Source organism: Rhipicephalus sanguineus, chromosome 1 (assembly GCF_013339695.2).
Source record: "Rhipicephalus sanguineus isolate Rsan-2018 chromosome 1, BIME_Rsan_1.4, whole genome shotgun sequence".
Lineage (NCBI taxonomy): Eukaryota > Metazoa > Arthropoda > Arachnida > Ixodida > Ixodidae > Rhipicephalus > Rhipicephalus sanguineus.
The window spans coordinates 203,272,502-203,416,680 of NC_051176.1; the positions used below are offsets into that span (position 1 = coordinate 203,272,502).

Below are 144,179 nucleotides of genomic sequence, written 5' to 3' on the forward strand. Positions count from 1 at the left end.
AAAAACAAATAGCGTACCAAGAAGTCACACCATGCAGTCAATATAGGAAGAATTCACCAACTACTCGGCCGATCCCCTCCATTGGGTATGTGCCATGAGAAGAGGACAACAACAACAACAGATCACTTCACGCATCTAAGATATCGCTGCAATAAGCAGTGGTGTGCATCTGGGCAGTTACAAATTTCTTACACCAGATTACGCTGTAGAATTCCGCAATTGAATAATTACTCACGGAAAGCCGGGCTCAAGACGTCCCCGTTGTGCGTGTTTTGCAACGAAATCGAAACGATAGAACATTTTTTTTATTCTGTCACCGATATTCAAATCAGAGAATAAGATACCTTGTAGCACCACGTCCGAAAATAGTATTAGCAATAAATGTTGCAGTAATTTTATCACTTGGTGGCACTGCATTAGGTTATAGTGTTACAAAGCAGATACGAAGGTCCTGGGCCAGCTGTCTCCAAACGAGTTTTCCTGCTTCTTGGACTCCCCCCCCCCTCATTTCGGAGAACGGATTAGACACCTACACCTGCTGTCTTTTCCCTGAACTGAGCGCTTCGGCGGGAAGCTGGCAGCTACGCGCGGGTCTCCTCCGTGGAACACGTGTTTGCAACGAGATTGTTTTTGGTTAAAGCAGGTGCTTTTGTTCGTAAAAGGATTTTCAGTTCCCCGAAGTGACATTGGCCCCCCTTTCTTCCGAACTGGTCGGACGTGGAGAGTGAGAGTGCAGTGGTCCCTGGCATTGTTATCCTGGGGGCGGTGACCTATGTGTCGAAGACACGGACCCTCCAAAGGCATGCACGTTTGTGATTGGACGTTTGCTAGTTATGCAGCTTCAAAGGCATGCACGTTTGTGATTGGACATTTGCCGATTAAGGAGTTTCCCTATCTTGGGAAGGAAGCGTATTTAAGGAGCAGCAGAGCGTCTGCTCGGCACGGATCGGTCGGACTAGATGCCGTTTTGACGATCCTGTCCTCTGTGATGTTGTAAATAAACGTCTGTTAAGCTTTCCTCAACGCCGGTCTCTCTGCTCGGCTTCCTGCTGTTCTGGACGTCCCTGGGCCTGCGGTACGACTCCCGCCACTCAGCTCCACGCTACCCCCTGGGTCTGCATCGGACAACGACGCCGCTCGTAACTATAACCAGCGCCTCCTCTATTAAAATAGAGGAGGCGCTGGTTATAGTTACAGAGATGTCTGCTCTGCTGTGTTCCATTTCATAAGTGAAACAAAAAGATTGTCGTGTTAGTCTATTTTTATTTTTTAATATTTTTTGTTCCAAATCCATAATTATTTCCGTCATACAATGTCACATCTCATAGTATGACCGCTTGCTCGTTAAGTATTTCGATTTATTCGATGATTTGTTGTTATTTTTAGTCTACATTTACAGTGCTCTTTTTTTTAGCTTCATAGGTCTTAACCTTATCCTGTCGCCCGGTCATTGGCCCATCCCCCTTTGTGGGTGAGCGCCATCAGGTAGAGGATATCATCATCATCAGATCCTTGGCCAATCTGACGCAGTGGGCATATGAACCACTGCTAACAGCTCGACTTCAACAAACCGCTTTTTTTTATTTTTTAAGGCGAAAACCTTGCACCTTTACTTTTCGAGGTCGTGTAGAGCTATAGAAAATAACACGTGAGCGCGCGAACTGCGCGTCCACTCCGTCTTCGCGGCGTTAGCGCTAGCACCCCCACCCCCCCCCCGCCCCACCCCCCACCCCCCCAAAAAAAGAAAGAATAGTTTCGCCGCAAGGGCGAAGCAATGAATGCATTGTACTGCTGAGGTGTGCCTCACCATTCATTGCATGCATTGCAGTGAATGGAGGGGCACACCTCAGCGTTTTTTGGAAGGGGGAGAGTGACATGTAAGAAAGTGGTGGAGAAAGGGAGCTAGCAGGACAGAAAAAAAAGACGGCAGATCCCACGCATTGTGGGAATCGATTGTGGGAATCGAGCCAGCAAAGAGCTGCATACATCGTCTTGTATGTCATTGAGGAAAATGCGTGTCATGGTTTTCATGTTAACTCCTATTATTTATGTTCATCACACAGTAACGTCGCGAAATACCAACTGCGGGGATCAAGCTAGCGAAACGGCCGCCAGCGCACCATGAGCGTGGCACGTAAGTCATGCTGTACATGACACGCGTGTCATGATTTTCATGTTAACTCGTGTTATTTATGTTCGTTACACAGTCACGTCGCAAGATACCAATTTTGGTGAATATCAAGCTAGCGAAACGGCCGCCAGCGCGCCATTAGCGTGGCACGTAAGTCATGCTGTACATGACATGCGTGTCATGATTTTCATGTTAATTCGTGTGTTATCTATGTTTCTCACACAGTCACGTCGCGCAATACCAATTTTGGTGTATATGAAGCTAGCGAAACGGCCGCCAGCGCCCCATGAGCGTGGCACGTAAGTCATGCTGTACATGACATGCATGTCATGATTTTCATGTGAACTCGTGTTATTTAGGTTCGTTACACAGTCACGTCGCAAGATACCAATTTTGGTGTATATAAAGCTAGCGAAACGGCCGCCGGCGCGCCATGAGCGTGGCACGTAAGTCATGCTGTACATGACATGCGTGTCATGATTTTCATGTTAACTCGTGCGCTATTTATGTTCGTCACACAGTCACGTCACTCAATACCAATTTCGGGGTAGATCAAGCTAGCGAGACGGCCGCCAGCGCACCATGAGCGTGGCACGTAAGTCATGCTGTACATGACGTGCGTGTCATGATTTTCATGTTAACTCGTGTCATTTATGTTCGTCACACAGTCACGTCGCAAGATACCAATTTTGGTGTATATCAAGCTAGCGAAACGGCCGCCAGCGCACCATGAGCGTGGCGTGTAAATCATGCTGTACATGACATGCGTGTCATGATTTTCATGTTATGACTTGTCATTTATGTTCGTCATACAGTCATTTTACACCATACCAATTTTGGTGTACATTCGATTAACCAAGCGACCAGGAGAGCACAAAGTCGTAGGCGGCTAGATAGATAGATAGATAGATAGATAGATAGATAGATAGATAGATAGATAGATAGATAGATAGATAGATAGATAGATAGATAGATAGATAGATAGATAGATAGATAGATAGATAGATAGATACGCTCAAAGTCGCAGAAGTTCGCTAAGAAATGCTTCGCATTTAAAAGAGCACCCTGCATCCGCCACGGTGGCTTTGACGTCACGGCTCGTGCTGGCGTGCAGCCGCCGTGCCTACAATCCTCCAATAATACGGCGAACTGTTAAAAAATGTGTGAACTAAACTGTTTATCGGAACAATCGCGTCTTCCGAGTGGAATTTCGACGTTTTAATCAGCTTTTCCAGTTTTTGTTCAGTATCCCTTTAAACGTCATAAAGGCGAATGTACGGCGGAGCTGACGGAAAGGCTCGGCGATGCAATGCAAGGTGATGCAAAGCTAGGTGAACACGGGCATGGTTTAGCACTCAAGGAACCTCCTCTCCGTTTGACCCCCTGCATGTCTCCTCACTTGAGAGACAGTTATCGTGCACTCCACATCCAATTTCCATTTTCATTTCCTTCTTCCTTTTAAGAATCACCTCCCCCCCCAACTCGCCTCCCTCCTCCACTCGCCTCCGCTATGCTATGCTATTGGCCTCGAGGAGTTACGGAGTCGCCCTCTATCGGACGCGCCTCGATTGCGTGCTAGGCAAGATACCGCCGGCGCGCTCCCCATAGGTTTTGCTGTCGGCGCTCTACAAAAACGCCTCGCTGAAGCCCTCCAGGGCATTTCTGTAAGTACTTTCGAAATGAACTGTGTTCTTCACTGTCAAAAATAATCATTTTCGACGAACTGAAAGCATAAGGTAGTCTACAGTCGCTGTTTCTTTGCAGAAAACCGAGCAACCGCTTCACGCCGTCACCGCGTTGGAGACCCCTGAACCGGCCTCTTGCGTGAAAGGTAGTCACTCGCTCAGTGCAAACTATGTGAAATATCTCGTTAGAGTAAACTGCCTGTATAACCAAACGGAGCATAACAGAAAGAAGCCTCAAGCCAGCGATCGCACGGGTTGGCGACGACTGACGGTGCCTCTGCATGTATGAGCGTCTGCATGTGTTTGTACTGATGGTTTCGCTTTTGCTACGAGTGCGTTTTGGCACCTCGCTGTGAACTTTAGGCCGCAAAATATGAGAATTTGTGAGTAAACAAACAACTACTGTTGCGCGGACGCTATCAGAGCAGTTCAAAAACAATTTCCTTACAACTGCGGCTTCGGTGCGCATGGCAACTTTGTGATCTGCCGTCACGACGATTCAGTGTTTTTTTTTTTCGGTCTAAATTCGGGTACGTTTCAATGTCATTTGACAAGTTGTCTCGCACTGCGTATTGATCGGTCTTCTCAGCGGGCAAATGCCGCTGCTTCTGTTTCTTTATTCAACGCATTCGTTTCGTTTGGTGCTCACACAAAACGTGAGCAAATGCGACGCCTTTTTTAATGCTCCTTAATTATCGTTCCGTTTGCATTCCAGTGAACTTGCCTATCTCTGTCATCAACAAATTCATAGACCAAAGCTTCACCACTTCCAGATTGCTGGTGGAAGAAGAACCAGTCTACGAGACCGAGCATGTAGTAGCATGCGACGCCAAGGAAAAGAAAGACAATACATTAACGTTTGCCGCACTTGTTCTGCAAACGTCGGCTGTGAACTAGGACCCACATGAACTTGAAATAGCGGTGAATAAAATAGAAGGTATTGCAGCAACCAGCAGCCGCAAAACAGGATAGTAATTATTTGGCGTGTACCCCAGCAATTTTGGCAGCAGTGTCGTGTCTAACGCCAACAGGGTGGCATCTTTCCCACTTAAATAAATGAGGCTCCAAGAAAATACATGGAGTTGGCCGGTGGGCCGATCACGGAGGCAATGCAAAATTTATGTAGCTTATGAAGCAATGCATGCCTCATCAAATGGGAAGGTTGCCCGTCGGCGTCCCGCGTCGGCGGCGTCAACACGAGTGATGCAAAAAATAATCGTCACGTGATGGTGTCACCATATGACGTCATCATGACGTCACAGATCGCCAAAATATGTAGCGTCATTATGACGTCACATAATGTGACGTCACATGACGTTTTCACACGTCATGGTCGCTTTGCATTACCTCCGTGATCGGTCACGGAGGCCGTGCAAAACAGCGTTAGGTGCAGAACGCTTTTGGAGGGGGCGCGGGAGAATCAGTACATCGACTGACAAGAAAAAGGTGGCATTCGCCTTCTAGTCATCTTTAACGAATACATAAGGGACCCTGTGCGTTGTTTAATTCAATGTATCTAAACAATGACCTGCGCATCTGCAGTCGATTTTGTGGACGCTGAGCACGGGGCCGACGATCAAGAGGTCGCATTGGAGGGATCTGAGATGGCATCGCACGTGGGTAAAAGGTAGCACTTTTAGCATCCTGTGGCAGATAAGCATCATTTGCCGGCGGGAAGCGCGCGCGAGCCATCGTCTCAGTGCGCGCTGTCTGCTACTCACCGAACGTCGCAGGCCCGACGCAGTAACAAAAGTCTTCGTCGCGGAAGTGCTTGTTGCACACAAGACTCGTAGCGGATGGCTACTTGCCGGTTCTTAGCTTTACAACCCATGCTTCACGCTGTTTCTTGTCCCGCGGTTAGCAGTGCAGGCTGACACTGGGCTCCTTTGCGTAAGCGCGGCACTGCGGCACCGAGCGCTAGAGCCCCATGTTCGTCGCCTTCGGAGGCAGCCACTCTATTACAATGATTTCAATTGAGTAGAAAATTAGAGAAAACTTCCGAATTTGAACAGACCGCAGCGCATGTGGGACTTGAAACTCGTTTTCAAAGCACGCGGCAGTGCGCCACAAGCAGCCGACGCGGCCGCTGAGACCACGTGATCCTGCCAAGCACGTCACGCCGACGGTGGCGCCGGCGTTTCCAGTGGTGGGCCTCGAGGCCAATATCCTCCCTCCTCCTCACCCTCCCTTTTCCAACCCGTTCCATACTACACAGTACATGGCTATGGCTATTCTATGTATGGCATAGTGCGTCTTTCTACGTTCTTCCCTGTTGTCTTCTTCGCTCAGTTTAAACTTGTATGCTGAATCGATGAACCAACAAGCCCAACAACGCTTGTTACGACTCGGGTTCGGCGGGTCACGTCAACGGTAGCTGGCCCCCGCCGTCGAACCCGTTAGGCTATCTTTTGCAGAGAGGAAGGCGCTCGTACGTGAAGACAGACGTTTATTTACATAGATGCATGATGAGAGATATCAAGAGACACAGCTTTTTACAAAAAGTGTTCGGTTTATAAAGCCCCGAGTCTGCCAACACTGAGGGCCTCGAAACCGGTGTCCGCAGCTCCCGCCGATCCGGTGACTTGCCGTCCCGGCGTCCAGCCTCCAGAAAGGAGGCAATAAGTAACACAAAACACCACACAACTCACGTGCCACGGCCCGACGACTCGAATCCTGAACGTCAGCGAGGAGGAAGTCCGAAAGAAGAGAGGGGAGGTGTCGTTGACCTCGGGGAAGATGGACAGCTTACTTGAGCACGTGCAAACTTTCATATCTGCGCTCGGGTAGAAGAATGCAGTGGTTTCGTGAGGAGCCTTCGAGAGGTGCTATCCCATGCCGACAACAACGCGACAGAAAGGGGTGTCCGAGATTCCCCCGACGACCGACACTGACACACACACACTGGCGTCGCCGTCTAGCTCTACGGTCATGTTCACCTGTGTGTGCGGTCAACAAGCGGACCCATCGCAACCAGCCCATGGCAGCATATCGTCTCCCGGCGAGAACTGGATGTAACCGCAGTTTGCTGCAACTGAGCGTATACCTGTGTAACAACGGTATAAAGAGCGTCGTCCCACTTGTTCTTGTCCTCCAGGCCTGCGTCGCGCGTGATACCGAACACGACGCCGACGGCGAAAACCCGTCTAGAGTGTCCATCCAGTTGGCAATGAAAAAAGGCTCAGATATCACTTGACCAGGCCCTTAAAGCGGTAATCGCACGGGGGACAAATCCTCGGGGAATAAAGGCGGAGCCTAGTGACGTCAGCTCGCGAGAATTCCCCACAAATGTCCCCAGCTCACACGGACGAGGCGAACGGAGGGGGAGACCAGTGTTACCAGACTACTCTGGTGGCTTGTACCGCCCGTTTGACCAGCTGCAGACGATGAGCTGCAGACTGGACACCCACTACCGCTCTCTGTCGGGGCAAGTGCAACAATGTGGCCAAACAAGAGCCCGAAATTCCGCTATATCCCCCACCGCCGGGGGATAGTTTGCCTTGTCGGGAAAAAGGTCCCCGTGTCCCCCGAGGAGGCGCGGGGGCGTCGCGCCCACTCACTATTCCGTGACGTCGCGGTCACGTGATCCGCAATCTCCCCCCCCCCTGCCCCCTGCAAATTTCGGGAGTCTATTAGCACCTCAACAGCTCGGGGTCACTTGACCCCAAATTGCGACGTCACATATGACGTCATTGGTTAAAGCGACCGGCTTCAACTGGCTATGTCTTATTGTGACTACGTCTTGTCAAGCCAAGTCAAGCGGCCCTGAGGTCACGTGATAAAAAAGACGGAAGGGAGGAAGGTTGTATAGGGAGCATACATGAACGGCCGGTCATGTAGACTCCCTAGTTGTGTGGTGCTTTGAACGCCAGGGCACGCGACAGCGTGCCGCAAGGAACAGGCATGCTTGCCGGCATTTGCTGCTACCGCTGTTAGCTCCATATGATTTACATCAAAGGAATATACTGAAGTCTACAGGTGTACAGTCCGAAGTCCTCCCGATGGCCATTCGGTTGAGCCTCGCGGCGTTACACAGATAGCCGCTTCTCATTTTCTGAAGAAGTAACCAGTGAGCAGTCGACTCATCTGCAACCTACAGAGCTCAAGTGGAAATTATAAGGGCTCGTTTTTCTTTGTTAGACACAATGTTAATGAGAACTGATCGTGTACTGTAAACTGATCGTGAACTGATAACTATTACTGAGGTCAAGAAACTTGTCTAGAACGCCGGAATGGCACGCTACAGCACTCTGGCGCCATGTATACCGATAACTATAGTTGACAGCCCACAAGGAGCACTGACATCAAATTTCAAGATCGAGATGTGCCCATCATTCGATCGCTTGGTATGCATAGGTCTTCTTGGCCAAATTTGAACGGCATCCGTCGCGTGGAAGTTATTTTAATTCGATGTCAAACAGCGTAGGAGAAAAAAACAAAAAATCGGCTGCCCTGCAACATCGACACTAGTGCTACGTGTTCGGTGTGACACATTGCACAAAAATCACCCTGAGTGACGATACGCTAGTAACAATGACGTCGACGATCTCTGAGTGTGTTTGGAGCCGACTGCCAGCCATGCTTTCACTCTCTTTGCTGTGTCGAAGCGTGCGGCGTGCGTTTGCGGGGCGCACATGCACAATACGACGACTGGCACCCGGCGAGGCCTATTGTTCGGCACCCCTCTCGCTTTGTTGTCGGGCTGCTCTCGAGGTAGTTTTCGTGAGGGGTCACGCGCTTAACAGGTTTAACCCAAACCGAGGCACCCACATACTTTCAATCTCTACCGCGCGCGGGGCCCCGATTTGAAAACCGCGCTTTCTACGTCACCACAGCTTGAGTGCACGTGGTCTTTGACGCTCCCCGCATGGGTCGCTAGTTTCTTGTGGTTTTTAGGCGGGCGTTTTGAAGTGACGCTAAAATGGTCACAATTAACTACGCTAGAATTAGTTATACGATACGCTAGAGCATTTACGATTTAACTTAGGGATTACCAGACCCAAAGCTACAAATTACAGTAAAAAAGTCACCAACAAAAATTTTGCTGTCAGGGGTCCTTTAAGCATTTAACCTTACGGCTTTGCATGCGAGAATTTGGGCTCTTTCAAACCAGTTGTAATCAGAAAACGCCGTCATTGCAGTCCGGAGCGCGCCTTTTCGGTGTTTTAGACAAATTTGCTGACCAGTGACCTGTACTGTACTACGTTACGTACCCGCACGGCAACACACGCGACTCGCCAGTGAGACGAGCACTCGCTCTGCTTCCTGCCTAGGTGATCTAGTGGTTATGGCGCTCGGCTGGTGATCCGAAGGTCGCGGGACGGAATCCGCGGCGGTAGCATTTTCGATGGAAGCAAATATGTTTGAGACCCGTGTGCTGAGGTTTAGGTGCACGGTAAATAACCTCAGGTGGTCGAAATTACCGCAGCCCTCCACTACTGCGTCCCTCATAATCTTATCTGCTCTTGGGGCTTTAAACCCCAACAGATATTACTCCTATACTCTGTTCCAGAAGTTCCGTGCAGCACTGTGGAAGCTACAGGCCTTCTCAACAAATCAGGAGGGCGAGCACATCTAAGTGTATCCTTCCGCGCCCTGTCGTCTGCTAGCGGCGAGCGCTGCAGCGAAAGCGGCAAGAGGGTCTCGGGACACTGTGCAACTGCGCAGTGAGATGAGCTGTAATTGTGAAAGCGGTTAAATATTCTCCTCGGCACCGTAAAAGCGCGCGTCTTCGAGATACTTGCACGATATCGCACAGGTGAACCAGGCGCCGCCATTTTGACTAAGGCGTGACCAAATCTGCCACCGCGGACTAATCACAACCCAAGACTGGGTCCTCCGCGGAGCTGTGGACGCTCGGGCTGTGCGGACTACTCATAAAAGTTTAGACAGTGTCGTACTATTCCTTCGTACTTTATAAGTAAAAACATAACACATACGAGCCACAACAGCGTTATTTCTTTCGTCATTTGCATGTTATAACACGTACAAGCAAGAACTCTTTCTTCAGTATCATGGAGCCACAAAAATTGTTTTACACAGAAAATGCGACAAAATCGTCATACAAATCACAGCTACAACACGCAGAGAAGCCTTCAAGCAAAAATCCTCCGACGAGACCGCTTGCAAAAGTCATGAGGACAAACAACGGGCTACGTATATGGGGCACTACATCTCGCTTCGCAACAACCTGCGTTCGAGGGTCGTGTAGCCTTGGCTCTGCTGCACGGAACTTCAGGAACAGAGTATAGGTCAAGTTGCGACGTGGTATGAAGAGGTGTAAAAGAAAACAGGGTACCGTGGCGCAATGTAGCAAACTAAAGGGAGAAGCAGAAGACCGTAAGTGAATTTGGCCCGGGGCTCTTTCTAGGTGTTCCAGTTCTTGATGTGTCTTCACGTACCCACGCCAGTTGTGTTCGCCACTCTCAAAGATCAGGAGATGCGATCGTACGATTCCTTCATCGCTTAGCGATGACGAACTATCACTATCTACCATAATCAAGCCGCCAAGGAACAACGCAGCGTGGATGACGACCACAAGAATGTAAGATAACTTGAATTCGTGCACGCGAAATATGATGGCAACAAAACGCGCCTTCCTTTTTTTTATCACGTGACCTCAAAGTCGCTTGACAAGACGCAGTCACAATAGGACATAGCCAGTTAAAGCCTATCGCTTTAACCATTGACGTAATATGTGACGTTGCAACTTGCGTCACGTGACCCCGAGCTGTTGAGGTGCAGATAGACTCTCCCGCGGATTTCTCTCTCGTGTGAATACCCTTTATCACGAGCGGGGAACAGAACGACAAGCGGCAACGTGGTGCAGAGCGTCTGCTTCGGTAACAATGCAGTTTCTCTTCCGCGTCGGATTGACCTATGGCGCCTTGTTGCCACGAGAACACGGCTTCAAAAACTAGCAGTTGTTCCGTGTACGAATACAACCGATGAGCGAAGCTCCTTAGAAATGGGAGGCAAACGACTATGCACCTGATCTCGCTGCTGGCTTTCATGAAGGCGGTAGGGTGGGGAGAGCGTCTGTAGAGTTACTGTATATGCTACCTTTAGGTAGCAGAGTTGCGCATAGGCCCGCCATCTTGCCCGCCGTGGCATCCACGCTAAGCAGGAAAGCCACCTCTCTGGAATGTAGGAGCCAACGCGGCTGCTGTTGTTGCTGTTGTCCCCTCGGCCCAGCGGTTCCGTGTACTTTCTCGTTCGATCATAACGCGTCGCTGGCGCAGTGACTTTCGATTCGAAGAAAAAAAAAAGAATGGAAAGCTCGGAGAAACAATAATTTGCGATGGAACACTATCGCAAGTAATACTTTTGTTTTAAATGGCAATTAGAAAAAGTGCGACGGTCACGATTCCGGACCAATTAAATTCAGCCTTATTATCCGTTTCACGCAGTTTTTGGTGCAGCGCTTCAAAAAATTAAGTGAATAGCTAGAGAAAACAAGTGCTAAAATTATCACTGTGTTTTACAAATAGCGCAAGCTAACGAGAATTTCGCGTACGTCTAGGTAGATGTGGCATGTAATAAACACTCGGTCATGCTTCAAACATTTATGCCGCACAGTGCTCGGAATGAATCATGCTGTTTTGATAGACCTGTAAGCTTCATATTCACACACATCGCCTCCTTCACACAGTCACTCGCGCATATTTTTACCGTTTTGTCCCGTTCGATTTTTAATCAACCTTTGAACAGTGAGAGAGAAGCGATATATCCTGTTCGTTATCGCCGGCTTCTGACGTCTCATGCGTAGCAGCCACTTGAGACGGCGACGGACGACGGAGACAGGCTTGCCACATGGAATCGAGAAGAAGGCCTTTCCGTGCTCTTGTCGGTTCGTGCAGTGGGGAGCGCAGCATCCTGTCATTGTCGCAACTTCGCAACACTGAGTCAGGGGGCTGCGCCGCGCAGACGTTCGCAAAAACGGACAGCAGAAGACACCACCACAACAACGACAGACAATCCGAACTCAGCTGGACCGTCTTGCGCTTCGCCGGACGGCTTGATTTGGCTTGATACAGCGGTGGTGGCGCGGCGATCGCCAGCACCCGCGCGGCCGTGAAGTTGGCTTTCCCTAAAACGGATGCTTTTTGCGCACGTGAGCGCGCTGGGCGAATGGTGGCGCGAGCGGCGAGTTCTATCAGAGGCGCAACTCTGCTACCTAAAGGTAGCATATACAGTAACTCTAAGCGTCTGCTGCGCCAACGCCACCTAGACTGGCTGCGCTCGGTGACGGGAACGACTGAGCGAGTGAGTGTGCGGCGCGCGCAGCGCAGGGAGAGGGAGACAGGTGGGAGAGGGGTGCGAGCGGTGATGCGGCGGGGAGCTTCGACGGTGGCGACGGAACGCCGCGCGACGTTTCATTGTCATTTCGCGCCGGCGCCAGGTGGGCAGAGCGTCTGCTACTACCTTCGACAAAGCGCCCATAGTGCGCTAGAATGATGTTTGTTATTTCACAATCGACGATAAAGGTGGTGTGAAGACGACCATTATAACCAGTTGTGCACAGAGCTTTTTCCTTTTAACCTCGAATTTCTGGTGCGATAGAACCAAACCGCTCAAGGCCTAAACATTTCCCCTTAAATCACCCACCACTGCAGCCTAAAGTAATGCTTAACTAAGGAGCTTCTCTCCTAAAAAGCGAAAGCATCACGTGACCAGGCCTTTGTCGCGAGCTGGGAAGACCGAGAACGTACGCCACGGCGGAATAGGCTACAGCAGCTCGAACTGACGCTCGTCGTAACCGTCGTCGGGAGAAAACGGCATAGATGAAGCTCCAGTAGCGCCCGCCGAGACCAACATGCGGCCATGCGACGCAGGCGTTTTGGGAATGCTGAAGTGGTGGAGAGAGAGGCCGCTGCCGCAACAGCAGATCAGCAAAATATCCAACTAGTCTTTCGCCTTCACATTCTTACAAAGTGCTAAGCATCCCCCGAAGTTTGTCTTTTTTTGCCGCACGATAGCGACCCCTTGGACCATATTCAAGAATTTTAAGTCAGATATGATCTACTGGCTGTAGGTCCCGTTTCCCACATAACGTCACCAGCACTTTCGTACATGAGGCCATAAAGCCACTCTTCGCCCATGACTCGTTAAATCAGTCGGTTTTTCGTTGGAGATGAGGAGGGCTATCTTGCTGAGGCCCGCTTTACTTACATGCGCAGTTTTTCACTGGGACATATTTAAGGAAGACATTAAAAGCCACCATGCAATGTCACATTGATTAGTTAATATTTACTTATGACGGCAGCTTAGCGCAATGTAATACGCTAGGCCGCTGTGCAACGTGTACTTTTGTAGCGCCATCATCATCGCCTTTCATCATCATCATCAGTTTCCCTCCACTGCGCCACTAACTGCGCCGCGCAGCTCATGCCTGCACAGCGCTGCACAGCTCATGCTGCAGCCGCTGTCGCTCTGCGAGGACGGCACGGCCACGTCGGCCGACTTGACGCCGTCACGTCATCTCACGTCTTGTCTCTCGCTACACTTTTTTCACAGCTAATATTACACGACTTGCAGCCATACACCATAATACAATGTTGGTGCAAAGAAATTGCATGAACGGCTTCCTCTCTTTGTAGCGCATGATCCAGAATGTTTTTATTCTGACGCAGTCATATATGTGCAGGCTTATTTTACGGCATTCTCTTAGCACCAAATACGCCTATAAAATTGCGTCTTTCTAGAAATTAAAGACCACTCCCAACATCCGCCGCCACTGTGTTCTTCACATAAGACAGGCCCGTAACTAGGGGGGGGGGGTTGAGGGGGTTCTGACCCCCCCCGAAATTTTTTTGATGCTTTAACTTTTCGGGTGATACTAAAATATTTACACGCCTTCACAGCGACCACCAGCTGCCAAAGTTACACTGCAACTTTCCTGGCATTGCTTCCCTCTTCTTCCTTTCTTCAAACCTACCCTTTTACCAGAACACCTCAGCGCTCCCTCCCCCGCACGCGCACCTGCCCTATTTGTACAGCTTTGCACTTCGCCCTCGCGTTCCTTCGAGTCTTTTTTTTTTTTTTTCGTCTTTCACCCCGTAGCAGCTCCTTTATTGATTCCAGATGCTTTCCTTGTGCATTGCCGCTGGAGAAGTTATCCGTCTGTGTGGACCGCACGTGTCGGCTTTGGGTTCCTACGAAAAGCGCGTCTCCTTCTGTGAAGGTAAACAGTTCGACAGCAACGGCAACACCAACACGACGTGCGCAAATTTGCCAGGGAACGAAACCCCTAAGCGGAAAAACTCAGCGGCGCATTCCGAGGACGCAGGCTGCAGGGTAAACTTTTCTCAAACTGTAGTCCTCGCCACCGAAACGAATCATCGAAGATGACATCTACTGAAAGACTGGCATATCCGAGCAACTTCGAACAACTTTAACCACACGCAAGGACATCTACCTCTTCTGTACACAGAAGGTATATGCGCCTCCCTACAAAGCGCACAAAGCGAGGATACAGCCGGCACACAATCCGGCACCAGCGGTCAACTTTCACAGGAGAGAAAAAACGCCGCCAAGCTGGGCTGCGCGCGGGAGTACAGAGGCTGACGTCACAGCCTACAAAGTGCATTTTTGGGGGGTCACGGCTATTTAATTAGCGCAGCCCAGAGAGAATTATGCAGGCGCCCAGGGAGCCGTCTGTGAAAAGGTGACTTTTTCACAGGAACGGAGCAACACCTCCTTTCTGGACTGTACCAGGGGAGTGCAAATGTTTCGGCAGTGCATTCTTGGGGGTTCACGTATATTAAGGGGAGTATGCAGTGCCCGTGGAGTCTTCTGTGAAAAGGTCTTTAAGTAGCGTTAACCCAGTTTGCTGCAGCTGGAGTACAATAATGGGCCTGCATGCACACCAGCTGTAGCGGCGTTCAGAAAACACATGCGCCACGCGGGAGCCGGCGCGTTCATCACACTTCTACATTCTAGCCACTGCAAAGTGGATAAGAGAGGAAGAAAACATCGCCCGCCGTTCACGCCAGGCAGTCGAAGCAGTCGCAAACGTCTTTTTGGAGCCACTGGCCACTTCTGTGTGCGTGCACAGGATTGCGGCAGCAAAATGAAAAGACACTCTGCAACAACGAAGCAAAGGAGTCTTGCGTCTTACTTCAAGAAAGTTCGAACCGATGAAGCGGACGGAGAAGAACCGCCTCCTTCGAAGGATAAAACTTCGCCCTCCTCAGCACTGGTGGAAAGCCAAGCGCGTCCGAACTTCTGTAGCGACTCAGGAGAATGCACCGGTTTATATGAATCACCTGAGAACGAACACAAGCAGGACACCCATGCGCCGCCGGGAAATGATGGTGGCCGCAGTGCAACTCCAAGTGACCTTTGTTCTACGTTCAACGCTGGGCAAAGTGACGCCTTTACCACTGGGCAATGCCCAAGGAAGGTGAGTGGCATGGCACCTACACATTCTGGTTCGCCTCCCCTCACACGTCTCTGATCTCTTTACTGTCTCTGCTTACGTACGGAACGACCTAACCTGCTGCCATTCCCGTCGCCGACTTTGCGCTGGCGACGCTAGAGTGGCAGCTTGTAACACATACATACCGTTTTTGTACCGCGGTTACATTGTGTTACTTCATCAGGAGCCGTTGGTCGCGGTGTCCCCAGCTTTGGTGGTGCTATTGTCCAAACTTATTTCTTGCTTTAACCAGAATTTGAGGTTGACATACCAATTTCTTTATTTGGGTACAAATAATTGAAAAGTACCATCGAATTATTACAAGTAAGCGATGTACTTGTTTTATTCACGAAAATAAGCCAGTATAAATCTTAAAAAATGGCAGCCGTTCTACACGCGAACCCCCCCCCCCCGAAAAAAATTCCTGGGTACGGCCCTGACATAAGACATACCTATTGATTAACAGACTTGAACAGCGATGTTGTAGTGATTCCTTCAGCTTAATTCTGCGCGACATTTATTATGAAACGCCATCCACGAGGTACAGTCGCGCTCAATAGGACTTGCAACAAGGGAGCGCGTGGCCTCGCGAGCTCAAAGGCTGTTCATGGCTTCCGCTAGCCATTATTTCCATAACTAAACGCTGTTCTCTCACTTGGGGATGATCCCAAATAAGAAAATATTATTTGTTTTGGGAAATGAGAACAACTTGAAGCCATGCGCAATCTTTGAACTCATGAGGTCACGCGCTCCCGTGTTGCAAGTCATATTGAGCGTACATGAAATGTTTTGCAGATACACCTGCGTGACCCTCCTTGTACCGGCTGTAGAAATACTTCCTCACCGAGGCCGACTGCGCAGCAATAGCGCGAGATTAGCTTTTGCTTTGTTCTTATGAATGCTCTTTGCATAATATCAGATGAGGCATGGTGGCTTGCGTGCGCTGAATGTGCTCGTTAGTGCTGCACTGAGTGGTATGCTCATTCAGTAATCATGGTACACTTTTTACCGGAGCGCAGCTCTAAAGCGCCTGTTCCTGCGTCAAGCGTCGGCGTGCCTCATCCGTCATAACCGAGAGAACGAACACAGCGGAAAGGGTGGCGAAAGGATGATGAGGAAAGCAGAGTGCAGCACGAGACTGCAAGATGGCGCCAGACAGTGGCGCAGCCGGCCGGGGAGGGGGTGGTGCTGGGGGGGCTCAACCACTCCGCTCCTGAAGTTTTTTTACATTTCGTATGTGTGTATACACGTGCACACATACGAACGCACGCACGAACCTACATGAAGGGTCGAAAAAAACTTAATGGCGACGCCCTTGGCGCCTTCTGGCAGCGGCTGCTGTGTACCGCGTTGGCTTTCGCGATCTACAGATTAGCGAGGCAGTCGCGGCGCACTTCGCTCCATTTGCAACGTGTTGCACGAGGCAGATTTTAAGAACACGCGTACAGCTTCGCTCAAATTTTGCATGAGGGAGCATCGTAATCGTTGAATTTTTTTTTCTTCTTTTACTTAATAGATAGCTTTTTTTTCATAAAGGCCATGAGCATTCTCCGACTCGCAAACGCAAGGGAGAGAGAGATAGTGGTTAGAGCTAAGCCTCTTGGGCACGCTCGCCGAAGCAATGGGAGATGATGGAAGAACAGCGCAAAATACCGGACAGCGTTGAGTCCTGTTTGTTTCACTGTCATAGGCATGAACTGACTGTGAAAGCACGGTATATGCTTAGCATACTTCTTAAATAGTGGATTAGGTGTTCGATGTTGTCTACCGAGGTTTTCTAATAATAATAATTGTTGGGGTTTTACGTCCCAAAACCACGATATGATTAAGAGGGACGCCTAAGGCTCCGCAGAAGAATTGATGTCTGGGCAAGTTGGAATTGGTTATGCATCTTCGAAACGGGCGGCGCAAAAACAAGGACAAAGGAAAGACTACACACCACAGAGCGCCTTCTCACAACTAACTTTATTAGAAAGAACAATCACTATTTAAACCTTCACCAAGTATCCCGTGCTCTTACATCATTGATAGCCGACAGGATACATAAACATTGTGTTGCTGTAAAGATTAGAAACGGTTACGAAACGATGATCACATGTACACTTTTTTTCCTATGTGATGAAACGATTGAGGAAAGAAATTTTATCGTCATGCAGTGCTATTGATGGCATGCTTACACATAGATTGCCTTTTTTGTGTGACAAAAAAAAGGCTGCACTGTAAAGCACACGTCACCGTTTGTGCCTTGCACAATGGGAGTTGTATACCAGCTTCCTTTTTCCTGCGGTCATGTTCACATTGGGCAAACTGGTCGTTGCCTCAATGTAAGGCTGTCCGAACACAAGCGTTCATTGGACGGCAATGCGTACTCGCATGTTGCTCGACACTGTGCACAACACGGATGCACCCCCAACTTTCATGACACCATATGTATTTTCAGGCATAACAATCAAGCTACTAGAGAAATTGTTAAGGCTCATCACATTAACAAAAAAGGCAATATATATGTGTAAGCATGCCATCAATAGCACTGCATGACGATGCAATTTGCTACCTCAATCGTTTCATCACATAGGAAAAAAAGTGTACATGTGATCATCGTTTCGTAACCGTTTCTAATCGTTACATCAACACATGTTTATGTATCCTCTCGGTTATCAATGATGTAAGAGCACGGGATACTTGGTGAAGGTTTAAATAGTGTATGTTCTTTCTAATAAAGTTAGTTGTGAGAAGGCGCATTGTGATGTGTAGTCTTTCCTTTGTCCTTCTTTTTGTGCCGCCCGTTTCGAGGAAGGCTCCGCTATGTTGACAATCTGGTGTTCTTTCACGTGCACCTAAATCTAAGCACACGGGCCTCAAGCATTTCGCCCTCATCGAAATGCTGCCGCGATCCGATCCCGCAACCTTCAGGTCAGCAGTCGAGCACCATAACCACTAGACAACCGTGGAGGGTTACCGAGATTTTCTGAATACTGCTTGCCAGTGTCATTGTTCTGTGCAGCGTACGGCTGCTCGCACTTCAGCAGCCGCGACGATGTTGTGTTTGACAAGTACGGGAAGTTGGCCGAGTTGGTACAAGATAGTGTTGTAGTGCAACTCGGGTTGAATGCGAAGGAAAAAATAAAGGGCACATGCTAAGAAAAATGGGCCCGATAGAGCCAATCTGGACAATTATCTTTCGAAAACTACTTGCTCTGTACATTGCTCCAGGTATGTTCTTATAGAAAAAAAATGTGAACTCCAGTTTTTATACCAGTTAATACAACATTAACAAGTTAATATAAACTTCATATGTGAGGTTTTGCTTATTTAAAGAGATCGACAACTGCCCAGAACATGAAATGAGATGACTCCACTGATGGAAAGATTGTCCGTTGCATTGACTCAAAGCAACCCTGTTTTTTTCGTGAGAGATCGATTTATATTTTTATTTTGTAATTGGAAGTCGCGAAAAATGACCTGTGGCACCCCTGGCGGCAAAAACATGAACGATCCGATGAACCCGCCCACGTGACTGTCGATTGCTGTACGCGGTCGACGACTTTTTTTTGTTAGTATATTGAAATATTGTTCGTTTCTTTATATAAAAAGTCACAGTTTCGCCGAAAGGCCGAAGCAATCAATGCGATAGCAAGAAACTAATGCTATATGAAGTAAGGCTCGCCAATGGATACTCTCAGTTTGAACAGCGCTCCTGTTGCAAAGGCGGCCGAAGCAGCGAAGGAAACTAGCGTGCTTCAAGTGTCGAGCTGTGACACTTGATAGTTCGCGCTCATCTTCTGTTTGTTCGTTTAGCGGCGTCCCTTGAGCTCGAGTGGCTTCCGTAACGCTCCGTAACGCTCCGTAACGTGAGCGCGGACATCGCGGTGAAAGCGTGAAACATCCGTCTTCCCCTCAGCACAAGAAAACCGCGCGAGCAGACAGCGGAAGGGCAAGGTTCTTCCTGCGCAAGTATAAGAAGAAGCGAGCGAGCGAGCTCGCCGACGACTTTTAAATGCGCCTGTCGCGCTCCTAACGCCATCTCGCTGGTAATGAAGAAACGCTTATAAGCGCAGCCGTCTCTGAGTCCGTCCAGCGGTAAAGGGTGCGTATATAACGCTCGCCGTTACCTACGCGGAGGATCTGCGTTTCGTGGCGTAGTGGCTAGCGCCACTCGCTGCGGAGGAAAAGGTCCCTGGTTCAATTCCGCGCTTCGGAAGCATGTTTCTGAATTATTTTTCTTTGGGGATTTTATATATATATATATATATATATATATATATATATATATATATATATATATACATATACGTATACGGTGCATGACGGCGGCGACGGCGACGGCAAAATCCAGCCGAGACTGTCCATATAATTGCTATCGCAATAAAAGTATTACTCCATAAAAATGTACATATAGGCCTGCGTTAGCAGTATGCATTAAAGTGGCGCTGCCATCGCGTGACGTAATGATCCCATGCTCGTCAGCGCGTACTGAGCAACTTTTCAGCTTGCTCATGCAACCGTGCAGGCAGTTTCCAGGTCGCTAAGATTTTGGAGCGACATAGTTTTGCTACCTACACTTCGTTTCAGAAATGACGCGCGCTGCTACTCGGCGCGGCCGCGCATGTGCGTAGTGACGTTTTCGATGACTTGGCTTGGCTCGCGCATCGAGAGAGTAACGACGCCGGGACAAACCACCTATGACACAGGCGCCGGCAGCCTTGGACGCATGCGCACAAAACGCGGTACAGATACAGGGAAGGTGTATTATGCCACGTCATCTCATTGTAACAGCTTATTTTCAAAAATAGTTGAAAAGCTATAAATAAAGGTGGTTAAGCTTAGTTACAGGAACTCCTACGAAAGCAGAACAACGATAGCTTTCACAAATCGCGAGAAGGGCTGGCGGCATCGCTATCAATTCTCAGCGTTGCTGGAGGAAAGGTGCGTCCGTGTTTAGAGCCTTTCAGATTGAAAAATACTGCTTGTAAAATAACTACGTGCTTTTGGGATTAACTACTGCAGCTACAAACACTGCGCAGGGTGAGCTTTCTGTCGCGCCGTAAAAAAATGGGTCGAGAAGAATCAATTGTCGGTCCCTTTAAGAGCTGTGGAATACACTCGTTACTTTGGGAGAGAGAGAGAGAGAGAAATATACGTTTATTTGCGAAACAGTGTTCCGAGCGATGCTCGGGTATCACCCTAAGGTCAGGAACCCCCTGGCTTCAACTGCCCTTTTGGCCCTAGTGACAAGTTGTCGCTGGTCTTCCAGGTCCTCGAGGGCGAGCTTGGCCTCCCATATTTCGGTTAGGTGGTCGTCGTTCGTGTTTGGTGCTTGACTGACGTCCGTCTCCGGTTGCATATCGCGGTTTACATGACGCGGGCATTTCAGGAGCAAATGTGCGAGGGTGTCCGGTGCGCTGCACAGCGGGCACATGAAGTTATGCTTCGTTGGGTACAGGCGGTGCATTAATATTCTATGTTACTTTGGGAGTTTCAGAATATATATACAGGGTGATTATTTTAGAACTGACCTATTTCATTTCGCTGTAGTTTCGTTACAAAGTATCCGATTCTAATGCGGTTTGCGGCAAAACATTCAGGAAAGATGAAAATTTAACGGCCCGTCCTGTTTATTGATCTGTAACGCTGAAAAAAAAAAAGAAATCGTGAAAACAGCGAAATGCTATGCAAGGAATGACGGCTTGCACCTATAGAATGTTGTTAAAAACTATGACTGCCATGTGGCATACCAAACATGACTAATAAAAATTTGTAAAGGTTATAAACGTTTATATTCACTTACCCTACAGCAGCTGTCGAAAATGACCACCCACCTGGCGCAGGCATAACCGAACTCGCCGCTCCATGTCGGCTGCAACACTTCGCAATGTGTCGGCAATGATGTTTGCAATTTCCCTAGAAATGTCGGCCTTTCATTCGTCCAGCATCCATGCTTTATTGCGGTAGACAACACTTTTCAGATCTCTCGTGACCTTGGAGGCCTCTCGTATGGAATATTAGATGCGAAGCAGCTTTTGCTCGGGGCTGTGTCCGGCGGTGGCGTCCGCGCTTCACTTCGCGTGCGTCGACTTCTCTCCTCTCCTCCCCTCCCCCGCTCTGCATCTGCGGCGCAGCCTATTCTCCTACGTGATGCAGCCGCGCCGCTGTGAGCGTAGCATAGCTATCTGAGTGCGCGCTCGCGCCAAGTCTTCTTCCTCTTGTTCTTCGACCGCCTTGATGATGATACGTGCAGAGCACTTTAGGGGCCCGGGCTGCCGTATGCTGTTCTAGCTTGGCGTAACGCAAACAAAACCATGTGTGCTGGCACGCGCTAGCGCGTTCGAGCCTGTGGCCTCTCCCCTTTACACTCTCTCAGCAATCATGTGATGGCGTCGGGGAACGAGATTCTGCAGACGCGCGATGAACCAATGCGTTGTATCCTAGTCAGAATGCGCTGGCACGCGCTAGCGCGTTCGGGCCTGTGTAAGGGGCAGGGTAAGACGCTGTGGCTTCTCCCCCTTACACTCTCTCAGCAGTCACGTGATGGCGAACAGCAACTACAGTGAATTCATGGTGTGCTCAACTTGCAAGGACGCGTTATAACATCGGGCAAGGTGCCCGTGATGAACGGAACCATGTGCGCTGCTTCGCATCCCCGTGCACATGGTTCCCTTTAGTGGGAGATGGTGTAATATTTGAGGAATGTTGAGGCTCTCATTATTTCTCATTGATTCTTTTTTTGGCGTTGCACATGTAAAATCATGGCAGGTCATTAAATTTTGTATTTCGAAGAAATTTTGCCAAAAACCGCATTAAAATCGGATAATTTGTAGCAAAACTACAGCCAAATGAAATAGGTGAGTTCTAAAAGAATCACCCTGTGTGTGTGCGTGCGTGTATATATATATATATATATATATATATATCACCATCTGGGATGGCGCTTACAGTAAAGATGCCATTGGATAGGGCTAAGTTAAAGGCATAGGAAAGTGTACAACGCAGAGATAGAGGCTTTAATGGAAAAAGAAAAAGAAAACAAGGAGGGATAGACTGGAATAGCTGTTGCAAACCTGTGCAGCTCAAACAGACCAGGTGACATTGTCACCGCCCAGTTTAAAAGGAGATGCCAATAAAAAAAATCCATCATTGTTCCCAATTCCTAGCACCACAATATGCTATATTTGCTTTCTCAATGGTCAGCGCCTGTTTTTCAGTGCATGGGCGAACGCTCTCCTCGGGCCGTCGCGCACGCGCTCCGCGTCCGCTCCCCGCTGCCGCGTGGTGGCGTTGTGCAAGTAGACTACGTAGGGAGACGACCGGCCGTTTTAAAGGCGATAGTCTTTCTTGGGGAACTTAAACGCAGAAATTTTGGTCTGTCTTTCTGTCTTTCTGTTTGTCGGCACGTCACCCGATTCAGCCAACCGGCCAAAGTTGAACCACTTGCTTACCGCCTGTTATGTTTGCCGCTCATAAGTCGATCCTGCAGACAGGACGGCGCGGCACGGTACGTCGTACAAAGCTTCTTTCTCGGCTCTCCCCCTGCCTGGTCTTTTCGCTGGGCAATTATCAAGAGAAAGCAAACGGCTTCCTTTGAGCAAGCTTGTCTACCCCGACGGCCAGCATGGGTTGCGGTCAGGCGACCGTTCTCAGAGGTCGGCGGCCTGAATGTGTGGGAAAATGAGGAGGACATCCCCCGCTCTAAGCAGTCGCTCGAGGCGACAGTATGCGTGACCCCAACACGGACCAAGATGTGCTTTTGCAACAATGCAAGGTCGAATGCGTGGGAGGCAGGGTCACGCAGACGCCTTTTCTTTCCCGGAACGGTTTAACGACTGGCTCCGCGAGTTCAACTCGATGTGTATGGGAAAATGGCGTGAATGCACCAGGGCTAAAATACAGATGTATTTCGACCGTGAGAATCCCTGAGAGCGTGGGAAGGAGAGGGAGAGCCATGATGGGAAAGAGTGCCAAAACGCCTGTCTGCGCTGTAAAGACACTGCTGTCGAGATTAAGGACAGCCCGGTAGGGAGTGGCTTAATCTGAGAATGAACGGATTGGATAAGGGAATGTCGAGGCGGACCACCAGTGGCCACCTCCCCTTTTCTTTGTTACCGCAAGGCACTTAAGACTGGACGGAATTCGTTTCCCTTCAGTCTAGGCTGTAATCACTAAACTGATCGATCAGTAAGACTCCGTACGATGCAACTTTCGTCTGGGCCGTAACCACTTGGTGGTCGAACAGTGAGACTCGGTTCTTCGTATGTAGTAACAGTGTTCTAGGCTCTAACTTAAGAAAAGTTAAGTAGAAGAGTAAGATGCTGTTGATGTCTATGTTATCATCAGTGTGCTTCGGCAAGATGTACATATGACTGTAAATATTTCGCTGCAATATACCTTCAAGTTTTCATTACCTCCAACCTGCCTCCTGCTTCATCGACGTCGATCATCTCCTTGACGGGACTTCAATCCACATCAAGGAGAAAACGAACAAGGAAAAACATAACTGGCGCAGTCTGACAGGGATCGGCGAGCTCTACAGCACCATACACTGGACCAGCGCTGAGAAGACCCGAGGGGCAAGGCATCCGGCAGCCACCAGCGGCGACGTCGAGACGATCCCACAGCAGTCAACTCCGGCGCCGTGGAGGGGATCCAGGAACGACAAAGCATTCAGCAAAGGGTGAGCAGGATTTCTTGCGTCTTTCTCAAGTTGGCATGGCAGTTTATGTGTAGAGCACATGGTGAGAACACGCGGGGGTGCTGAAACAATGGAGTTTAATGGAGATGAGGGTACGAGTGTGGCGGAAGTGGATCGGAATCGAGAGCCATCAAATGATGGTAGTCTAAATTCTGATAAATCAAATGAGGCGAGAGTGCCTACTCAGAGGCAAGAATCGATGCAGCAGGCATCTCAGGTTTTGCCGAATTCAAGTGAAACGAGAACGCTCGAACTTGAAATCCAAAGGCTCAATCTCCAGATTGAGTACGAAAAGCTATTGCAAACTAGAATGAACGCGGAACGTCTCAATAGCACGTTGTCCAACTCTGGGTCGGAGACTGGTGATCAGAGGCGACGGTGTTTCGATTCTGTCCAGCAATGTGCAAAAGTGCTGAAAGGGTTTCGCCTGCCGAGTGACGCGGATGTGCCATTATGGTTTGAGGAAGTAGAAAAACTGTTTGCTACTTACCAAGTACCGTATGAGAATCGCGTGCATTTGGTTATACCAGCACTAAGTGAGCGAGTTCGTTACCTACTGCGTAACCTCAATCCTGAAGAGAGTGCAGATTACGAGGCAGTTAAAGCAGCAGTATTGACGGAACTGAAGCTTTCTCCGGCAGAGTATCTGCGGAGGTTTGAAAGAGCAGTAAAGCGGAAGGAAGAGACGTGGGCGCAGTTCGCGTCACGGGTGAAAACTTATTTCTCCTACTACCTCCAAGTGAGAGAGGCCGACACGGCAGAAGTGATGGCCGAACTCATGGTTGCTGACCGTATAAAATCGGGACTAAGTACGGAGGGTCTGGAGTATGTGAGATTAAGGGAAGGCGAGGGATGGCTTAGGCCAACTGAGATCGCTAAAGTGCTCCAAACTTTCGAACAAGCGAAAGGGAAAGGGCGTGCTTCAAAGCAACCAATTGTAGAAATGGGGCAAAAGCCGGCGACTCGAGTAGAGAAAGGGGCTCTGAAATGCCACCTATGTCACGGCTCAGGCCATTTCGCTAAAGAGTGCCCGAAGGCTAGTGATAAGGAGAGCAACACCAAGAAGGCTACCGAGCCAAAGCGGAAGGTACAAAAGGTAGCATTAACCGACGATTCGGAAATTGAAATACCCAATGGAGTCCTTAGCGCAAAGGTGGAGTCTCTGAAACACGAGGGTGAAGGCACAAATAAACTGCAGTTAATTCCCGTATCATGTGCAGATGTATCCGCAGATGCGATTTTGGATACAGGGAGTGAGATAACTGTCATTCGGGAAAGTCTGCTTCCGCGAAGTTTAGTAGAGCCGTCTGGCACGGTAAGATTGGTGTCTGCTTTTGGTAAAACGATCGAGGCAAGGCTAGCTACGTTGCCGGTCAAATTAAATAGCCCGCGAGAGGTTACGGAGCCTCAGAGCGTCGACCTACTCTGCGCGTTAACTGATGAGCTCGTCGAGGGCACAGATTGTTTGTTGACCGAGGAAGATTGGAAACTTTTGTTGAAGGCCAGCAGCCCTCTGGCACCCTGTCGAGCACCGGCCGAGCCTGCTCATGAGGCAGAACAAGTAGTAGAGAAACCAAAAGTAGTGGTTTGCAATCTTACCTTGGAGGAGAAAGACGTTTCCGGGGAAGATGCGCAAATTGATGAAGAAAGGGAGGCGTCGTTAGGCCAAAGAGAAGAGTTCCGCAAAGTGCAGTTGGGCGACACTACGCTAAAAAAATGTTGGGAAGATGCTCGTAGTGGGAAATCCGGCATGTTCATTTCAGACGGACTATTATACCACTGCGACTCAATAGCAGGCACTCGAGTGAGTCAGCTAGTTGTCCCCAAAGATAAGCGTACTGAGGTAATGCACTTAGCCCATGAGTCACTATGTGGGGGGCACCTAGGGCCAAAGAAAACAAAAGCTCGCATTAGGTATAACTTCTTTTGGCCGGGTATGGCGAAGGAGATATTAGAGCATTGTCGTTCGTGCCATGAATGCCAAATTCGTTCAGACAGGCGTCGCACGGATAAGGTGCCTATAACTCCGCTCACTAGACCCGAGCACCCTTTCCAAGTTGTCAATGTAGATGTAATCGGACCCCTAGACACACCGTCAGCGAGAGGGCATAAGTACGCGCTGTGCTTAGTGGACCTTTGCACGAGGTGGCCAGAGGTGGTCCCACTGCGCTCTTTGACAGCTAAGGCGACTTGTGATGCACTGATTGAGATCTTCAGTCGCACAGGCGTTCCGGAGATGATCTGCTCCGATCAGGGCACTAATTTCAAATCTCAGCTCACGCAAACGATGCTGGAGAAATTAGGTTGCACACCAAGATTCTCAACCCCAGAACACCCAGAGAGTAATGGAGTTGTAGAGAGGTGGAATCGAGTACTGAAAAACATGTTGTACCATGTCATTCAGAGAGACTCCAAGAATTGGGACAAATTGATCCCAATGGTTTTATGGGCTTATCGGGAAGTTCCCCATGAGGTAACCGGAGTAGCTCCGTTTCGTCTATTGTATGGAAGGAATCCCACGGGACCGCTTCTAATACTGCAGAGGACGTGGACGGGAGAAATGCCGGTGCCGGCAACGTTGAGAGAAAGCCCCGCTAAGTATTTACAGCAACTTAAAGAGCAGCTCGAGACTGCCGCTAATATTGCTGAGCTAATGAGTGCAACTCATCAGGAGAGTTACGCCAGTGCGTATAATCGCAGCACCAGGCTCAAAGCTTTTAACGTTGGCGACCAAGTTGTGGTTTTCGACAATGATCGGAATTGTAAGATGTCACCTAAATGGCTAGGCCCATTCACAGTGGTTGGACGTGAGCGCGAACATTCTTACCGCGTTGAAACATCTGCGGGAAAGGTGAAAAGTGTCCACGCCAACAACATTCGACCTTACTATGCAAGGGTCAGTCATATTGGGGTAGTCTTCGATGAGGACCATGATTTTGGGGAGGTGGAATATGCTCCACAACCAACCACTATAAAGCGGGAAGAGCTAGTGCTAACGAGCGAGAAGGTTGCTCACCTTGATGCTGACGCACAGGCGGAAGTACAGGCGGTGTTCCAAAGACATTGCACACTCTTTGACGGCACCCCGGGTATAGCGAAGGTAGACGAACATAAGATAGAAATAGAACCGGGCCACCAGCCAAAAAAGGTGTTTCCTTATCGGGTGCCGGAACTATTAAAGAAGGAAGTCAGCCGGCAAGTTGACGAACTGTTGGCTTCGAAGTTGATCTACACCACGGAGAGTGAGTTCGCACACCCGGTAGTATGCGTCGGAAAGAAAGATGGGACTATCCGCATGTGTGTGGACTATAGGGCGTTAAATGCTGTCACCAAAGTGGATGCGTTCCCTATGATGAATCCTCAGGAATTGATTTTCCGAGTAGGCAGAGCGCAGTTCATCACGGTAGTGGACCTTAGGCGCGGGTACTGGCAGGTACCGATGGAAGAGAAGAGTCAGAAATTCACCGCGTTTGTAACGCACGAGGGTCAGTACGCATGGAAAGTGATGCCTTTCGGGCTAAAAAATTCCGCGGCAACCTTTCAAAGAATGGTGAATAAACTCTTGGCGCAACATCAAATGTATGCCACGGCATACCTTGATGATATTGCTATTTTTTCTAGTACTTGGGAGGAGCACCTAAAGCATCTCGACATTATTCTTAAGGTCTTAGATAAGGCGGGACTGAAAGCCAGTCCGGAGAAGTGTCAGGTTGCGCAATCCCACATACATTACCTGGGGCATATTGTCGGTTCAGGGACACATGCACCAGACCCTGAAAAAATAGCAGCGATTAAGAACCTGGTACCACCGCGCACCAAAAAGGAACTACGCAGCCTGTTAGGACTTTGTGGCTACTATCGCGAGTACGTCCGAGGATACGCAGAGGTGACGAGCCCGCTCACGCTGTTAACAAAGAAAGCGGTACCTAATAAGATACCCTGGCCGGAGGAAGCCCAGACGGCATTTGAGATTCTCAAACAATCTTTGTGCGAGGCCGTGGCGCTTAACACTCCAGAGCCATCTCAGCCCTACTGGCTTTTCACAGACGCATCAGCTACGGCGGCGGGAGCATGTTTGGCGCAAATGTCAGCCGAGGGGCAAGAGAAGCCTATCGCCTTTGCAAGCCACCGTTTCTCACCGACCCAGATGCGCTGGTCGACCATTGAGAGGGAAGCGTTCGCAATAATATGGGCCTTAAAGAAGTTTGACTACTGGCTTTTTGGTGCCATAGTAAACGTCGTTTCCGACCACAATCCGCTGTCGTACCTTACAACTTCGACTCCGCACGGGGCGAAATTGACGAGATGGGCGCTGGCGTTACAGCGATATCATGTGTCGGTACAACATCGGAAGGGCGTATGTAACGGTAATGCGGATGCATTATCAAGGCTCCAGAATAGTTTATGGAAGCCATCAGAATAACAGTGCCATGCCAACTGGGGGGGACGTGAATGTTCCTGCCCACTTGCTGCTGTATATTGTGGACTGTGTGATTGTGAATTCAAGAAACAGACACTAGTGATCATACTGCTTGAAGCAGCAATGGTGTGTTTGATTGTTTAGCATGTACTTGTTTACATTTCTTGTATTCTCTTGTCGTGTTGTCTCGCAATTGTGTTTGATGTTTGTGTAGACTGTTGTATGGTTAGAAAGTCCAGTGACCTAATCGCGGCAGTGATATTTATCGTACCACTGAGCGTAGAACAGCCCAGCGTACTCTTTAGGGGGGACGTGTTATGTTTGCCGCTCATAAGTCGATCCTGCAGACAGGACGGCGCGGCACGGTACGTCGTACAAAGCTTCTTTCTCGGCTCTCCCCCTGCCTGGTCTTTTCGCTGGGCAATTATCAAGAGAAAGCAAACGGCTTCCTTTGAGCAAGCTTGTCTACCCCGACGGCCAGCATGGGTTGCGGTCAGGCGACCGTTCTCAGAGGTCGGCGGCCTGAATGTGTGGGAAAATGAGGAGGACATCCCCCGCTCTAAGCAGTCGCTCGAGGCGACAGTATGCGTGACCCCAACACGGACCAAGATGTGCTTTTGCAACAATGCAAGGTCGAATGCGTGGGAGGCAGGGTCACGCAGACGCCTTTTCTTTCCCGGAACGGTTTAACGACTGGCTCCGCGAGTTCAACTCGATGTGTATGGGAAAATGGCGTGAATGCACCAGGGCTAAAATACAGATGTATTTCGACCGTGAGAATCCCTGAGAGCGTGGGAAGGAGAGGGAGAGCCATGATGGGAAAGAGTGCCAAAACGCCTGTCTGCGCTGTAAAGACACTGCTGTCGAGATTAAGGACAGCCCGGTAGGGAGTGGCTTAATCTGAGAATGAACGGATTGGATAAGGGAATGTCGAGGCGGACCACCAGTGGCCACCTCCCCTTTTCTTTGTTACCGCAAGGCACTTAAGACTGGACGGAATTCGTTTCCCTTCAGTCTAGGCTGTAATCACTAAACTGATCGATCAGTAAGACTCCGTACGATGCAACTTTCGTCTGGGCCGTAACCACTTGGTGGTCGAACAGTGAGACTCGGTTCTTCGTATGTAGTAACAGTGTTCTAGGCTCTAACTTAAGAAAAGTTAAGTAGAAGAGTAAGATGCTGTTGATGTCTATGTTATCATCAGTGTGCTTCGGCAAGATGTACATATGACTGTAAATATTTCGCTGCAATATACCTTCAAGTTTTCATTACCTCCAACCTGCCTCCTGCTTCATCGACGTCGATCATCTCCTTGACGGGACTTCAATCCACATCAAGGAGAAAACGAACAAGGAAAAAAACATAACTGGCGCAGTCGACAGGATCTTGAACTGGTACGGCTGTTCATACTTGTGAACGTTGTCGATCAAAAAGTAAATATTACGCATATCTGAGGCGTAACATCATTACGTAAGTATTAGATGGTGTGTTCCTTTAATAGAAAATACATAGATACGCAATTTTAAAGACCTTGATGGTATGCGTTTAACGTTGAGACAGTAACACGTTTATTAAAAGATTGACACAGCTGAAGCGATCAGCGGTCCAAGCCGAGGAAGCGCGAGCGCCAACAACCGTCTTCGTCTTCTTCTTACGCAGGCGTTCTTGTCTGCGCCCTACCATGTTACAAATCACTCCCCCGCGGAAAAGGAGCCATCCTGGCGACCTAAGGAACAGCTACAACTGGTGGGTCATAATGCGGCTTCAGTCGATCGACATGAACAGTCTCGCGGCCGCGACGACGGCGGTCCGTAGATGATTGAACAGGCTCAATCATATAGTTAACTGGGGATGCTTGACGTAGGACGCGGTAGGGGCCTTCGTACTTAGGTAGTAGCTTTATGGAAAGGCCAGGAGCGGAAGAGGGAACGCGAAGCCACACCAACGTTCCAGGCGAATACGACTGAGGAGGCAGGTTTTCGTCGTGACGGTCCTTCTGGCCCTACTCGCCCTACAGTGTTACAACCCTAGTTTCTTAAGGTGCGCTGAAAATGCGACTGCGCTGACTTGTCTTCCTCCGTGCCCTCTGCACAAGCTCATATTGTGTTTCGGTTTCGGTTCAGTATTGCATTGTACGAATGACAGAGGGCGCCACTCTGGCATTCCTGTTTTACCCAGGCGACGTGTAAGTAAGAGAGTTTGTGGAGAGTACTCGTTGAGTGCGGACGTTTCTTCTCCTTCGGCGCATCGCGCCAAACAGCGTGTTCGGGCTGGCCGGCGTCCCCACCGGTCGCGTTGGTCACCGCCGGTCTTCGCCTGCCGCTGCGCCGGGACTACCAGCCCGCAGCACAGCACTCATGTTTCCCGACGTATTGCCAGATGGCGTCCATATCTCACGTAGCGCCTCTTCTATCGTCTTTAGACGACATTTGCAGCGAAGCACGCAGATACGCGGCCAATTTTTAGGGTGGAGACATCTTAATAAGTGTCTTCAAGAAATTCAGCCAAAACCAGCGGGCAATGGGGCACGCGGTTGCCAGCTTCCACTAAATTCAGCATAGTTTTCTGTGCGCCGCCATTTTGAAGCCAGCCGCCGCTCCCTCCAGCTACACGAAGCACTCTTGTTCTCCACAAGGGTTACCATGAATGGATTTACTTGTGATCTGCACGGTTAGGAGTGACTTGCCGTGTATTCAAAGGCGCTTTTTAGGCGGAAGCCTTATTAAGGCGAAAGCCTTAGATGCATCCACCGCAAAATGTAACCGTCGTTGGCGTCCAGCCTCGACGTCAACACGTGATACATCGATTACCAACACCATGGGCATGGTATGACACCAAAGTATGACGTCATCATGAGAATCACTGTGACGTAACACGTATGATGATATCGCCACACACTGTAGGCGGCGGTGTCAACACAAATGATTAAGAAAACGGAATAAAGGTAGACCAGATGTCACCTGCTGGATAGGTGAATGCGTGCGTGCCGACGGCGCACCGAAAGTCACATGACCTGAATGTCAATCGGTCATCAAGGAGCCGGCCATGTGACGTCATCATGAAGTCACAGAGCTCCTAAATTTGTGATGTCATCATAACGTTTCATGATGAGTTCATCACATGACCGGCCCCGCCACGGTGGTCTAGTGGTTATGGCGCTCGGCTGTTGACCCGAAGGTCGCGGGATCGAATCCCGGCTGCGGCGGCTGCATTTTCAATGGAGGCGAAAATGTTTGAGGCCCGTGTACTTAGATTTAGGTGCACGTTAAAGAACCCCAGGTGGTCGAAATTTCCGGAGCCCTCCACTACGGCGTCTCTCATAATCATATCGTGGTTTTGGGACGTTAAACCCCAGATATTATTATTATTCATCACATGACCTCACAAGATGACGTCATCACACGCCATCGTCGCCTGGTGAAACGTGTGCCCATCTCGGAGGCAATGCTTGAGAGTTGAAAATAAAAAGTTGCAATGCCTATGATCGCGGAGGCAATGCAAAAGCACGTTAGGTGCAGAAAGCTTCCGGGGTAAGGATCAATATAATCGAGCGAAATGAGAAGGCTTTCTTCTTGTTGTCATCTTAGGCAAAGGCATAAGGGGCCCTATGGCGACATAATTACGGACGCGCGGACGCGTCCCGTTTGCAGGTTTCCTACTCGCAATGCGTGGACGCAGCAACGACAACTTCGGTTATCTACGCATTCGCGAACACCGTGAAACACATATAACGTGTGCTGCACCAAAAAACAGTGAACGAAATACGCAGTACTCACAGAGCAAATAAGAGACGCACTCTCCCAGCCGTCTCGCTTCACTTGAGCCAGCCAGAGTTGTCGTCGGCCAGGGCTCGCTGGGAAGCGGAACATTCGCACGCCCTTTCTGTTGTGAACTAAACGCAACCGGGTGTAGACGCAGTGCGGGCACCAAGATGGGGGGAGAGCGCGGCGTTGCTGTCTGGCAGCATTGTGTTTTGGCGGGCGGCGGTGCGTTGGCGGCATGTAGTGGGTCAAAGGCTGATATCACCCTTAAACGGCCGGTCATGTAGGCTCCCTAAGACTACGGGAAGCTGGCGCTGACCGGCCGCGCGTATCACGAAGCTCACGAATTCGTGTCTGCATCCGAGTTTAATTACATTTGTGCTTCTTGCAGGCTTTCACAGGTACAGGGGGATGGAAAGAAACGCGAACATAGCGGCGCGCTGTTTTCATCACGCTCTAACCGTCGTGGCAATAAAAAGATGCTAGATGGTCTTTTATTGTGTCATGGATGACGTCGTATTTTCAGTAATCATCCAGGCTACAGCCACTTGAAAATAGATGCGAAACAGCAAAAAATACAGATGCCGCATGTTCGCGTGTCTTTCCATCCCCGCTGTACGTATTTAGCAGGCAGTCTGTCAGGCCGTGCTGCCGGTTCGATACTTGCACTCGAGTTTGATAGTATTCACGTTTTATTTTCTATTTCAGGCTATTGCAACCGCCCCAATGCTTTAGTATGTCATACTGTTGTGTTCCATTCTGCAAATGGAACTGAAAGAAATCACGATTGTCTTTTTATTTCCCTTTATTGATAAAGAAAAAAAATCTCACAGGGTCCCTTATGCATTCAACTAAGACGGCTGAAAGGCGAAAGCCATCTTCTTCTTTTTCTTCCAGTCAATGTATTGAACATTCCCTGCCTCCCTCCGAGATATTTCTGCGCCTAACGTGGTTTTCTTACAGCCTCAAGGATCGGAGGCAGTGCAAGCTTTCTGCACATCAGCGGAGGCATGCACTGCCTCCGTGATGGGCCCATTTTGACCAAGCGAAGGTGTAATATGACGACGTCACGATGATGTCATCACGTAATTATCTTTTGCATCACCCGCGTTGACTCCACCGACGGTCAATTTTCAGGTTTGGTGAGGCATCTATAAGGCTTTTGCCTTGATACACTATGCGGCTGTCGTTCCGTGAAATTCCAGCTGTCGCTGGTGTTCAGGAGAGGTGGCTTGAAGTAATTAGGTGGGATAATTAGTCTCCTAATACACCTTTAAACTACACTAAAATATGCAGCCGTCGTTAACGACCCGAAGATTTCATAGAATATAAGCGGCAGCTTAAGAAGGATGCAGTATATGTCACTCTTTGCAGACTACCATTCACGTTTGCAGCCCAAGGTAACAACTGAACCAAGCATGGGAAGTATCTCTAAACGTGACCATGTTGCGTCCGAACAGTCAACAAATACATGTAGTACCAGTAGCAACGCTGCCTCGCGGTCGACGCCATGTGCATGCAGCGCTGACATTAGGTCCCGAGGCTGAAGAATCGGAGGCAATGGACATCACATGCGCTACCGGCGAAACAACCGACAATCATTATGTACAGTGTCACAATAAATGAGTGCAAGAGGCTGAGCAGGCTGCTCCATGCGACAAAAGCGTCCAGGTCGACAGCCATTCGGCCTCTACTTCGCTCACTGCCGATAGGGCCAAATGGAAGAGAAAAGAAAGAGAGATGAGGAGCCAGATGAGGCTACAACAATCCGTCGACAAATACAAAGACGAGCTCAAGCAACTGACAACAGGCCGCGCCATTTTTCACGCCTTTCACATTGGCTCAAGCTGAGAGTCGGCACTACGACTTTATACTTGAACGACAGTGTCTGTTCACACACATCGGTCAGTGTTGCAGGAAGCGCGCGGCATATGTAGCTGTTTGTGTTTATTTTTCGTACCGCCACGATTTAACTGGTTTAAGCTCCGAAATGATGGAATCACTTGGCATAGTTATTTTTCGGGCACCAGCTGTTGCTTTCTCCCGGTGGCAACAAACGTAATTCTTAAAAGCTTTACGAAGGGAACGGGCGATCACGTATATCCCTGGAAGCAGTCTAGTGACATTTCATGCTATTTAGCGCATGAACTCCAGGCTTGCGTGTAGTGTGCTACACCAGTAGACGGTAGCACGCATCGGGGAACTTTAAGAGCCCAAGCTTTCAGTATTAGCTCTTGGCAAATGCTGCTTTCGAAAATCGACTTTCAGGCAGTCAAAAAGCGGCTCTCAGTCAAGCGAACGTAACGGTGACAAAACAATTTTCCGCGCATCACTGGCATGCGCTCTCTGGTATCGGGCTAGCAGACGACGCGCGAGCGTCTCGATCAAATAGCCGCGAAAGACACATGCCTTCGAAATTGGCTGGTTGCCCAGAACGACAAGTGCTTCATGATTCCAGTTTACAAGTTTTCATTATACTTTAAACAACGCGAATATAGCCGAAAACTGAACCATACAGCAGCTTCGAATGCAACCACGGCATTCGTTTCCGCGAGCGACGGCTTGTCTACTACGGTGGCGGCGCCCGGCGGCTAAAAGCCGCGCTAACGCCGACGGTCGGTTCCACGTGGTCGGTTCGCATTGCGCTCCGCTCCTTCGCCCAGGCACAGAAAAATAGAGGAGGCGCTGCAAAGGTACACTGGCAATACAAAATTAACTTAAAGTTTCAAGTGAATGAAGACAGACTTTTTGAAAGATCATTGACTAAAACACCATAATGAGAAAATAATGCGATTAACTACTTTATTTATCAAATGACAATGAATATGATAGGGTCAATGGTCTTGCCGGTGCCGTTTCCAAAACTTTTTGACTTCATCATGGCCATTACGATTCACAACCATGACCCGCTTGCTTGGATTATCCCAGATAAGGACACCCAGCTCCTGTAAGATAGACAGAAAATACAGCTTGTTCAGCAAATTTTCAAGTTATTTACAATGCTAAAAATTGAGCAGCATGATAACAAACTTGATTCACACTGGAGACGCATTTCCACATAGGAAACAAAGAGTCTCACATATAAGCTGGCTTATTTAATTTTGGTATTGCAGAGTAATTAAATCTTACAAGAATTTTCTGCAACATTTTATGCAATACCCTGCTAGGTTTCAAAACAGAAAACTGTCATACAAGCTACAGCCACAAGTGAAATATAACAACGAGTTCATTCACATCCAAGTAATAACATAATAGTACCGTAAAATCCCGAGCAAGCCCCCCCCCCTCCCTTTTTCGGGGGATTTGAAATATGCGCCAATGACCAAGCAAGCGCCCCTCCCCTCCCCTCCCTTCATTCTCACTGTTTCATTCACTCTTTTTATTTACCCGATGAGGTGAATAAAAACAGTGAATGCATGCGTGTTCAATAAAGCATTTCATTAGAAGCACGGGTGTGCCTTCTTTATTCTGAACAGCTCTTCCGCCGCCATCTTGAATTTGGATCTTGAATTTGAAAATGAGACCATCACAGTACTACTACCAACTAACCTAGACTGCTACTTTGTTGAGTCACACCTAGCCACACCTAGCCCCCCCCCCCCCCCCCCCCCCCCCACGCACACACCTATACACTGCACGCACACATGCATAAAGTCAGCAGATGCCATGAGTGGAACCGAAATTAAGAAGAGTCAAACGTTCATTTTAGTGTTTCAGCTACTATAAGAGAATTTATGATGGCCAGTCTACGGACTTGTGTGCTTGGTTATGTTGCAGGTGGAACTTGACAACAGGGATGTTTCATATTCTAGTATGTCACTAACAGCAGTAACGTTAACAGAACACAATCCTTGTGACTGCATATAATCTTTCAGCAAAGCATTAAGTGTACTCCAGTTACTGTCTGCCGTAATGCCAGCTCAACATAGGTGCCATGTGCCTTGAGAACTTCTGCCATATTGTTCTATTCAAAACCCGATCTCCCGACAAAGCAGCGTTCCTGAGAAATAATTTGAGGAAGATGTTTACAAAGGTTGGTAACACTACGGTGATAGATTATTACAACATATATAATATTACACGTATCAACACAAGAAGGCTTCTTCTGTAGCAATTAATTAAAGGGACCAACAATAAATTTCTGAGGACCCAGGTCCTTATGGCGACACAATAACCTCATCCAGCATACAATAACCTCAAGTGATGAGCAATATACCTGCAGAAGTTACTACCAAAAGCACATAAAAATTCAAGCAGAATTTTTCAATCTGAGTACTAATAGCTAAAGATCTTGTAGCCAGCAAAAATGAGAAGTGAGAGCAATGCCAATAGCTTCCCTCACAAATTGAGTAAGTAGAATGATATATAGCCTTCAAAGGAATGAGTGAAACTTTCATTAACTGTCTTCACAGTCACCTTTTGAGTCACTTTTGAAAATAAAAATCTGCTGCAATAAGCTTGCATTACTGTATAGACTTTTCTTTGATTTCTATCGCTTTTTTTACCCTCAAAGCAGAACATGCCTACATCCAAGTTTGCCCCAATGTTCTTATTCTGTTAATAGACAAGCCAACTAATTTAGAATGAAACCAGTTTTCCACATAAAGTGTGGTAGCATTACATGGCATTTCAACGCGCTCATGTTTGAAAAGATGTCATTGCCCAAAACCTTGGCAATTTGAAAGTGACCACTTGTAGCTCACCTTCGACAGCAACATCTAAATCCATACAAACGAGCACCAAATCATGACATCTCCACAGATGATCGTAGTGCACATGGCCATTACTACGAGTATGATCAGAACCATTTATGAGGATGGTTCCATTATGGCACGAGAAGGAAGTGCCACTTTCCCACCCACAACAAACGGCACTTTAGCTGTGTATTGTAAATTACAAAACAGCATTTTTATACAGAATAAGAACGTATTGCATTTCAATACTAAAAGAGGCCTGGCAGTAGTATGCACTTTGTGGTGGCAGCAGCATTGACGTCTCATTTCTAAAGAGCAGACACTTGGATCCTCGTGAGCCATGATGCTCGGCTTGGCACATGCCAGCACCAGCTATCATCGTAAAGAAATCAGACACAACTGACATGTCCTCATTATTTCTCTTTGGAGGCAAGCAGGTGTATGCTGCCTCTTGTCACCACAGTTAGGTGAACTGATTGCGATCCAGGCCATATGTTTTCACATCACTGGCAACCATAGATGTGACCGACGCTATGACTTTTTAAAACAAGAGCCTTCCTATAAAATGGGGTGAGCACTTCTGTTTGGCTGTCACTGTCCACCTCCCAGGACCACCTGTGGTAAACTAACTAAACAATGTACAAACCGTTTTCAAACAGCCTCGCCACACACATACATGTTTGCAAGAAACTAGATCTTTGTGCGTTTCTCTAGTACTGAGCTCTACTACCCATGTCTTCATGCACAACTGTGCTGCGCAAAAGGCTTTGCAGCTTCACCACTATGGCCCATATGCCATTCTTGAGCAACACCAGACCAGCTAGCATTGCAAACAAATCAGACACAGCCGACATGTTGTATTCTTTCTATATTTGGAGGACTGCTGTGTCTTCCAAAGGTCAGCGCTATCTCTCACTGTCGCGCACTAATATAATGTTATGATAAAACATTCTACATATTGTGATGCTTTTATTGTGTGGGGCATGAAACATTGTTTTTTTTGGAAATGGTTATGAAAGATTAAAGATATATAAATCCTTGTTTAATGAGAAACATAGTGCTCAATTCAGTCCATCAGGAAACAATCTTTTCTGTCGCTCAGTCTTCGTGCTATAGCCCTCATGCATAATATAGGATACAAATGAGCTCGAACCATTTCCTTTCTAAGTGATCCTTCAATCAGAGGGGGTTATCTCTACTTGTGTTCTCAATGGTTGTGTCTCCTTCTAACTAATTCTGCTACTGCAATTTTTGTCCACAACACTTAGCTACAGCTGAACTTTATATTTGGCTTTCCAGCCTCTCACTGTCTCTTGCAAGGGACTAATGTCCAAGAATGTATGAAACATGGGACTTACCGAGGCATAATTCCTGAGGAGTTGAAAGTCGCTTTGTGAGATGAATTGACTGTAAAGAACTCCCTCACGAAACACAAATCTATCTCTCTCCATTTCCCACAGCCGCAGTTGATCCATGATTGTTGCTGGGATCACGGGTGTCTGCAATGACAAAGACATAAGTGAATAGGACATCGTTCAAAGCTGGACACTTAAAACCTGGTCCAGATGTACCCAGTGAAGGAGCTGAGGGACACTTGCCTGCTTCAGGGCCTCAGGATGTGCATACATTCGAAGAAACTTGATGATCTGGAAAAGCAAAGGATGCCTTTGTCAAAGAACAGATGCTCAATAGTAAGCCATAAGTGAGAGGTTATTTACAAACATACTCGTAAAAAAAGTCAGGACAACATAATGTGACCAGATTCCTCGGATGCTAAGAAAGCATCAGCAAAGTGCGTGGTTGATGACAGAAATGAGATTCAACACTTATTCTAAACTTTGTGCAGAAAAACTCGTTTCCAAGCTTTTCAGTAAATGTGCACTTGCATTTTGGCATTATTTCACGTGCACAACAAGCAAGATGAAATAAGAATAGCATTACAGTAGGGTGCCTAGTTCTCGTTTCCTCTGCCAGTCCTAGCTCCCAACAGGTGGTGACCCAACAAGTGAGTGACTGCTGACAACTGCAATGGCATGGTCAATGCACTAAGGCCATTGTCAGAACCTTTAAGTTTAAAAAATGTTCAGGCTGCATGTTCAACCCAAACTAAATAAGTGGTGCAAAAGTTCTATTTTTCTCCTGTTGTTCTTTTTTAATTAAACCACACCAGCTCTAGTTATTCTAAGATATAGTTCAGTGGCATCCTGTAAAAGCATGATTAAAACTACTGAGAGCACTTGCTTAAAATGCTTATACGTTAAAAAGAGACATGGTGCTGATATCATACTGCTATAAACAGACCCATTCCACCAGGCTTCTGTTATTTGAACATTGTCACTGTAAAATATTTATGAAGTAACCTGCATCACAATGAAGAGGTATTGTTGTGACTTCAATTATAACCTTGCCATTTATCAGAAGTCACTTGCTAGTTTTCTTGCCTACAATAATACAATTTGGTAATGACTGCCCATGAAAAGGGTGCAATAGTATATTTAAAAGAGTACATCACTGATTAATTAAAGCAAATAGCTAAGACATGACATATACTACAGGGTATGGATATATACTCACTCTCATTCACGTAACTAAGGCTATCTGTTCACATCCGAATAGGAAAGGCTCTTTCATGCCTTTTATTGTGGTCAATTAGCGCTTGAAGGGGCCCTGCAATACCTTTCGAAGTAATCATCGAATGGCTTCATTAAAGAAGTTTATTGCCTCACGAATCGACTGTCGCAAAAATTTTTAGAATCCATCAAGTACGAGTGGAGTTACAGGGATTTGCTGCACGTTTGAAGCACTTTCCCTCTTCTTTCGTACCAGTGAGCACGCTGAAAGCTACGTAGGAGGGGGGAGGGAGGGGGGATGGATGGGATGACAAGGGGGCAAGAAGCTACGCCCATTCCTCAGTGCACATCGTGACCTTGAGCACTTTTCTATTTTTTCTTGTAATGTGCAGCTTACTTTCAGCATGATAGTGAGTGAGCGCGCAGGCATGTCACAGCATTCCGATCGGCAGCGTTTTCTGACCATGCTGAAACAGTGTTGCAGGGCCCCTTTAATAAACATGCCCGTGCATAGTAAAAAATAAAGGAAAACTTATGCGGTCCCAAGAGGCTAGATCAATAAAAAACAAAAAAAATTCACAGCATATCCACGGGTGAATGATGAAGAGCTTGGGCGAAGCTCCTGAAGCAATCATGGTTACACCGTGAAATCTTCAGTGGTTTCGCCCAACAGTAATCAAAGCGATAGCCCAGTACATCATCAAAGACGTGACAAACACTGTATATATTTATACAAGAAATTTTATTATTCGTAAGCGGTAGCTAGATGTGGCTTCCGTTCCCCCTTCATTATAACGGCTTTATGGTCGGTGAAGTGATGGATCGGTGATGGGTCGTAGTGGGATGTTTGCAAAGACGAAGTAGTGGGCAGTTTGCAAAGGTGGCTTCCGTTCCCCCTTCATTATAACGGCTTTATGGTCAGTGAAGTAATGGATCGGTGATGGATCGTAGTGGGATGTTCGCAAAGACGAAGTAGTGGGCACTTTGCAAAGGATCGGTGATGGGTCGTAGTATACTGCCGGTTACGCCTTACGCCGGACGTGTAACAAGGTTAGACTATGAGGCGCTTCGCCCCTAAAACCTTCCAGCATAGCATAGACGATTCGCCACTCTGACTTGTGTTCGCATCCTCCAACAATAATAATAATAGTTGTTAGAGTTTAACGTCTCAAAACCACTATATGATTATGAGAGACGTCGTAGTGGAGAGCTCCGGAAATTTTGACCTCCTGGGGTTCTTTAACATGCGCCTAAATCTAAGCACATGGGCCTCAAGCATTTTCGCCTCCATCAAAAATGTGGCCACCGCGGCCGGGATATCACATCCTCCATTTTGCACTGTTTTTAATAGTATGAATGACTTCGAACTAGCTGAACTGGCGGTTCTATAAGCACAGCCTCCAACAGGAACTATAACGAGTTACTTACTTGATTTGATGTAATGCCACTACGAAGTGCTTGCCGTACACTCTCTCTTGTGAGTCTGGCAACAACAAGGTTTGGAAACCTGTGCACAGCAAAAAACACATGTGTTTTGTTTGACTGCTCTTGCACGCTAGCTAAGCATGGAAAAAAGTTTATAATCATACACAGTACCTGTACAACAGTTCGCAAAACAGTGCTAGCAGGGCTACCTGGAGTTGAGAATCTGAAATGCAAAAACATGTGGCATTTCAGTTTGACATTATGATTGCTACGCAAAACATATTTTTTGTAGCACTTAACATTAGACTTCTTTTTTTTTTGCCTACATGTAATACAGATCCCATACAGTGAACACCAAAGATATGTGGATATGTAGAAGAAGGGCTTACTTGTGTAGGCATACACCCTGTAGTTGGTCTCAACCATTATATAACCTGCCTCGAAGCTGCGCAGGGTAGTCTCCTTCAGTCCAGATGCCAGGTTGATGGCAAGCCGAGTTGGGTAGAATCGACCTGATCTCCGCTGATAAAGGTAAAATCAACATCCTTGAAATAAGCTCTTAACCAAAAGGGGCTTACATTTTATCACTAATTAGCAAATTCAGTTTAGCACTTCAGCTTGCTCTGCAGCTATTTTTTTGTAACGCATCAGTGCTTGCAAAACATTCCCTTCGGCCATTCGGCTTATTATGCACACCTATAAGAGGTCCACTAAAGAGAAACTACAATTTGTTTCTACTCACACGGTAATATTTCAAGACTTCATTTCCATTTATTTGACTAAAAGCTTTATGTTAGACACAAAAATGAAGGCCAGCCTTCAAATACTCAAACTGCAGCACTGGGGCTGCAGTTTGAGCATTATACATACAAATGTGGCATTAGCATTAAAGGCCTGTAAATGGATAGTGAATTGGCTCATGGGTTAGGTAAGTGCTGCTACAAGCAAGTTTGGAGAGAATCAAGTCAGTCAGTCCATAAAGTTGAAAACTATTAAATCACAGAGGCCTTCAAGCAATGGATAAAGGTTAACACATCTGACCCTTGTAAACATTATTGATGATGGTCAACAACTTCTTTACACTAGCACACCATCAGAATCAGAATAAATTTTATTGTAATTAGTACAACGATTACATAGTGACAATACAATATACAGAATGAAGTCCCAAAAAAAGACTGCAATCGGACTTCCTTTTCAAAATAAATAAAAAACAAAGGTTACAGCATAACAGAACATATGCATTAACCCCTCGAGGGTTTTCACCGTACATGTACGGCAGAAGCTTCCTGGTACCAAAGGGTTTTCGTCGTACATGTACGGCACAGCGTTTATTTTTAAAACTCGCGCCTTTTTCGATCATTTCTCTCGCTTGGCCTGTGCTTCCACAGTTCGGGAATACGTGGAATTTTTTTCATGCGCCAATGTCTCTCAGTGATGGAAGCGACATTTTGCTTTTGGGAGCACATTCTGGAGCAGAAAAAATGCTAGTTTGGAGCAGCTATTGGCATTTCTGGAGCAGACGGCAAAATATTCCGAACGACTACTGCAGTTTAAAGTACTATTTAAGCATATCATAAGTATTAATACTTATTATTAAGCATACTGCACATACAATTATCACTGCAAATTACAACAAATAATTAAGCAGATGGGCGGTCACTGAACACTAAGTAAGATGAGCTAGATACTTAAATTTTTGGGTACTTGTGGCAGAAATGATATAAAACCGATAAAGCTAAGTCACAAATCATAAAAGAAACCACTGTCACGTACAGCAGTTTATCATCAGTAATAGAGCAAAGCAATTTGCTATTTTCATATTTCACCAGAATAGCCTGCATTAAAAAAAAGAAAAACCAAGAAACTTAATGTGGATAGGTCGAAAAAAACAGCCTTGCCATTTCTTGTGGCAAAAATGAGGCCGGAGCTGACAAAGCTGACACACATCACAGTCGTCCCACCAGCAGTTAGTAATCAGTAAGATATCGAACTAATCTCACACATATTTTACCAAAATAGTATGCCTGTCAGGTAAAAATATACAGCTAAATAGAATGTAGGTATAACAAAAACGCCACTACTTGTGTCATTGTCAATGTGCTACTATGTAGCTAGTATAGAAACTCCATACTAGCATACTACACGTACTATACTTGCGAACGTTTCTTGGCAATGAAGGCGGAGCTACTGCACATGTACTCGTCCGCGAAGAAGTCCGGTTTGGCATGCGTTTCAAATTTAGTTTCAGTTTGCGAACCTTCCATATCTCCTGTGATGGCTGTTCGACTATTCGAGCGGCAATGGTGAATAATACCGTAGCATATTATTTGCTTCGTCTGCTTAGACAGCCATTTGTTAGTGAAATTTGTCACAAGCTCCCTCGGCGAGGCATTGGAAAAGCTAGAGGGTGACAAGCTCTCACCTGAAGACGAAGATACTATTTTGACTGTGAGGTGCACATAAAAGGTGCGACGTTTTCACATGTACAAAAATATGAAATGACACTGCGTAAAGTAATACAAATATAAATTTTATATCTCCTTGGTGCATGCTGTGCCTCTTCAAACAGTGTCCCACAGAAAATAGAGTAATGTTTTTGTTTTTAATTCTCACGTAGAAAACACGGACGCAATTGTGAGACTATACTCTTCAGTGGTAGCACACGCGTAGTTTGGCTCTGCAGCCTTCTCTTCATTGCCAAGAAAAGTTGTTCGAGAGTATATAATGATAGAAGACAGCTTGTTTTTTGTTTTGTTTAGGCTCGATGGATGATCATGTGCTTAAAGTTCATTGTTTTCAGTTTATCAGCGCCATTTCAGAGCAGGTCTGGAGCAGTTACTAACAATAATAACAGTTTGGAACAGCATGGAGCAGCATTTCTCTTTTGGAGCAGTTTGGAGCAATTGGAGCAGCACTTCCATCAGTGTGAGACGCGTTGTATTTTTATTTTGCTTCCCAAAACGGCGTGGCGGCTACCGCTTGCCCATCCGAGCGCATTCGCGGCGCAGCTGGTTTAAAGTGCGCGCCTTTTTCGATCATTTCTCTTGCTTTGCATGTGCTGTCACGCTTCGGGAATACGTGGAATTTTTTTCATGCGCCGATGTCTCTACGTTGTTGCTTTTTTTATGCTTCGCAAAACGGCGCGACGGCTATCGCTTGCGCAACCGAGCGCGCCCGCGGAGTGGTTGGTTTCAAACACACACCTTCTTCGATCATTTCTTTTGCTTGGAATGTGCTGCCACGTTTTGGGAATATGTGAAATTTTTTTTAATGCGCCGATGTCTCTCTCTCTGTCTTTCTTTTTCTTTTTTTTTGCTTTCCAAAGCGGCGTGGCGACGTTCAGTTGCACATCAGAACGCGTGCACGCGGTGCGGCTGGCCTTCGGGTGGTTTTCGCTTATTGCGCCCGCAAAGCTGATGGCTGTTTGGTTTCTAATCTCTCAAAGGGTGACCGCTTGTTACTCTCTCGTTTATTGCACCCCGGGGCGCGATTACACCTGTTTCCGTGCGGCACTAAATTACACAAACGACACCGCTGTGATTGCGTCTCCTGTTTTGGGGTCTCGGAAAAACTAACTACGTCTTGTTGGCGATAAGGCGAAGGATTACTGTAGATTTTTCACTCGTTTTGTTTTCCGGACGGCCGCACAACCACAGAGTTTTTTTCCGTGCGCTCACTGACACAGTTCACTTACGCTATCGAAGCGCGTGCCGGTTGCTCTGCTGCCGGTGAGTCGAGCAGCGATTCTTCCGATGCGGACCCAAGTGCCGAATCAGAATCTGATTAATTGAATTTCAGTTTGTCAGATGAGGATTTTTTTACTAGTTTAGACTCCGATGACGATCACGGAGCGACATCTGAAAAGCGTGCGCGGCGAGCCATGCTTCAATGACCATCACACGCTGAAAAGTTTTTAGTGTTAGAGCACGAACATTTTTAACCGGAAAAGTACTCTGGTGCGCTTATTTTTGTATGTCTGTGAGCTATGTTTAATACAATGCATAATTTTTATTTACAGTGATGCTACCGAGGACTTCTGATTTGGAGCAATTTTTGGAGCAGCAGAATTTCCATTTTGGAGCACTTTGGAGGAGCAACAATTTCCATCTTGGAGCACTTTGGAGCAGATAATTTTGCATCTGGGAGCACTCTGAAGCAGCTAATTTTACATATTGGAGTGCATTAGAGAAGCAAATTGCATTAACATTCAAGCACCTGAATAGTTAATATGGGGATCTTATGAAGAGCGAGAAATATTTCGATTCAATGCAAATCTCATGGAAAAAATCGTCTCGGGAGAACTCCATATTTCACTTGATAATGCAAAAATAAGGGCTCATGCAGTTGAGTGTTCCGGATTAAGCTCTTGGGTGATTATTTTCGACGCAAGCAAACAAACAGAATACCGGATCAATAAAATTGTACTTTTTGAAATAAAACTCTAAATACATCTATGTGTTTATCAGCAGACGTGGTAGACAAACGCAGTGACATACAACATTACCTCAATATCAAAGTTTTTCTTCTCGATCGGTGTGTTGATCCTCACCCTCCCTCTCTGCAAGCTTTCTGCACCTCACCTGGTTCAGCACTACATCCATGCGCACCGATGTCTTGTGATGACGTCATCACGTGACATTACGATATATGACGCCATGATGACGTCACTAGTTCTGACAATCTATGACGTCGTGATGGCGTCACAAATTTTGATGATCTATGACGTCATGATGATGCCATCACTTGATTATTTTTTGCATAAATCGATTGATGCCGCTGACGGTCAATTTTCGTGTTTTATGAAGCATAGATATAAGGCTTTCGCATTAATATTGCGTATTGAACGTTAACAGCCTGGCCGTTAACAACCTGGCCTTACATACCAAACTGTCCTCCATCATGTCACTACTGTGCTGCGAGCGAACAGCTTCGCTTATCATCCACTTCAGAGTGGAATGGCTCCTCAATTTTTTTAAAATTTTTATTGTGATAGCAATTATATGGACACTCTCGGCAGATTTTTGCCGTCGCCGTTGCCGTACTTTTCCCTATAAAGTCCAAATTGATAACATCACCACGCGCATTCCACCCGCTGGTAAAAAAGCTGGCGAGCGCTGGCAACAAACGCAGCTGAAGCGGAGATTAAACAAGCCGGCCGTCTCTGTCGCACGGAGAGCGCATGTGATAACATCTTCCCGCGTGCGGGCCTGCCGTCGATTGCTAATCAAACAGAAAGGAAACATCTCTCTTTGATGAGCCCACCCGTCTTTCGTAAGGAGCATGAAGAGACGCCAGGGGAGGGGTGGGGGGACTGCATCGCTCGAAGGGCGCAGTCGCTGGCGCACGCGCTATCTCGTGGCATCAGGAGACGGCTCGTAAACCTGCTGTGCTCTCAATGCCTACTTCGCGTTTAGAGAACTCACAGCACGAAAACAGCTTCGGTTCCTGGAGCGGCCATACTATTTCCTTAAACCAACGTTTTGTAGAGTTACGCAAGATCCGACCAAAAAGAGCTGCCAGCTTTACTTCATATAACAATACAATTTGTTTGTATCACACTCATTGCTTCGCCTTTAGGGGAAACTGACTTTTTTTAATCGTCAGCTATTGACCCTGGAAAGCGAGGGGCAGACGTGTAACATGGCGTGGCCACTTCACAGTGGGCTGTCAGCGATGGGCCCGCTACTGACAGCTGCGCATATTAAAACGCAATTGCGGCTTCACCGACCAGGAGGCATGTTTTTATTAATGAGATGACATTTCATTAATGAGATGACAGCAAACAATAAATTCGATTCGGAACCCTATAGCACTGACGAGCTCGAAAGGGCAGGGCCTTTTAAGGGGTATTTACCGCAGAGAGATTACAAACCCGGATGTGCTGGTGGAAGGAATTACGAAAAAGTTCTTCTGGATGAAGATCCATGGTTAAAGTATATCTGAAGAAAAGTGTCAATGCGTTCCCACTGTTCACGTGCTTTTCCATAGACGTAAAGCATGGGAAATTCGATATTGTCCCATATATCCATTGCTAATAATCCCAGATTTCATTCCATGATGTCCAGAAACAGAAGTGACAGACCTTTTAGAGGCACGCCTGTAGTTATTACTGAGCATTGCTTTCATTACGAGCCATGTGATGCTTGAAACGAGCTATCAGCAGCGTTTCTGGAACAGGCGACGTCTGCCGATCAATCGCCGCCACACTTTCACGCTGCTGATTGGCCCGGACGTCACAAGCATCTGACATCTGTGGAGAGCGTGTTTAGCTGCCAAACCGACTTGCACAACATAAGCTGCGTCGGCACCGTGCATGGCGTACTCGGCATGCACGCGCGAGCACTGTTTATTATGCAGAATAATTCTTGGTCCGTGGTTGTGACTTTGGCGGCCCCAAGATGAAGCTGCACATGTTTTGACGCGCCGGCGGTCCAATTGCCGGTGATAGGACGCCCCCAAACCCAAGACTCTGGCGCAGTTTGGCGCCATTTTCGTCAATATTATCAGGATGGCGCAGTAAATACAATTTGGCGCACTTTGGCGCAGTTGGCGCAGGAGTGAAATCACTGTATTTATAAAAAACTGTTAAGCTTTCTTTTTCAGGATTTTGCTTGATCTTACTGCGAATAAACAATGTGTATGTAACAACAAAAATGATTTTTTTCGTCACTTTACGGTCACGAAAAAAAATTTAGACAATTTTTTTTTCCTAAATAGAATTGTCTGAAGAATTTATTTCAGCAATAAAAAAATTACACATTTTTGGACTGGATTTCGCGAAAAAATTCGACCCTCAAAGGGTTAAAAAGGGGTAAACAGAAATGATCGGTGATGAAGTAAAACAAAACTAATTTAGACTAGAAAAGATAAAAACAAAAATTACAAGAACAAGGTAATCAAATCAGAACACACTATAAGTATGGTTATGAGCATACCTATAGATCAGAGATTAAAAGAATATAATATTTTATTTGTTTTTTAAATTGATGAATTTTTAGTGTTATTTCAATGGGTATGGAGTTCCAAACAACGAGGGATACAAAAAGGATGCTCTGCTTGCCATAATTAGCATGTATTTTGGATAAAACAAAGTTGTTATTGCATGCAGACATTGTAGTACTATTATTATTTGTTAGATAAGATCGGGGTATACTGCCATGATATCGTCTGTGGTTGATTTCTTGGAACAAGAATTTGGTAAGACTATATTTAATGGGTTTCAAAACTGCAAAAATAGGGTTAGATTGTAAAAGATATGTGGCTTTGTGTGGTTAAATGCGCTAACGCAATTATTCTAACAGCTTGGCTTTGTACTACTTGTAATGAGTGTAGGTGTGTCATGTATTTCTCAGACAATAAAGCAGTAGTTAATGTGTGAATGAGGAAATGAAAAATGCAAAGACAGAAAAATGCTACATTAAATACATATCGAGATTTTAGAAGAACTCGGACCCTTAAGCAATCGTATGTTTTACTCTGTGGGGATTGAGGCTTGCCCGTCGCCATTGCGCGGGTTTTTCGCCTATTTCTGCCATCCTCATGTCCGATCATGTCGCTTCCCTCCTCCGCCGTCCTACGGCGCTGGGCGAGCGGGGGTGACGTTAAACCCCCTCACCCCGGCGCCGGATCGCGACGGTGGCGCCACGTCCGAGTCTCGCGTGCTCGCGTCTCGCGAGACGTTGCGCACGGCGGGGGAGTCAGACCCTCTCTGGACCTCGTAGGGTAAGCACGCATTTTCTTTCCTGTCCGTCGGCTCCTTTGTTTGGGCTCGCTCGGACGGAGTTCGCCAACGGTGCCTTGCGCCAGCGGCGAGCGCTTACCTTACGTTGTCCTTTTCCGAACGCTAGGCCGAAGAGCGGTGCGGTGCATTCGTGCGTGGTCATACTACGCCAAAACCGTACCTATCGAAGCCAACGCGAGCGGAGTTTGCTCTTGCTCGAGCGATCGGGCCCTGTTTTGGTCGCTGATCGTGAGAGCACGCAGCATAGTCGCGAGGGAACGTTTCTCTCAGCGGCGTGTCCCCGTGAGCCCTTTTGCCCGCGGAGACGTGCTCGCGGCACCCTTTGTGTTGTACTTTCGCCCGTGGCGTGGTTAAGCCTGTTTGCTTCTCCCGCCGCCTTCGGGAGCGGGCGTTGTACTGCGTTTTGCGGAGTTGCCGCAGGCAATAAAGTGTTGCGGATTTCGAGAGCAGTACTGTGTACTGGCCGCGCTACGCTCGGCGCCTTGTTTGCGCTTGAACGTACGTGTGCAGCGGCGCGCTAGTTCACGCGAGGCGACGGCAGACGCGGCCCTGTGGCTCGCTAAGTCCGAACCCACGCTAGTGGCCGTACTCCTGTGAGGTACGTGCACACTACAACTCTAGATAAGTTATTAATAAATTTTAGATGGTTGTCTACTTCTACGCCTAGATAATTACAAGAACTTGCTGGGACAGGAGTGGTTGGTTGGTTGAAAAACTTTATTTGGGTCCTGCAAGGCGCGCGTCAGCGCGCAGCGGGCGACCACCTCTAGCCACAGAACACTTCCCTCAATTCCTCCTATTTTTCTCGGAGCCACTCCTGTCCCACCAAGCCTGCCGGTGGGACAGGAGTGGCTCCGAGAAAAATAGGAGGAATTGAGGGAAGTGTTCTGTGGCTAGAGGTGAATAAAACAAATTTTGTTTTCAATGCATTTATCTGTAATTGGTTAGTTTTGCACCATTCTAGCAAATTGTGCATGTCATTGTTAATGTTGGATGTGAGAGTAGGGTTGCCACCTGCCCGGTTTTGGACCGGCCGGGCCGGTTTTTTAGACAAGGGGCCGGTCGCCGGTCCGCACCTAAGACCGGCTGTCATTGGCCGGTTTTTTGCTCATCGTATCCCGAGTATTTTTTTTTTTTTACTCTTCTCCGTGTTGACCGCACGTGTTGACTGACGAATTCCACCTGCGCGGTTGGGGACTGACCGCGCAGGTCAGGGGAAGAGAAAAGACGGGAGAAACGAAAGTCAGGGGAAGAGAAAAGACGGGGGAAACGTGACACCTGCGTCGCCGCAACGACACCTCGTGTCGATCCCCTACATCGCCGGTGCCATAGAAGCAATAGCCCGTATACTGAGAGAGGCAGGGCCGACGTCGCCCACAAGCCATCTACCACCATCGGCCCAAAGATCGCGCACCTGCGGAAAAAGCTCAGAGCGTCGTGTACAGGATCGCGTGAGCCGACTGCCCCGCTTCCACATTGGGGAAACCAAAAACTTCCACGAAAGAATGTGGCGGCACAAGAATAACCTCCGTCAATTGAACCGAGAACGGAGCGCAGTAGCAGAACACTGCGAGCGGTTTGACCAATATCCGTACCGACGACGTGGTGATTCTGGCAAAAGAAAGGAACCCTCGCCGGGGGCTCTTCCTCGAATCCTGGTACATTCAGCAGACAACAGGAAACACCAACCGCTCTACGGGGACATTGCCCTCCTCCTCCTGCCCCCGATCGTTGGAACATGGCGAAAATCAGTCTCAGTAGTTAGTTACGTGCTTCCTTTGCTTGCATCATGAGCACGGATTCTCCGCCTTTGAAAAAGCGAAAAGTACGTCAATGCACGTTCCGGAAAGAGTGGAGATCTCACCCCGAGTACGAGAGCTGGCTCCTGTCCACTGTGTGCTGCTTTTGTTTGTGCATTGGGTTTATTTGGCTCAATGAAAGCAATGTTACATTAAATGTCACTGCATGCCGAAGAATTGACATAGTGTCTATTGTTCAACATTATTTTAATCTTCTGTTACCCCCCCCCCCCCCCCCCCCCCGTCGAAGGGCCGGTTTTTTTTTTCGGTAAAAGGTGGCAACCCTATGTGAGAGTTATGAGACATTTGTCTGAGTTGACAACAGTGGTGTCACCTGTGTAAAGTATACATTTAGAAAAGGAGAGACAGTTTGGAAAGCCATTCACATATCATAAAAAAAAGAAGAGGACCTAATATGGAACCTTGGGGCACTCCAGTATTGGTGAACATGGTTTTGGAATTAACATCTGAAATAGTTATTACCTGCATTCTGTCTTTTAAGTAGTTATGCAGCAAAAGTAGGGCTGGTCGGGTAATTCCTAATGATTCAAGCTTATGAAACAATATTTTATGATTTATTTTCTCAAAAGCCGTAGTGAAGTCTTGAAATACAGAAGCAGCCTAATGACCCACAACAATACATCTGAAGAAAACCAATATAGCAGCAAGAATAAAGATTTATCATGTAAAAATAACTTAATTTCCTGAAGCAATAAGCGCCAGTCTCCCACTGTGACAGAAGCACTGCAGCCAGCAGCCTGAATGTGCTAAATGCTATTCATATCTCACTTATGTATTTCTCTTGTACCACTGCCATTTCCTTACATATACATAGTATTCTGTACTAGCACTAACCTGTTTCAGCCCTCACCTTATTTAATGACTTTGGGCCTTTGATACAACTATATTGAAGGTTCTGGCCTTAGGGCCCACCGACAACAAATGTGTTTTTTTTTGTCCACTTTAATTAATTTCCATTTTTGTCACAACTGCTACACCACAGTTAAAATGTCCCCCGTGCTTTCTTTTGCTTCACTGTCTAGTATTGGCTTCATTAGGTTCTGTCTAACAAAAAAAAAACTAGCCTCTTGAACCATTCCCTTTTCCAACTACAGTCGAGTCCACTTATAACAATACCGGTTTTAACAATATATCGGATATAACAATGGACAGCCGCAGCACTGTCAGCTTTTCATTGTATTCTATGGCAAAATAAACCGCTTATAACAATGCTGTCATGATGCAATATCGGTTATAACAATTAAATGTGGGCACTGGAACCAACCCTGAACGAAACAAAAATGCAAAAACGCTGCGACAATGCCACCCCAACCCCGCCTATTACGCAAAAGGGCATGAGAGCATACGTGCGGCGGCCAGGCGATAGCGCACTTGGCCTCGCACGCGGCGAGTGCCCGCCGAAGAGGCTCGCATGCCACCGCTTCGACTGCAGCGGTGGCATGCGACGTAAGCAGTCGAAGTTGACTGCTTACGGTTTTCTACCTGCTAAAAAGTGAAAAGTGTAAGCAACTTCCCCCTCAATAAGTGCTCTTGTTTATCATGTTCCCCTCATTAAATGCTCTTGTTTGTCACATTTTCTTCGTTATTTTCGGCATAACCCGCTTACAACAATAATTGGTTATAACAATGATATTTTCATGGCACTTCAATATTGTTATAAGTGGACTCGACTGTACATGAAATGACATTTAGAAACCACAGAGCAACATTAATAATAATAATATCTGGGGTTTAACATTCCAAAATCACGATATGATTATGAGAGACACCATAGTGGAGGGCTCCGGAAATTTCGACCACTTGGGGTTCTTTAACGTGCACCTAAATCTAAGTACATGGGCCTCGGACATTTTCGCCTCCGTCAAAGATGCAGCCGCCACGGGCGGGATTCGATCCCACGACCTTCGGGTCCGCACTCGAGCGCCATAACCAGAGTCCTTCAATATTCTCCTGGTCATGAAGCTGCGCCGTAACTCTATGAGGGAGCTTTGTGCCATGCAAGCGGAGGCCGCGGGGCGGCGCTGCGTCCATTCTGTTGGCATCGCGCCGACGGCAGCAGAGGTGGCTGTCGGTGTCACTGCGAAATATTGTGGCGTGTTAGCGCGTCCTTTTCGGCCGTATGTTTTTTCATGTGGCTAGTGTGTTGTGCCTGAAGGTCGGGAAGGATGCCGCGTACCTGCTGCATACTCGGATGTCGATCCGGATACAAGGGAAACGATGAAAAAGTGCCGATGTTCTCGCTTCCTCGAGACACCGAACGGCGGGAAAAGTGGAAGCGCGCCATACCACGACAAGGAACTGGTGGTTTCACATTCGATTCCCCACATGTACGCGTTTGTGAAAAGCACTTTGACGAGAGTGACATCGTTCGCGTGGACCAGTGGATAATCGGAGGTGCTGTCGTGACGTCGCAGCGCAACGTTCCGAAACTGCCGAGGATTTTCGTGGCCTCCCGGTATATTTGTCAAGCGCGAAAACGTCCAGAGCTCGCCTGCCCAGACAGCAAACGGGTTCTAAGCGTCGTCGGGAACCATCATCAGATGTGGATACTGTTGAGGCTGCACTGACAGTGTGCACGAGCCCCTCTGACACAGCTACTGCGGAGAAAAACACAGCTAATGAAGGTGAGCATATTGACCGCCTTGACGCACACTTACTCTTTGCACGCCCGTAAAACACGAGTTCGAGGAGTGCAACGTTCGCCGTTTTCTTTTATATACAGGCACTGAGGTCGCCGTAGAGGTGGCATGCCAAACAGACGGAGCTATATGCAGTTCCTCGCAGCTTCAAAAATTGGAAGCACACGTTCGTTGCTTGGAACGGCGACTTCAGCGCTACCAGCTGAAGCTTGCTAGGGTGACAGCGCAAGAGAGGCGCACCTTCGTCATGCGAGCGAATGATTTCTTTCAAACGTTTAATATACACGCAAGATATGTGTTGTGCATGTGTATTAGGGCAAACGTCTGTACTAAATAAAAACATTTGGTTTTGAGTGCTGGTGATCTAATAGGGTTTGAATCTTATGGATCAATAAACAGTTCCTAACCGTCGTGCGTAATAAGCCTGGTTCTGACGTGCTAATTGTATATGTATGAACACCTAATGAAGACCGAGACGCTTACGGATGCCGGAAATGAAGAAAAATAATTTAGCAGAAGTCACAACTGAAGAGCGCAATAAATACGTACTCACGAGAGATGATCATTTTTTGCATTACGTGTTGACGCCGCCGACGTGGGACACCGATGATCAATTTTCGCGTTTGATGAAGCATGTAAGGCTTTCGCCTTGACAGTAAAAACAGTAAAGAAGGATTGGGAAAACTACACATTACTGCATGAGCAAGCGAAGTTTAACCCCTTCAGGGTTTTCGCCGTACATGTACGGCAGAAGCTTCCTGGTACCAAAGGGTTTTCGTCGTACATGTACGGCATAGCGTTTATTTTTAAAACGCGCGCCTTTTTCGATCATTTCTCTTGTTTGGCCTGTGCTTCAACACTTCGGGAATATGTGGAATTTTTTTCATGCGCCGATGTCTCTCCGTTGTATTTTTTTTTTCGCTTCCCAAAACGGCGCGCCGCCAATCGCTTGCCCATCCGAGCGCGTTTGCGGTGCAGCTGGTTTAAAGTGCGCGCCTTTTTCGATGATTTCTCTTGCTTGACATGTGCTGCCACGCTTCGGGAATACGTGGAATTTTTTTCATGCGCCGATGTCTCTCCGTTGTTGCTTTTTTTATGCTTCGCAAAATGGCGCGCCGCGCGCCGGCTATCGCTTGCGCAACCGAGAGCGCCCGCGGCGCGGTTTGGTTTCAAACGCGCGCCTTCTCCCTTTTCTCTTGCTTGGAATGTGCTGCCACGCTTCGGGAATTCGTGTAATTTTTTTATTGCGCCAATGTCTCTCCGTCTTTTTTTGTTTTCTTTCCAAAGAGGCGCGGCGGCTTGTAGTCTCGCATCAGCACGCGCGCACGCGGTCCGGCTCGTTTCGGTTTCGTCCTTCGGGTGGTTTTCGCTTCTTGCGCCCGCAGAGCGGATGGCTGTTTGGTTTCTAATCTCTCAAAGGGTGACCGCTTGTTACTCTCTCATTTATTGCACCCCGGCGCGTGATTACATCTGTTTCCGCGCGGCGCTAAATTACACAAACGACGCCGCCGTGATTGCGTTTGCTGTTTTGGGTTCTCGGAAAAACTAACTACGTCTTGTTGGCGATAAGACGAAGTATTACTGTAGCTTTTTCACTCGTTTTGCTTTCCGGACGGGCGCAGAACCATAGAGTTTTCTTCCGTGCGCTCACTAACGCAGTTCGCTCACGCTATGGAAGCGCGCGTCGGTTGCGCTGCTGCCGGTGAGTCGAGCAGCGATTCTTCCGATGCGGACTATTCCCCAATTGCCGATCAGAATCTGATTCATTGGATTTCAGTTCGTCAGACGAGGAGTTTTGACGAGTTCAGACTCCGATGACGATCAAGGAGCGACATCTGAAACGCGTGCGCGGGGAGCCATGCTTCAAAGACTATCACACGCTGAAAAGTTTTTAGTGTTTGAGCACGAGCGTTTTTAACCGGAAACGTAGTCTGGTACGCTTATTTTTGTATGTTTGTGAGCTATGTTTAATACAATGCCTAATTTTTATTCATAAAAAACTGTGAAGCTTCTTTTTTTTAGGATTCTGCTTGATTTTACTACGAATAAACCATATGTATGTAGCAACAAAACTGATTTTTTTGTCACTTTACGGTCACGAAAAAAAATTTTAGACAATTTTTTTCTTAAATAGAATCGTCTGAAGAATTTATTTCAGCAATAAAAAAATTACACATTTTTGGACTGCATTTCGCGAAAAAATTCGACCCTCAAAGGGTTAAACGCGGCACGGCACCGTAGTGATAATGAACGCGAAATAAAACACGAAAACCTGGGGAAAGCCCTGTGAACTATCCCTCGATCATCGTTAATTTTCTAAGAACTAGTTCATTCAAACTGGTTCTTGGTTTTTTAAATAGGAGGCTATATTGCGATATATTCGTAAACAACCACGTATAGCTTGAAAGATTTGATATGCACGATCAAAAGTTGCCACCACTGCGTTTCTGCGACGCGCGAAGATCCGCCAGAGTCCTTGAAGGACTCTGGCGTCCACAAAGTTCATCCACAAAGTTCCCCTAGATTCTTCAGAAAAAAAAAAAAAACTGCGTTTAGAGCAGTAGTATATCGCGCACAGCAGAAGCAGCATGTGTTTGTTGCCATCGAATTTATAGCTTTATGGCCTCATTCGACACTAAATTGCACTGTATTAGACAGTCCCCGAATTTCCGTGAGGGTAACATCACTCTGAAGATGTACTGAACGTTCGCGGGTACTTCCAATCACGTTTTGCAGTTCTGACGGGCGCCGTACAACTTCAGCACCGGTGCCGCTCCGATGCCCACGCACGGGCGAGGGCGCCCCTAGCGGCTGCTTCTGTCCCTATATCAAACTTTCGCGGCAGCTTCATGACCAGGAGAAGTATTGAAGGACTCTGCCATAACCACTAGACTACCGTGGCGGGGCCACAGAGCAACATTGATGTGCTTTTCAGATATTTAAAATCATTTTGAAGGCTCGTCACTTTTGGGCCAACTGCTTGGTGTCAGGTTGGCAGATCATTTGAATGATCCTTGTACTAGCAGGGATACCTCTAGGTCAACAGAGTTTGAGAATTGTGAAAGCAGTTGACATCGTGGCTGTTCAGAACAGCCCATGTGACACGAGTATCAAAAAATTTCAATGTGATAAATGTTGTGTTTGTGCACGGGGTGCGTACAGATTAAAAGTATGGGCATGAATTACAGGGTTTTATTAGTATGAGGCATATGATTCACGACCTTTCTTTTACATCTGCATGCAAAGTGTCTATAAACACACAAACTTAATTGGTGCACAGCCACTTGTGGAGCATGGAAATTATTACGTATTTAAAGAGATATTGCTCTGGGACTGAAAATCGGCCACAAAAAGTAATCACATCAGTTTCTTAACTTTCATGTTCGACATGCCATTCAGAACACATGTGCACTATAAAAATGCAGGGACACACCCTTGCCCTTTTGAGTTATCAGCCTGTGCTATAACACAAACAGTGGAGCTCAAAAAAATCCAGCAGGACAAAAAATTCTAAGCTCACCTTTCTTTGATAAACAAGTCCAAACTCCCTGAGATGCTGTAGGAACACCAGCAGAGATTCTGACATGCCTTCAGTACTGTAATCCTGAAAAAAGAAAAGAAAAAAAAAGAGCATTCCAACTGCTGCCTACCTCTTAGGATATGGCAAAGAATGACAACATCAATGTAGAAAACATGTTGCTATTTCCAAGCAATATTTAGTCTAAGCACAGTACAATGTGTCACAAGACACACCATTATAGCACAATCTTCAGACAACTTGGGAGGGATTTAGCTGCAAAACAAAAAGTTATGTGGTGGGAGCGGCAGAACATACAAACGTATACCTCCAAAGTCGTTAACTGTGCCTCTACAATATTTATTTATTTATTTATTTAAAGAGTCCTTACAGGCCTCGTTAGAGGTATTGGGTAAGGGGGGCATCACAAAAAATAAATGATCACACATAATGAATACATATGTAGCGAGAGAGAGAGACGTGAAGGCGGCCGACGTGGCCGTGCCGAAGTCTCGCCACTTTATTAGAAGGCCCTAGTACCAGCAGAGCGGCAGCGGCTGCCGGCGTCCAGTCCCGAGGAGCGTGAGCACGTTCTTCTCTGCTCGCGCCTCGAGCGCTAGGCATGAGCTGCGCGAGAGGCGCGGCGCGTAAGTGGTAAAATGGTGATGATGATCGTGAGCGGTGATGAAAATGCCGCTACAGATTACTCCCCCTCGCAGAAATGAAGCCGAAATGAAAAACTATGGGGGCGTATATACAAGGCTGGTGACGCGAGACAAAATGTCCGTGGGCAGTCCAGGTCGTCAACGGTGAAGGACTATCGGGAACCCTTGGGTCTCTGGCGGGCGGCTCTGGGAGAAGCGTAGAGGGCGGGGAACTAGGCGAAAGTACGCTGGTGTCGTGCCCAGGCGGATCCCACGACGACATGAAGGGGCCTTTCGGTAGCGGACCGGTTGGCCCAAGTGAGCGCGGCTGGCAGAGGTGCCTGCAGATGGAGTTGAGGGCGGGTGCACAAGGGCCGGTGTGGGCGATGTGCGCGAAACAATGCGAAATGGCACAGTGAAGCCACGACGAGCAACCATCGACGAGTAGCTGCTGCGATGGGTTTTTCCTGTGCGGGCACAGCGCTGACGCGGATGTCGGTACGTGGAGATTGTGACCTGAGCGGTGTCCAAACGGTCGACTTGGCCGCTTACGTGGGTAGTGGGGGGGTAGTGATGATGACGTCGGTGGCGGCGCAACGCCGACCTCAGCTTTGTATTGCGGCGAGCGTGCTGGCACGGGTATACAAGTCGACGGACGCGGAAACGTCGTGGTTGCAGAACCACGCCACGCGCAGTGCGAGTAGTGATTAGATGTACGGCACGTGGTAGGTAAGCGCGTCGGGCAGCGGTAGAAGACGCTTGCGCCGTGTCGAAGAGCATGCCTGCATTGAAGGTGCACCGCTGCTGGTTCGCGTCCCCCGTTAAGAACTCCGGAAGAGGGATGTCGTGGAAAACCGCAGGCGTGGGCTCTGCCGGAGGGTCTGACAGCGCGCCTGTGCCCGTTGAAGCACCTTGGTTTGGCGGCACACGAGGGCTGCTGCGTAGGTCGGCGTGTAGTATGTCTGCCTTTGCGACAGGCGTGGCGTGTGCGGGCTGCTCTGCCATTGGCGAACCAGGCAATTCGTCCTCAGACGCTTCCGTCATTGTAGCAGCGTCTCGCAAGTTCGGCCGGTGTTGGTTCGGTGCTCGAACTTCAGCTGCGGTGGACTGCGAGGTCAATGCTGGTCGCTCCTGGCAAGACGCACATATATATAGTGTCGAGGTTGTTGAAACGTGGTGATGGTCGATGGATGAGGATGGCGAATCCTCCACAGTTGAGGAGCGAATAGCGGACGGTGCCATGTCCGTGTCCGACTCCAGGGCGTGCTGCAAGGTAGCGGTCGTGGAGTCGGATGGCTCCGAGGTGTCGCGAGCCGTCGAGGTCGGAGCAGACGTGCGGATGGCGGGCATGCCTGATGGACCGTCGGCCGAGGGCGGCGAAGAAACGTACCTCGTGGCGGACTGGTCGATGGCAGCAGCAACATCGTCGGGCACGGGAACCTCGGGCGTGGGAACCTGAACATCGTCGGGTGCCTCGTCCGGCGTGGGAACCGCTGCGCTGGTGGCCGGACGAGAGGTGAAAAGAGAGGTAGCCGGGGAAGGTAGGTCGCGGTACAGTGGCTAGAATGGGGAAGTGTGATGAGCGCGCCCGCTCGGTCGTGCCGCTTTGCAGGGAACAAGATAGATGGCGCTGCGGCCCGTATTCACGTCGCGCGCTCGAAGCAGAAGCGTTGCCAAGGCTGTGTATCGCCGCATTTCGTTATTCCACTTCGCGTTTTTTTTCCGCTAGTGTGGCTACACACTTTGCATATTGTAGCTCGTTGTCGCTCATTGATATGTAAAGCTACGATGACGTGAACAGATCGCAGAAGCTTGCACGGATGCGGAATGCCCTCAGCTAAACGCGATCAACAGGATGCTGGATTCTTACGATTACAATAGTTTAGTTCGCCCTTGGATTTATTAAACGACTCTTAATGAAAAAAAGAGTGTGGACACTTCATTGGATTATTGTTTATTGTAATACACTTTATTGTATACTTGTCCAAACACAACAGAAAAACACACAGATGCAGTCGCACAGGTTAGAGAGCAGTCATGTGGCCTGAATGCTTATGTCAGACGGCTAAGCTTCAGATGTTTTTTTTTTTTTTTCATCTCACGGGTAGATGCACGTTCCTTGTTAAGCAACTTCGTGTAAAAGTGGAGGCGCGTTATGAAAAAAAAAAACTTTATTATCTGATTGGTTAGGCTCTCGCCTAATCAACCAGATGATAAAGCAGCCGAGGGCTCTTCATTCGCATTATCATGCATTCAATTAACCAATCCGGGTTGTACTTCATTTCCTTTGCCGACTTACGTCGTGCACCCTGAAAACACTGCATGATGGCAAGCTTTTGTTTAGGTGTGAGATCTTTTAGTCGGCTTTCAAGGACGTTTTCTTCGAGCTCCTCACTTTGCTGTTTCAGTTTCTGCATAGTAACTTAATACCGCGAAAGCTTCGCTCTTAATCTTTTAAGAGCGTGTGTTCGTGCCCTCCTCCTTAATGATATACGAACAGCTCGAGTCAGGCTGCGTTGTTTCCGCGCAGATCTTTCATTAAGGACGCCTTTCCTGAAATGCTTGCACGAAACGCATTGTTTTTTTTTTCTGTTGTGCAGTTTCCTAGCATTTTGAACTGGATATTACGTTACCAGTGACTGCGTATCTCTTGTTGCCGATGGCAAACGGAAATTCTTCAAGAGTTCCTGCCTGTGAGCACACACTTAGAGCGTCTACCTGCCCTAACGCAGGGTCGTCGCACGCATCGTGCAGTATATCTGCATTCCTTTCACAAACACTTGCTTCACCACGGTTTCTTCTTGTGTGAAAACAGCCAACTTCCTGGCGAACAAGATGCTTTTGTCTTTTCCGGGTTCACACATGCTGTAACCAACAATTAGAGGAGATACACTGAACGTGTGTTTCCCCCACGAGGGCGACGGTATAGGCGAGATTGTCAAACGGCATTCACGAATTGCTGTACATGTCAACACTGTCGATTGCATTCTCAGCACTTACTGATGAGACAGCTTCTTGTGCACGTTTCTTCCTCGGTGGGGCATACTGCTAAGTCCTTCTAGGCATAGGCGTGCGCAGGTACCCCATCAGGGGGGAGGGGGACGAAGGTTCATCGCAGCCCCCTCCCCCCCCCACCCTACTAAGTCAATGTATGGGGTAGATTTTGCGGCTCCCCTCTTTCTTAGGTGACTAGAACGGTCAATGTACGGGGCACATATTGCGCCCCCCTCTTAGGTGATTATGGGGGGCGGCCGCGCCCCCCCCCCCTGCCCCCCCTGTGCGCACGCCTATGCTTCTAGGGCGCTTTCTCTCCGGTGGTAAACTGAGTTGGCACTGCGGCCGGAAGCAGCATAGGCCTGGTTCTGTCAATTCGGATGAGCTCACCATTCACAGTGCGTTCAAAGTATCTAGAAATGGACCTGCCGTCGAAGTGGAGTCCGTACACAGCACAATTTTATTCCAGTTGTTGTCGGCGCGAGGAACAGCGCGTTGCCACTGTGCGAGCAAGGCTCGGTCCTTCGGTACACTAAACAAGGACAGTTTAGTCTTATTAGACGTAAAGCCTACCGTACACCCAGGCACAACACAGTGACTCTGCCTCCCCAGCATGGCTACAAAGGACGGGGGGCGAACATTGCGCGAAATCCGTAAAATTAACCACACGCACATGTCATCCAATAAACAGAAACAGCAGGCTTTTCGGCGCGGCGGAGCTCCAGCGACGTGAATGCGGGAGCGAGCGCCCCCACGCGGTTCCCTCTCCTCAGTCTTCAGCGCCTCCCATAGTAACCGCTCGCCGGTCGTCACACTTCCCCATTCTAGCCACTGTAGTCGCGGTCATGGGAGGGCTGCGGGCCGGGTGGTACCGCTCGCGTTGGCGGAGGGGAAACCCGGAACTCACGGGTCCCCGGTAGCGGGCGGTACGTCTCGCCATAGCGAGCCAGCACCGCAGCGCAGAGGTCGTCGTATGGCTGCGAGCTGGATGACGACGCGGCGGACAGATGACGCAGCTCAGCTGGGAGGGCGTCAAGCAGGATATCGTGCATCAGCGGCTGTGCGGTGACGCCGTTCACCGCGAGGCAGGCGTCGAGCTGCATAAACCACGCTCGGGGGTAGGCCGGGTGAAACGGCGGAACTGGAGGGCAGAGTCGCGGAAGCATGGCAGCGGGCCGCTCGGCGAAGGGCGTGTTCTCCGGGTCACCAATTGTAGCGAGAGAGAGAGACGTGACGGCGGCCAACGTGGCCGTGTCGTTGTCTCGCCACTTTATTCGAAGGCCCTGGTACAAGCAGAGCGGCAGCGGCTGCCGGCGTCCAGCTTCCAGGAGCGTGAGCTCGTTCTCTTCTCTGCTCGCGCCTCGAGCGCTAGGCATGAGCTGCGCGAGAGGCGCGGCGCGTAAGTGGTAAAATGGTGATGATGATCGTGAGCGGTGATGAAAATGCCGCTACACATATCTGTCACAAACGAGCGCACATAAAGCGTGCGCGGCCGCTTTCAAACGGCTACGCGACAGAACGGAGCGAGCCACGCGCCCAAGAAGCGCGAACGACGAAAAAACAAGCATCAGAAGACGCTGGCGCGCCGCATCCTCCTCACCCAATCGAGCCAGGCGCAGACGACACGATCAAACGCCCGGCAAATCCTGGATGTTTCTAGAAGGAAGGGGGACGCATCCCCGAGCGATGCCGCCGCGATTCGAACCTACGAGAAAGCTCTCGCCCTTTCTCTAGCCTCGGCTGTACTGCACGCCGAAGAACTCTCCCGACGCTTCTAGAAAACGGGGGGAGAAGGGATAAAAGCGTGCAAACGACGACACGTCAGGCAGTCGAGACAGTAGTGCAGACAGGAGTGAGTCAGTAAAGGAGTGGCCCGGTGATGGTGAAGTTATGCTAAGGGTGGCTGCTAACGCTGCTAACAGTCTGTGGGTGAAACCCGAATACATCAGAATAAAGCAATTAACCCGCCTGGCAGTAATATCGCTAGTAATATTACCGATGGTACTACCAGTTGGACTATCGATAGTTTGTCGATAATAGTACTATCGATAGTTTGTTTACACCATCGATAGTTTCAAAGAAACTATCGATACTATCGATAGTCAATTTACCGATAGTTCTGCATCACTAGAGGGAAGACAATGCCAACTTTGCATAGTACACTGTGCATAGCCACTTGCCTACTGGCTGCCCACTTCCTAGCAGATTTGCTGGCCACCAACACAAGATATTTTGAATAAATAAGCACATATTGCATTCAGGATGTTTTAATCATCCTTTATTTAAAGTACTGGACAATTCAAATTTATTTTGTGTGTCTAAAAATAAAATAAGCTTAAATTAAAGAAAATCAATGTTATAACAAAATTTCTAGCCACATTTTTCTGTACAATTTGGTCAGCGTAATTAGTAGTTATACCTTGTACATACACCCACATTTCCTGGGCCCTGCAGCACTCCTATAAGTGTGCTTCACTATATCTCAAAATATATAAATGCTGAGCATTCATGCCAGAGCCCTTTTGTTTTCCTTAACAAACATTGCTTGTCAACTTGCAGCACATCATACAGTATATCTTCAGTATTCACATGTTTTCTTCAACCATGGCATTCACCAAGTGCCATGGTGAATGACACTTGGTGAATACCAAATTCGCCAAGTTGATACCTGCAGTTCAGAAGAAGTGTTCATTAATATTTTAGAAAGCTTAGATAAATGGAGAAAGCCAAACTACCTATTTAATGCATCTTTTGAATTCTAACCTATTGCAAAAGCAGTAAAAACAGAAAACCCTGCCCATGACATTTTGCATAAAAAGTATACATTACGTAAATATGTCTAGAAAATAAGCACTTACAGGAGAAGTAAGAAATCAAGCAAACTAATAAACTAGGTAGCACAATATGGCATTAGTATTTGTGTTTCATTTAATACATAGTGCGTCATTTATGACTAACTGTAGCACTGAAACTCTACACTAAATTACAGGAGTGCAAAGAGAAACAGCTTGACCCTGTGTGTATTACGGCATGTGTTGGCCCATTTCTGAAGCCTCTTGACACATGAACGTCTTTGTGAATGGCAGTTTTTTTTTTATCTATGAAGAGATTACGGTCCTCCAGTTTCTAACAGTACTCTTACTCAATGGCCCGAAAAATTGCCATTCCACTTCGCCATCAACTGCAGCCAAGATTTTAGATATTATGGACATCAAATAAAAAAGATCTTCATCATCAGATTACTGTGGTCCATTGTAACGACAAGCACAAAATACACTACAAGTGAACGTGGTACAAGCAGAAGTGAAAGGAACATGATCAGTGAGCTACAAGGTATGGCTGTGGCTACTTTACTGCCCACCAACACCACCCCCAACAGTTTTCACTTCTTGGGCAAGTCGCAGCATCTATCAGTGGCCTAGGGAAGTTTCATGCACTTCTGCTGTTTATTTTCGTACTTGTGTTGATGGGGGAGTTTTCCTTCTCTAACGTGATTGTTTTACTATACTTTTACCACTCACGTACACTTGCTCAGCTTCTCGCTGCCACATCGTGGTGGCCTTGTGCATCAGTGGTAAGCTAGAAGTCTATTGTTGTTTTCATATTTTATTTAAAATGGTCTCAGTGGCATTAATGTGGTTACTACATGCTAAGCATGACCTTGAGAAAAATGAATGGCACCTTAGAGCAGGCGCAACCATCCAACACACTACACCAAAACTTCACAGCTAAACAGCATATCAGTGCGGTCCCGGTTTGATAGGCACTTGTTTTATGGTCACGCGCAATAGTAGGTAAGTCATAAAGAGCATGCCACTAGGTTTTTGAAGCCAAATTCTCTGGAATACATTACACTGTAAAAATTAACAGCAACAAATCTTTAGAAGTCTGGATAGAGTGACCTAGAATAGGGGGAGTGTCCAAAGCGCCGCGCGAATACATGAGAGGAGCGAGGGCCTTTTGCGGTGAACTTCCGCGCCGCGGCGCTGCCGGCACGGCAGCGCCGCGGCGCGTTTTCAGCTACTTGTACATGAAGAATGTTGATAATAAATGGAGGAAGCGAACTCGAAAATTGTCAAGCAAGTATTTAGACAACAGCAGAATACCAAGCCAAAAGGAAACATCGGTTAAGAAGAAGGTGAAGGAAACAGAGAGGGACATGTGGAAAATGGGGATGCTTACGAAATCATCACTGGAGACCTACCGAACTTTCAAGCAGGAAATTGCAAAAGAAAAGATCTACGATAATTCTCGGGGTAGTTCTCTGCTGTTTGAGGCCAGGACGGGAGTATTGCGGACCAAGACGTACCGAGCCAAATACGAAGGCACAGACACGTTATGTAGTGCGTGTGGAGAGGAGGAGGAAACGGCTGGACATTTGATAATGTTCTGTAAAGGGCTTCACCCTACAGTCCAAGATAATGGCGCGGAATATTTCAAAGCATTGGGGTTTAGGGACAGTGAAGGCAAAATAGACTTTAAACGAGTAGAAATAACCAGGAGGAGGCTAACCGATTGGTGGCTACAATCAAGGCACGAGTGAATTGCAATCCTTCAATACATAGTGATAGTACTTAACTTTATGGCTAGGTGGCGTGAGCCGCCGCCCGATCTAAAGGGCACAGCCGTATACATCCATCCATCCATCCGTGGGCTTTCTCCGCGGCGGAAGCCGCGTCAAAGCAGCGAGCGTCTGCTACGCGCGTGATATTTTGGCCGCTATTAGCTAAAATTACGGAAATTTGGGCAATATTTAATACTGCGTCACTGCAACGTAATACTGCAGCGACTCATCACACAGAGAACGCGTTTGTTAGTTTGTGTGTTGTGAAACGGGGATATTGTATATATCCTTTCAGCTGGTTTGTCATCGCATTGGTCCACACTTTGGCGGCTGTTTGAGGAACGCATCCTGCGCGCACTTCATCGTGAGAAAAGGCGTTTAAGTTACTTTCGTGTGGAATGACGAACGTAAACTTGCTGCAGGAGAGAATAAACAGGAGATAACCAGGAGAACGTAGCTCATGCACGCTAACGCATTTGCACCCTTCATATCATATCTTTTATTTCGCGCATTCGATTTGTTTTACAAGGCTTCCTCCGGTGCTCTGCTGTTTCAAGGCATTTCATGCGAAGCCGAATGTATCAGTCGGCGTGGCCGCGCTACCAAAAGTAAAAAATTACTCGCGTCTCGTTCACGTGGTATACACGAAAATTGGCACGGAGGGGCACGAATGTACGTATGCCCAACACGACCGATAGAATAACAGAGAGCTGAGCTAGTTGGTAAGTGAGCCAATCGCCGATTAACTTGCATAAAGATGAAATCAAATGCCTTAACAGTTATCTTCCACGTAGACCGCCACGCGTGCCGGATTGATAGGTTCGCCTGTTGCATGGGCATGCGCAGATAAGTTTTCGTGCCTTCTTTCTTTTCAGCCGTTGTGCATCTCTTCAGTTGTTAGTCGGCGTTTGCGGTGTCCTGACTTCTTTCTTGTGTCCGTGTTTGCACGCCCTGTCTTTTTAGAATGAACGACCGATAGGTCATGGCATCACTAACTTGACATGCTTGTCATTTGCGTAACGACTAGCAATAATATTATGGTGTGTGGCGCGCAAACCCGCTTTCTGTAGCCAGAAATAATTCTGACGATGTGTGGTCTGACGATTTGTTTCCGTCAGGTTATAAAAAACGTGGTGGTCGCCAATATCGATGTAAACATGTTAGAATTACCCATACATTTTGAAAACTGTATTGTATGGTAAAATGTATGCGAAAAAAATACATGAAAAAAAAAACATGGTCTCTTACGCATTCGCCTGAGGTGACTCGAAAACGAAAGCCATCTTTTTCGTCAGTCGATGCATTGATCCTCCCTCGCCCCTCTCCGAAAGCTTTCTGCACATAACGTGGTTTCGGACTGCCGACAGGATCGGAGGCATTGCAAGCTTTCTGCACCTCACCTGCTTTTACATTGCCTCCGTGATCGGCCCCCGATCACGGAGGCAATGCAAAGCGACCATGTCGTGTGATGGCGTCATCAGATGACGTCACGTTAAATGACGGCATAGTGACGTCACAAGTTCTGTCGACGTCATCGCGTGACGATTTCGTGCATCACTCGTGTTGGCTGCGCGGGATGCCGACGGTCAATTTTCGTGTTTGATGAGGCATCGAAGGCTCTACCTTAAAAAAAAAAAAAAACAAGACAAATCAAAGTAAATGAAATGATAACAGTGCAACAAACATCGTGCATGCCTCACTTCATGTTACGAGCGATCGCCCGAAAACGAACGTGATTCTCAGTTCAGAGCAGCTGATTGCACGCGTCTGCGGGAAAAAAACAGGCTTGCTTTACCCGTCTAGTCATCTCTTTATATTTATTCAAGAGATGACCAGACACAAAACTGTGGTGGACGCTATATTGAGGTCATCAGGAAAAAGCGGGAAATTGCGGTCGGGTGCCCTGTTGGCGCGCACTCAAATGCCGCGGAAAGAATTGTATTTCATGTAACTACTCGTCCACATCTCTTTGTAATGTCTCTGAACCGGCCCCGGGCGAACGCGTAACCTCCGAGAACCGTGAAAACATCTGAAGTTGAGAATGAGTTGTTAGAAACTTTTCATATCGTATGGTGAAGGCTTGAAGCAATACACGCATCTCGCGCGAATGTTTCATACTGACGTTCAGCGATCCAATGCAACATGCAATATATACATATATATATATATATTATCGCATGTTGCATTTTTTCAGGCTAGGTACATAAGGGATCTCTGCATTTGAACAATTTTCTGATTCTGAAGTGATTGAGATATTACACTTCTATTTGTCAATTTCTTACTGTATTTTCGTTCAGGCAGCTTCTACAGCAAGAATGGGGACATTTGTAACTTTGTTTTATGATATCTGGATATTTGTAAAGCATTTTCTATATTGCGCCTTTTATGCAGAAACTTGTGGAATAAGGTTAGTTTACCTGGCATTGCTTTTCTTTCAAACGTTTGCGCACGGTGAGCCTTGTACGCTACCTCAGAAGCAAAAATAAGCCAACAGCATTGCGGTCGTGTGGCCGTCTCTACTCCTTTTTTTTGTTTCCCTTATTACACTACCCCTATTCTAGGTCACTCTAGTCTGGAACTTGTTGCACACTCCTCAGATGAGTGTCTTCAAATGTTGCATTAGGACAAATTATCTTGACCCAGTGCCAAGCAGACTGTCTTCACATGCTGCTGCCTGGTACACGATACTGAGAATGTCTGGTGCTGAGGCATGTGAAAGCGACTGAGGACACTGCTGGCACCCATTTGGAAAGGCTTCATTGTGCATGAATAGTTCAAGAGCATCTATTTTAGACTTCACATCCCTGCTTATCTTAACCCTTTGAGGGTTTACGCTGTACATGTACGGCATCACCTAACCAGCACCAAAGGCTTTTCGCCGTACATGTACGACATGCCTGTATGTTTAAAACGCGCGCCTTTTTCTATAATTTCTCTTGCTTGCCATGTGCTGCCACACTTCGGAAATATGCGGAATTTTTTTCATGCGTCGATGTCTCTCCGTTTTTTTTTTCTTTCCAAAGCTGTGCGCCGGCTTTCGCTTGCTCAACCAAGCGCGCGTGCGCGGTTCCACTGGTTTCATGTGCCTTTTTCAATCACATCTCTTGCTTGGCATGTGCTGCCACACTTTGGAATACTGAAATTTTTTTCATGCGCCGATGTCTCTCTGCTTTTTTTTTTTCCCAAAGCGGCACACCGGCTTTCCCTTGCGCATCCAAGCACATGCACGGTATGGCTGGTTTTGGTTTCATCCTTCAGGTTGTTATCACTTCTTGTGCCCGCAAAGCTGGTGGCTGTCTGGTTTCTAATCTCTCAAAGGGTGACCGCTTGTTACTCTCTCGTTTATTGCTCCCCGGGGCGTGATTACATCTGTTTCCGTGCGACGCTAAATTACACAAATGATACCGCCATGGCTGTGTTTCCCGTTTTAGGAACTTGGAAAAACTAATTCTGTCTCGTTGGCAATAAAACGAAGGATTGTTATAGCGTTTTCACTCGTTTTGCTTTCCAGACTGGCGCAAAACCACACAGTTTTCTTCCGTGCGCTCACTCATGCAGTTTGCATATGCTATGGAAGTGCACACCGGTTGCTCTGCTGCTAGTGAGTGGAGCGGTGATTCTTCTGATGTGGACTATTCCCCAACTGTATTTTTGTATGCCTGTGAGCTATGTTTAATACAACACATAATTTTTATTTATAAAAAAACATATGTAAGTGTCCTTTTTTTCTTATGCTTAATGTTACTCACGAATAAACCATGTGTACGTAACAACAAAAATGACTTTTTGTCACTTTACAGTCACGCAAAAAAATTTTAGACAATTTTTTCTTAAATAGAATGGTCTGAAGAATTTAATTCAGCAATAAAAAAAAATTACATTTTTGGAGTGCATTTTGCGAAAAAATTCGACCCTCAAAGGGTTAAAATCCTTTACCAGTTTTTACAATCCTAAGGTACTTAATATACTAAAATGCATAGACATCAGTGAGTGTTCCTAGAGCTGTATCAAAAAATCCTATACATATTGAAGCATTTTGCAAAGAAGAAGGAAATTTGAAGTAAAATAAAGGTTCCTTTACCTTCCCAAGTGTGAGGAAACTGAGTTGGAAAAGGAATGTCAGACATTCCACCAGGTTCAGGCCTCTTGACTGCAAAGAAAGAAAACTTTATGCACTAGTTACGAACTAATTCTTCATGTTATACCTCTAGAGCCATATCACAAGACTTGTAAGACAGCAATTTGTGGGATACATACACACAGTCCGCATGACTAGACGTGACGATTCAGCAGCCCACATGTGAATTTACAGTTCTTACAAATTACAATGCACAAAATTATGAAGCTACCCTAATGCTTAGCTCATACACCACAATATAGACTTGAGACTACTTCATGCTTAGAAACTGACCACTGGGCAACAACACTTCACACTTCTATGTAACTGCACATAAAAGGTGCTTGTTGCTGATTTTGGTTCAATTTTTATCACTGTAAATGTGTGTAACATATACATGGACCAAAGCAACAATGCAAGAAGTGAGACAATGATTAATCACAGCAAATACATAGTACTTTCCTTCCAATGACATCTAATTCTTTTACGGCAGTGCAAAAGGCAGCAAGAATATTTTGAAAACAGTGTTCGGCTCGCTGTTCCTCGTAGATGACAAATCAGTGAAGGGTGTCTGATATAACTGCTTCCAGATGCTAAAGAAAAAAGACTAGTTTACAGTAGGGGTGTGCGAATATTTGAAATTTCGAATATTTTTCGAATAGTGTTTTCTATTCGATTCGCACTGGAATTTTACTATTCGAAATATTCGAACTTCCCAAAAACAAATTCACTCAACGTCAAATTGAAAGTTACCCCTTCAGATTTTCAATATGCTTCACCTCATCACACCCCGGTATTGCGGCAAAGCTGCCTTTTAAGCTCTGCTACGGTCGCAAATGTATTAACTAAAAAAAAAAAAAACGCTCGTTCCAACATGGAGATGAAAGATGTGGCAGAGGTGGGAGCTCAATAGACCCTTTTCATAATTGTAAAGCTAGCTTTCCTGCCATTCAGTTTGCCCAAGTAATGGCGGCTAGTCACTTACTGCAAACAACGTGTTCAAGCGCATTTTGCTTACGCTATGACGTGGAAAATGTAGACTCGGCTCTCTTGACATAAATACGCATAATAGACAAGCCTCAGCATGTGAAACTAGGACCTCGTCTCAACTCTAAGCAAGAGAGATGCCGCCATTAGTTGTTCAAATATGCAGCGCAGAGAAGCGCACTTGCGGATTATGAAAAGGGTCTATTAATGCTGTTTTGGACCTGTAATTTGGGCAGGAAGTTCGAAAAATCGTAAGCCGAAGCTTCTTAGCATCCAAAATTTCAGATGTTCTTATATATCGACGTCTACGAGGCAGATTTGGAACTCCAGACTTGAAGGGAGCACACCCTTGTCCGCCACATCAGTTGGGCTCCCACAGAAGTTGAGAGAGGAGGAGAGGCTGAGGAAATGGCATCTTTGCCTATCACGTGTAAAGTGTTGTCGGCAACACTTTGGTTGCACCAAATCATGCACATAAATACAATTCAGCCACTACATTTGCCTCATTCTTGATAAGACAACTATGAAACACCACCCCACCAGTGCTTCATCAAGCTAGCGAAAAACACTTTCATGTTGTTATCTCATAAGAATATGCTTAGGAATCCTCTCCAACTTTTCTTTTCTGCAATTTCGCTTCGAAGTATTCGAAAAATATTCTAGAAATATTCGAGAATATTCGAAAAATATTCGATTCGATTCGCACTCACACTTCAATATTCGAATTTGCTTCGCACCCAAAATTTTGCTATTCGCACAGCTCTAGTTTACAGTATAATCAGTACCTTTACAGAAAATGCCAGCAAGCTGCTATGGCAGCATTAGGACGCACATCTGACTATCTGATGTGAAATAAAAATGCCCCCACTTCCCTTGGCTGGGATATGGGGGCTGGGCAGGCAGGTGTTGTCTTGCATTGTAAACTTAAAAAAAAAAAAGGATGGGAGGGGGGATGTGTGATCTGGGGCCTCTTTCTGCCGCACAGCAATAATCGTCATCTGGCTTGTTTTCACTTCCTGGGATACTGTGCGCTCACTTTTTTCCTGTCACAAATACTATGTTACGCTCAGTGTGCACACCATTCATGACCAAAAATTACTGGTCGTGTGGCAACAACGCAAGCAATGCACACGAAATAGATGATTATTGTTATGGGACAAAAAAAAATGTCCCTAATAGACACCCAACCCCCCTTTTTCTTCTAAGAGGGTATTATTCTAGGTACCCTATGGTTGTAAAAAAGTTTGGGGAACAGAAAAAACAAAGGGGCGGGGGGGGGGGGGGGGGGGGGGGCTACCCATTGTGCCACATCCTTACACCCCTGGATCTTACTACCAAGTCTGATTAGGATGACTGTGAAGGAAAAATATAAAACAATGATGCCAGAAAAAAGCTGGCTTTTATAAGAAAGTTATTTTTGGGATTACAGAATAACAAAAACTAAACCTCCTCTTACTTTATTGTTTTCTATGTGTTCTTTTTACAAATTTTAAAACAATGTTTATCATGCAGTAATTTGTACTACAGCAGAACCCCGCTGATACGTTTTCTAAGGGACCGTAGGAAATAAACGTAAGAGCCGGGAAACTGCAAAAACAAAAAAAAATTTTTTAGTGGTACAGAATCTTATTTCAATGCATACTTGAAAAAAAAGTGCAACGTTGCCTGGTGTGTTTACTCGTGCCCGATCAGCACGAAAAGGTTTTTGAGCACCTGCAGTGTCATTTCCTTTTAATAAATCTAGTGCCATGACGGCCAACACCTGGCAAGCAATCGCTTTTGGTGATACCTTTGCGAGATTGCCACCGGATGTGTTGGCGTCTCAGAGCGATAATACTATAGCACTGTTGGCATAGTGTCGGACTGCCACGGCTTGTCACAGACAGTCAAACACCTCGTGAAAGTACTTCCGAAAGTGATCTTCTAGGAAAATCACCCCTCCTCCACTAAATTCCTAACACTGTCGGTGGTGCACACATTAGTGCACTCAGCCACGATCTAGTCGACGGATAGAAGCACAGAGCTGAGAACGGCGTCATCCGCAGAAATGTAATCAACGTATGCAATGCGATTCTTTTGGCACCAACAGTTGTAGACATGAAAGAACTAACCACACGCAACACAACCAGCGTAACGAGTCCAACAAATAATGACGATGATGAATCCACGCCAACGCGACTGTGGAAACAAACGCCAATCTCAAAGGCCTTACTTTCGCGAGTGCTGCAAACAAGTCTAAAACTAATTACTTCATCGACGCCATCTTTGCAATACGAATCTCAAAGGCTATGCATTTGTTTGCGGCCACCGAAATTGTATTATGCGCATTGCTTGCGCCTCTCATGCAACTAATCTTATGGTCAAGCCAGGCCAATCTGCGTAAAAAACGCCAGGCCTGCGTGGAAAGCGCAGCACAGTCACAGCGAAAGCTGGAAGAGCAGCATTTCTAGAGCCCATTATGAACTCTCTTGGGGCTACTAATACAAGTACACTAGCAAGGTGGCCACTACGCCATAAATCATAATTTTTGTGAAGTTGGGAAGCACCTACCACGACGTCATTCGTCATTCTGTGGAGAAGCGATCCATCTCTAAGCACTTTGTTGATGCGACGGTTGATGACGATGAAGAATTATGGCTGACTCCTTTGTAATGGGTTGGAAGCTTTAAATGACCCACTAGTTACGTCATTCGCATTGTTGGACACCCGGTCGTTATTTTACTCTCCCACCACGCTTTATAACATATGTTAACGTGAGGAAGAGAGAGAGGGAAAGAACTTTATTGAGTCCCTGAGGAAATAGATCATGGGGGCCTTATGGGCTTCACTGGCAACCAATAGAAGTGCACTTACGAGGAACCCACAACGCTATAAGTGATCATAATTTTTTGAAATAGGGAAGCAGCCACTAGGCCATTTTTCTTCATTGTGCGGAGATCCGTGGTATCCGCTAAACACCCGTAAGACATTATGTGCACTTTCTAGATGCTGTGGCTAATGACGAAGAATTATGGCAGAGCCCTTTGTTGGGTTGGAAGCATTCAACAACCCACTCGTGCAATTCGCATTGTGTGACGCTTGGATACAGAATTCGCGTTGTGTGACGCCTGGTTGTTATTTTACTTTTCTACCACGCTACATTACATATGTTAATGTTCTTCCTTCCGACATGAAGCCTGTATAGGGTCTTTTTGCAAAGCAGTTTCAAGCACCGGCATGGCTCTGAGGTAGAATACTGGGCTCCCATGCAGAGGGCCCAGGTTCGAACCTCGTTCCATCCTGGAAATTTTTTCTTATTTTGTCTTTTTTTTTCTTATTTTGCGCGATAGTGCTTACAGACACCGGCAATGGCGGCAGCGGCGGACAACTACGGTGCCAAAAACGGCCCTCATTGTGATCTCATAACAGCTTTCGCTGTAAAAAGTTCACATGGCCGCTCTCTTCCTTGGTCGCTTGGGCAACTCGAAGCGCACTTCGCAACGTATCATATAAAAACGGTCCCGCAGCTGCGACGCAACAGCGGAGTTCCAAATACATTAGATCCTCTGGGAGCTGTGCTGGGACCAGCGGAAAATGACCTAACAGCCGGGAAAGCGCAACAGTGAGGAACTTAACAGCGGGGTTCTACTGTAATAAGTTCGGTTTTGACCTTTTGATTTATTAGTGCCAGTAATGTGTAGTGCTCACAAAGGAAAAAGACATTATTCCGTCTGCACAGTGGGCGGCACTTTTTTGTGCCACAGATAATGTAATTATGGGGTTTTACCAGTCAAAACTATAATATGATTATAAGGCAAGCTGTGACAAGGAACTCTGCATTAACCTTGACTATCTGGGTTTCTTTAAAGGGACACTAAAGGCAAATATTAACTCGGCGTTGATTGTTGAAATAGCGTTCCAGAAACCTCGTAGTGCTTGTTTCGTGCCAAGGAAATGCTTATTTTGAAAGAAAATCACGTCTTAGTGGTCCGCGCTGCCTTAGCACACTTCAAATCACCCGCCTGAATGGGCCTTCTGACGTACCAGTTGCCGTGCCCAACGTTGCCCCCCTTTACGGCCCGGCCACCTATGCTACGGTTTCTTGCGCAACAGCGGCCATCAACCTTGCCAAGACGCAGCCATGGGCCACTCCGAAACTGTATAGTTCACTGTAACAGAGCTTAGCTTGGCCAGCAGCAGCAGTAGAGTATCAATAGTGCGAAAATAGCAAGAGCCAAGCACACAGCAGTACACGATACCGAAACTACCACTGAGACGCGCAGCTCGGCGAAAACGGAACTTTTGAACCCCTCACGCCGCTCCCCATGTTAACGCCACAATGTTCTTTTTTTCATGAATCAAACAGAAATGAACAAACAGCATTTTATTGCGTCTTGTGATGCACAGAAGGTTCTTTTTTTATCGCAATTAGTTTGATTACTAGTCGTTAATTGTACTGAGGACTCTTGACATCATCGGGATCATTTTGAAAATATCCCACTCGTGGTGCACGTCGTGTCCTACATTTACCTTAATTTCTCGATTAGTAGAGCACTGCTGTTAATACTATTGACGTTTTAGGTTTGAAACAGGAGAAAGTGCCTCAGAGAAGGCTGGCCGACGTTTCGATAGGTGGACCTATCTTTGTCAAAGGCGCCTTGTCATCCCTGGCGTGTTAGTTTTAAAGGGTTAGTGTTGACGTCATATCCGGCGGTGGCGCTGTTGGTAATTTCTGCCTGGAAACAAAAAACTCGGAAGCGGCAGAGTGTAGCTCTTGCCACATCATTTCAAAAATGCTTGCAACGGCGATCGGGGCTCTCATCTCAGAGGTAAGAGAAGCTGGAAAAAAAAGAAAAAAAGAAGAAAAAGGGGGGGAGGAAAAGCGGGGTGGGGGTGGGGGGGTTGGCGGTCTAACAAAGCTGGAGCCACCAACGGCAATACGAAGACAAAAGGGGGGAGCTTGTAGGAAACTGGAAGGGTGCAGCGCAGCAGCGCGGCGAGTCTAGCCATCACAAAGGGCAGCAGAAGATGATGGGGAGGACAACTACAGTCCGGGAAAGCGGGCAGCGTGTGTTTAAATGTCCACATGTCGACTTTAAGTGATATTGAGGGGGGTGTCTGAAAGGAATAGGTGAAGTCATTGGCAGACATATGCACCACGTGTCGTCGAAAGCCACAGAAGTTGGGCCGCCGTCCAGTTTAAAAAAAAAAGATGGAAAGGAAAAGAAGGGAGTTGGGGGGGGGGGGCATCGGAATAGGGCGCGGAGAACCTGCTGGGTAGGCGAGCGCTGTGACATTGTGGGGCAGGGGCGGTCGTAGAAGGGCGGAAAGGGGAGATGAAACCGTGGTTCAAAGGTTCTATAAAGAGAAAATCACTTAAGAATAACATGCGTACATATACTATATCTACCTTTATATACACAGATACATATAGTAAGATTGAAATACAGTCGAAACCCGCGATAACGAAATCCCGAGAGAACGAAATTCTCACCGCAACGAAATATTTTCGGAGCACCGGCGAACGTCCATAGGGGTCAATGCATTTCGTAACTCGCGACTACGAAAGATATTCATACCGCAGTCCCTCATTAACGAAATTTTTGAAACGTGAGTGCGTAAATAATCTACTCTGGCAACATTAACTACATTCGAAAACTGCTGAAATGCATTGATGCTACACTTAAATTGTGCAAAACTAACAGCGCACTTGAGAAGCAGCCGCCATCATTGTTTGCAAAAAAACACAAAGCTGGCGACAATAATGATGATGATGGCTTGCCGAGACATCTGCTGGTTATCGCGGACTACGTAGCCAAATCCACATTCCTCATGGAGTTTTGTTCATTGGCTTGGCTCTGTGCTTGGCTTTGTCGGCTTTGCGCACACATGGTCGCGTGTGTGGAGCCATTTGTGGAGCATTTGCTTGGTGCAACGTGAACTCTGTGTTGCGATTGCTTCGTCCGATTTCGCTGCCTGCGAAGATGCCGCCTCCAAAGAAAAAGCGGAAGTTCATCACGCTGGAAGATAAGGCTGCAATCATCACTGAGGGGGAAAAGGGCAGAAAAAAATGGACTTCGCCGAACAATTCGGCGTTGCGTGCAGCTCGCTGTCCACGATTCTGCGCTGATCCGCGCTGATCCAGCGGAGCCGGAAGAAGGTTCGCCTGCAGGCGCACTTTATGACGGTACTGGTGACAGCGCAGTGCCGCCGTCACTGACCAGTGCATGGGGCGAGCTTTGTGCCGTGGCGAACGAGATTCCCGATCGAGAGGCATAAAATTGCTGCATGGTAAGGCCCGCCAAAGCGAACTTACTGACTTTTGTAAATAAAATGTGTTTTTTGCAAATTACATGTCTTTTCTGCCGCATTCTCGCGCCAGCGAAATTCCCGCATGAGCGAAATTTTGTGCTTTCCCCGCCGATTTCGTTATTGCAGGTTTCAACTGTAATTTTCAAAAAGAACATTGGTAGTGTATTATGGAGGCTAGTAGGGATTTTATGTTGCGAACAGAATATTGGACAAAAGATTGATAGTGTATTAGGGGGGCTAGTATGGATTTTAAGTTGCGAATAGAATATTGGTCAAGGTTATTTGAAGGCTGAGCGTACTTTACGTCTCCTAATATTAGAGAAATCATGCTATGGCTTTTAGTGATTCCAAATTGCCACGTGCTACATTTATTCCTGATGGGTGTAAGGATTGAAATTTGTGTATCAAATACGATTCCATGTATTTCCTCTCACGTGGTGTCCGGAAATTTGTTTGTAGAATGTAAAGTTTGGCTTGATCGAACTTGTGGTCTTCTTGATTGAAGTGGCTAGCTACTGCTTTTGGTAAATTGTGCTTTGTGTCAGCGCGGTGGCCGTTCAGTCTTACATGAATTGGTTGTCCAGTTTCGCCTATGTATTGTTTTTTACAGGTGGTGCATTCAATGCAGTAGATAAGGTTGTTTGAGGTGCACGTGAAGTTTGATGTTACCTTGTGAATGTAATCCGATGCTGTGCTTTTTACGTTGGTGGCTGGCTGTATATGTTTGCATGTCGAGCATCTGGTGCGCCCACAGGGACCAGATGTTGGTGTAGTTCTTGTTGCGAGTTTTGCATGAACAAGCATGTCTTTAAAATTGGCGTTGCGTCTGTAGGCGACCTTAGGTGGTTCGGGGAAGATTTTTTTAAGTTTCTGGTTGGTTGTTAAAATTGGATAGTATTTTGTGAGGATGTTGTTTATGTTCGGAAGCGCGTTTGAAAATTTTATAGTGAGAAGAGGCGGTGTTGTTGTTGTGGTTTTAGGGCGTGGTCTAAGTGTCTCAGTGCGGTCTAGTTTTAGTGCGTCCGTGTAAGCCTTATGAAGGAACGCGTTTGGATGGCTTCTGTTTGCTAGTGTTTCTTTTAGGGTAGTGAGTCTGTTTACGTAATCCTCATCTTCTACGCATATTCGACGTAACCTTGTCGCCTGGCTCCTGAAAATGCCCTGTTTACAATGTTTCGGGTGATGGCTTGTGTAATCTAGGTATTGTTGCTTGTCAAATGGTTTTTTATACAGCGTTGTCTTTAATATGCCATTCTCAAGATATATGGTTGTGTCCAGAAACCCCTTTCCAGATTTGCCACTGCCTCCAACACATCCATGTTAAAGAGACAGGGCGTGCAAACATGGACACAAGAGAAAAGTCAAGACACCACAAACGCTGGCATTTGTGGTGTCTTGACTTCTCTCTTGTGTCCACATTTGCTTGCCCTGTCTCTTTAACGTGAATACCTACCAACTAGCTCAGCTCTCTTGTTATTTTAAGCTCCAATACGTGTTCTCGACAGTGGTGAGGTGTATGAATTTTTTTTGGCAAAACCTAATGCTGCTGGTTCAGGTACCAAATGTGTCACTATGCTTGAAGTTTATCGTCTTTCTTTCTCATACAGAAAGAGGAGCAAGAGCTAAAGGCCAGGTTGCCTGACAGAGGCTCTTACTCCTATGCGCATTCAGCATGCATGTACGTGATCTTCAATGTAAGTAAACAGTAGAGAAACCAAACAATTCAACATGCATGTACATAATTTTCAATGCAAATAAAGCAATACCTGTAGAACATCATACAAACACTTCAAGAATATATACTTCTATATATAAAATTGATATGCACTTTCAAAGTGCAGCACAAACCGAAAGGAAAAAAAAAAGACGTGTGTATATGGTGTAGATAAAAAGTTAGCTTGATGTTTTATTTTTTATTATTGATAGGTTATCCGAGAATGTAAGAGAAAGCTTTTTACACCTTGTTTAATGCGGGGCTCATACAAATGTCATGCTCAACAATGTTGAGTAGCCGAGGTATTTCACATTCTAAGTCTTGACGGCCGTAGTGAGTACGCATGAGCGGTGGTACTCTGATTTGATAGCGCAAATGGTATCCAGGGGAAGAAGTGGGTAGGCTGACAACATGGGGTCACTGTTTTTATGTGCAAAAGTAATCTATAATAGTAAACTTGATTTGCTCAAAGTAATGAGTGCCTATCAAAAATATTGTATGTAGGTAAGTCTCGCGGTGAACCGTGGTAGTTTTCGAAAATTCGTAATACCCTTTTTTGTAAGCTTATTAATTTGTCGTAGTTTTTTACAGTAGATTTTTTTGCCAGATTAATGTATAACAACTAAGATATAAGTAAGAAATTCAGTTTTAGTGCTAATCGTATAAGACTACTAATTTTATACACAGAGCCTACTACTATACTAAGGTCACTGCTTAGTTTATTGACATGATTATCCCAAAAGAGGTTTTCCTGAAACCATATCTCCAAAAACTTTTGCGTTATTACTTGTTTTATCTGCTTTGCTTGAAGTAGAACAGTAATATTAACAGACATTGGCTTATTTAACGGTTTAAATATTATATAATTAGTTTTGGTAACATGAATTGAAGTTTGTTTGAGTTCAGCTAGTCAGATAATAAATGTAAATAATCATTAGGTAATTTCATTCTCAACCTGTTGTAGGGATGCATTTGAAAAGAAAAGATTAGTGTCATCTGTATACGTGATTATGTTCGGTGAAAGTGAAATGCTTGGGAGGTCATTAATGTAGATGTTAATAATACACGTCAGCTCAATATTTAACTTGAACTGGTTGAAAGGGCAAAAATGCTGGAGGATAAGGAAATGACGCAAGTGATTAAGCCTACAAAGCACAATCTTGCTTTTTTTTTTGAGATGTATAATAATAAGACATATTCACAGCACAAAGGGACAATGAGATGTATACCTCCAGAGTGTCCAAGTACTGAAGTACAAAATGCCACACTTGAGAAGCTGTGTCCATCAGTAAGAACTGAAAGCCCTCCATGGTTATCAATGGTGAGCTGCCTTCGCCTTCTTCCCTGCATTCATGTAAGCCACTCATTTAGTAACGGTGGGTACAGAGCAACAAATGCCACAAACTAGCAACCTCTGCATAAATATATATTCTCCATCAATGTACATGTAAATCACAGCGACTGTTACTGCAATACTGCTACTTACTATATGCTAAACAGACACATAAATCACCTAAAACTTGTCATTATTGCGTGGGGTACTGTTACGCCGACAGAAATTTCAGCAGGACAATGTGTCTGGTTTGCCACACCATGACTGACACTGCAGCCCCCGTGTAATTTCACTCCTTCCTGCATGCAGGGCTCCGATGAAAAAAGTGCGCTCTCAATGTCATACAAGCCCACGTGATCTTATGGTGCTCCACTGGAGTGGTGCACTAGTTTTTGATGATTTTGGGTGGGCATTTTAAAGTGACACCAAAATTTATCATAACGAAATTATGTTAGCATTATGTTAGAACGTATACAATTCAGCTTCGTGATTATTAGACACAGACCTACTCATTAAAGCATAAAAGTCACAAAGAAAAATTTGGCTGTCAGTAGTCATCTCAGGTTTGCAGGTGTGAGCCCAGTTTAGCTGCCTATTATCACTGCCAGGGCATTTCCGTGATTTCAATAAAGAAGGAATACGAGACGTTTAGCCAGAACTAATGCTAGAAATTTATGAAGATACAGTGACTGAAATTTATTAATATTGAACAACAGGTCGCTTACGATTTCATGAGTCCAGCATGAAGCAGTATTCGTACTGCATCTGCACTTATGCCCTCTGTAGTATGACAACCCACCATGAAATGAAGGACACACTGCAGCAGAGACAAAGGCAAAATAAGCAGCTACATATACTGACGGCAAATGGCACAATTACTTAACACACACACACGAAACAAAACCTGTAGAAGATGTACACTGTCTGTTAGTTCTCAGTTACTGTCTGTTAGTTCTCATTAAAACCTGTAGAAGATGTACACATTTGCCACAGGTGGTTCACAGCTTATTTGCAGAGCAAGTACTTTTACAAAAGCCAAATTAAGCAGGTCAATCATAAAATCATTTCAGTAGAAAGTGGAGGAGCTGTGACGGAGGCAAAAAAATCTAATGCAAGGCAGATGGCAGATAAAAGGAAAAAAAAAGTAATAGCACACAACACAAAGCAAGCTCACTGGCTGCCCACATCCCTGAGATAAACTGTAGTATAACATAGATTTCTCTCAATGTAAAAATGTCACATAAGCACCTCCCATCGCTCAGCAGCATATTGGTCTAGGAAGGCAGCATCTCTTCCGTGCTTGTCCTTTTCAAGTGCACTGTAAACAGCCCATGGTTTTCCACTGTGAAACAAAAACAAAAAAAAAATAACAATAAAGACATAAGTGTGCTTGCCCTTAAGGGGGGACGCGGCACTTAAAAGTCGGAAATCGGCCCAAAAATCGCATTTTCTCTCTCATCATTTTCGCATTCCCGAGGCCCTTCTGCATCTATCAGCAAATTTTGGCTTTGAAATTCTATTTATTTCCAGAGTTATAAGAGATAAAAAGAGCAACTACGCGCAAGCGGACCTTTAAATTGAAGTCTAAACTAGCCTTACTCTCAACCGCCAACAGCACGCGAACTACGTGCTCCACCAGCGCCATTTTGGTCTTGTTTGAAAGGTCGCGTTTCCAGTTTTTCTCTTTTTTTCAGTAAGCAACCATGTGCCCCTGGCGGAAGCAAAATATGGAAAAAAAAAAAGCGAAGCAAAATCACGCGCTGCGCGCGACTCCATTGGTTGCCTGACGCTTGTGACCAAAATGGCGCTTCTCGATTGGCCAGGAAAACTTGATGGCAGTGTCAGCCACCATTTTGAAAAGGTATCGCTCTTGCGATGGTGTCTTATCCCTAACGTGAGGTCCGTTCGATTCGCCTGCACTACCGGAACCAGTTCACGAGGTGCTGCACCTTTCCATTCGTTTCAGCAGTGCAGCAATGGCGGCCTCTGAACCACGCCATTCGTTTCAAAAGGTGCAGGAGTGGTGCAGCACTGGTTCACGATTTTCCTGCACCCTCAATGCTGACGGTGCCGGCTTGGTGCAGTCTCGCGCGTGCGCACTAGCAGCTGAGCAGACGACGCAGCATTCGGATGTAGATGCTGTACCCACCTTATTAACGTGAGACGTGTTTTGCCAAAGTGTTTGCGCTTCATAGACTGTCCATGTGCGGTTTGCCACCTGTCAACGTTACGTGGACGACGTAAATTAAGCGAACAAAAATAAGGTCTGCACCATGTCGGCACCTCGTCATTCGTTTCTAGTGAAGCACCGTGCCCGCACCACTGAACTCCTGCTGAACAATTTCTGAACTTCTCGTGCACCGCCGTGAACCGGTTCCGATTGGTGCAGGTGAATCGAACGGACCTGTGTTCGTGCGGTCAGTGTGCTAGAATATTTTGGTGCGGTTCGCTATGCCCGGCGGTGCGAAAAAGTTCCGGTCGAAGCATCATTTTGGCCGTTCACGGAAGAAAGGCAGGGGTAGAAAGCCCAATGGTGCTGCTAGTGCATCGCGCGAGCAAGCTCCGACATCGTCTGATAACGTTGACGTGGCAGTAGACGATTCCTCGTGCGTGCGCGGCATGGACACTGGCCGCACGAGTACTGATGTTATCGTCAACAGAGGAGTTATCGTCAACAGAGGAGTGCGTGAGACGGGTTCCCCGGATAGCGTACGCTTTGTGGACTATGACCGCACCGATGCTATCGGGAACGGAGAAGAGCCCGTAGAAACGCGCCTCCCTCACAGTGCGCGCGATGTCGACTCCGGCCGTGTCAGGGTAGACGCTGATGTGATCGGTGCCAGTGAAGTGCGCGAGGCGCGCGCCCGCGAGACTGCCACGCTTGAGGATCTTTCATCGGTGTCGGCGACAGCACGAAAGATTGAGCGCTTTACAGATGCAAGCGGTGCGGAAACGGCGCCAGTGTTAGATGAGCCTCCTCCTTACTTGATAGTAAATATGGAGTGCATGAACTCACTCCTTCGACATTTGCGTTGCGAGTCTTGTCACGGGCCAGCGCGAATAGTGAGGGGCGATCACGACTACGGACTTGCAGTGAAGCTGACTGTCGTGTGCGACAATTGTGGAGCGATCGGGGCCGAACGGAGCTCGCCTCGAACTGATGGCAAGAAGACTTGTAACCCATTTGAAATCAACCTCCTGGCTACGCGAGCGATGGTTTCAATTGGAAACGGCCAGACAGCGATGAATGATGTATTTGCGGCAATGGGATTGTCCCATCGTGGCATGCATCACAGCACTTTTCAGCGGCATCTGAAGCAGACTCTGGCACCTGCAGCCATGCAAGCAGCCGAGGTGGCTATGAGCCAGTGTGCTGTGAAAGTGGCCTCGTTGTACGAGGACCTATGCTTCGGATATCGAGGAAACATAGCAGTGTCCTATGACGGTACCTGGATGACCCGCGGCCACTCCTCAAATATAGGCGTCGGTGCGGTTATAGAACTCTTCACTGGGAATTCAGAGGTCACTTGATCGACACGGATTGAGATACACAACTATTTTGTGTGACGGTGACAGCCGTACATTTGGTGCCATCAAGGAAGCGAAAGTGTACAGCTTCATTGACATTGAGAAGGAGGACTGTGTCAACCATGTCCAAAAGCGCATGGGGACAGCACTAAGAAATTTAGTGCAAAAACAAAAAGGAGAGGGCAAGCAAAGCCTCGGTGGGAGAGGTCGGCTGACGAATGAGCTTATCACTCGGCTCAGCGCATATTACGGCTGGGCACTCAAATCTAATGATGATGTGGACGCCATGCAAAAGGCTGTAATGGCCACGTACAAGCACGTTACATCCACCGACGTGTGTTCAGACCGCAGTCTGTGCCCAGCTGGTGCTGATTCGTGGTGCCGTCACAACACTGCGAAAGCAAAAGGTGACCCAGAACCTCGACACCGCTACAATTTGCCAAAGGAGGTTGCCGAAGCAATGTTGCCGGTCTATACCAGACTTTCCGAAAAGGCCCTGCTCCAAAGATGCCAGCGAGGCAAGACACAAAATTCTAATGAGAGCCTTCACTCAGTGATTTGGAGTTTGGTGTCGAAGGAGCAGCATGCTTCTCTTTTTGCCGTGGAAGCTGCTGTTGCAGAGGCTGTGCTACGCTTCCAACACTAAAAACCTAAATGCATCAGCTGCAATTCTACAGCAGCTGCACATCAACATATCCAGCAGTGCATCTTTGAGAGCAAGAGAGAAGGACCGCCGACGGACTGCCAGCTCCAACAAAAAAAGAGAAGCATCTGAGAATGTGAGGAAGCTGGCCAAGAGGAGGAATAAGGATGGGACGCATCCAAATTATGCCCCTGGTACATTTTCTTAAGCTTTTATAGGTATTTTTCCAATAAAAATGTTTTGCAAAGTTTTTCCTTGTTTTCTCAAAACAGCAATTTTGACACATTTGTCACAATGGAGGATAAATAGCTTCTGTTCTATTTGAGCTATCAGCATAATTTTTGTTTTGCCAGAAAGATAAATGCATGCAGTAAGCAATATGCCTATTTTCAGGGCAATATACATTTCACAAAATTTTTTAAATGGGTCACATGTATGGTATGTGACAATGGCGTTTTTTTTCTGTAAACATTGATGACCTCTAACTCTTGTTAAAATTCGCCTAGTAAATTGATTCATAGCATCTTGCTATCCTTGAACATCCTACATTGTTTCAATACTGTAACCACCATTTTTGGGTTTTCTGTTTAGACGCTAATTTTGCTCCAAACAAAGGACCCAGCTCATGCAATGATAGCAGAGTATATTGGGAACTACTAGCCCTATCACAAAAAATATCACATCAAAATACACAAACTGTGAAAATTTGGTTCAGATCTATCCATAAATAAAAAAGTATCTTTTCAAGTGCAGCTTCCCCCCTTAAAGGAAATTGATTATAGTAGAATCTCATTAAACGGAACCTGAAGGAATCAGAAAAATATGTCCCTTTTAAGAGGAGTTCCACGTACTGAGAAATGAAAAGGGGTACAGGATTCAAGTACAAAACCAATCATATTAGAGGCAATTGTTCCGTTTAAGCAGCAATTCCACTTGAGAGACTTCCATTTACTGAGAGTCTACTGTATATCTAAGGGTCACTACAGAGAAATGACAAGACTTCCACTGTACAGACTCGTGGCTAAGTCCTCTGCTACAGAGGTCTTCCAGAAAAGAGAGAACACGGGGTAGGATTTTTATACTCTTAAAGATATAGGAGGCAACAATGAGTGCTTCCACACCGTCAATATAAGAGCAGCCTGCGCACCGATAAAGCTAAATAGGAGGTATAAACAAAAAGCAGAACAAACCTCTGATTCAATGTTGAGTAATAATAAATAATTAACAATGCAAAAGGTGTAACCTAAGTATAGAGTAGTCATTGCCGACTTCAATGTGAAAGTGGGGAAAAAGGAGCATGAGAAACAGGCAACTGGCCAACTACGGCATCGACTCTAGGAATTGTAGAGGAGGCATCCTGATGGAATTCACAGAACAGAATCACCTCTGAATAATGAATACCTTCTCTTGAAATTGCAATGTATATTAATAGGAAATAGATTTGGAAAAGCCCTAATGGAGAAGCAAGAAATGGAACAGATTTCGTACTCCGTGCTGACCCCAGCAGTTTGATGCAATAACAATAGATTTGATCAAAAATGAACAGGATATTATATTTAGAAAGCTTACGACCATCTATACATGCAATGCCTTGAGGTATGAGGCCAAGTGTTCGGAAAATTTTTTTAAAAAGCAATAAGCACTAAAGATTATTAGTCCACATTATTAAGCACACCTTTTAGGCACATGTGAGCACTATAAAACAATCTTCAAAAGTGGATAGCACGAAATCAAACAGGACTACGCAGGAACACAGATGCACAGGACAGGCCCTAGATATTTTGTTAAGCTATAAAGCAAGTCGTATTTTTTGTTAATTTTTCGTAATTAAAAATATCATTAAAAGTAGGTCTTACACGAACAATCCTAACTCAAATTCCATAGATCAAAAAACCTAATTTTTTGAAGGGACATAAAATATAAGTCTGAGAAAATCAACAAAAAAAGATTTGAAACAGGTGCAGTGCTTACACAAGGTAAGCAGGAGTGCTAAAATCTGCCATATTTGTAGCTAGTTCCTTCCTGGACCTTATTTTTGTCTGCCTTTGCTCGAGCACCACGTCGCCAATTTTTTTTCTAGTTCGCTTTGCAACATCAGTGCTGTGACGGGATGCTTTCACGATGCGGTGCCAATCATTTGTGAGGCTAGCTTTTGCAGTGTAGAGGTCAGGCTCGATGCCAAATTGCTTCAAGATATCAAGTGTGCCTCTGTTGAACATGTTTAACTTAGCGCATGTTGAACTTAGGTCTGCGTGAGGCTCTTTATTGTTCAAGTTCTTCTACAGCGCCTCTGTTGCCATTATTGAAATGGCACACAGCATGATACAAAGCAAATTTGATGATTGGCAGGCTCACAGGTGTCCCTGAGCATAAACAACACATGTGCGTCGTTGCGGATCCACCTGGTGAGAAGTTTATGACATTCAAGATAAAAAATCATGTGTTGACAATGCTGTTAAAGCCTTATTACATGTTCGCACTTGTTATAATCATTAAATAACCAACAAAATACTACGTATTCAAGCTAATCTTATGATGCACAGAAAACTGGCACTTTCAGCTCGGTTTCATAGAGTATGGGTGGTCTAACATTTTTGCTCGAATCTTTTGAAAGAAACTTTATGCAGGAAAATGATGGACGATAAATTGCGCATTTAACATAACCAAAAACCAAAAGATTTAATTTTGAAAAAAAAAAAAAAAAGATTCGCACTTTCCACTTGGCCTAAGGGCACAGGGTAAGGCAATTTTTTTATTATTTTGTTTTCTTTGCAATTTGGGAAGTGCTTAGTACATATTTTCCATATTTGTGCCTCTCTCAGGAAAGCTTATTTCTGTATAAAAACTGTTTTTTCAAAAGCATGTAGTAAGTAAATCTGCCCCCTTTACGAATGCGCACCATGCTTACCGTTAATTTTTCTAACAAAAACTTCCAATCCAAAAACCAATATGCTTGTCTAGAATGAGCTACATACTATAAGAAATTGCCTGGCAACTACACTCAAACCTCGTTATAACGAACACGGATATAACGAATTATCGGTTATAACGAAGTAAATGAAGAATAGCCTTGTCATAGCTACAGTGTTAAAAATAAACGTTTATAACGAATTTTCGGATATAACGAAGTTATTTTCGTGGCAGATGAGACTTTGTTATAATGAGGTTTGAGTGTACTGCATAGCTGATTTTTCAAAAGTAAGGGCGGTCCAAAGGGTCCAAACACGCTGCTCGTTTTTTTTTCAAAATGCAAGCGAGTTGTTCAATTACACTGTTTGGGAACAAGCACCAAAAAAAGTCTTTTTTGGGCTTCACAGTCTAAGAGTATCACACATGACAACATTTTGATGTCATTAGGATTGATGCTGGGCTGCAAGATGGTGAATTTGCTGAAAGAAGTTCACCACAATAGACAAATATAGAGCTACACGACAGATCACAAAAGAGGTATGGCAAGCAAGATGACAGGCTGAAAAACGAACAAAATGACTTCGACAATGATTACCAAACTGGTGGCTACAAAAGAAGTAACTTGAACAGTGCTTATGGCAAAGAATGCTCTTCAGCTGTTTTTTTACTTTAAAATCTATTATCTCAAAACCATTTTTTTTTTATTTCATATGTACCATTAATTCCTATGCCTTCCCAAGATAACCCATTGACTTTTTTCCCCTGTCATCTGTATAAGCATACACAACCACTGTGTCATAACTGAAAATATTCACTCAACAGGTCTTGTGTAACAAATTTTGAAATACTATGAAAATGAAGCCAAAATTTAGGTACTAGTAGTGGGAACAATTCCACTAAAAAATAGTAATTTTAGTCAGATTTTAATAAGTCTGATGTACAACCTTTGTCCGTAAAGTTCAGAGACTGAGTCAATTAAAAAAAAAATGTGTTTAACATTGAAATCATTTATGCAGCACCCCTTCGAAATAGTCTCCCTTGCAGTCTATACACAGCTTCCAACGCTTCTTGAGGTCTTGGAAGCAGTTGGAAAACACTTCTTTTGGCAGGGCTGTCAGCTCCTTTGTCGTGGCGTCTTGAATGGCCTCCACGCTCCCCATTCGGCGACCTTTTAGGGCTCTCTTCACACGAGGAAACAGAAAAAAATCGCATGGGGAGAGGTCAGGCAAGTATGGCGGAAGGGGAAGTACAGTAATGCTGTGCTTGGCGAGAACTTTTGTCACGCTGAGAGCAGTGTGTGGCTTTGCGTTATCGTGCAGAGGCCTCCATTGTCCAGGTGCCCATAAGTCAGGGTGACGGCGTCGCAGTGTATCACGCATGTGTTGGAGCACACGGATATAAAGCTCCTGATTCACCATCTGCCCTTGTGGGACGAACTCGTGCTGTATGACACCTCTGGCATCAAAAAAAAACTATCAGCATCGTCTTTGTTATGGTCTTCTGTGCCGCACCTTTCTCGACGCCAGACAGATTGTGGACCTCCATTTGCCACTCTGCCTCTTTGTTTGAGGATCGTATCAAAAACAGCATGTTTCATCTGCAGCAATGAGGCTGTCGACAAATGCAGCATCCTTCTTTGCCTCGGAGAGCAAATCAGCACTCATTGATGCCCCCGTGTCCTTCTGGTCCTGCATGAGGGAATGCGGCACAAGTCTGGCCTTCAGCTTTCGTTTCCCCAAGTTCTCACACAAGATTTGGTGGCATGTTGTCTCACTAATGTCGAGAGCGTCCGATAAGATGCGGACTGTAATGGCGCTTCTTGCTGTATGATCCCCCTGACCCGAGCCACGTTGTCTCGAAGGAGCTCATACGTCTGTGCGGCTGTCTTGCTAAGCTTCACACAGAATTTTATGTTTACACACTGTTCGAGGTGGACGTACATCTCTCCACATTCACTCACAGTAGAATGCGCCGACGACTAGTGACAATGTATTTCTCTACATGTAGTGCCATCTAGCGGCTGCCACAGCAATTAACATAAATAGCTCAGGTTAGCCCGAAAAGATGGCACTGCACATACGTACCAAGATTTGTTTTCGGGAATCAATTCTAGAGAAGAAAATAAATCAGTCTCGAAACTTTACGGACAAAGGCTGCATTTTAAGAGTGCAGAATTTGGGAGAAAATCTTTTCATTAAGTGGATGTCTTTTTATTTACTGCAAAAACAGTTCCTCAAGATGGTCAAAAATGCATGGGAAGTATTGGGCCCTATGCCTTTAAAGGGACACTAAAGAGCAAACCGATTTTTCTTGTATTAGTAAACTACTCTTTAACAATACCAAAAACACCACACTTGCTGCGAGAAAATGCTTAGCAAGCGAGAAAACGCGCAAAAAAGAAAATGTGGGTGGCGATGCCACCTAGAAGTTTCCGCACCATTCGCCATGACGTCACATATTTTGACTGTGCCTACTAGGGCCTACGTAGTTCCTCATTGGTAAAAATGAAGTACATTGTCCTCTGAGGCGGCCAGAGACTTAACATACGAAGTTTGAGGAAATTCTGTAGAGCCAATGGCGTCAAAATACGACAAATACACTTTGAAATCCGTGACCTAACGCACAGAGATTCCGGCGCAAAATTTAAAAATGAAACTTTGAACTTGATTTTCTCCTCTATTAATAAACCTATGATGGTGAAATTAACGGTATTAGAGTTCTTAAAGTACAATTTATCAACCTAAACCTATTCATTGTTTCTCTTTAGTGTCCATATTTATGACTTCAAATGTATCAAGGAACTGGAAGAACCCCAACATTATATCAATTTACAGGAAGGAAGACAACAAAGAATATTAGCTGAATTTTGGTTACGTACAAAATATTTGTGGTGATTTCCAATGGGCTGAGCACAACACTTGGTTTCAGCCAACCCACAATACAGGAGGCTGGTTTTAGGAAGGCTTATTCTATATTGCATCACAGCCATGTCAGCAATCAGGCAATAGAGAAATTTGCAGAGTACAACCTCAGCAGTTCTAACTATCTCTAAATGTGCACCTTATTTCAATAAAACACACATTTGGGCAGAGTAATAACTATAACAACACACAATGAAACTGTAAATATCCATGCAGGTTTTAAAGACATGCAACAACAGATGTGCAAACTTCCAAAGGCTCCTAACAGTGCTTACCCTCCAAGAAGTGCTATCTGAATGTTCTTCCTGAACACTGCACTTAGTGACCAGCCTGGAAGCCCACCAGGAAGGCTGGCATCTGTCCAAATGTGCAGTGCAGTGAGTGCCTCAAGTGCTTCCAAATGGTCTCTGTACGAAAGTAAAATAAGAATGAATGACAAAATCAATTATAATTTAAAGATTTGAATACTTAAAATTATAAATAAAAAAGAAACACATTGAATTACATCATGACATAGGCAATCACATGCTTATTGCTAGACGAGGGTTAGAGGAATTTGGTAGTGGTGCAGAATGAAGTATACAACATAAGAACATGACAATGCAGTAGTTTTCATGTAGTACGTCACTTCCAATCACTTCTGCAACCATGTCGGCCATTGCCAGGCACCTGATTGATCACTCAGACAGCTGCTTGTGTTGTCGTTATGTTAATCTGTAAACTTTTAGATTGCCACATAAAAAGTAACCGTGTTTAGACACCAAACCAAGCTACACAGAACCAGGAGTGCATAGGTCTGCACCGTTTACTTTAGGTAATAACAGGGCTGCCAGAAACTGCCAGAAAAAGAAAAGGTGGTGTCTGTGACTGGCAATAAATTGAAATAATTTACAGAACAAGCATATGAATTTACAATTAGGGGCAGAGCAAGAAATAAATGCAAGAAAGGCAGCTTCACCCAAAGGCGTGAAGCTGCCTGTGTCTGTATGCTGTATATATATACACACACACAAGCATTATAAATTCAAGTACTACCATAGTCTAGAAAAACAAAAAATTAAAAGCACATGCTTTAAAATGTCTCACAATGATTGTTTGCACATGGCAATTGCAAAGAATTCTGAGGAATAATCTCATGCCCGCCAACCATGGACCTCGAAAATCGGGAGATTCGCAAAACTAAAGCGGGGAGCGGGGGACGCAATGAAAAAAAAAAAGCACACGTTTTTATTTCTTGCTTCTCGGGGCTATACACAGCTCTGTACGACTGTAGTAAGGCTTTAAGATGCCAACAATCATACCGGTACTTGTAATTATACTGCGTGCGAGTAATTAACCACACACGCATGCAGGGCAAAATGTGCTATGACCCGCAAAATGTGGTAGCCCCATCCAACACTTAAAAAGGTCATGAAGCACCCCTTGGGCTTGTTGAAAAAACACATCCTGCGGAAAGCTGACACGGCTATGAACTGCTCAGCCAAATATTGCAGTCGTGCGTGCCGCGTAAAGGCTACAAGCGGAACGCGAAGTTGCTGTTTTCGCAGCCGCCCTCTTTTCAAACAGAGGCCGGTTCTCACTCTTGTCGGTGGGCGGGGCGTCTGCCGATTGACGTCGCGATCTGCATCGCCGCGTCGGAAAAGACATAGCATCCTCATTGGCGGATAGCCGACGTAAATCGAGAGCGGCGTTCGGATCAAATGCGCTCCTTGCCACGGGGTGCCGCCACTTGCCGGCGCAGCACTCCTCAGTCTGCTAACTGTACACGGTAGCCGCGCTCGCGCACGCGAATCACAGCGGGAGAGCGATCGCATTTCATGACGCGCGCTGACGTAACTTCTTTCCCCCGTGCATCCCTCCCCGTGTAGCTTCCAGTGCGCTCGTCGGCATGAGAAAAGAGAGAAAGCGCTGAGAGCGTGCGCCCAAACCTCGTAACTCCGCTAATTCTTTACGGATTCGAGAAATTTTTGCGGCAATCGATTCGGGAGGCAGTAAACTCCGATACTGAGGTCACTGGATCATTACTTGGAAAAGTGATTCATGACCCCTTTAACAAGCTTCACCGCATAATGTTGTACGATGGTGAAGCTAACTTTGCATGTGCTGCAGTGTGATGTTATCGTGAGTTCCTGGTCGAGATTAAGATAACGTGCCAAAACATAAATAACCAAGGCCACACAGAAACATGGCAGCCTCCCCTCCCTTCCAAAGCTAGAAAACTTTTAGAACCGTTGTCCTTTGTTATTTTCATTTCAGGTGGGGTTAGGGCTGCTTATCAGGAGATTTATGGTAGTGCCCATACAATCGGGTGGACTGTTCAGAAATCAGGAGTCTCCTGGGCAAATCGGGAGGGTTAGCAGGTATAATACAGAGATGGCCGTAAAGCCATCAAAGGATTAAGTAACTTCACTTCGTCCACACACACACACACACACACACACACACACACACACACACACACACACACACACACACACACACACACACACACACACACACACACACACACACACACACACACACACACACACACACACACACACACCACACACACACACACACACACACACACACACACACACACACACACACACACACACACACACACACACACACACACACACACACACACACACACACACACACACACACACACACACACACACACACACACACACACACACACACACACACACACACACACACACACACACACACAAGAAAAAGGTATACGCTTCTAAAAAACTTTATTTGTCGACATTTCGATCGGAGACTGATCTCTCTCAGACCGAATCGACACATAAAGAGTTTTTTAGAAGTGTATACCTTTTTCCTATTTATTTTACAGCAACCGAACAGACTCTTCATAATCTACGTATATATATATTATATAAGGGTCTTCTGTACAATATCAGCAATAAATGAAGCCTAAAACATATTTTAATTGAAGTTAATACAAGCACTGAATCGGAAAGTGAAACACCTAGCAATGTAGTCATGACGCGGGTCTGCTTGTAAACAGCGTAAGTCACAAGGTTTGGTAGGGTTACTAGAGACATGTATGTAATGGACAACGCTGCTAGTGACACCTGACGATGGCGAGCCTAACTAGAGGCCACATAGCAAACAATCCAGCGACTTACTTGCATTACTGACTCTGTGTAAAGCACTAACAGCAAGATTATCATCAACTCACTGTACTCTCATTATTTTCTTTCGAAAAGAACACTGACGCGACTAAAAAAAATTAAAAATTAAAATTTATTGTAAGTGGACAAAACACCACAAGACGTTGATACTGGCTCCACTGCTGCCATCAATGGCTCCTGTAATCGTGTATCCGCAAACGTTAGGAAGTCTATGGACAAACTAAAGTTCTCTACTGCCGAGATTGACTGCATAGAGGACACATAAGTGCTTCGGCTCTCTCCATCATGCGACAGCATCCTCATTGACATATGTGATTAATGCTGTTCTGCATCCCACTGATATAATACAGACGTGTGCCCTGTACGTACATGAGATTTGCATACCTTTAAAAGACAATGTTGCCAGATCTAAATACAAGTCAACAAAGCGTTACATCTCGCCACTTACACGTTACACATTGTTGTAACTAGTGCATGAAAACAAGCAAACATATAGCAGTATTAACGTCTTGAAATGGGCTGGTTTGTACATACTGCTTTTTGAACGAAGAAACAGCGCTACAACAAGCGCTGTGTTTGTCTCCTCTCGTCTTCGTCCTTGTTCTAGTGCTGTTTCTTCGTTCAAAAAGCAATATAGCAGAAAACTGCCGTGAACTGCAACTTCACGACAGTTTGCTGCTATATGTTTGTGGCCCTTGTGTCCAAACCAAAAGCCGTGCCAATGTTGTGCTTGCTGTTGCTTCTTTCATTGTTACTTGTTGACATGTTGCTTTATAAAGTACTGAAGCGAAAATGGTTTTGCACATCGAATACTGCAGGAGCTCCAAGACTCACGAAAATCAATACCTCAGTTGAACAATGGAAACGACGAGAACAAAATCACAGCCGCCAGCAAGATTCGCACAGTGAATCAAGCTTTTTAACTGACATTCATACTCTTCCCAACTCCTTCGCCAGTCACCACACCAAATAGGAACTGTGGTTTGATGATTGAAGAAACAAACACTCAAAGCGCTCGACATGGCAGACGAAATAGCAGCGCTGACGACATGGCTGAACGTGGCCAGTGACGTCACTGGTATGTGCGGTCACGTGATCGTAGTTGCTTACGAGCAGGTCGGGTATGTCAAGGGGCCGCAAAGAGCGCTTCAAAGTCGAAACTGCCACCAGTCATTACATACGAGCATATAACTTAACATTCGCCTCGCATTGGGGCTTTGCCAGAATTAAAAAGGCCGGAGCCATTGTTTAAAGGCAAGAAACTGAGGTTCACAAAAACCCTGATGAAAACCGGTCGAAATAATCACAAAGTAAACCTTTCCCTTGTTGCTGGTACCAACGGGCACCTCCTACTTGCTATATACTAGGGGCGTGCAAATATTAGAAAATTTCGAATAACGGATCAAATAGTGCATATATGAAATACCGAATATTTTTCAAATAAGCACCAGTGGTGGGAAGGCCTCAGCAGAACGAAACGTTGGAATAGCGAGGGGTCATTTCCATTGTTTTAATAATTGAACTAGCATGACGCATGCAGCCCAAGCTTTTACACGACTATCAAAGCTATATTGACTACCAGATGATGGCGTTTTCACTTAAAACTTGAATACCGTGGTCACTGCTGTATTTCAACATACAGTTACAAAGTATCTCAAAGGCTCTATCTAGTCGCTGCTGTACACGGACTTGTCCTCAGTTTACACAAATTGTGGTATTTTCGTTGGTTAATGTTTGTGAACCCTTTTGTTTCAATTAAAATGTGGAACTCTAGGGCTGTCTTGAAAATGGTTGTCTCACTATTCGAAAACTATGCGAAGAGAATTTGATTCGTAATCGATTCTAAAATTAACTATTTGCACACCCCCACTGTATATATACATATATAATATTCCGTAAGCGCGGCTGATTGAGCATGCTGATATAACAGCAAATGAGTATTCGTTATGACAACATGGACCATTTTGTTGTGCACTCAGCACCACCAAAGCTTTCATTCATGCAAGGCGGGAAATCTTTAGCGGTCTCTCGAGTCATTTACTCTTGTGCGACGTCACTGAACTTAAACAATAAGCACTGACTTATTACAACGCACGTCATGCATGTGATACTCACTTGACGTATTTTTGTTCATTCCAGGATGACACCACAGCCTGGGGAACAGGCTGTTCAACGAACAGCAATCGCATGATATAATGACGTGATATGATTGGCAGCTCTCTGAAACGGGAGTATGTAATTAGAGCAAATCTGTTAACATGTAAATATCGCTATAGACACTGTACCGGAAGACAGCCAAACAAGTCGCTGGATGAGTGTAGAGGTTGTCCAGTGTAGCCGGTGAAAGCGTTTTCAGGTACGCGTGCAAGTCTCTGCACTTCAAGCCGGCTGAGATTAAACTCATCGCGATCACGCCCTAGAAGGTGCAGTGGTCAGCTCAATCTGTGCATAATTGCACGTAATGCATCACCGGCGACCGAAATCGATAGGGCTTGTTCTCAGCCACTTGCGTAAGCACGTTTTAGAGAAGTGAACGGCGACATTGCCGGCCGACCCGCCACTGCCGCCACTGCACACATACAACAGTGGACCAACGCTCGTACGTACTAGTATGGTACTAGGGTGGCTATACGTACAACAGTCACAGTGGACACTGGCTCGACTTGGCTTTTCCGCGCATGTGGATACGGCGGCAGCATCTCGCGACTCGCGCGAGCCTTCGCTACCTTCGCTGCTGTGGACAGCGTCATCGAAAGCGACAATATTTGAGAAGGTGGTGGTTGATTTTCGAACGCTCTAGTTTCGATGGCCTCGATGTTTTAACCACTGCTGTGCTTTATTAATTATTCCTGAATAGGCTGCTATGAACGTAATAGCGACCGTCCTGTGGACATTCAGCAATTTGACCGATGGCTGCATTGCTGCTGTGTACTTTCTTCTGCGAGTCAACGAATTTCTTGGAAGCATTATCATCGGTGTCTGCTTTTATGCAACGACTGTGCTTCGTTATCTTGTGAAATGCTTGTGCCAAGCTTACACAGAGCTCACCTTCTTTTGTCAGGACATCGTCTCTTTTGTCGGTTTCATCGTAAACGTAACCGATGCCCTTGTCCATGGCAGTGCAGATTGCGTTGTCAAGACTTTCGCTGCCTTGCTTCGTTTGGCGGCCTTTCTGAAGACGAGCTTCGCGAACGGATACTATGGAGTGGCCTCAGCAGCATACGCAGTTGTGTCCTCGTGCTATGGCTTCCTGGCGCTTCTGTTGAATTCAGCAGTACTGTTGTTGCAGATGCTACCGTACACAGCATTCCTATTTGGGCGTTATGCGCTCTACGGTGTATCTGTGATCGTAAGGTCAATTTTGACCTGCGTTACAGTGGCAGTTGGCTCCGTTGTGAGCGCAATCGTCACTACGGCTTGTGTGCTGTCACAGTTTCTCTTCGGTCAGCCGGAAGACGTGTACACTGGACTAGTAATCCTGCTGCTGACTGCGATCATCTTGAAGATTGCTGTTCGTGCAAGAGCTCATCAAACCGTGTGGAGACGTCTCTTGCGCCTTGTCAACGCCATCACATCTCGGAGGCCGCAGCGGCGGCGGCAGCCCAGTGGACCGAGGGGAAGCCCACCGTCTCCTCCATTCACGATGACGTTGAGACGAAGCACTTCACTACGCAGGGACAGATTGAATCGCCTTGAGCAAGAGCTTGAACAAGAACGCGAGAAACAGCTCTGTGTGGTCTGTCTAAACGAGGCACGTTCTGTTATTCTTCTGCCTTGTCGTCATTTCGCCCTGTGTACCCAATGCCTTGGAACACTGTTTCAGCAACAGCATCAGACGTGTCCAATGTGTCGGCATACTATCTATGAAGCAATTCCTGTGTATGCCTGAACATGTTTAAGAACTGACTCATATCCGTGCAAGTACAAGAAGTTCCAGGAAACAAAATTTTTCTTTCTTCCCCTGTATCACGTCTTCAATTCAGTTTGTCTTTTGTGTGCACGTATCAAGGTTTCAGAATATGTACAGCCTTGAGCAAAAGTATATGAACCAGGGGAGAGTGTGGCAAAATTTCCATGCGCGTGCGCGAGCTGTCACCTGTCGAGAGCATTGCTCTGGCCACATATTCACTAGAGCAATGCTGTCGACAGCAAACAGCTCGCTACTAGATCACAATTTAAGCATGCGCTCCCGTAGTTTGTATACATTTGCTCACAGGTGTACACAGTGACACACCACAATGTAAATAGCCAAATGAACATAATCATGTTTGACTATCATGGCAGTATTCTAGCTGTAATTATTTTTTTTTATTTATCTTATGTAACAGTGTGTGAAATGCACAGCTAGTGGGCCTCTGTGTCATTAGATAAAGGAGAACCCAATTGTTAGAGCCTATACTCCAGCCAAGAAAGTAACCCCAGAACTGAATGAGCGCTTTTTCACCACTGAACTCAATTTAACCAACTAACTATTACTGAATGAAACTTGTTAATTGGTTTGTCCATGAGTAACGTGAACAAACTAGCATGTCTTGCGTAACTCAGGCTAAGCTAACTAAAAAAAACTTTGAGGTCGCTTTACCTTTGCTTTAAGAGTAGAACTCGATAGCGTAATCAGGCCCCATTCGCATCGCCTTCTCATTCACTAGCTAGGCTTTGCTTCTTGGTGGTCACCTCAACTGTGTAGTGAGGAAAGGAACTTTTTGCTGTTTTAAACTATCCTAGAATGCACGAGGGTTCTTAGGTGGGCTAGTTGGTTCATGAATATTGTGGCAGAACAGCGCAGAAAATGGGACGAAGAACACGCATGACACGGTGCTGTTTCCTGTGTGCTCTTCGTCCTGTTTTCTGCGCTGTTCTGCCACAATATCCTAGAATGCTTATTGCAAGTACACTTGCAAAGTACCTACTACACCATAAATCATTTTGTAAATTAGGGAAGTACCCACTACGTGTTCGTAAAGCATTATGTGCATTTACTCATCTGCACACTTTGTTGCTGTTGTTGCTGATGATGATCAATTATGCCTGAACACTGTAACTGATGGGCCTTTAAAATACCCACTCGTGCAATTCACATGGTGTGATGTCTGGTGCAATTTTATGCTTGTGCCGCACAATTTTACTGTATTAACATGTCATGTAGTGTGCTCTTTGCACTACATGACACCTGCATAAGGTTTTTTTCCCCAACAGTTTCAAGTGCTGACATGGCTCTGCTTCCACGCTTCTGTGTGGAAGTAGAGCCATGCAAAAGCTGGGTTCGATTCTGGCTTGGCGACATGACTTTTATTATTTGCATTTTTTGCTCACACCCGACGACACAGAAATTTCAGCGAAACGAGCACTTTAACACTACCTCGTTAAAAAGAAAACAAGAGATGAAGATGTGACCACTGGCGTTTTGTTAGTAGTCGCCTTGTGCATAATGGTAAATTTTTTGGTTGTCACTGCTTGGTTAACAAATAAAGGTTAATTGCATAAGTAATTGATCACTTACATAAATGAAAAAGTTTCAACATTACATTCTGCATCGCATTTGAAAACATCATGTTAAAAAAATTTCAGGCTTGCAACATCATTCTTTGTTAGATTTTCTGTGTTTCAAATTTTTTGCAAGAAAAAGCGTATGCTGCTGTCACACATGCACACTTTTCCTCTTTTCTTTTTTGCATTTTTGGCTGCAAATTCGAATCGCAGGAAACCGGAGTGTTGTGAGCTAGAAATTTTTAGCATGATGTTTTGAAATGCAATGCAGAGTGAGATGTGAAAACATTCATAAGGAAAAAATTTTGTAACTTATTAAAAAAATTGCTTAGGCAATTATTTTTGATAATTAACTAAACTTTGATAATTGAAAGTTTAATTATGATGTGAGAGGTGACCAATAAGAAAACACCACTGGTTGCATCTCTGTATCTCGTTGTCCTTTTCTTAATTTACTTCGGCCCGAGCTAGCTGGGACACGTTGTACAAGTGTCAGTAGCTTTACTAGTATGGCTTAGCTTTGTTGATTAATTCTGGTGAATCATCATGGAAGTATGCACTGCATACTTACTCTGCTACCCAAGATGGTTCACTTAAATATTGCGAAAAATGAAATGCTGCATTGCATCAGTTGTCTGTATAGCCAATGGAAATAGCTTGGTTAGCAAATAGTTCTTGCACTGGTTTGGATATCTGCTGCTAGTGTTTACTGCAATGAGCTTGTGGCTGTAACTCTTCATTGCATTGTGTCTTTTTTTTATCTTTGTGGGATTGAGAGCATGAAAATTAAGTGCATACAAATGTTTATTTCAAAGCAAGCAGAGTATTATTGTGCGTGATTTATTTACTGTGTGTTAGAAAGGGACTGACAACTGATCAAATTGTTTCACAAGATTATAATGAAAAATGTGGAGATAGTTTTCACTGATGTCATCGTGGTCGCCATGTTTGATTACTATAGGTGCTAGCATGTTAAGCAGCTGCGCAAACAAAAAGCATGACAGCACGACAGGCATATCCTGCATCAAATTACAAAACCCATAAGTGATAATTCAGTGAAAACTGGTCACCTTCAAAAAAATAAAACGGTGTGCTTATGATAATATAGCCCACTGACATCATGGCCACTATGTTTGTGTTTGGATACAAGCACGATGAAAAGGTGCATCTATGATGTCATGTGGAAGCTACCTTTAGTATCGGACAGGATGGTTATCATTTGAAATGGACACGGTCACGTATGACCGCGTTGTCACAACACTACTGTGAAGCTTATGAAGAAGTGGAGCCTCTCTCATGAACACAAATTGATTTGTACAAATTAGCTGCCAAAAATTCACTGTACATTTTGTTTTAAAGTGGTCCTGAACCACCTTTTGTGCTTGGTGAAAACATACGCAGGGGAAAGCAGATGCTGTTATGAACACCTCAGCCAAATCCTGCAGTCGTGCATGGCAAGAAGAGTTCACAAGCGGAGCACGAAGTTGCCACTTTCTCAAGTGCCCTCTCATCATACAGAGGCCCGTCCTCACTTGCTTTGCAACTGCCGTTGGCTGCTGTATGGAGTCATAAAGCAGATTGCTGCTATTGGCCGATTGCTGACGTAAAGCAATCGGCCATGTGATCGCGTTTCATAATGCCTGAATCCTGATCAAGGTCAGGATGTGTGCTGATGTAGCTTCTTTCTCCCTTTGTTATCCGCTGCTGTGTGGCTTCCATTGCGCTCGTCGGGACAGAAAAAGAGAGAAAGCGCTTCAAACGTGTGACAAATCCCTGCAACTCCAATCGTTCTTGACGGATTCGAAAAATTTTTGCAGTGATCAATTCATGGTGGGGGGGAGAGGCAATAAACTCCAATACTGAGGCCATTCGATGATTACTTAGAAAAGAGATTTAGGACCGCTTAAAAGACATGCCAACTTTTGTTTGCCGTGCATTTGGTGTAGTGTTGTATTGCAGCAACATTTGATATGTATTTGTGACATTACAATTTTACACATGACACTGCTGTAGTGGCAGAGACTAGCACAGCATGGTTTCTCGCTGCATGGCGGTGCACGGAATCAGTTTTGTATTTGTGTGTGTGTTAGCTAATTCTTCTAACCTGCTGTGATGTCCCAGTAAGATACAAAATGCCAATAATTTGCTCAATGAAGGGGTGTCAGTGCTGCCAGAACAACATTACTGGTAAAAATATGGCTTGATGACGAGAATGAGAGGATTGTAAAAGATGGTTCAAGAGGAAGCACCAAGAGCATGTGTCAGAAGTTTCTAACAGACTTGGAGGCATAGTTACAACAGGACTGTCTTTAAAAAGGAAATGTTTCTTAATGTTTCACATGCTCCTGGGAGCTTCTTTTTCATTCCACTGTACAATTGATAATACCCCATCTGGTTAGGAGGGATCGTAATAGTAATTTGAAAGAATTATATTAATTTGTGGAGTTTCGCGTGCCAAAACAGCATTATGATTATGAGGCATACCGTAGTGGAGGGCTCCGGAAACTTCGACCATCTTGTATTCTGTCACGTGCAATTACATCGCACAGTACACGGGCCTCAACCATTTTGCCTCCATAGAAATGCGACAGCCACGGCCTGGATCGAACCCGCGACCTTCGGGTCAGCAGCTGAGCGCCATAACCACTGTACCACAGCAGTGGACTAAGTTGAAAAAATGCCACCCACTGAAGAAAATGAAAAGAAGGCATTTTGCTACCATAATGAGACTTGAGACGTCAGGATAGTAAGCATTCCATTACATTTAAATAGTACATACCATTTAAATGTTAGTTGTCGGTCCCTTTAAGCAAATGAAGCATGATGACTATCTTTGAGCGACATGTGTTCCCTGCTATGATCATAGATGCATTACATTGTTGTACAAAGTCCAAGTTGCATTTAAAACCACTGCCATTTTACTGGAATGTACATATTGGCTACGCAGGAATGCATATGCTTCAATAAAGTCTGTCTGGACAGAATGAGTCCCACTTTCTACATGCATTCTTCCTGCAGAATCATGCACTAAAGTTTTCAGTAATAACTGCAGCAAATACAGTGCTTCTTTATAGTGCATCTTCAGCAGTTTGCTTCCTTGACAAAGCCACCAGCAGCCTTTCTGTTATTGGAGGTGACTGCTCATAAATCTTACTTGACTGCTACGATTAGCATGATCAGAATGCCATTCTGCTGGCTGCGCTGCTTAGGCCACAAGATCTAATCAGTACCATTTCACTGGGAGTCAGCAACTACAAAGCTGTGGTTCCGTGCCAGGCAGCATCATGTGCGCGGTTTGTGCCCTAAATGTGGCCGAGGATATGGAATTCTGGTTGATGGGTTGGTGGCAGCTGCTGCAAGTGAGCCAACCTCCCTGCATGTTTCGGTTCTTCACTCATCTGTCTCTTCCTTAGCAGTGACACGTACAGTGCTCACAGAATGAAATGCAACATCAGTACTGCAAGAATAAGAGCTGCAGTGTGCAATTTCTCGAGATGACAATGTTGTGTGACTGCGAATCTAGTCATTAAAGGTGATGTTAACTCTAAGGTTAAGAGTACAAGCCAATATAACGCCGGTGTAATAAGAACAAAAGAGGATGGAAAGAAAAGTAGGTGCGTTTTTAAACCCAAAACTGACATTTCTTTCTGTGAGCACTGTACATGGGCATTGGGACTGCACTTTCTCAAATTTATGATGATGTAGCATGGTGCCTCGTTTTTGGTTAATTTAATGTAGTATCCTAAGTTACTTTACATTCACTGCATGCAAATTGGGCTGGAAAAGAATGGGATTTAATTTGTATATGTGTGTGTGTGTATGGATTCATGTGCACACACACACACACACACACACACACACACACACACACACACACACACACACACACACACACACACACACACACATATATATATATATTGTACAGAAGCATTAGAACGCTGTAATGGGCCGTCCTCTTGAGCGCCTTCTAGTGGGTCGCCCTCTTCGCCTCTTCTCGGAGAGCACGCCCCTCGTGCTCTTGCTCGTGAGAGTCTGCATCGTCGCCGTCGATTCCGGCGTAAATAAACGCCTTTACAACATATATATATATATATATATATATATATATATATATATATATATATATATATATATATATATATATATATATATACATATATATATATATATATATATATATATATATATATAATTTTTTTTCACACGACGCAGTTCTTGCTGCCCACCATTTGCACATGCTTGTCTGAATCGGTGGACCTCGCAAGACATGCGTTTCGCCGGAGTAAGGGCTCTCTCGCGAACAATAGATGACGTCACTGCTACGTCACTCACGTGTGACGTCACTTGAAGACTTTCTTTCCCTAAGTTAGTTTTGACTTTTCCCCGTGTCGCCACGGAGTGCCTAGTATGTCACGTGCTTGATGAATTTCGTCCCTAGTGTCCTAGTGTCATCAGGCCTCGGAAAGTCTCAAGTTCCAGCCATCGCCGAAGGGGGGCGAAAAAATCGACCCCGTCGCAGCTAAAAAACAAACCATAGTGGCTCCGTTCAAATCTGCCCTCGGCGACGCCAAAAAATCCGCCAGAGGCGCCGTAATAAAAGCAATATTTAAGAGAAATGCAGCTGTAATTCCTGCATAAAAGTGCTTTTTCTCGTGTAACTGAAAGTAATGTTTGAATTATGAGTAACTTTGTTGTTTAGTGATTGAAAACATCTCTGCCTTGTCGCTCACCGCTGACGGCCGGCGCGCGGTAACGAGCAAGCGGACCGTCGCTGTGACCAGTGACGAAGCGCAAAAAGTGCGCCGCTGCGTCTCGGGTGTCGCAGATAACGCGCAGAATATGCGCAGTTAGCGTCCGATGGTTGGCAGCTGGTTTGTTGCTCCCCGTTTTCTTGCGAATTATATCGTTAATGTTGTCTAAAATACGCATGAAAGTTTTTTAATTCATCGATGTAATCATATTGCAAATATGGCGGGCAGTCGGTGTGCTACTGTATGGTGCCGCAGGAGCTGCGATACCAGCGAAGGCGTCAGTTTCCACAGATTCCTCGACAATGGCAGGTACACGTACTTTCAAGCTCAGCGTTTTTATTTCTGCTTTGTGACCTCGTAAACATATCACACTTCACTGTTCTCGCTTTTGAGTTGTATGCTAACACGTGTGGACAAAGCTGCTATTTCACTTGTACTTGCAAGGTCTGGTGGGCTCAAATGAACGAGTGAATTATGCGATGGCATGAGCGCGACTTGGCCAGACTGTTGATGAAGCCTACTTTCCAGTGGCGATGTCACAATAAGAGAATGACCGGGATAGAAAATCGTTTCTCCCTTCTCTGTATTTCTGCACCTCTTTGAGGCCTTGCATATATCCCATTATTGGTTGTTTCATCGGTATCACGTGTTAAAATGCTCATGTTTTCTGCCATTCTGAAGGCATCCACTATAATGTGATTTCTTTGCGTGAACCTGCTTGGTATTCTCAGCCTGACCGCAATATGTATAATAACAACAAACCCGGGGGTCTTCAGGCGTACTCGTTGAAAGCAAGTACTGAAACTGTAGCAAAAAAAAAATGCTGATGCTTTACGCCTGTCCTACAATACAAGTTGGTTATTGTGAGCGCTAGCTGACGGTGGAAACGGGCAACAAACGTCATCTAATTTGTTTTGTCTCTTTGAAGTGCCGCGAAGGCTAGTCGTTTACGAGCTCACGATGTCTCAACAAGGGCCTTTTACCGCTTGCTGACTGTCAATAAAGATTATCGTTCCTTCTACTCACTCGTGAATTGTTCTTATTGGTGCCAGTTGCCAATGTATGCCTTTCGGTTCCATGTAACCTTCGTACGCACAGGTACTGCGTTCCGAAGGGCGCTTTGGCGTGCTGCTGGGCGTATCGACGCGCTCAAAACAAGCGGGCGAAAGATAACGAGACCTCCGTAGCCCTACGCGAGTCCCGGCCTCTTTCGTCCACTTCTGTTTAAAAAAGATAGAATAAAAAACTAACCGAGGCACCCGCGTATGCGCATACGCATACGGAATAAAAAAGGCAGCCATTTGCATTTTTCTACCTAAAAAAACAATAAATTTTGTTTTCCGCTTCCTGTTTACGCAGTGCCATCTCTTGGGTGCCTTCGGTAGTTCCATGCGCTACCGCTGCTTATCTTTCGTACCGTTGTCAAGGCTACAGTTTCCCTTCTCTAAACTGGTTCTTTATTCTATAGGGAAGCCAAGCTCAAGTTTGTGGCGCGACGACAGCGCCGCGCCAGCCGCGCTGCGGCTCTGTCGGAAAACTCTGAACCGTCGCGCGGCCGACTCAGCCCCTTTCACGGTAGCGGTAGCGCACGTGCGCTCGCGTTCTTCTCTCGGTACGGGTAACTGTGGGGCCGTCAGCTCGGCACGTTGAACCGAGAGGCTTGCTGTGCGAAGCTGCGCATTTCCACGATGGCAGAAGCGACCCCGCGGAAGCGCAAGCGTGGTCCGAAGTATTGCGGTTTAGTGGCCAGCCACAACAGTGCAGACAAGGCACACGATTCACGTGTTAAACTGTATCGGTTCCCGGGCGTGTCGCACGAGAAATAAAGGCGGCAAGCGTGGATAGCTGACAGCGCTGTCTCGCCTTCTATTTTGGCTGTCTGAGTTCATCGCTTTCGTTCGTTCCGACTACCTGAATCGGTAAGTAACGGGGCGCATGCACGCAGCGACTACAGTAATGATTACTCGCTGTCTTCTCGCATTGTTAAAGTCCAGTTACGGTTCTGGTGAAGCAACTTTGTGTTTTGATTCCCCGTGCTCGTGAGACCTACCCGTCGTTGTTGAACGTTCACATTCGCGTTATACCGTTAGCGTTGCGCGGTTGGTTGAATTCAACTGAACTCCGCACATTGTCAGAAGTTCGGCGCCTGCATTTCACGCGTCGGGAAGGCTGCTTTATCACGCCGGAACGGACGTCTGTGCATTTTCAGCAAGCTTTGACATCGTTCTGCAGGTTTGCTTTGTTTTTGTCACTTTATTGGGGTGATATATATTTAAGCCGCTAAATATAACTGGCACTTCATACATGCTTTGCAATTGCAACCTTGAATTAACCACCTTCTGACTTTGTGCGATTTTCTAGCCGCGTTCACGCAACAGGTTTTATACGCCTGTCAAGTCGGTATCATAAAAAGAGACTGCAAGCATGACGCGAGAGCCGAAAAAACGAGGCGAGCAGTTCATCTTGCTTCACAGTGGTTGAAGCTCAGCTAGCTGCCTCGCGTCTTAATCGGCGGGTGATTCTCCAGCGGCACGGAGGACTTGACTCTAACCTTCTCAGGAAGCAGTGCCATGGCCGTATAATCTTTTTTTCGCACGCCGCAAACGTTTGTTCACGAAAGTACACGGCTGCTACTGTAAGCATGCCATGTCAAAACAACAATCATATGATTCGTAGTCCACGCCGCAGAACATCGATAGCGTGTACGGCTTCATTTCGGAGTGCATGTGGACCATTATTCATCTTTAACATGACAGAATGAGACTTACCTCGAGGTATACGTCCTACACGGTGTAATCGCGACTTGGGAAATGCATTTCGCTTTGAGTCGGGCGTGGTTGTCGTCGATCGTCTGCTCTTCACCGTTAACGTGATTGACGAGCCTTCCTCATTTTATCAAGTTCGCTTTGCGGAAGTGCCAGTCAAGCTTGAAGATCCTTTTGAAGCCGCACTGCACGCGGTACATTGTGAGACGCCGCAAGTGCACCGCGAGAGCTCTGCACGTGCACGGAGGCGAGCGGCAACGCGGTGGCGAGAAGGGAAAACGCTCGCTGATCACGCCCCAGTTTCTCTTTTTCTGCCAGAGATGGCGCTGCCTGTCAAGAGCAGCAGCGCCGCTAAGCGTTGCTTGGGAAGCCTATGGTGTCATCTTCACCTCCGCCGGCGGTCTCCGCGCACGTGTCACGAAGTGTCGTCGGTGTCGTCAAGTAGCCGCAAAAGTCAATACTCCCATGAAATGCGACGTTTGTGGCGTTGGCCTGTCTTCACTGGAAAAATATGTGGAGCATCACATCGCAGCGCACAAATTCGCCGCCGACTACGTGCAGCAGGCGTTCCACAAAGATAAAGGTGAGTACCCATCCTGTTTTCAGTTTATAGTTGTTGGAAAAGACAGTGTCAGTGCATTTTTATCATCTTTTGTGGTGAGGCTGTACAGCACATGACCGCTTCCACGTGCATTTACTGTGCCAGCTAGTTATAATTCGCATGTGCTTGTCGCGTAGAAAAAAAAAAAAGAAAACAAGTATGCACAGAGGCACTAATTTTCACAATTTGCTCGATCGCACTGCCGCTTGCGTCGCTTTTTTGTTTTCCCTCTAAAAACAAAGCAGAGCAATATGTCCGGTGGATACATGATGTGTTGAAACAGGTGAGCGCACAAGACAGGGACAGTGAAAACGACACATAGAGCGCTACTTCCAACTAACATTTAATGCACTACACTCATCACGTGGTAACATCGAGTGCTTCAGAACAAGACTATAAAAAAAATGTATTTTGTTTTCTTCCTTACGCTTTTTTTTTCTCGCTAAAGATTACAGGCGGTAACGTGCCCATGGAAACAGGGCGACAAAGCGAAAAAACCCTTGATACCATACAGAAGTTTTTGACCGAGCTCATGAATGCGTTATCAGCGGCAAAAACGGCTGTGTGATAAATGCGACATGAGATGAACATGGGTTTTAACAAAAAGCGGGGTCATCCAAATGAAGAAACAATGATGCGGCTGAACAAAGGAGGCTGTAAAAAGGTATTAAAAATGGCCTTGAAAAGGTTAACACTTAAAAAGTGAGAACAACAATAAAAGTTTTGCAAAAACGCAGACTCTTTCTTCGAGAGTGACGCAGCTGGGTCCGAGCTGTTACATGATGCATCATATATTTCTCGAGCTATGACAGCCTGGTCAAGAAAGGGGGTACAACCGCAAGCTGCACAGTGTAAGGCCATGTTGCCGTCAGACTTTTAAATTGTTGGCGTGTTCACGCAAGCGATCGTTAATACATTGGCCAGTTTGGCCGATGTAAACACATCCACAAGAGAGCGGAATCTTATACACGATGCCGCATTTGCAAGACAAAAACTGCGTGGTGTGCTTCTTGCAGCATGTCGGGCTTTTCACTGTTCACGTTTACACGCTTGCACATGCCTCCAAAGTTTGTTGTGGGCGGTAAACACTACACTGACTCCTGCGCACCCTGCAGCCTTCTTAATCCTATGTGACACTTGGTGCACATATGGGATAACAGCAGTTTTTGTCCCATCTCTGTTTTTTGGAGGCACATCACTGGTTTTCTTGAGTCTGTGCAACAAGGTCTCCGCAAGGTCACACAAAACTCTGGAAAACGTGTGCTCTCGAACAAAGATTTTGTGTTTTTGCAAAACCTGTTGACTTTTATTGTTCTTACTTTTTAAGTTTTAACCTTTTAAAGGCCTTTTTTAATACCTTTTGATGACCTCCGCTGTTAAGCCGTACACTTTGTTTCTTCATTTGTACGACCCATTTTTGTTAAAACCCATGTTCATCTCATGTCACATTATCACCCAGTCTTTTTTGCCGTTGATAACACATTCGTAAGCTCGGTCAAAAACTTATGCTTCAGAAGTTGTTCAGAAAGAATATCAGTGCACTGAATGAGATGAAGGGTAACTGAAGGACTTAATTTATTTTGTGAAGCAGAGAGAGTGAGGGAGCAAAATAAAACATTTGACATTAATCTATCAGGGGCGTAGCCAGAAATTTTTTTCGGGGGGGGTTCAACCATACTTTATGTATGTTCGTGCGTGCGTTTGTATGTGTGCGTGCCTATATACGCAAGCAAAATTGAAAAAATGTCGGGGGGGGGGGGGTTGAACCCCCCCCCCCCCTGGCTACGCCCCTGTAATCTATGTCTAAGGCCTTTGAACTATTTTCGTTGGTTTAATGTCTCTCTCTGATACTATGTTGTATTTGTATTACAGAATTCAGTGAATGGAAAGCTCAGAAGAGGCGAACTGTTGGTTTGTTCTTCACACGGCTCCCAAAAAGCTGGCCAGTGGGGAAACGAGGAGCCACTACTACTCTAATAGATCAGGAGTGGCTAGGCCAAAGGAAGGTCATGGTAATCGTCGAGAAAAAAGTCAGGGTACCTGCAAGTCCGGTAAGATATGTCTTTCATTTATTACTGTGACGAAGAAGGAGAACACTCAGAGCCCGGCACCTGAAGATATCACCATAAATGTAAGGTACCAAAGAAAGCATTATGGCCATAAAGCAGAAATTCAGCACTTGAGGATGAGTGACAAAGAAAAGGCCAACGGGGTTAACCAACGTAGCAGAGGACCTGGAGTGTGGTGTGCCCATGAAAACCATATTGAATAATATAAGAACATCTGTTGGGGGCATGTGAGCTGAGGCCAGCACATTTGGCAGAATGCATAACTCTGCATAACATCAAACGGTAGTTTCACATTGCTGCTCCTGAACAGTGTCACACCAATGATGCTGTCAGTGTAGATATGTGGGTGAAAGCAATGTAAGACAAAGGTGAAACACTTGTCTGTCTGTATAAGGCACAAGGTGCAGTGGACCCAACTGGTACTTTTGGTGCAACAGATTTTGCCCTTGCTTTGATGACAGAGCCACAAAAAGAGCTGTTAGAAGAATTGGGCACGGGCACTGTGTGTCTTGACTCAACACATGGAACTACAGGGTAACAGTTTGAGCTGACCACTCTTCTAGTGCTAGATGAAGTGGGATAAGGTATACCTATAGCCTATTTCATCTGCAACAGGATGAATGAGGAAAACTTGGCAGCTTTTTCAGGTCTCTTGAGTGTGCCATCAACGAAAAAGTGGCTGCTAAGACATTTATGTCTGATGACGCCTCACAATTTTACAAGGCATGGTCGTCAGTTATGGGTGTCCCTCAGCAGAAACTTCTCTGCACCTGGCATGTGGATAGGAATTGGCAGAAGAAGATACATGAGTTTGTAGAAAAACAACTGAGGCCAGACATGTACCACAACGTGCGACTCCTTTTAGAGTTCCTTGACCAGCAAGAATTTGAAAAGTATCTTCAATCATTCCTTGACACTGAGGAAGAAAAACTGAGGGATTTTCTGAAGTACTTCAAGGACAACTATGCAGTTAGACCTCAAGAGCGGGCCTACTGCTTTAGGACGAGGGCAGGTATCAACACCAACATGCACCTTGAGAGCATGCACAGGACGATGAAGCACAGCATGCTGGAAGGAAAGAATAAGCGTGTTGATAAACTAATTTCTGCACTCATGGACTTGACATATCATTTTTTGATGAAGAGGGCAATCCAGATGATCAAAGGGCAAGAAGTTGAGTGCAGTTGAAAGGTACCACAGATCTGGCACTGAAATGGCAGGTTGTGCCAAATTAAACGAAGACGGCACGTAGACTGTGCCATCTCAGTCTACTAAAGGGCACTCTTATACAGTGACAAAAGTCGGGGATGCTGCTTGCTGTCCCTTGAGATGCAATGAATGTGCAGTGTGTGCGCACCAGATACACTTCAAAGTGTGCAAGCACATTCACTGTGTGGTCATTGCTAACACATTGTCAAGCACTGACAATGACGACTATCAGAGCCCACCTGAAACTGTAACTGAAACGAGTCGGGCATTGCACATAGTGCAAAGCATTGCAAAGCTGGAGGCGGCCACAACAGTGCCGAGCCAAAAGTCATGGATCGATCTCGGCCGCGGCGGTCACATTTCGATGGAGGCGAAATGGTAGAAGCCCGGGTACGTACGATGGCAGTGCACGTTAAAGAACACCAGATGGTCAAAATTTCCGGAGCCCTCGACTACAGCGTGCCTTTACCTACCTCATGGTTTTGGCACGTAAAACCCCAGAAATTATTATTATTATTATTGCCAATGATGACCACATGCCTCAACAAATATGAAAAGTACTATGTGTTGATGTTGGCACTGGACCGAGGTTTCCACTAAATATAAAATTTAAGTCACTCATATGTCTCATCTGCTCTATCTGACACAACTGCTGCTGTAATTAATAATTGACTGGAATGCAAAGTGTTCGATTGGTGAACGTGCTGACCTGCCCATTTCTCACTTATGATTTCTCATTTCAGATATTGTATTACTGATTGTAGAGGTGTTAAATGACATTGATTTCCCAAAGCTATGGAGGAACCAAACCAGCATTTTAATAAAGCCTTATTGTCAAAGCTTAACCTGGTTGTGTCTTCCTGTGTTGATAATGCATACTTGTGCATGCGGTTCCTGCACTACATTCATTACAGTAATGCAATGCAGTTTCCTTTCAAGCCACGAGGACAGAGTCAGAATCGATTTAGATCTGTTTCTTTCTTTATGAATGCTTAGATTATTGTTGTTGTTGTTATTATTATTATTATTATTATTATTATTATTATTATTATTATTATTATTATTATTATTATTATATTATTATTATTATTGCAGCGGTATTTGCACACGTTTTCTGGCTACGGCACGAATCCTTTATTACAGAGGAGAGCTCGATCAACATCGACATCGTCTGCAATGGCGGATTGTTTATTTGCAATTTGCAGCGTTTGCGCGATGTAAATTGTTCTTTCGCTAGTTTCTTGTACGTGGTAATGTTAACATTAACGCTCGCTATCGAGTTTAGGGTATGTTTTCTCACACGTGAAGGTGTGGTGCCTTTTTCACACGTGGATATTCGTACTCGACTCCGCTCGCCCACCACAGCAGGTGAGGTCATTGGTAAGATACACGTTCCGATGCAACTTCCAATTCAACATTGTGCTTTGTATGAGTGTCATGCTCTGCGCTTTCGATAGGTATCGAGCTCTTTGATAGTTAACTTGCGCTAGATGTGGTATCGAGCCAGTCGAGCTCTGAAAATTCATTTCCGATGATCTGGACACGATCGTGAACGTGCATGAACGCGCGGGTACCACACAAAATATAAGCTAAAGCTGTGCAGCAAATTCAGATGTACTAGGTATTGCCGCGAACAAATATTGCTTTGCTAATGGGCGTCGATGACTGCCCAGCCCCCCACCCCCTCTTTTTTTTTTGTACATACATGTAAACCGTGATTTCAATTTGACAGCTTTGCTTTGAAGGCGCTTTTAGTGCTATAATGGAAGCGATAGCTTGCTTTTGATGACCTCTGCGCTGTCAGTGCATCAGGACATTGCATTATTGATAAGACAGAATTGTTCACGTCCAGCACCCCTCGCAACGTAAAGCTTTTGAAGATTCTTGCGCTACACTTGCTCATTTTCACGAAAGGGGGTGTTTTTGGAAGAGTTCAAGCACCCTTGACCTAAAGACGCTAATTTCTTCTTATCAGTGCTAGAGTTACTGACTACGCTACCTAAAGGTAGCATATGCAGTAACTAATCAGTGCCTGCCAGCAGCGCACCAATTGAGGGTGTGTTCTGTATAAATTCGTGCAAGAAAAAAAATCAGAACTAAACGCACAGTAGAACTTGCTACAACTGAGCTGCAAGTCGGGTTGAACTTTCGATTCAAGTGCGAGCTTTCATTCGACTACATTAAACCCTTTCAGACGCGATCTATGAAGAACTGCCTGTAATTCGTCAGAGTTGCACATTATCTCAAGGGACTCGACGTTGCAACAAAAATATTGTCATGTATGTGCTTTATAGTAACTAATCTTGATTAAACTGCAATTGCATTGAACCTGAAGTCATTCATGTTCTGCTTTTTGCAAAAATAGAATGAAATCTCAGGCTAGAAAATAGTACTAATTTTTCTTTTTTTGGTTATGATCATTTCGAGCAAAGATAAATTATACTTTTTAGGTGACTTGGAAAAAGCGGAACATGAAACATGGTAGTGCCTTCTGCTAATTGACTATATTTAACGGTACACTGCAAAATGAAGTTGAAAACAGATCTATTACACAGGAGGTTCAATTTATCCACTCTTAAATGTATCTTGTTCTTTCTTAGCCACTAGTCAACACGACTAGCAAAAACATGTGATGTAGACAGTTGTATACAAAGCGTCTCAAACAGTTATAGAAAGAATGGTGTGCTAAAAGCTGCAGCAAGACAGAGTACGACTTTGCGAAACTGCAGTCGTAAGTGCCGCCGCTTTAGGTTTACAGGTTGATCCATCCACGGCTTGGATGTAGACCATACTTAGAAACTAACTCGGATGATACCGTTGTCACATGGTGCACTGCTGATCGCAATTAAGCCCAATCAGGGTCAAATTTCTCAACAGTGATTGACTCGTTTCTGCAACTTGCATACAGTAAATAATCACAGTAGAGAAATTCTACCCAGTCAGGTCCCATCGTGATCAAAATTGACAGTATGACACCCATAATACATATTTGTCTGGGAGGCCAACTTTTGGATATACAGGTCTTACTCGAAAAGAAAAACTAGATACATTGTTCGATAGCAGCCTATTAACATGTTGGCTCACGCACTTTTTCAAGCACATTCAAGATGTGGCATGAAACTCTTGCTAAACTCTTCTCACTCAGTTTGTACCAATCAGCTTATTTGCCATGTTATATACAAACAGATGCGGTCTCACCTATAGTGCACACTATGGGCTCACTTTTTTGAGCTAAATTTTCGTGACGTACAGCCTGACACTTAGAAACACCATGTGGCTCTCTTGTTTGCAGTTCATCCGCCTTGGTGCAGTTGGCCTGCCTTGCAAACTCATAAACGGCATTGTGTGTTGCTGCCATGTCTTCCGTTACTTTCTCTCAGTAGCATGAACGAACTATCCGCACCCGTTTTGTCTGCACTACAACGGAGATGCCTCAACTTCAGCCTATGTTAACCCCCACTGCCTTTCAAGGAACTATGTCAACAATGCCAGCACTATGTGCTGCTGGGCCTCATAACATAAGCTTGCTCAGTGGCACAAACTGTCCATATACTTTTGCCCCACAATGCAACTGTGCCATTCTCAGTGGTCCGTATTGGGAAGCACTCCAGATCTACAAACACTATGATGTGCTGTTGGCTGCTAGAAAATGACTCGTTTATAACAGCGGAGTTCTGCACAACATAGAAACGGTTATGAATGTAAAAATAGCCATCCACTCCCATTTGTTGCACAAAGCTACGATAAAATTCATATGGATTTCTCGTAAAGAACAGCATTTTAGTTGGCGAAAAATTTGACATGGTCCACAGTTTAAACTCGAGAACGACTTTTTTTCGGGGTGGTCGCTCTACCATTTAAGCTAACCAGTATGCTAGTAATCAAAGTGCGAGGGCAAATTCAGTTTGAAGCGCATGGACACTGAATATGACAAATGAGTTCTGTGGAAAGCACAGTAGGTATAAGTAGCTTATAACCAGCTGCAAGTAATGTTTTTTCTTTCAAGTTTGATTTTCATAAATAGATATTAACGCAGAATCTTCTGCTAAAAGCTGCTGCACGTTTCCACAGGACCCATTTGCCACATTCTGTGTGCTTTGACTTTTCAACTAATTGGCCCTTACACTGCCCATTGCTAGCCTACTGGCTATCTCAGTTGTAGAGAAACAGCCCTGGAAAGGTGTTGGTTCCAGGCTTGAGCCCAGGAACAGTACGAATTTTTTGTCTTCCTTTCTGAGAAATCAGTATGGATTTCCTGGTAGCCTTGTACAAAACAGGTGGATGGCCATTTTTCAATCCAAAATAACTTGTTCTCTACACAGATGATGTATGCGAACACAACTGTGATGCCTTGAATCATGTCTGGACGAGCTGGGCTTGGAGCATGCAGCCAAATGTGATGGTAGGAGCTCCAAGTGAATGTTCTCAAATGTTCATTGTTCCAGTGCTCCCAGAACGAGGAAAAAGCTGGGACACAGCACTGTGTGCCTTGGCTTCTTTCCTCGCACTGTGACATAATGAAGTAGTACCAACTAGCCCAGTTCATTGCGCTCTAAAATGTGTTTAGCTACTTGTGATGCCGTTCAGACCAATCTGCTTGGCACATTCACAGGTAGCAATAGAACTTAGGGCTGCCAAGATAGCAAAGCCATAAATGCAAGGCCTGCGCGTGCACATCTGAGCTTGCAGAGATAGTGTCCTGCATAGGTCACTTGCTTGATGAATGTGCAATAAATGCAATTTTTTGGGCAATAAAGGTGTGATGACATATGCAATTTCTACATTTATTTGCTGCAATACAGAAACGTTCTCGATTTGTTCGAGTAGTGATTAGCATTTATGAAAGATAATTAATGCAAGGTCATGCTATATGTATTACTTTCAATTGAAAGACCCTGGGGCACAATCTTGCACTCGCAGGACTTCGCGGCCTTTTGTGTTGCAGTGGCTGCACTTCAGCAGCCTGTAGCAGATACCCAGCTCGCTGTGTCCATGTGACTTCACTCCAGGTCTGAAATCACGGGCAAGAGAACTGACGATTTTGGCCAGCTGATCGATCCCTTGGCCTCTGTGCACATGGTACCCATCAATTGCTAAGGGCGCACGTCGTGGCTCTTTCGAGGAATTGAGAAACCGATGCTGTAGGAACAAAAAAAATTAGTGCAATTAGGAAAAATGTGATGCATTGAGACAAGAAAGAACTTGCAGATCAACTGAAGTCACTAAACAAAAAGAAAGGGAAGTGAACAACATGGGACCACAGCCTACAGTTTCATAAGATAATGGAAAAATTTGGCAACATAACGTGTTGCTAGTATGCTGCAATGTGAAAATTTTTCACTGCTAGATGGGGCTCAGCCGGAACTTTTGAAATCAATACACGCTCCTTTGAATGTTTGCATTGCCCCTGTATATGTGGCTTGCACCAATATCACAGCTTGAAATTACATAGCCATTCACCCCGTGTGTCGGAACGGAACTAAAAACAAAAAGATATTTTTGGCCGGAACGAAAATAACAAACGTTATCTATTATTTCGTTCCAGAGTGAAACCGAAATATTTTTTATCAGTTTTCAGTTCCCGGGAAAACTTGGTGACCTGGAACAACCGAGGTCATGCAATGTGAGCAATAATACATATGTCAGGGTATAGTGTTAGCGCTTATCTCATGCAAGAATTCCAAAGTAAAGATGTTCAAATTTTATGAAAAATGAAAAGAGTGGCAACCAGAGCTGTTTATATTAATGCAAGTGGACTTTCGTGTGCCAGTCACACTAGTGTGGAGAGGGCATTCTCGGTGCCGAAGTTTGTTTTATCAGAACAGCGGTCTTGCACCCTCGAGGACGGGCTGCTTCTGAGAAAATGCTCACTCCCTTGACACAAAACATAGGACCTGCTCAGAAAATTCATAATTCACTTTTGAGAAATTTAAATACAGTAACTTGGAAGGGTGCTAGTTTTGGGGTTTTGTGTGGCTGGCCCAGAAGCCCCTCAGGGACGAGACCAAGACAGACCAGCAACCATCTTTACTCTGCCGAGCCTCGGCCGCAACTGCCCGCTGCCAGTGGCTGCTGAGTGCGAGCTGCGAGCGCACCATCGCTCATCATTCTCTTCTTCTACGGCCAGCACGCCCGCAGCCACCGCTTCTATACTGCCCCCTTCCCTCCGGTGAAACTGGGGAGGAGGGCGCAGTAGCCACTATCCTTGGCCACAGCGGACAGCACGTGGCGTGCACGACCACACGTCGGCACGGTTCGTCCACCACGTAACCAAGGTCCCGGTGTTGTCCGTGGCAACTGGGGGCTCCGCATCCATTTTCGGGTTAGCAGTCGTCGTGGCAGCCGCCTTGCTGCCACCGTTTGTGGTTGCCTGCTCTTTCCTGTTGCTGACCTCTGGTTCTTCCTTCCTATAAGTGTATAGAAGCGTATAGACAAGTATAAAAGCGGCGGCTGCAAGCGCGTCGTCCGTAGAAGAAGAAAACGAACGATGGCACGCTCGCAGCTCGCAGTTGTGGCCGAGACTCGGCGAAGTAAAGATGGTTGCTGGTTTGTCTTGGTCTCCTCCCTGACAGGTTTCTGGGCCAGCCACAGCCACGACACCCCACATAGCTCGCGCTAGTCTGTAGCAATTCGTCGTACAGTTACTTGCGCTCCTCTGAAGAATGCGGGAAGAACGTGTTTTACCTGTCCCACGTTCTTAAGAGGAGCGCAAGTTTACCACAAATCCTATGTTTTTATCGTTACTTTACCTTCAAATTTTCGCATAAAAATAAGAACCGTTACAAAACATTATTTTCTTTAGTTCCGGAACAGAAACAGAACTTTTTTCGGTGGAACGAAACTAAAACCGAAACGAAAAACATTTCGTTCCGACACCCTGCATCCACCATTGCGATGAATCACTACTGAAAGCTCACCAACCACCACTGAAGCTATAGAGACAGTACTAGAATATGTACCGTACTTACTCGAACCTAGGCCGACACTCGAAATTCGCAAGGCCAGAAAAAAAAAAACTTAATCTTGGTACTCGAATCTAAGCCAACCCCCCACTTTCGCACATTGTTTTTTATAAAAAAACATCAGCTTAGATTCGAGTAAATACGGCACATGCATTTCAGATTCAATTAATGGTTGCCTGCACATTTGTATAATGCCCCAACTGCTTTGACACTAACGCAAGGAAGCAGCAGCCAACGAAAATAAATATGAATATTTCAGCCTGCCATACATGGAGAACACGTGCAAGCATCTAATGTTCATATGTGAAAGACAACAGTGTTAGAGGAGAGAGCCTGGTGCGGATAATAGAAGAATTTTGACACAGCAAGCCTGTGATGTACACTTCACTACATAGTCAAAAGTCTGATAAAAACTTGTCAGATGGGGAAGGTACCAGATTAACATATTAGAACGCGCCTCAAATTTTTTAAAAGTACGTAAAATTGATGCTTTGGGACCACTATGGCCCCATTGCTCACACTAAAAAAAGCATCAGTGGGGCGCCTATGTATAGCCTATGTGCCACAGCGTGCAGGTAGGGCAAATTACCAAATGTACAGCTAGTTCCACATTTTTCCGATTTCATAAAGATTCCATGAGCAAACATGAAGATTACTACTTTGTAGCAGATAGAGTGTATTCAGATAACATCGGTGCATGTCTGTGGACCCCTTTAATATCGCTGAAAAAGAAAAATATTTTGCTGTATGAGTCCCCATGGCCACGAAACCAATGTTAGTTTTGCGAAAAAAAAAAATTTGCCTAAGTAAAAAAAATTTGGACGGAAGTCTTCACTCAGCAGAACTGCTTTTCGCGAATTTCCCGAAAATACGATTTTGACAAGATCCTACAAAGAAATTATTGCAGCTGCGAGTCAATTTTTCTTGGCTTACTGTGAGTAACGTGCATTTATGAAATGTTATGTTGCAGTTCCGTTGCCCATAACTTATGCAAAAGAAGTTGCAAATACGGCACCCATTGCTCAATAATGCTCTAATTTCAGATTTTTTGACTCCGCGTCTATAATACTCGAAATTTCCCAAATTTTCCAGAGATTTGCCACGCATTAGGTTAACCATTGTGCTAAGTATGATTGCCGAGGATGATGTCAGATGCAAACCATAAATGCATATGGTAAGAAACGTCTCTAAAAATAAAATACTTCGACATTCAGTTTAAAAAAAAGGCCATCTTCAATTTTCTTTAAACTCCCCAGAATTAAAGCCAAGCACGTGCTCTAACTTAATCTCTAAAAACATGTTGCATTATTTTTGTTAGATAGGAGTTACAAAGCCACCAAAGTGTCCAAATTGACGTCAAGTTCACACACAACCACTTAAAGGGGTGGTGCCATCAAATTTGTGGCTTGTGCATTCTTTGTTGCTAACATTTCTTATTGATCTAGGAAGCATGAGACACACTCCCAAATTCATGTATTCTCTCGAAACTATTTCACATCGCCTTATTTGTATGAACGACTTTCGGTTTCGGTTTCTGGGCGACAAGTTGGACACCGACATCACCGTGTAGGAAGCAAGAACAAGTGCACCCACAAAGTTGTGACACATGCAGTGCTGCATTGTCTGCTCTCGCACACAGATGCAAGCAACCGTCCGGACGCCTTCAAAACTTGCTAAAATCCTCCATCATCCGCAGATGGTCGGCGAGCTTTCAACAATGACTGGTAAAACCCGTTTTGTCTACGTAACCCAACAGCAGCACCACATTAGTGAAAAGATGTTGCGTGGAGTTTTGCACAAAACTCTCCACAGAATGGTACTGCACTGTTAAACGGAACGTCTCAAACAAAGGTGAAAACCACCTAACATTATGGAAATTGCAAGCAGTATTGAATCCATTGCAAGAGACTCTTGTCTGCTGAGACAGTCATTTCATAACAACTGACCTACCTTCATTTTAGAGACTAAAAACATGAATTCACTTCACAAGTGCAACCAGTACTTGCTGGAAGCAATCCACACTAACCAGCTGCTGAACTCACTGAATATTGGCATGACTCTGCTGCTCACTACCCGAGGCCAGCAAATGCTGCAATGACATTGCTGTGCCTATAGTCGGGTACAACTTTAGAAGACAGGAGAGGCCCCGCCCAGATGACCGAAGTGCAGCAGCCAATTGCCTCCGCGACTAAAGAAATAGTCCCGCTAGGCATGTTAGGCATGTTCTCCGTCGGCGGGGTCACCGGCCGTCCGGCTCATGACGTCACCTGAAGTGCGCGCCTATTGGTGGAGGCTCGTATGCATCCGCATTTGAGGGGAAAATGCCGCTGCCTTCTAAAGTTGTACCCGACTATAGCTAATGAAAGCTGTGATGTTGAGAGGGTTCTTTCAGCTGAGGTACAGAGTCGTCCACTTCCACCTTGAACACCGCACCGTGCGGCCAGCACTCCGCGGAGCGCCTCTCTTGGTTGCTTGGGTAACTAGCGCGTATGCGCAGTGACAGCTCTAGGCGGAGCCTTCGTCGCGTCGTCTGCTAAAGCGCAGCAGGTCTGCCGAATTGTACTTGCTTTGCGGTGAAGCTAACTTCGCTCTTGCTATGCGCATGCAAATCCAGCATCCAGCACGGTTCAGAAGAAGCGAAGCGACTGCACCTTGTTCCGTCTAGCTTTTGCTGCTAGTGGTTTCTTTCATTTCTGGATGCGATCTCACAACCAGTAAACCTCGGTCCGTGCATGAGTAAACTTTCACAGCCGCGCTTGAACTCCTACAACTAAGCAACTCAGCTCCTTTGAGCCCAGTAGCCAGAATGTTCCCGCTGCTCACGCAAATGTTTTTGATCAGCTTCAAAGCTAGGCGCCGCAAAATTGGCGATAAATGCATGGTAAGGTCTGACATAACAGCTTTAAATGTGCGAAAGTTTGGATTGTTACTCGCCTGAAAACAAAAGGATGTGAGCAATTTGCCAATTTCAGAGAAGTTACATTACATTCAGGTGTTATCAGCACTGCTGCCTTCATGCGCTAGCGAATTTAACTCGCCAATACGCCGCCCTAATTTGCTACTCATTTGCAACCATGCTTATTCGTGCCATTCATGCAGAAAAATGAAGAAGCATTCTAATAGAGTTTTCAGCTGAAGTCATATCACGCGATCAGTTCACCAAAGAAGCGCCGCTGACAAATGATTACTTCTGTAAGCAGGCGCTGAATAAAGCTTGACTCCCTTTTTATTGCTAGGTGACCCAAAGCACCGCGTATCGCTTTATATATTTCTTGGCTCAAAACTTTAGCACGAAGCAAAAAGTTTTCCGTGAGCCTTCAATTCACAGCGCAAACTTATATTTTTTTATTGTCGACTTTGTGTCGCCAAACTTTCAGCTGATGAAAACAACCGTGTGAGTAGCGGGAATATTCTAACTGTACGGCACAAAGCATCTGAGTAGCTTAGTTGCGGGAGTGCCAGCCCGGCTTGGCGATCTTACTCATGCACGGGCCAAGGTTTATTACTTTTAGGATCGCATGCAGAAAAAGAAAACAGTAGGTAAAAAAGCAGTGCGGAACGAGGCGCAGTCGCTGCGCTTCTCGATTTCCATGAGATTAAGTTACCTTCATCGAAGAGCAAGCGCGATTAGGCGGAGCCACTGCGCTTTAGCAGACGACGCGGCGAAGGCACCACCTACAGTTGTCACTGCGCTTGCGTGCCCCAGCCGCCCGCGAGAGACGCTCCGCGGAGCGTTGGCTGCACGGTGCGGTGCTCAAGGTGGAAGTGGATGCCTCTGTACATCCAAAGGTGAGACAGCTCTCGAATGAAGACCAACATGCTGCACATGCAAATGGCAATGTACGTTAACAAGGACGCGTAAAAAATCGGTGATCAGCTTTTTGTGAATTAAATGTGTCTTTTCCTAGATGTTATCAAGGCTCTTTACCTTTTGACTATCAATTTGTGTAAATGTATTTCATGTAGCATTTCTAAACTAAACCCCCCCAAAAACATGCAGTTCAATGATGGTTCCACGAAAAATGTGAGTTCTCTCAAATTATCAGCTTGAAAAATAGCACCCAATTTTTACCCTCTAATTTGAAAAAATATAAAACACAAAAACAAACCACCGTAGTTATGCAATTTGTGTTAGAATGCTTTGGCTTCCTGTGCGACACAATTTGTACAAACCTCACCACCAGACAGGCATAGATGAGACTCTGGCTAAGAACATGTGCAAGGTTGTAACCAAGCTGATCATTGCGCATCATAGCAACAATAAGGCCATCGTCATCACCATGACCAAAAAATAATGAGCCACCGATCAAGACAACAAATGTGTGTGTGTGTACCTTTCATCACATTTACCACCAATCATAACAAGAAACGAGTTCATACATTTGTTCATATTTGTGTGTTATGTGCTAGACAGCTTCACTGGTAACCTGCCTTCACAAAATGGAATGGCTCGAAATTTTTATCACAATTTTACGCACCAATTCAGTCATACACACAACACATTGTAAACAGTGGTAGTTTAGCACAATAGCAATAATACGCCAGCAAACGAGCAAGGCCTTATCTATAAGAAAGCAACATTGTGCTTATAAAGCCCCTGTTGCTGTGGTTCGTGTTTGTGCACTCAGCATGTATACGCACTGCGCATAAGCACCACGGCTTGACACAGGTTGCCAGTTCCCTTAGTCACAGTGATGGCAAAGCCGCCTCTCAGCAATCACTCCTTTTGCCTTATAAATAGCATAGAATAAAGTGGGGATGCCTAATAATATAGATTGTAATATCAAGCACGAATTATGGTGCATGTAAAGAACAGAAGACTGTACAGCAATACGAATGGCTCCTTTGCACAGTATGAAGGCCTGTCCACCAGGCTGCACAACAAACCGGTTTTTGCAACATTGAAACACATTTTAAAAATGCAAATCCTGTTGAAACTGCAAGTGTGCTAGATTCTATCACTATAATTTACGGTCCTTCCATTTCCACTAGGATATGATAGCACGTTCTAGCCAGTTAGTTGTCTGTGTTTCTAACTTAGAATTATTATGTTTAAGCTGTTGCATTAACGTAGACAGAACTTTCAATGGCAAACTTGTAAGGCATATTGGGAAACACCCAATGGCTCTCTATTGATGAATAAAAGGCTTTTACAGGGCTCTAAAATTGCCAAAGCTCCGAACGAGTGTGACTATTGGTGTTGAATCCTTCGTCTGAGGCAAGCTTTGAGATTGGGCTAGTTGCTAATCCATCTTCAACAAAAAGGGTAGGAGTGGACAACAGACAAAGAAGGGAACAAAGACAACCGTTCCCTTCTTTGTCTATTGTACACTGCTGCACTGTTTGTTGACGATGAACTTCGTTTGAGGTTTCTAGTCTCACTGATATGTCGTATCAAAGTTCATCCGTGGAATTTTGTAGATTACCCCTGGTAACTTTTATTGCTCCAAGAGGTCTTTAACGTGTGTGAGCTGTCATGTTACCTAGTTTTTTGGCATCTGGGAAATTCTCACACAATTAGTGTAAAAAAATCTTGCAAGTGACTCGCTTATTCCCTGCACCATGGGATGCCCACATACTTTTGCTGTTCCCGTTTGTCCTCCCAAAGAATCAAAGTTCTCCTTAGACAAATAGTTTCCAGGAGGTTACCCACAAAATGCGTGAACTGTGACACATCCTACATTAGTGGAACGAAAAGTTCAAACAAACAACAAAACACCATAAAAAATGCCTTGAGAAAGGCAAGACATGCTCAAACACTGGTGGATAATTATTCATTACTAACCAAGCGATTAATTTGGACACCACTGCTCTAATCGCAATGAAGAAAATCTTTATACATCTGATCTCAAATGTGGTATGTGTGCAACTTACTTTAGCTGTACATGTGTTGACCTACCCAGGATATACACCAGCACCCACTGGCACCTAGGCCATAAATAATCACCCTCTTCGCATTCTTTATTGTGAACAAGGGGCCCATAGTGGTTCTGAAACGTTAATTTTAATTGTTGCCTTTTCAAAAGGTACCTCACATACATGAACCCATTTAGTCGACAGGTTTTCATTCGTCCACTGAAACAGATCGAGATAGCAGTGACTTGTGGGCTTTCATTTATTCAAGGGTAACAAAAGTTACCTAACAACGTCATAGTGAGTTGGTTGTCACTGAGAAGATGCGGACACTGGCGGTTTTCTGATCACCACATACTGATGTTTCAGTCAAACATTTCTTTTCCCATGCCTTGAAAACACTGTCTTACTCTATTAGTGGCCTTCCGTGAGAAAGGCTAGGATGCTTGTGTCACTACCACTGCCATTGTTGATGAACCATTCCACGGACATTGGAATGCTTTATCAAAATTGTCTCTAACATACGAGCCAGCTCATGTGACGGCACATGCAAGCCATGTATTCTCAAATGCCTCTACTAAAAATGGCACCACGTTGCCTCACTCTGCTAAATCTAAATAAGCATCCTCACTGTCCATGTATGTCACCGTCTTAAAGAAAGGGCATTAAATTTCAAGGCCTTGTTTTCCACTGTGTATAATGGCCACATGCAAGATCACTAAAAGGTGTGCACGTAAAAGGTGTGCACGTGCTTAACGTGCATTGTCACCTTCATTTCAGTATTTTCCCTGTATCTCAACATCGTGTGAACGCCTTGTCAATAACAACAGTCAGGTATTTCAGATGAACGCATATACACGGGAGAAAATTGCTAGGAGCACTTACAACTAAGTTTTAAAATTCGTTAGAATGCGGTGCGGACGGTACGCATCTACATACCGCTTTAATCGAGTCTGTTGGCAGTGCAGGTTTACCGTGCAGCAATACGGATATGCCATATCGTCGTGGTCGGCATGTCAGTATTTTAACCCGCAAGACCTCTACCGCATCACTTTACCGCAAGCAATGAGCAACTAGCGCGGCTAAAAAGTTCTTAAAAAAAGCTGCGTGCCGACCACGACGGTACGGCATTTCCCTCAGCGGCGCGCACCAGTATGTCGGCGTAAACTTACCTCGGCGTTCAAGATTCGAACACACGGCAGGCGTTTCAGCGTAGCCGTCAGCTTGCGGTTCAGCAAGCGCGTTTTCTTGATCTGGCGCTCCGCATCGGCGTCTTCAGAGCTGGAGCAACGTGGCAGCACTTTGAAGACGTATACACCACGGGGGCCACATCGTGCTGCAGTTGCAGAACTAACTTCTAAAATATAAAGAAAATAAAACCTTCAGTGACTGATGCCAAGCATCTCACAATTTCAGAATACGTACCCCTATATTGTCGCATATATCTTGAGGGTCCGCGTTGGCACTACTGCAAACGTCGTTACCACCAACGTACTACAAAACGACAGTCTACGCGCTGAAAGTGCATCGCAGAGACGGCCTCAGCCATTCGCACAGCGTCAGAACCACCAAAACTAAATGTGCAGGTCTCGACGGATGTTTTCAAGTGAAGGCGACTCCTGCACATGAATTTAACCTGGCTGTCGCCTATCAGCACACCGCGCAAAGGCATAACTCAAACAAGGCCGGCGACTGCGGTGAGGGTACCGAGTAGAACATAGGCAAGTAAAGGCTGGGGACAAGGCCGAGGAATCGCCGGATCTTTCCCTAGCTACAACAGTACCTGTCTAGGGGCAGGGAGTACCTCCCTATGGGAACGTCAGATCCGGTTTCGCGCCAAACCGGGAGAGCCCCGACTCCGGGGATACGCTTTCCTCGCAAGGACCTCGTAGCACCCGTCCCGTAGGCGTTCTGTGGCAGAAGTTTTTGTTATGGTGGCAACATTGAGCGAGCGGAAATTCATGCGAAAAGCGGCGTATCTTGACTGCCGAGCCGGTGCGATTTGTTCTTGCTGCCCCTGTCTGGAAAATTGCGCTCGTCCTTGTGAAAGCGAGCTGTACTTGAAGTTTTAAAGAGGTGAGAACCGGTACAGAGTGTGTGTAATAAGCTTGCTTTTTGTTGTAATTGCGAAGCAGCAATGTGGAAAACACGACGTGCTAAGCCTAACCGCGGTTGTGCGCGCGGAACATGTCTGCTGTGAATTGTGGTCAAAGACGCAGCTTATCAGAGTGCTCTTTTACGACAATTCGCTGTTAAATAACCGTATAATCGCTGAGTATTTTTGCCGCAGTTGCAACCTTGGCATTGTGGTCTCGGACTCTTACGATGCCTTGTGCAGGCAGGCAGACGACGTTTTCGCGCTACGCGAACCGCTACCTCATATCGCCTGTGCGCTGCTACGTGATTGAGTTTGACCTCTGATTACAGCTGTAGTGCAGCGATAGAAATAATCGCAGCGTATAGATGCGCAGTTGTCGAGGTAACCGAAGTCATGCAGCGAACGTAAACGTAATGGGCAGCCCCGCCTCGCACCGGTTATGGCGCTCGACAGCTGACCCGAAGGTCGCGGGATCGAATCCTGGCCGCGGCCGCTGCATTTTTGATGGAGGCGAAAATGTTTGAGGCCCCTACACTTAGATTTAGGTGCACGTTAAAGAACCCCAGGGGGTCGAAGTTTCCGGAGCGCTCCACTACGGCGTCCCGCATAATCATATCGTGGTTATGGGACGTTAAACCCCAGATATTATTAAACGTAATGGGCATCTATATTCTACCGTTTTAATTGTTTCATGAAGTGATTCGGATGCCCAGACGCTTTCGGCATCAGTGGTGGTAGAGTGAATGTGTTTCGTAAGCAACATCACAGTATTCGCAGAGCGGGTTATGTTAAAGTACAGGGGGGGAATGCTGTCCTGCACTTGAATATTGAGAGATATTCGTGTCAGAATTCATTTTCAAGGTCTGTTATACCAATATTTATGCCACTTTTAGGTGTGAATGTACCGTAATTTTTTGGTAACCAGGGCCATGTTTTGGTGAACACGCAAAAAATTTTATTGTGTCTAGAATAAGCAAGCCCTGTAAACATTCGACGGAGATATGTTTGGAGCAGATATTGCTGAAAAACCTGTTCACTACGAATGTACAGATCAAAAGCTTTGCCCAATAGCTGCTGTAGTCAGATACTGGTAAGCTCGGGCACTGGTGTGACTTAGGTGGCTTATTGTGGTAACTGATTTATATTTGACAAGATGAATATTTTGCTAGAAAAAGGGTTTCACAATGTCTTGAGGATGGGTGATTACTTTTGATGTTCCAGTATCATGCAGCTAGTATTGGTTTATTGCATTTTTTCACATTCAATTTTAATTACAGTGACTGAATCACCTGAACAAGTCATGGTGTTTGCATCACTTGGAATATAGCTCTTGCTAAAGCACTGTTGAAGGAGATGAGTAACCAGTCTTAAAGAGACCGGCAACTGACCTGAACGTGTGAATACATCCTGGTAGAAATGAAAAGACCATGAAATATAGTGACAGATTCCAGCATCCTTTTTTGCGTTGTGAGCAGGATTTATATTTTTAAATCGTGTTTAAAAGTAACGAAAAACCGGCATGTTGCGTAGCCTAGCGGAAGTGACTTGAAGCTGTATTATGGAGTCTATCACTTTGCTGTGCATAGTCACGTAGTCTGATACTGTCATGCGCGTCATAATTAGTCCTGAAAATTAGAGTCTGTATATTGTTATCTATCCCCGTTCTATTTTGTGCTGCTTACAAGGTAAAAGGAGTTGCACGGTGAGAAGCGGCGCTGCCTTTGCGGTAGCCAGTGGAACATGTAGAGTCACGGCACGTGCACGGAGTGCATGCATGCACAGCGAACCGCTGCGCTGGAACACGAACCGCTCCCGCGCTCACTGTTTGCAGCATGTGTTGCCACTTGTGTATATGACTTCATATTCGTCGCAGATAGAAAAATTCTGATTACAAATGTTTCACGGCATTTTCCAAGCAACCATTTCGTGATTAGACACTCACCGGTAAGCTTTCCGTTGCTCTAAAGAACATAGGCTCCATAAAAATTCGTTGTCGGTCCCTTTAAAGCCTTTAAATTTTGATAATATCAAAGGAGATCTGTGAGGCTGCTCACATCACTGGCCCTCACTGCTCACATCACTGGCATTAGTCGAGGGGGGGGGGGGGGTGCGAGGAGATGGTCAGTCCTAAACCATGAAATAATGAGAGCAACCACCACCGCCCCTAGCACCATCTGGTTCATCAGAGCGCTACTGACTGTTGAGTTTGTTGTTCCATACATGAGCATGGCGCGTAGCCTCGTGAGTGTAAGTCTAGGGCCATAACTAGGGTGCCTATATGTTTTAATACAATGATAGCATTGGAGTGTCTGCTCGAAGAACAAGCCTGTGTTAAAATTGGGAAGAAATCCCCACATTTTTCCTTATTTATTTCAGGAAAAGCTTCGTTAAATTGCATTTGGTGGCCAAGTTTTGTTAATTTGGGTTAATGGCAACACTCAACTCTATGTGTACCTTTCGGTGAATGGTAATATTTTATCTAGTTTGGGAACTTCGTAAAATTGGGTTCTGATAGGTCGAGTTTTAACTGTAGTGATTTTATTGGGTTAAAGGGGTGCAATGTCGCCACAGTTTCGACCTTTAATCATGCATTAACCCCTATGTGTTCAACAACCTCCTCCCAAAATTTGATAATATTCATTTGTATTACAATCTTTTAATGGTGGCATTGAACCGTGCAGCAGTGTTGCAACTATGGGTGGTGACAAAATGAATCGATACCCCTGGAAATGACCTCCTCTTACCTAATCTAGGTCCACTGCTGGACGAAGGCTTCTCCCAGTGAACTCTTAATTGAGCTGATTTAGTTTTATGCCGTCACATTTTAAAATTTCCTCATCCCATCTGGCTTTTGTCCATCCCAATTGAGCTTCCCACCCCTTGGTACCCATTCCATCTTTCTGTCTGACCACCAGTTGTCTTTCTTCTGGATTATGTGCCCTGCCCAGCTCCATTTTTTTTTCTCTTAATGCTGACAAGATTATAGGCTATTCCTGTTTGTTCCCTGATCCACTGGGTCGTATTCCTGTCTCGATGTTATGCCTATGTTTTTGTTTTCGCACTCTGCATAGTCTAACTACTCAAATTTTCTTTGTTACCCACCAAGTTTCTGTCCTATGTGTTAATACTGGCAGAATGCAATGATTGTTTACTTCTCGCTTTAAGAACAGCGGTAAGTAGCCAATCATGATTTCTGGAATGCCTGCTGTGTGTGCTCCAGCCAATCATTATTCTTTGGGGGACTTCGTTTTCATGAGTAGACTCCCTCGTTTGTAATTGACCCACACACACGCACGCACACACACAACAGATTTACACATATTTACGCAGATTTTAGGGGCTGGTTGCCAATCTTGAATTGTTCTCTCACCAGGCTCTTGAGCATTACCTTTGACTTGCACCCTTATTTAACACTTGTTGAGGACCTCAATCATTTGTCGAAATACGTCTCCAGCGTTGATGAAGAGTACAATGTCATCTGTGAACCATAAGTTGCTGAGATATTCTTCATTGATCTTTACTCCTGGTTTGTCTCAACCTAGTTATTGAAACACTTCTAGAAATGCAGGGAAAAACATTGAAGAAATTGTGTCTCCTTACCTGAACCCTTTGTCGATTGCAATTTCTGACTTTTCTTGTGGAGATGATTAGTGGAGTCTATTGGCGCAAGGGCCAGATGTGGCCCAAGAGCGCCAGAGCGATTTTCTTTCTTGTGGAGAAGCAAGGTAGCTGTGAAGTTTTTATAGATGTCAGCTAAGGTTTTCAGTACTTACTGACATAATGTCTCCAAGACTGCTGATATCTCTACCAAGTCAAATGCCTTTCATTGTCTATTCGCGTATTTCACTGATTGACCCACCCCCCCATGCGGCGCGAAGTGGAAACACCATCTCAATTATCGCTGGCAGCGGCCGCCATTTCTCACGTGCGGCGTTGCTTGAGCCATGGCCAGGCTAGAGGAGATGTGCGCGTTCCTTGCACTCCGCGTCTCCCCGCGAGCCCGGCTGTACTTGAGTGTGGTCATTATTCTTTTGCGACGTTTCCTTTTTTTTGTAATCCGCATGTGTGCCCTCGAATTTCTTTGAATGGCGCCATGTATCCAAGCACCTTTCCGGAATAACCACATCTGCTGTGTGCCCCATTGCGCGAAAAAAAGCCTCATAGGAGACATAAAAGAAGACAGCCACGATAGATAAGGGGTTCAGTGCTGTCATCGTGTCGTGAAGTGGCAGCTACAGACTACAAAAAACATGCCAGCGGCAGCGAGTTTTCAGCTTACCGCAGAAGCACGGCTTGGCACGATAATCTAGTCGGGCGTCATGTTGCAAGACGTAGCGCCGCCTATAGGCCGTGAAACAGAAATGCCATATAAAGGGGTTGTTTGTACTCGGCAAGGGTGCTATTATGCAGAAATGCCTTTTACGATGCTAAGGCCTTTCTTTTATGCTCAAGCACGAAGAGCATGAAAAGAATAGGCATCGGCTAACACATCGCTCGGTTTCTAGCACACCACAGGTTTCTCATTTAGTACCAGGTTGACCGGCATCTTACCGGTACTTACCTACGGAGCAGAAACCTGGAGACTTACAAAGAGGGTTCAACTTTAACTGAGGACGACGCAGCGAGCTATGGAAAGGAAAATGATAGGTGTAACCTTAAGAGACAGGAAGAGAGCAGAGTGGGTCAGGGAACAAACGGGGGTTAAGGACATCGTAGTTGAAATCAAGAAGAAATGGATATGGGCCGGGCACGTAGCACGTCGGCAGGATAACCGGTAGTCATTAAGGGTAACTGACTGGATTCCAAGAGATGGCAAACGCGTGAGGGGGAGACAGAAAATTAGGTGGGTAGATGAGATTAAGAAGTTTGCAGGTATAACGTGGCAGCAGAAAGCACAGGACCGGGTTGATTGGCGGAACATGGGAGAGGCCTTTGCCTTGCAGTGGGCGTAGACAGGCTGATGATGACCAGGTTGACCACATGGCTCTAATCCATCATGAAACCAGCTTGTTCTTTTGGTGTGGATGCGATTTTTGTAAACTTTAGCTTACAGTGCACAAGCCCCAGCCTGTATTTCTTTCGCCCTGTCTTGTTTTTCTTTAATGTATCACAATATTTTGTTGCTAGCCATTTACAGTAAAAGCTCGTTAATTCGAATTCCACGGGAACGCTGAGCAATTTCGAATTAAACAAAATTCGAAATAATGAAAGTGAGCAAAAATGGGTGGATTTCGGGGGTGGGCGCACGAAAAATATTTATTGGCCAAGAAAGTCGGTGATGACCATCTGCTTCTTTTCTCTGAATGCCACAGCTGCGGCTCTCTGTTCCAGCGCGCGGACGCGGCGCAGGGAATCCTCTTCACCCTCTTCAAAGCTGAAGAAGAGACGCGCCACATTAAGTGCCTCCATCACCGCAGAAGCTGACGGGCGCACAGGCGCTTCGTCATCTTCGTCTTCCTCACCTTCTGGCTCTTCAGCAACAGGCTGCGCACCGGCTACTTGAGCGATAATGTCCTCATCAGTCAGGGCACCACACACCGATGCACCGGTGTCAACTTCAACATAATCGGCAAAACGTACGCCCCGAAGAGTGTCGCGCAATGCCACTGGCATGAGCTCCTCAGCCCCGTCCACGTCGACGTCACAACTATCCTGCGCACTTCCAGCTGCAAATCCACTGTGGCGGAAACAGTTTGCGATTGTGGTCGCGGTCACCTGTTCCCATGCGCGCACCAACATGTGCATGGCAGTGAGCAGCGTAATGCCGAAGTCCTTCCTGTCGCCCGCGCACAAAATCATTCTCTCCAGCATGTGACGCCTATAAAAGCACTTGATGTTGCTTATCACACCCTGGTCCATTGGCTGTAGGGCCGCAGTCGTATTTGCTGGAAGGAACACTAACTTTGTTGCTCTCAGCTCAACGTCGACTTTGTGCTCCGAACACTTGTCGACGACAAGAAGAACGCGTCTGCCGCCCAGTTCCATTCGCCTGTCGAATTTCAGTAGCCACTTCCTGAATAGGTCACCTGTCATCCAGGCTTTCTTGTTTGCGGCGTACTCCGTCGGCAGTGACCGAATGTTTTTGAAGCACCGTGGCTTGAGTGCTTTGCCAATCACAAAAAGGGGGACCTTTTCCGTACCGGTCATATTTGCGGCGACCAGAACAGTGACACGCTCTTTGCTGCGCTTGCCGCCGGCACAGCTGTCTCCCTTGTAGGTGACCGTCTTGTCTGGCTGCAACTTGAAAAATAATGCTGTCTCGTCAGCGTTAAACACATCCTGTGGTGAGTAGCTCTCCAAGTACTGCTGCAGGGTGTCGCTTCTCCAAGTAGCGCATGTTTCGGCGTCCACTTCCTTTGCCTCGCCGGATAACGTGCGGAATGCGAGATTGTGCCGCTCCCTGAAACGATGAAACCATCCCTCAGAGGCGACAAAGTCTTCAATGTCCAAGCGCAAGGCGAAATCGGCTGCCTTGGCCATGATGATAGGGCCGCTCAATGCGATACTCTGGGCTCTCATTTCTTTAACCCAGATAATCAAAGCTGACTCCAGTTCCGGGAACTTCGCTGTCCTTAGCTTTTTTCGACTGGCGCCATAATCCTCGGCTTCATAGGCGTTTTCAATGGCCGTCCTGTTGCGTATGTAGGTTGACAACGTGCTCGGAGGTATGCCGTGCTTCCTCGCAATTTCGTATTTGCTCGAGTTCCCTTGGTCAACCTCTCGCAAAATCTCCACCTTCTCCTTGACAGTCTTCGCGCAGTAGTTTCCCCGCGGCATCTTGCAATTTCGATGCGGAATAAGACGGCTTGACGGCGTGAACGAACAACGTGCTCGAGGAACAAAGTGACGCTGCCGGGTGCGGCCTAGGACTGCTAGGACTACTCCGCCGACTCCTCAGCGTCCCGCGGGTCCCGCGTATACAAGTGGCGCCAGGCGCTGAGATAGCGGGAGGGCTACGGAAAAAAAAATTGCTCCCTGGATTTCGGAGGCCATACTTTGCTCGCCCTTTGCTCGGAGGCCACTTGAAGCTCGAAAAAACCGGTCGTGCCACCTATCGTTCGGCCATAAAAGCTTCCACTAGTGTTTGACGATGATGACGCTTGGCGGCGCGCGCTTCGAATTATCCGTAGAGGCGGCAATTTCTGTTCGAATTAACGAATCGTTTTACACATGGTCTCCTATGCACTGCGGACCGGACTGCGGCGACCATTTCGAATTATCCAAAATTTCGAATTAATGAGGTGTGAATTAACGAGCTTTCACTGTACTTTACTGCTTTGATAATACTTTTCAGTGTGTATCATATGCTAATGCGTCTTAGTGAGTGCGTGATTTTATGGTGCACAATTTTTGCCAATGACAGCATTGGTTATTGATGCCGCTTCATGCCACATCAGTAGCTTCTGCGAGCATGTGCTTTGTCTTTCGTATCACATGTGTGTGGTGGGGAATTTATTTTGTTATTAACGTGATTGCAGTGCTGCATCATCAAGATCACAGCTTGATACTGCGCATGTCTGCTTGCTTCATGACCAGTTTTCCATGCAGCATGAGTTAACGCAAGGGGTTTGTGCAAAGCAATCCAGCTACATCCATTGTTGGATTTATGCTCACCAAATGTAATGTCTGTTAACCCTGTGTGTACATTTGGGGCATTAAATCCTTTTATTTAATCTCTAGTTTGTTCATGGGTGTGCTTCTACATTCTCTCTGGAGAAGCAAGTACTTGAGCAGTCTGCTAAATAGGCTCAAAATATTGTCAAAGTGCACCATACAGGCTGTCTTCTAAAACTGTCAGGATGTTACTACTAAATCACATGTACTAGTGAAAGTTGCATTGTTTATACTAAGTGCTTTGAAAAGTATTCTGCAGGACCTATGCACTAATACAGTATCAAAATATGCAAAATGCTTAATAATAGTAATTTATAGGGTTTTGTGTGCTAAAACCACAATATGGTTATGAGGCACTCCGTACTGTGGTACTCTGGAGTAATTTCAAGCACCTGGTGTTTGTTAACCTGCACCAGAATCTAAGCACATGGGTGTTCTTGCATTTTGCCCCCATTGAAATGCAGCCGCCATTGTCAGGCTTACCCCATGTCTTCAACCTTAGTAGTGTAACATCTTACCTGCTTAGCTACTATGGCAGGTAAAGCAAAGTACTTGGATGGAAGTTTGTGCCAGCAGTGTATACGCGTGATGTGGCCTTAAAGATGAAAGTGAAGTGTCATGATTATAGGTTTGGGCTGTGCATTACCCTTCTGTGTTTGAGTTTTACCACCAAGAAAGCTTTGGAGAAAACTTGTGCGAAATAATTTCATTCTGTAAATTGATCTTGTTGTCATTTTCAGGCTGACAAGACTTGGTGGCAGCAGCAATGTCATTCTGCTGCGCTTTAAGCAATGAGACGCCAGAGCAACCGGTGGTGTCTCCAGTATCTGGAAGTGTGTTTGAACGCCGTCTCATTGCAAAGTATGTCCGGGAACACGGTACCGACCCTATCAATGGCCAGCCACTGACAGAAGATATGCTTATTGATCTGAAGGTTGCTCCAATAGCCAAGCCACGGCCACCCTCTGCTACGAGTGTGCCTGCCTTGTTAAAGGCTTTGCAGGATGAGTGGGATGCTGTGATGTTGCACAGTTTCTCCTTGCGACAGCAGTTGCAGACAGCACGGCAGGAGCTTTCACACACACTGTACCAGCATGATGCTGCCTGCCGTGTCATTGCCCGTCTAACAAAGGAAGTGACAGCTGCTCGAGAGGCCTTAGCCACACTCAAACCCCAAGCTGCAGGTGGTGGTGCTGCTGCGGGAGCTGCCGTGGAGGCTGTTGCTATGGAGACGACTGAGGAGGCTGGTGGCATGACTGCTGAGGTGGTGCGTCGTCTGCAAGAAAAGGCTGCCTTGCTGACAGCACAGCGAAAGAAGAGGGGCAAGGCCATTCCCGAAGATTTGGCCAAGCCTGAAGAGCTTCGAGCCTACCAAACACTGGGTTCACACCCAGGTTTGCATAGTGCTGGCCTTCCGGGTATCCTGGCCTTAGATGTGAGCCCCACTGATCGCATCCTCACAGGTGGCAGCGACCGAAACGCAGCTGTCTTCAATAAGGACACTGAACAAGTGGTAGCGGTGCTGAAGGGTCACACAAAGAAGGTGAGAAAGTTTACATGTAGTAGCTTTTTGTTTTGTCCCCAACTCTTCATGGAAGCAGCTGCTTCGCCCTGAACATTGCACTGCTTTATACAACTACCTTCCTTAGATGTTATTTAAGGGGGGCCTTAAATGCATTTCAAATATATTAAAGGGCCCGTAAACAGGCTGCGACTTTTTTTTTACACCCGCCAAACAAGCTCGCTAATCCGTACAGTAGACCGCGGCGATCACGTTTTCCGAATATTACAGCGCTGCGCGCCGCGCAGACCCTTCATTTCGAAAAACAATTCCCGCGCTTCTTTCCTACGCCTGACCTATCCTCCTCGTACGCGCAGTGACGTCAACTCGGCGATCGCCGAGTTGACGTAGCACTGAGCTCGTCGATTGGTCTAAACCAGGTCTCAACAAACAATTGTCAAGTTAACGTCAGTTCCTGTTCCCACCCACCGCTACGAAACTGCGCCTTGTTTTTTTGCCCTGCGGTGATGCGGTTTCGGCCACGCAGTTGCATTTGTATTCCTCGCACTGCATAGCACCTGCACGCAAAGCGTTGTTCAGTTGCCGGCTGCAAATCGAGCGGGGAGAGGGGAATCTCCGGTAGCTCGGACGGGTCGCGCTTGCTCGCGTGGCAAGCGGGGTTCTCCAGGCTTTTCTCTCGCGCCCCTTCGACGTCTCGGAAAGCAAGCACGCATTCCTGCTGCATTGTGAACTGTTATAGGTTATAGTGAAGAGCCGAAAACTGCCCGTCAAGTTACGGAGCACGTGCGACAATATAAACAATAAACAACCAGGAGCCGCAGCAAGCGGAAGTGCATTGCGACTGATCGAGCTCGCCCATGACGTCAGTTGTTGACGTCGTGTCACGTTGCCGAAGTGGGCGGAGTCACGACGACGGGCTACGCCTTTTCCTCCATGTGGCGGAGAAGGGTGGTGAGGCCGCGCGAAAATTTGAAACCAGCTGAAACGGATGTTCTAACCCCTGTAACTTCCTTATTATAGCACGTACTCGCAAAATTCTTGCGGCAGCATGTTCACATAGCAAAAGTGCGCATATTTCTTTTCATTACAATTTTTGGACATCGGGGTTGTTTACTGGCCCTTTAAGGAAACATGGCTGATCGCCATAGACGACCCACGTGAAGATGTGAGCCCAATATTATTTCATTGCATTGGAATTTTCAGTAGTGTCAAGAACAGCCAAAAATCATTTACTGTTGCCTTCACAGTGTCATCATCACCAGCTGCGTAGCAAGCGGGCCCAACAGGCAGCCACGTAGCCAGGGTTTTTTTTTCGGGGCCGGGAGACGTCCCTCCTTTCTATCGACCGCCAAAGAGGGGAGGCCACTACCTACACTCGCTCGCCCCCTCTTGGCTACACATCTCAACGACTTCTCGAAAGGATTCGTGCTGGGGCTGGGAAGGAAGAGAGGCAACGAGCTTTCCTTGTTTACAAACAAATTATTTAATAGTAATTATAAATGACATGCGCACGTGCTCTCCTCACACGACACACACTACACAAATTATAACAAAGAAATACAACACTCGTGACGTAAAATGCAGAATACAGGAGGAGGATATCAATGACAATAAAATAACGCGATCAGCACAAGAGGGTGAAGATAATTAGTTAAACCGCGCAATGTCCCAATACGCTGCTTCCCGCTTTGCAAAGTTCGTGCAAATAGAAAGGGGTGTGGCTCATCTCACGAGTGAGTCCATGTCGCAGGCCTAGGGGCTCGTCGTTCGGGTCGGTTCGGGTCGAGGCTCGAGAGTTGTCCTCCGGGTCACTGTCCAATTCGTCCGGGGGCTCTCCTAGGTCGTCGCGGCGGACTTCTTCGGGCTCCAAGCACCTAGATATTCATTTTTTTTTTCGGGACTTTGAGCAACTGAATTTTGGCAGCTTGTGAGGGGATCTCTCCCGAGCCGCTAAAATCAACGTCCAGCTATCTCGCGACTCTTGATCTCCTCTCTCCTCTTTTCCTCCGCTTGACCATGGTCCCGCAGTCGCTTTTCATAGGCCCTGACTCCGCCCCGCCGTGACGCCCAACCAATTGTCACTATATACGCAACATATTTCATTGTCGATCAGCTTGTATCGGTCCGATGACCGTCCTCATGGCCCACAGCCACGCAAAACCCTCTCCTGAGGCAAAGCAGAGCAAGAAAATGCACAACCGCAAAACTTGGAGAGGGCAACTGGCAAAATTTACGTGGATGCCCCCCCCCCCCCACTGCCTAAGTGCCTGTCAACAGTTATTGGCTTACAAGCGTACCCGCACATATCGAACTCACTCAAACATGGTAATTAGTTCGATATATCGTATAGTTTGATATAACGCTCTTAAAGAATTTGTATTTTCGGTGGAAATTTCTGTGTGCATATTGGCTTCACGGAACTACTATAATACAAAGAAGGTGGCTTACGGCAATACGCAGGGATTTTTTTTTTTTCTATTCACAGTTTGTTGTTGGGCAGGGTTGGTGAGTTAAATCCAGAGGCGGGTTGTAGGCGAGAAAGTACGGTATCGATGTAAACAGTGACTGAACATCTTCGCATGCAGCTGTGCATACTCGTGTAGTCTGCCTTGGCTCTAATGTTGGCGTTGTTTTTATTGCGATAGCAATTATATGGATAGTCTCGACGGGTTTTTGTCGTTGCCGTCATGTCCTTCCGGTATGAAGTACAAATCGATAAGATCCCCCCGCGAATTGTATGTTCTACTGCGGGTGTAAGCGTGCGAGCGGCGGCGACGAACGCGGCCGAAGCAGAGTTCAAACAAGCCGGCCAGGGTACATGCGATAACATCACCCCGCGCTCGGGAGGCCTGTCGTCGAAGCAGACGGGAAGCCACCCCCCCCCCCCCCCCCCGTTTTTAGCGAGCTTTAAAGGACATGACGACGCGAGGGGGCGAAGGGGGAGGGGGAGTGTCGCGCGAGGAGCAACTTTGAATCTAAGGGCGCGATCGCTGGCGCGCACGCTATCTCGTAAGCTATCGCAGCGGGGCGGGGGTTCGTATACCCTTCTCCGTGCTGCGCTTTCAACGCAAAGGGACTATGCGGAGAGCATCGCTCCCTGGAGCGGCCGTATTTTCTTACACCATTGTTTTGTTACGCGAGATCGGATACAAAACAGTTAGCTGCCAGCCTCACTTCATGTAACACTACAATTTGTTGCTATCGCATTCATTGCTTCGCCCTTGCGGTGAAACTGCCTTTTTTCAGTATCGTAACTCAGCGTGCTTGATGGGATGTGGTACGCAGCAGCAACGTCTTCTTTTCTCTACGGTTGACTGTGTAGATTATCGCCACCTCTGCGGTGAACAGCCAGGCTCTTCCATTTTACAGCAGGGACAAAGGGACACTAAAGAGGAACAATGAATTGGTTTAGATTGATAAAGCGTGCTCGGAGAACTCTTGTGTAGTTTATTTCACCACCATAGGTTTATTATTGGAGGAGAAAACCAAGCTCAAAGTTTCATTTTTAAATCTCGCGCCGAACCTTGTAATTCGTGACGTAAACGATTTCAAAGAGCATTTAAAGGGGCCCTGCAACACTTTTCGAACATGCTCAAAAAGCGCTGCCGATCGGTAGTCGAGGCTCCCGAGAACACGCGAGCTAAATATTACAGCGATGCGCACGGCCTGGAATTTACAATAAATTCTCAAAGTCAGCTGAAAATCGCTTCCTCTTCTCCCGACAAATGATGTATTAGTCCGCAAAATATGACGTGATTGTCGGCAGTTCCACCATTGGCTGATGTTATAATCACGATAACACCCTCACTATTACTTTCGTTGTTAATTTTGAGTTCAATAAGTAGATAATATGTATGTTTATATTCTGTTATCGCGTTAAAAACACCGAACAAACATTAATATTAGCACTTCCGTTCCCACCGACAGCTCGTCTGCTCGTAGTTGCGTGGTTCCGTTTCCGTTTTCTTCGCCGTGCGCAGTGCCGAAAACGTGAATATTTCTGTGCTTTTGACCATCGCCGGTTGCCGTTGGGAGTGGCAGCCGTTCGAGTGTTGCCTCGTCAGCTGAGAACTGCATCGTCGGCACGTTCTCACGACCGACCGAGGCACGGGCGCAGCGTGTCTCCGATAACAATGCTGGCGTCCGGTAATGGCGGCGCTTCGGGGTCGTCTGCCAGTGCCGTCTTACGAGGCGGTGTATCGGAGTATGGGCCGAAACCGATCTCAGCTGTCATTCGTTCCAAACGAGCGCGCAGGTTTGCTTCCATGGTTGGCAGAGCGATGAAAACACTACGGCGTTCGAGGTGCACACCCAACATTACCAAACCGACGCGCAGTTTTCAAGCACGCGAGATATCGGCTCCGCTCGACGAGAACGACGCAAGCCGACCGGAAGTGGCGGCACAGACCACGTGGTTGCGCCCAGACGTCAGAGAGAAAAAAATGAAAAAAACTCCGCGGGCGCTCTTGGGCGGAGCCTCGCTCCTCTGCGCTGCCTCCCTCGAATCGCTGCCTAGCTTTCCGCGCGCTCGCGGCGTTGAGTTGAGGGAGAAAGCTGCGGAACGTGATCTCTATAATTTGGTAACACCACTTAGACTTGATGGATTCGAAAAAATTTTGCGGCATATGACTCGTGAAGAGTCATACGTCAATAATGAGATTATTCCAATATAACTAAGAAAGGTGTTGCAGGGCCCCTTTAAGGTATTTTGGCGCCACTGGCTCGACGAAATTTCAACAAACTCATTATTTCAAGTCCCTGGCCCCCTCAGAGGACAATGTACTTCGATTTAACCAATTAGGAACTACGTAAGCCCAAGCAGGCGCCGTCAAAAATATGTGACGTCACGGCAAATGGTGCGGGAATTCCAAGGTGGCGTCGCCACCTGTATTTTCTTCTTGCGTGTTTTCTCGCTTATTAAGCGTCTTCTCGCAGCAAGTGTGGCGTTTTTGGTATCGTGGAAGACTACTTTACTAATGCGAGAAAAATCGTTTTGCTCATTAGTGTCCCTTTAACAAAGGGAGTTGAGAAGCAAACAGTGACTGCACCGCGGTCACAACGACGAGGAATCGTTAGAGAAAGCACGCGATATCAAACGGTAGTTTCTATTCGGTGTGTGGTGCCCTTCTAAACACACCGCTCGCTCTCCCAAGTGCATGTGGGAAAGTCCGCTTCCATGAGAAAAAGCCAACTTGTGAGGGAAAGCCAACTTTTTGGGGAGTTTTGCACTGCCCGATGTTCCATATATCAAGTTTTCTGGCTATTTTTGTTAAATTTAGCCATAAATTTTCCTATGCATTGACGTCAAAGCATTGTCGTGTTCGAAAATAGTTCGATATAAAGGATAATTCAATTTAGCAGAGTTCAATATAGTCAAATTTGACTTTATTTCTTTGTCTCGGAAACATCCTCAGTAATATATTGTTGCTAATTTTTGGTTAAATAAATGAAAAGTATGTATGTTTGCAATCTCAAAAGACTACAATATACTTCGCTTTTTCAGTCTCGATCTGTGGTCAGCTGCTTAAGGTTCTGTTTTCTCCTATATTCATCGCACTAGTACATGTATGCTTTTCAAACACAATGACATTATGTGCTTAAGTCACTCACCTCATACAGCGCACACTATGGTGGTACCCACAAATCGGTATGTCACCTCTTAAACTACATGTATGCTTGCCAGTCTGTGCTAGCTCTCTTCTACACACCTTGCGAGTTGTACACCTTGGCAAAGATAGCCTTACTTGAGCTGATGGATAGCACTTAAAAAAAGCGCAGTCTGAATCTGGGTACTGTATGCCATCTGTACACCAAACTGGCTCAATATAAAACCAGTTTGCATCACATGTTCAAGTAACACGGCCAATCTGGAGTGCAAAAGCATGAACTTGAACTCCATCCCTGCATTGTACATAAAAAAGTTGCATTACACTAGCGTGTAGCTGCACGTGCTGGGTAGCACGGACACTACAGCTGTCATAGGGTGCTTTGATAACAGGGTATTGAATAGATTCGTACTGGTTTTTGTTCTAGTTCAGCTAAAACAGTTCAGTTCTAGTTGAACTCTGGAATGAAAAAATATTGGTTCAAACCAGTGCGTAAATATGATACAGGGACTTTTTTTTTTATTTTATGTGCAACACAGAGGAGGAATATTTCTGCATTAAAAGGTCCTGTATCTGTCCTTTATTTTTATGTGTGGAATGCCGTGCTCAGCGAAAATCATTATTCAGCTGGTAGACCAGGAGCACAAATTTGGTGAAACGGATGCACACACTCTGGATTACTTGTGTGCCAGTCGGCTAATATACAATATACCAACAATCCCAAACTTACACTCTTGTAAAAATAACTGCTGGTGCATGTTGCTTGTGGGCATTTATGGAAACCTAAAAACAACGAGGGGAAAAATGACTAATGCTGGTTTTTTAACCATTTGTATACTGTTTGCTTAATGTCATTTGAAGTAATTGCCAAGATTCGCAGTTTGCACCCATATCACACATGCTTCAGTCTACATAAATTTTTTATACTAAAATCGACAGGCTGGCAGAAGTGCATCTTCGTTCCAACCACAATACAAGTTTTCATTGTTGGGAAACTGTTTTGTCAGTCACAAACTTCAGTTTCTAACAAGTGTATTTGGCTCATACCTGCCTCCCTTTGTTGGAAATGCATCTACTATAATGTAGGAAATGTAAGGATAAAATGCTATAGGGAATGGAGCAAATCTGAACCGAAAATCATTATTTCTTCCTTTTGGTGCCCTTCTTAGTGGAAGAAGTCTAAATGTTGTGGTTTAGTTTCAGTTTTCCTCTTGATAAGCAGTGTTTGCTGGTGAGGTCTTCTCACAACCGTGAGCATTGATTGGTATCTGATGATTTGCCTCCAAGCGCAGACGATAGCATTGCAATGAAAGGCTGCCCGAAAGCTCATCTCGCATCGAGTGTGCTGTGAACTGCTTAGCCGAAAGTAGCGGCAATACGTTGTAAAAAAGAAAAACAAAAACAAATGCAAGGACATGGCCAAGGCTGGCAAATGCAGTGCTGTGCAAGTGCAGTCCTTTGATAATGTAAGCTCCCTGTTTCATGTAGCATATTTGGATTGTGTGTTCACAGACCTCTTTTATGTTTCGCATACAAAGTGTTAATAAGCCTCATTAGGAACACTTGATGCCTTAAGGGGGGATGCGGGGCTAAAACATCGATTTTTGAAAAAAATATGAGTGTTCAAATTTGAGTTGTCTGGATTGCTGTTTCATTAAAGAACATGCTCGCTAAGTTTGGTTGTTATATGAGCAGCAGAAAAGAAGAAAATGAATTCTTTTCATGAGATGGTGGTGCGCATTTGCTCCTGAAACCATCTTTGAAACGCCGTTTTGAAGACACGGCTGTAGAACGGGCAAGAAGCCGAACGTATAGTTTTCCAGAAAAGGTACAACAAGTTTTGAAAATTTGGAAAATTTTCAGAAAATTGATTGTGAGAAAAACGCACTTTTGTGTTCAAAAGCATGCGTGGAAAGTGCTCACAACATGAACCAATGGCAACGCTACAAAAGCATTCCTGGTGGGAAAATTTGCTATCAAAACCTATCAAAATGTCAGGAAATGAATATATTTAACCGATCTAGTCATTTTTATTATTAAAAAAATGCATACACGCGGAAATATGATGGAAAGCAACACGTCAGTAAACCCTCGCATCCTTCAGGAGGTGCTGTTTCTGGTGCCATTTTTAAATGGCCTCGAGCATCCTTACACGTTTGCCCAATGCACAGTTTTGCTCCTCAGAGTGCGTATTATTTTTTAGTAATTAAATTTTAAAAAATTGTTTCTTGGTCGATTTACCCTACCACACCCCCAAGTAAGGCACCTGTTAAGTGTTATTGGCTAATGTGAAATAAATTTTTAAGTTATTTAGTGTTTATAAGCTTATGATCTAATGGCTCACTAGTTCATTTCATTGTAATGTTAAACTTGGTAAAAAAATAAACGAGTTGGAACTAGGGTATAGAACACTTACACATTCAAGTGTCGAATTGATATAAAAAAAGTTTGCCTCTGGTTTGGCCTTCATTGTGGTCGTTTTCATGTGCAAGGTGGGCATGCACGTTTTGTACAAGAGTGAAGCGATAACGGCTGCTAGCTATGATGACAAATAAGTTAGAATGAAATTTAAGATTTCTGGATATGCATATGTGCATTAGGCTTAAAGCAGGGTGGTCTGTATAGTGGAATGCACCATTGAGAGATTGTTTGTGCAAGCATGTGAGCTTACATTTAATTTATTGATTTATTTCCTGCAGGTGACATCAGTGGTATTCCATCCAGATGAAGACACAGCAGTGACAGCATCACCAGACACTACTGTGCGTGTGTGGCACATCCCATCGGCACAGACAACTCAGATTATTCGTGCTCACGAGGGACCAGTAACTGGGCTCAGCTTGCATGCAACTGGTGACTACCTGCTGTCAACATCAACTGACCAGCACTGGGCTTTCTCTGACCTTCACACTGGCCGTGTCCTGGCTCGTGTGCTTGACAACTGTGCCCTAACAGCAGCCGAGTTCCATCCTGATGGTCTCATTTTGGGCACAGGCACATCAGATGCCTTAGTAAAGATTTGGGATTTGAAAGAGCGCACTAATGTTGCCAACTTCCCAGGTCACACTGGCTCCATCACTGCTCTGGCATTTTCAGAGAACGGTTATTACCTAGCCACAGCAGCAGGGGATGCTGCTGTCAAACTGTGGGATTTGCGCAAGCTGAAGAACTTTAGAACCATTGTTCTGGAGGATGGCTATGAGGTGCGAGATTTGTACTTCGACCAGAGCGGTACCTACCTGGCAGTTGCAGGAACAGATGTTCGTCTCTACCTTTGCAAGCAGTGGGACACACTCAAGGTATTTTCAGACCACACAGCTTTGGCAACAGGTGTGAGATTCACTCACCGTGCCCGCAATGTGGCCTCGGTCTCCATGGACCGTACTCTGAAGATTTATGGGTTATCATAAAAAGCACATGACTATGGCACTCTATCAGTCATTATTCCCAAGCAAGAAGCATTTTACGTCCGAGTCAAGAAGACTTCATCTCTTTACATTTTATTCTAATAAAGTTGCTTCAAAAAGCGTCACACTTTTGTAACAGTTACTGGTAGTTTGTGCATTTCACGGTCGTCATTTTGATGAACGCACATAACACCATTGCAGATCAACAAATATCCATTTTGCCATATACATACCTGCCAGCTCTCCCAATTTGCCCGGGAAACTCTCGAGTTCTGACCAATCCTCCCTTATCCGCCACAGTGGTCTAGTGGTTATGGTGCTTGAGTGCTGACTTGAAGGTCGCAGGATCAAATTCCGGCCGCAGTGGCTGCATTTTCGATAGAGTTTCACATGCTTGAGGCCCATGTACTTAGATTTCGGTGCACGTTACAGAATCCCAGATGGTCAAAATTGCCAGAGCCCTCCACTACAGCGTCCCTCATAACCATATCGTAGTTTTGGGGCGTTAAACTCCAACAATTATTATTTACCAGTCCTTCCAATAGTACGGACGCAGCCATAAACTTCGAATTAGCAGCCCGAACATGACCCGGAATGAAAATGACTAAGTTAATAACAAATAATTATAACAATAACAAATCATTCAGCGCTCTGTATGACGTTACTGCGCCCCTGAGAAGTGAAAAATAAAAACTTCTTTTCTTCTTTTTACTTTTTTTTTCTTTTTGTCTCAGTCCTTATGACCTCCTGATGATCAAGGTTGGCAGGTTTGCATATATTGTCGACAGTGACTGGGTAGACGACTTGAAGCTTTGGCCACAACTCCAGAGGACATGTAAATGCTTTTGGGGATCATTATGCCTTGTCCAAATGGTGTGGGCAGTGTAGAAACACTGTGCAGTGCTTTGACTAAAAGCAAAGCTAGCAATGTATTCTAAGCTTACCACTCTTGAATTAAAATCGCGATCAGTTTTCTTTATTCGCGAATCACTTTGAAGAAGCAGCTTGACTTGTTTCTCACGTGGTCATTATCAGATTCTTAACTTTTTTGCTTAACCACTTACAGATGTGCTCAGTTGCCACATGCAACAGACTCTCAGTAAATGGAAATTTCTTAAACAGAACTGCTACTTTAATGGAACAACTGCCTCTAATATGAATGGTTTTGTACTTGTACTCTGCACCCCTGTTAATCTTGGTAAATGGAACTCCTTTGAAATGGAACAAAATTTCCTGGTCGTGTCAGGTTTCGTTTAATGAGAGCCTACTGTATTCTGTCCAGGAGAGTGTCTACTTAGATTTGGTTTTTCATTTGCACATGCATTATTGCGTGTAAAGGACACAGACAAGGACATTCTATCTAAGCACCTGGCTTAAGATGTATAGACGTTCTGTGCTTTCTGTTAACTTATAACAAGAATGTATTGCTTCGTGCTTGATCTTCGAATATAGTTGCAAATTGTTCACCTTTGTATACTCATGCGCTGTGAGTGTAGACCTTCACCGATGCTTCGGCACATATGGACTCAAGAATGCCCTAGTTCACCTTGAGTAAGCGAACTGGCATGGATAGTGTACTGTGCTGCTATGTCTGTGGTAGCAGTGGCGTAGCCAGGAATCTGTTTTTTTTTTTTTTTTTTTTTTTTTTTTTTTTGAGGGAGGGTTGAGAGAGCACCTTCTCAACTGGGCAGGGTGGGGTTTTGCAGGTGGGTGTCATATTTCATTGTTTTACGCTATGTATGCTATGGTGTACAGGAGTTTCGGGGGTTAATGTTGTATACAGTAGTTTTCAAGTGACTCGAAAATAACTGAGCAAGCAGTGCAATCGGGCTTTCGGACAGAGGGGCTAAGGTTACACATGAGCTTCCTTTACGTGGCACTTTGCAGTCTTTAGATGCAAGTTTAACCTTACCAGGGCAACATACATGC

At 45.9% G+C, this 144,179-nt stretch overlaps 4 protein-coding genes and 1 long non-coding RNA gene across 5 annotated transcripts; 4 read left to right on the forward strand and 1 right to left on the reverse strand.

The window, feature by feature from the left end:
- The first annotated feature begins 23,843 nt into the window (after positions 1–23,843).
- LOC125757140 (uncharacterized) lies at positions 23,844–33,335 on the forward strand. The gene is made up of 2 exons (XM_049412351.1): positions 23,844–26,840; positions 33,305–33,335. Exons 1-2 carry the CDS (start codon positions 23,959–23,961, stop codon positions 33,333–33,335), a joined length of 2,913 nt encoding a protein of 970 aa, XP_049268308.1. The 5' UTR covers positions 23,844–23,958.
- Positions 33,336–34,899: 1,564 nt separating this feature from the next.
- On the reverse strand, positions 34,900–94,908 carry LOC119405778 (general transcription factor IIH subunit 4). Its single transcript, XM_037672614.2, has 14 exons — positions 94,589–94,908; positions 94,419–94,523; positions 89,430–89,561; positions 80,401–80,494; positions 79,878–79,969; positions 79,049–79,163; positions 68,792–68,860; positions 56,512–56,595; positions 41,178–41,310; positions 40,960–41,011; positions 40,792–40,870; positions 38,392–38,439; positions 38,152–38,292; positions 34,900–35,044 (listed from the first exon to the last, which is right to left on the reverse strand). The coding sequence occupies exons 1-14, from the start codon at positions 94,705–94,707 to the stop codon at positions 34,934–34,936; spliced, it is 1,374 nt and encodes a 457-aa protein (XP_037528542.1). The 5' UTR covers positions 94,708–94,908; the 3' UTR covers positions 34,900–34,933.
- A 146-nt stretch (positions 94,909–95,054) lies between these two features.
- Positions 95,055–100,776, forward strand: LOC119405789 (E3 ubiquitin-protein ligase RNF26-like). Its single transcript, XM_037672621.2, has one exon. The coding sequence runs from the start codon at positions 95,167–95,169 to the stop codon at positions 96,190–96,192; it is 1,026 nt and encodes a 341-aa protein (XP_037528549.1). The 5' UTR covers positions 95,055–95,166; the 3' UTR covers positions 96,193–100,776.
- A 4,917-nt stretch (positions 100,777–105,693) lies between these two features.
- LOC125759719 (uncharacterized) lies at positions 105,694–110,033 on the forward strand. The gene is made up of 2 exons (XR_007417353.1): positions 105,694–105,892; positions 107,783–110,033. It is a non-coding gene; the product is annotated as an uncharacterized LOC125759719 (long non-coding RNA).
- A 13,869-nt stretch (positions 110,034–123,902) lies between these two features.
- Positions 123,903–142,375, forward strand: LOC119405798 (pre-mRNA-processing factor 19). Its single transcript, XM_037672627.2, has 3 exons — positions 123,903–124,079; positions 132,456–133,258; positions 141,543–142,375. The coding sequence occupies exons 2-3, from the start codon at positions 132,482–132,484 to the stop codon at positions 142,251–142,253; spliced, it is 1,488 nt and encodes a 495-aa protein (XP_037528555.1). The 5' UTR covers positions 123,903–124,079; positions 132,456–132,481; the 3' UTR covers positions 142,254–142,375.
- The last annotated feature ends 1,804 nt before the right edge of the window (positions 142,376–144,179 follow it).

Coding starts and splice junctions, on each gene's coding strand:
- LOC125757140 (XM_049412351.1), top strand. CDS start 23,959: ATGGTGAGAACACGCGGGGGTGCTGAAACAATGGAGTTTAATGGAGAT. Junction 26,841..33,304: donor CATATTGGGGTAGTCTTCGA/TGAGGACCATGA, acceptor GTGAAATTCCAG/CTGTCGCTGGTGTTCAGGAG.
- LOC119405778 (XM_037672614.2), bottom strand. CDS start 94,707: ATGAGTTTAATCTCAGCCGGCTTGAAGTGCAGAGACTTGCACGCGTAC. Junction 41,012..41,177: donor CAGGGTGTATGCCTACACAA/GTAAGCCCTTCT, acceptor TTTGCATTTCAG/ATTCTCAACTCCAGGTAGCC. Junction 40,871..40,959: donor TTTTGCGAACTGTTGTACAG/GTACTGTGTATG, acceptor TGCTGTGCACAG/GTTTCCAAACCTTGTTGTTG.
- LOC119405789 (XM_037672621.2), top strand. CDS start 95,167: ATGAACGTAATAGCGACCGTCCTGTGGACATTCAGCAATTTGACCGAT.
- LOC119405798 (XM_037672627.2), top strand. CDS start 132,482: ATGTCATTCTGCTGCGCTTTAAGCAATGAGACGCCAGAGCAACCGGTG. Junction 133,259..141,542: donor TGAAGGGTCACACAAAGAAG/GTGAGAAAGTTT, acceptor TATTTCCTGCAG/GTGACATCAGTGGTATTCCA.